The sequence below is a fragment of the Protomyctophum bolini genome (genome assembly GCF_963924005.1).
Source record: "Protomyctophum bolini genome assembly, chromosome: 9".
Taxonomy (NCBI): Eukaryota; Metazoa; Chordata; class Actinopteri; order Myctophiformes; family Myctophidae; genus Protomyctophum; species Protomyctophum bolini.
In genome coordinates, this window is record NC_137870.1 from 6,478,418 (window position 1) to 6,622,596 (window position 144,179).

At 39.5% G+C, this 144,179-nt stretch overlaps 6 protein-coding genes across 9 annotated transcripts; 3 read left to right on the top strand and 3 right to left on the bottom strand.

Moving 5' to 3' along the window:
- The first annotated feature begins 387 nt into the window (after positions 1–387).
- On the top strand, positions 388–3,716 carry LOC308321136 (dedicator of cytokinesis protein 9-like). Its single transcript, XM_080771954.1, has 3 exons — positions 388–484; positions 1,252–1,390; positions 1,784–3,716. The coding sequence occupies exons 1-3, from the start codon at positions 399–401 to the stop codon at positions 1,829–1,831; spliced, it is 273 nt and encodes a 90-aa protein (XP_080628080.1). The 5' UTR covers positions 388–398; the 3' UTR covers positions 1,832–3,716.
- A 10,930-nt stretch (positions 3,717–14,646) lies between these two features.
- LOC308321288 (putative coiled-coil domain-containing protein 195) lies at positions 14,647–17,839 on the top strand (the record flags this gene model as incomplete). Its single annotated transcript, XM_080772127.1, is given in 5 exon segments — positions 14,647–14,850; positions 14,853–14,938; positions 14,940–15,016; positions 16,647–16,923; positions 17,710–17,839. Coding segments are annotated over 5 exon segments (774 nt in total).
- A 1,294-nt stretch (positions 17,840–19,133) lies between these two features.
- Positions 19,134–34,043, bottom strand: LOC308321291 (guanylate cyclase soluble subunit beta-2-like; the record flags this gene model as incomplete). The annotated part of the gene is made up of 15 exons (XM_080772132.1): positions 19,134–19,525; positions 19,771–19,964; positions 20,535–20,689; positions 21,512–21,658; positions 21,746–21,894; positions 26,713–27,033; positions 27,970–28,186; positions 28,774–28,877; positions 29,547–29,625; positions 30,574–30,704; positions 30,786–30,885; positions 30,997–31,157; positions 31,561–31,655; positions 31,798–31,871; positions 34,023–34,043. The coding sequence occupies 15 exons, from the start codon at positions 34,041–34,043 to the stop codon at positions 19,134–19,136; spliced, it is 2,340 nt and encodes a 779-aa protein (XP_080628258.1).
- Positions 34,044–35,208: 1,165 nt separating this feature from the next.
- On the bottom strand, positions 35,209–42,607 carry cep57 (centrosomal protein 57). 2 transcript variants are annotated; one of them, XM_080771737.1, is made up of 11 exons: positions 42,507–42,607; positions 41,386–41,572; positions 39,797–40,015; positions 39,575–39,696; positions 38,863–38,982; positions 38,384–38,461; positions 38,138–38,233; positions 37,766–37,843; positions 36,907–37,145; positions 35,802–35,946; positions 35,209–35,553 (listed from the first exon to the last, which is right to left on the bottom strand). In XM_080771737.1, exons 1-11 carry the CDS (start codon positions 42,531–42,533, stop codon positions 35,353–35,355), a joined length of 1,512 nt encoding a protein of 503 aa, XP_080627863.1. In that variant the 5' UTR covers positions 42,534–42,607; the 3' UTR covers positions 35,209–35,352. The 2 variants fall into 2 exon arrangements, with proteins under 2 accessions (XP_080627863.1, XP_080627862.1); XM_080771736.1 differs by having other exon boundaries at positions 41,386–41,575; positions 42,507–42,571.
- A 408-nt stretch (positions 42,608–43,015) lies between these two features.
- On the top strand, positions 43,016–66,436 carry mre11a (MRE11 homolog A, double strand break repair nuclease). Of its 3 annotated transcripts, none has more exons than XM_080771448.1 (21): positions 43,016–43,038; positions 43,425–43,482; positions 45,285–45,417; positions 46,052–46,212; positions 47,020–47,107; positions 48,019–48,160; positions 48,322–48,436; positions 49,062–49,247; positions 54,182–54,353; positions 54,539–54,619; positions 56,763–56,895; positions 57,978–58,090; positions 59,041–59,211; positions 59,307–59,366; positions 59,500–59,568; positions 60,040–60,172; positions 62,520–62,600; positions 63,226–63,290; positions 63,394–63,458; positions 65,166–65,268; positions 65,934–66,436. In XM_080771448.1, the coding sequence occupies exons 2-21, from the start codon at positions 43,469–43,471 to the stop codon at positions 65,973–65,975; spliced, it is 2,127 nt and encodes a 708-aa protein (XP_080627574.1). In that variant the 5' UTR covers positions 43,016–43,038; positions 43,425–43,468; the 3' UTR covers positions 65,976–66,436. The 3 variants fall into 3 exon arrangements, with proteins under 3 accessions (XP_080627574.1, XP_080627576.1, XP_080627575.1); XM_080771449.1 differs by having other exon boundaries at positions 43,017–43,042; XM_080771450.1 differs by lacking the exon at positions 59,307–59,366.
- Positions 66,437–137,303: 70,867 nt separating this feature from the next.
- On the bottom strand, positions 137,304–138,715 carry gpr184 (G protein-coupled receptor 184). The gene has a single exon (XM_080772017.1). It carries the CDS (start codon positions 138,704–138,706, stop codon positions 137,684–137,686), a length of 1,023 nt encoding a protein of 340 aa, XP_080628143.1. The 5' UTR covers positions 138,707–138,715; the 3' UTR covers positions 137,304–137,683.
- Between the last annotated feature and the right edge of the window lie 5,464 nt (positions 138,716–144,179).

The following is a 144,179-nucleotide window of genomic DNA, read 5'->3' on the forward strand; positions in this document are numbered from 1 at the left end:
TGCAAGGTCACGGAGGACTGGTGTAATGTGGTCTCTGGAATGTGGTCTCTAATCGTGTATTTCATCATAAATAATGAGTTAATAATGGGGTCAGGAATGGATGAGGGTGTCTGGTGGCCCCAGACCAGATAAAGCACGGACCCCGTATGCTCTTTGTGAGTCGCAAGGAGCCAAGTTCTAATCCAAATCCTGTCATGTCGCGTCCTGCCTTATACCTGGTTTTATACTTGCACATACTTGCACCGGAAATGGTGTCATAATGTCATAAAATAAACTCGTGAATTCATTCATGAACTCTTGAATTAATGCATTCATTCAATCATCCACTCACTCAGACATAATATATATGGTACATTATACTTCTTTACTTTATGTGTTTTCAGGTAAATGCCGGGCCCATGGCTTATGCCCGGGCCTTCCTGGAGGAGAAGAATGCAAAGAAATACCCAGACAACCAGGTCAAACTACTCAAGGAGATCTTCAGGTGGGATATATTATAAATAGAACTGTTGCATGAGCTGGAAACTTTCTGTGCAGAATTGTATTGCTGCCAGTAGATGGCGACAGAAGCCCACGAGTTAGAGAAGTAAGCGTGCTTGTGGACTGGATTTTCACTTCAGTGTTTCTACAAGGACCACACAGCTGTCAATACATTGCATTGTCTATTCACAGCTTTGGCCATATATCACAGATTAAAAAAATGTCATATATCACTGTAAATCCCTGGAACATGTGACGCGTTTAAAACCTAAACACCAGTGTGTAATAATAAAATGCCAAATGTTTATTAATGATCATAAAATACAGTAGAACACGAGTTCACTCAAACAACTCGAAATCTAAACACCTATATGACTGACTTTGATTGTAAAAACTAAACACGTTTATGTGTTTAAAAAGTGTTACTGGCGATTAAACATGTTCTTCTGTTTATAATCTAAACACTGTGACACGTTTAAAAAGTGTTACAAATAAGTGTTTATAACCTAAACGCTTGGGTTTAGTGTGTTAGTTATTCAACTTTTACCTCAATATCTGAGCCAATGTTGGCTAAACATCATTTCACAGTAAACCAAATGACGAACCTCAAATGACGTCATATTGTAGGCTCTACAGAGCCGAACCGACTTTTATTCGGCTCTAAAATAGGAGTATGAATCGCACCTATAACACGTGTTGCTGTGTAGAGGTAGTGCGGTGCCTATAACTGCTCACTGGTGTGTTGTTGCGCTCATGTTTTGGCGGGTGCAGGCAGTTTGCAGAGGCGTGCGGACAGGCCCTGGACGTGAACGAGCGGCTCATCAAGGAGGACCAGCTGGAGTACCAGGAGGAGATGAGAGCTCACTACAGAGACATGCTGACCGAACTGTCCGCCATCATGAACGAACAGGTCTGTAGGTCTGTCTGTCTGTCTGTCTGTCTGTCTGTCTGTCTGTCTGTCTGTCTGTCTGTCTGTCTGTCTGTCTGTCTGTCAATTAATAGACCACCTCCCAAACACTGCAGATAGACTGGTAATCTTGTATTAAGATAATTAATTAATTGATTATTCTGCCACCGTCAGTGTTTTACCTGTTTTTTTTTTTACTTTACCATTGTGCGTCTAGGATGTAAACAAAGCCTGTAGTAATGTGACGAGTCAGAATGGCCATGCGTCGGAATAGTGGGGTTCGGAATGCCGGTGCTTGTAGAATGTGTTAAAATAACATTTTATTCATTAAAAAGTATTGCTGATGATACTAACCCTCTGTTTTGATACCAGTGTGTTCTCTCTCTCTATCTACAGATTCCTCACACAAGACAACCAGGAACAGAGCGACACAACGCATACTAAATGGCCAATAGACTCATTGGGATATTTCCCCCCCCCCCCCCCCCCCCACACCTCTGTTTCCATACATGCCCTAAAACTATTTGTTTTTGCTTGTTTGCTGACTGTTGTGGTTTCCTGCTGTTTAGGGAGGGGGCATTGGGGGACGTCACGTTAATTGGAACTATGACTTATGGGAAATGTAGTTAGAGAAAACAAGGGAAGAGCTGTGTAGACTGTGTGGTTGTGGTAGTCTGTGGGTCCTGTTGGTGAACATTGACTATTTAGACACCGGGCTGCTGGGACTGTTAGCTACTTAGCTAATGTTTTCTTTTTGTTTTGTAAAGACTCCATCCATGTATAGTACGGACATGGCCTGTCCTGAAAACCGTTTTGTTACCTTACATCCTTATGGCCTGATTTATACTTGGTCGTGAGACATACTGTTGCAGACAAAAAAAAATTGCCAAACTATGAGCGCACAGCGTTGTGAGTTTATAGGTTTTCAGTAGAGATGTGCCGAAATTTGGGGTATGTGGAGTTTGCTTTCGAGTTGCCCAAACTGCCGAGTGCACATTTGAGTGAGGAGTCTGCTATAAACTACAACACGAGATGTATAGCTAGATAACTATAAACACAACAGAAGATGTATAGCTAGATAGCTATAAACACAACAGAAGATGTATAGCTAGATAGCTATAAACACAACACGAGATCACAACACTGGTATGGGTATTCGATATCGGTATCGGCTAACACAGAAATCGTGGTATCGGGACAGCCCTAGTTTTCAGTATGCGACCAGCCTGGAATCCAGACAAATCTGCCATTGCAAAGAAACCAAATGATTTGCCCTCGGCAGATTTGTTCTCATGGCACCGCTCAGTTGTGATTGGATTGGATCGCTTCCTCGTCCCTCCGGAGACGTGAGGGACCAATCGGGAACCACATGCAAATATGGGTCAGGTTTATCAACCAGTCATTTTTTTTAAATCCGCCCTCTTGGAAATGCAGGTTCCACCGAGCAGGTTCTGTGTGGTCCCAAATGCAGGTTCCACACAGGTTCAAGACTAATATCTATACGCAGTGATGTTAGTCTGGCCATGACACTTTCTCACACACACACACACACACACACACACACACACACCCTCTGGGCACACTTTAGCAGACAGAAGAAGCTGTGTTTTTCCATCCACCAGATGTCTTAAAAACTCGGAAATTACGTCAAACACAGCTTCTTCTGTCTGCGGCTGTCCGCCAAAGTGTGCCCAGAGACACACACACACACACACACACACACACACACACACACACACACACACACACACGCACACACACACACACACACACACACACACACACACACACACACACACACACACACACACACACACGCACACGCACACGCACACGCACACGCACACGCACACGCACACACACACAGGAAACATGCGCCTTCTCTCCACAACCCTGTCCCCTTTTAGAAAACAGTGACCTTATTAAAGCTAGAGGTGCGTTCAACTGAACATGTACATTTTTATTCCGGTGCATTTTTAATTACGATATTTCAACTTTTCTGACGATTATCATGTAGTATTTCAAATCGGAAAAGAGAACCCTGGATGATGACTGTAATGTGAACAGGAAATGACCTTGGATTTACATGTCTTAACTATAACCGAGCAATCCGATTGGTTGAACACACCTCTAGACTTCCTGTCTGAATGTAGAGCAGTTCCATATTACCACTTTGTATCCTTGCTAACATTCTGAAATTCTCAGCTTGCAGATTTTCAAACAGAAGAACTTTATGTTTTATAACATTTTTATGATTGATGTCATTGTTATGGTTATCATTTCCTGTACTGTTTTGAATTGTAAATAAGAAATATTAATATTTAAAATGTTTCAGACATTTCGTTTTTGTATAAATAATGCAATATATGAATATTTGTTTAGCTAAATTAAAAAAAAAACGAACAAACAAAAGTTTTATGTATAACATTTAAATAAAAAAATTGTTAATGTCCGAAACTGATGCATTGTGCATAGTCCTTCTGAAATGCAAACAATATTCCTCTTTAAAATACCATTGTCTGATTTACAATTTAAATACCGTTGCTGTCGGGAGGAAACCACCTAACTCCATTTTTGAGTTTTTCTTTTGCATAATTCTATTGAACTTGTATTGGACCCTCAAACTGTCTGCTAAACAGCTAACTCCACCACCTCTCCCCCTCTCATGCAAGTAATTGAAAAATGAACATTTTGGAGTTAGGTGGTTTCTTCCCGACAGCAGAGATATGTTAATTTAAGCAATTATTTGTTGTCAAAGAGAACATCATTTAGAATCTAAATGCACCTAAATCTTAATTAATTAATCATTCCACTAGTAATTAATCTTACCTCAGTCCCTCAGTAGTGAATCACACACACAAATAAATGCACATGCAGTCATTCACACATTGTTTGATTAGAACTTCTTATTGATTATCATCATTTCACGTTCATTGTTTATAACTTTGTAACTTGGTGTTGGGTGTGAGGGTTGTGCAACTTTCGAGAGATCATGAAGCTATACAGATAAACTGTGGTCACCTCTAGCTTCCGTTAGTACAGCCTAGTACTCATTGTGTGTGTGTGTGTGTGTGTGTGTGTGTGTGTGTGTGTGTGTGTGGGGGGGGGGGGGGGGGGGGGGGGGGCTTGTATGAGTTTGCACAACCTGTGTTTGAGAATGTAGGTTTTGTACATCCTTAACACTGAAGCATTGTGCCAAACCAGCCACAGGCTGACAAGGTCATATTTTGGCTAGTGTGATTATGGTTATATAGTTCATGCAACGTAGTTACTATTTATTTGTACTCAATAGTTTCTTTTCAAGGCCGCTCTCATACTTCTACAGAAGCAGATATTTATGCCGAGCCAGACATGACAAAGAAGGTGAGAAATAGAGATGGAGGACAGAGAGTAGATTCGGTGGAGACAGTGGTGGACATGAGGGACAACACAGCAGGAAGACAGGCTCAGGGTGAGTGTAATAAAGTTGTCCATTTCTCTTTTTAACGTGTAAAAATACTACAACTGTCTGTACTTAATTCAAGAAAAGATTATTCAGATTTCATTCAGAATTTCTAGCAGCACAAAACATAATAAGTGCACATTCTTATGGCCTGGCTCTAAGGCCATAACAAAAACGTTGAGAGCCTGGTAGACCAGACCGGATGTAACTAACCCCCCCCCCCCCCCCCCCCTCTCTAATACTATCTCTCTCTCTCTCTGTTTCTGGCAAACAGCGCTGGTACTAATAGTCATATACTCGTGCTCATGGCCACATAGGTACGCACAGACTTTGCTGGTTGTAGGAGTGGTTGCACCACTCAAAAATAAAGTATTTTATTAACAAACACATTAATTAAATCTTAGACTTAAGTTTCCAACTCATAATGGCATGCTGCACAAAACGCCAGCCAAAACAAATAGTCAAGGTTGCTCTTCGGTAGACGCTGAAGCCTGTAGCCTGCAGCCTGTGAAAGAATGAAGAGAGAGCATAGTGTAAGCATATTATGGTCTGGATGAGGAAGACACAGACCAGCCAGGCCAGGTGTCTCCCTTCCTCTGATTGCCTCTGGCTCCACCCTCCTCCAATCCAGCACTGCAATGGAATAATATCCTTCACTATAATTCCTTTGATGTTTAACTCATAATGTAATAACTGCTCATGATGTACCGGTATTTTTCTCTTTCTATCTCTCTATCAGCAGTCACTGCAAACCTAGTTTCTGTTTCAGGACAGCGCTCTAAAACAGAGAGAAGGTCCCTCGGAGTGGTTGTTGGGTGTCTGGGGATACTACTGAAGTGTCTTATACTGCTGATCATAGGCCTGCAGGTCATGAGCTGTGAGTATTGCATGGAATTTGTTGCCTGATATTTTCTAGCTGTGACAACTATTAAGGCCTTGTTTAAAAAGCACATCCAGTTCCTCGCTGGTGCTGGACAAAAGGTAGATGCATACAGGAAACAACTATTAAGGCCACCACAGCTTTAACCCAAAATGTTGACTTTTCTATTATTATTTTATTCTTTTTATTTTTTTTAATCAAATTAATCGTTTATTTTTGTATTATTGCATTGCATGATATGCATCTGAAAAGTATGATGAATAAAGTAGTGTTGACAAGTGACAATGCACATATAAAAAAAAGGATAAATTAACAACATTGACATTTTCTTCTCAAATCAAGTGTTCCACCACAGATGTTTGACCTCATCATGAACAGTAGCAATAACTGTCTTTATGATCCATTTCTGTCCTTTGTAGTTCGTTCACCCTGCAGTAACAACTATGATACTATGATCTATGACCTAATGCGGGAGAAAGACCAGCTTCAAAGTGAAGTAAACCAGCTGAAGACACAGACAGCAGGTGAGAGTAGATACAAAATAACTATTACATAGTGTATTATTATTGATATTTGAATTATTATCTGGGATATAGAGGTATATAATCTGAGTAAGCTCATCACTGCTGGTGTATGACAACTATCATAGAACAATCATTATTCTTAAGATGCAATAGATTTAATATTAATAATCTAAATCTATAAAGTAACTAAATCTGTCAAATAAATATAGTGGAGTAAAAACTACAATATTTTCCTCTGGGATGTAGTGGAGTAGAAGTAGGAAGTAGCTGTAGCCCCCAGCCAAGACCCAGCCCACAACAACAGCCCTGCCAATCGGGCTCAGCCCTATTGGCACGGTAGGTTGCACGTTGGTCTGGTGAGTGGGAGCCCCGGGTTCAATCCCCCACTTCCGCGTAATGCTATAGGCCTACCACAAAACTGAAATACTTAACTGAAGTACAAATACCAGAAAAGTTTACTTGAGTAAATGTGTGGAGTAGAAAACACCATTGATATAAAAGATGAATAGTTTTAACCTCCACTCCACTACATCTCTGACTACTATTATTATTACAACTATGTGTTGATTGATTATCAGTACATTGAAAATCCATCAGTAAATCTCCTGCTTGATGTTTTTAGATAAGTCGTGCTGTCCCAGTGGATGGACGACGTTTGGACGCAGCTGTTACTACAGAACTACTGGAGGGAAATCATGGCAGGAAGGTAGAGACGAATGTCGGAGTCTAGGAGCTGATCTGGTGGTCATTAACAGTGGAGAAGAACAGGTTAGTTGCGTCCATCCGTCCGTCCGTGTGTGTGTGTGTGTGTGGTGTGTGTGTGTGTGTGTGTGTGTGTCCAGGTGTCCATCATCCACATAGGACTCAAGGAAATAGGGTGCTATTTTTCCTTTATTTTTTGACTATGGGATTTCAGATTGTCCACATACAGTAGTTGCATGTGATCTAATTCTATGATTATAGTGAAGAAGTGAATGTATTGGATACAATTAATGATGATTCAATCATGTAAAAATAAACAGGTATTCATCAATGGATTGAGACCTGCTGGTTATTATTCATGGGTTGGTCTGACCAGGACTGGGGGCAGATGGACGACGTGGGTTGATGGAACACCACTGACAACACAGTGAGACATTTTACATGTTTTTTTATTATTGTAATTCTATCAAAGTCACTGTATGTGAGTGACTGAGTGCATGTGGTTCAATATATTGTTGATTTGTTGTTTATTGTACAGGTACTGGGCCAGTGGATATCCCGTTGACTATGAAGACTGGGACTGTGCAGAGTACCATCACTGGACTGACACTGGAACATTGTATAATGCGTTATGTTCATATCCATTGGTCTCAATCTGTGAAAAAAGTATTTAAAATGGTGCATTTATATGGCGCCTTTATCCAAGGCGCTGTACATAGATTGTGCATTACATTCACCCATTCATACACCGATTGCGGCGGAAGCCATGCAAGGTACAAACCAGCACATCGGGAGCAATTTGGGGTTCAGTGTCTTGACTTCGAGATGTAGACAGGAGGAGCCGGGATTCAAACCGCTGACCCATGGATCATTGGACGACCTGGCGACCTGCTCTACCTCCTGAGCCACAGCCTGAGCCACAGCCACAGCCAGCGCCGGCATGAAGTGATTGTTTTCACTTCATTGATCAAACTGCAGCTCAGTGTTCTGCTACAGTAGTATGAAGATCATATAAACCCAAACATTTTATTGTGCAGAAGTACAAACAAACCCCTTGAGTATATGTATGCGCCTTTGAGCACGGCATGAACTCCCTCGAGTGCGACTGACTGAACTAACTCTGCAGGCTACGTGTAATTTATTATATTGATTGGACATGCTCTTTTTTTCCATTTCCTGAAATTACATTTTCTTTGGACATGCAAGGTTTTTTCACCTGACAGCAAGGTATTATTATTTGTTTCCTTTCACTCCTTGCTAAGGATACTAAGCACATTACGGCCAGCTACGAGCTATACCCTTCTGGCTGTCTCTGAGGGAAAATAGACATGGATGAAATCATGGAAGTGAAGGTTCCAGCTGCGGCTCCTCCACGCCTCATATCTGTTGACTTTATAGGTGGCCTAATTATAGATAATTGCCGGCCGGGTCCTTCACCTGCTCAATGGGAGGATCATGTGTGTGAAGTATGATGAGCAAAGTCGTTCTTTGTGTCGTCGTCTGGCACAGCAAGAAAAGAACATTTATTTATGTACAGTATGTATTTATTTGACATGCAGGGACAATGCTCATTAATCAACACATCAGTTTTCACATCCATGTACATGGGCCAGAGTTTTCATTCACATCCATGTACATGGGCCAGAGTTAGCCAGAAGCTAATATACATATGTAGTCCCTGAGCAGGCTCTTAACCCATTCTGACCTGAGATCAGATTCCTACGAGGTTTCCACTGGACAACACACTGGTCTGATTAACCCATTCTGACCTGAGATCAGATTCTAAAAATGTCAGTCGTTCTTCGAATTTTTCAAAAATAGCAGACCTACAAGCTCGTATCGCGCCACTCGGTGGCGCGATATGAGCTTGTAGATCTGCTATTTTTCAATAGGTAAAGCATAACATGATGCTAACACCAAAATGGGTGCCCGGTCAGAATGGGTTAAAAATAATAACAAAACTATCCATACAAAAACACATACAATATAATACAATACAATACAGGAACAAATAAAGATTGTACAGGGGACAGAACAACCGCAGAGTGAAGTGAGAAATGACACCAGTGATAAAACAGAGCTGATAATTACTGTCATAGTTGGAGATCTCTCTTACTTCTGTAGGGAGACTGTACCAGTGATGGGAGGCTCTAACAGAGAAGACACACTATGCCTGGTTGGTACTTCACCGTCCCCTCTGGTAGTTACTCTGTCACCACTGTCCCTTCGATCTATGAACGGTTTCAGTGGTGGAGGTGCATTTAAGATCTTAAAAATGAGACAAGCATCTGCAAAATGTTTAAAGCTGTCAAAAGTTGTACTTTTGAACTATATGGCAATGGTGGGCAACGGTTGGGCTTTTGGTCAAGTGTTTTTTATGTCTGTAAAATTATTCACATTTCGATTCACATGAATTCACATTTTTAGTTTCTTGACAATGAAGACATGAATTATCATTAAATGGACCGACTTTTAAGTGTCACCCTCATTTTGGCTGATCATTTTGTGAGCCGTGTGAATGTGAGTCTGTTTATTGTGCTACTCCAGGTTAAAGCAGCCTTTGTGAAGGTGAAGACGCTGCAGTGGCCTTTGAGTTTTAAGACTTCAAAGCAGCAGGATATGAAAGAGGTCAGCCTCTCTTTGATCAGACAAAGACCTTTGGCTTAGAATCAACCTTGTGATGACCAAAACACACTGACCATACCATACCACACACTGACTGACCACTTAAATATTGAGTCCTAGGCTGTGATCCACCACTTAAAACATGATCATCAGGTATTATGACTATACTAGGAGGAAGATTTTTCTTTTTTTTTAAGTGTACAGAAAGTGTTAATCTTATGTTTTTATGTGGCCACACCCGCCCGTTCATTAGTGTGATATACTGTACTGTGTGTGTGTGTGTGTATATGGTCTGAAAGAACAATACACTTAGGTAGACCATAGGGGGCCCTAATGAGTAAAGGTGAATGGTATTGTATTGATGATGTCATGAGGTCAAGTGAGAAGAAAGAGGAAGTAAACACATGGTATGAAGCTGCCTGGCTTGTCTGCATGTACTTTATTTCATACGAAAATACAACATATTTGGCAACGAGGATGGCTGTATCTTCTGCTATCCACCTATACCTGCAGTGCTGCACTATTCCTGCCCTGCCCTGTCAACCTTCCTTTCCATTTGAAACGTGGATGAAGATTTTCAACAATTACATGCTTTTCATTCATGTGGAAGGAGACGCCTGGCCGGACAAACGAAAGCATGATACTCTACTACATTGCCAAGGTCAGAGGATTTTCTACAGTTTGATTGATTGAAGTATTTATCAACAGTTTGCAGAAAGGGTACATTTCAACTGAAAGCACAACTCAATACAAAAACTCTGTGGACGACACCATGATGAAGCATTACACTTGTTTACAACAGGTTCCACCATTTTCAATAAATACAATACAATACAATGTCAGACCTTGCGCAGGTAACAGGGTTCAAATCTGGGTTAGGGTTAAGGTTGGGTTTATACTGTAGGTATAGTTTTACTGAGGTTAGGTTAGGGTCAGCTATTTAAAAGGCTCTTTTATTTATTGGTTTTAACAAAATTAAAGACAATAAACACACAAACACAACAAGAACATAATAGAAAAGAAAAGGAAAGGAAAGGAAAAGAGAAGAGCTCGGGCACAACACACTATTGTAAATGAAAAATATGAAGTATACAAAGACATGGCAAGAACAATGAACCATAATGGCAATAAGTGGCTATTGATAGACTCCCATTCAGGAAATGAATATATATATTAAAAAGACAGACAATACAGTCAAATCCACCAAATCATTAGAGTGGACCCATGCATACTCCAAAGCATTGGGACCCCTGCCCAAGCGAGGCCCTCCTGAAAGGCCAGTGAAAGTACCAACGTTGGGACACTGTGGGTGTCTATAGCTCCCCAGAGATGGCCAACTCAACAAGACAGGAAACTAGATAAGGAACTAAGTGGATCTCTCAACTATCAATGACCCTCTTGACCCATTGTTTGAACTTCTGTAAGAAGAGACACCCATATGTATGCTCGGTCTCGTGATAGCTTTGTCTATCACTTTGACTTTGTCCTTTGTCCTTTTGTACTTTGTCCTTATATGTACTCTGTACTTTGGTTTTGTACTCTGTCCGCGTTTCAACAAACTTGTACTTTTATCCTTTCAACTCTATTCTTATTCATTTCTTGTCAGTTCTATATTTCTTATTCCTTAGTGAAATTTCCACCACAAAGCCCCCCACCCCAAAGCAGAGCACCCACTAGGGAAGAATGCTGGCATAATAAGAAATCTAAGGTTGGCACAGAAAACCTCCAAGTAGCCTACTGTGGCAGACAATGTAGGTCCAATATGATCTACTGTAAATAAGGATCCCAATTTATTTTTTGGTCGTGGGTTTACAAGTGGGTCGACTAATAAAACAACATGGGTCACATTTCAACTAGGAATTATGATATTGTGTCCTGATATCCTATTAAATGCATGGTCAAATCGGCCAATACCAATATATTATATAATGTAATATATTGTAAAAGCGGCACTCCAATATAAAAGATGCAAGACTGCAAGACTCACATTTCTTTATTGAGAACGCTTACGCGTTTCTGCAACAGCCTGCCTCAGAAAAAAACAAAACAAATAGTGATTGACTACAGTCCAATCAACCAAATGGGCACAATTAAACTGAAGCTCCTCCCTTTGAAAGTGAAACGTATTGCTTGCGGTACAGTGTCTTTCATTACAGTAGTACACACAGTATGTCAGGGTATCCAGTCTCAGTATTTTCCGATCAGGTATAATTACTACCAGGTGAGCAGAGAGCAATTAAGAGTTGTTTACTGCACATGACATGAATGCAAGTTAAGTGGCTCCAGGATGTCTGTGGTAAAAAAAAGGCCGAAAATAACGACGAAAATAGTTTTTCTTTTATCATGGTTCATGGTGCAATTAAAAAGCTTTTTAATTGCACCATGAGCACAGAGCATGATAAAAAAAAAAAAAAAAAAAAAATCTAAGTCTCAGTCTAAGGAGTTTTACTTATTTTTCTATACGGTGAGCGAGTCTTTTCCTGTCAAAGTTTGTCAAAGAAAGGACGAAGAAAGGCGCAACAGTTTTCTCAGTGAGGCAGAAGGTTCTGCCACATTCTGCGACCTCTTCCTTCTTCTGATTCATTCGGTCTCTCCCACTAAAACAAAAACAAACCTCCCTTGACACCCCCTGTCCACCTCATCATTACTCTCCCTCTCTGCCGTCCGTTTGCTGACTGACAGCCGATTGAGTCTCTCCCCTCACCACCTCATAGTCAACTCTCTCCTCCACTCCCCTCCCCCCCTGAGAAGAGAGAGAGAGAGAGAGAGAGAGAGAGAGATGATTGGGTTTCTCTCCCCTGCGGACCGGCTCTCAAAGTGTCCTAGACGGTGGTGGGGTCAGGTTGCTACGAGTGCAGGTCAACAAGACAACAGCACCTAGCATGCTGCTGTTGTTGTTGGTACAGTATAGCCTACTGTGTGTCTCAGTCTATTGTGTCCACCTATTCTATTCTTGCTGAGAGACAGCTATTCATATTTTATACTCTCCATTAAAAGCTATAGCCAACCCTATACTGTGCCGAATGTATTCACCCATATCTTATAAAAAGGCACATTGACTTTACCTCAACAGAATTTACCAACTGTAAATTCTCTCTATCTTTAGGCTAGATATATTCTATATTATACCAAGGTGTGTGTGTGTGTGTGTGTGTGTGTGTGTGTGTGTGTGTGTGTGTGGGTGTGTGTGTGTGTGTGTGTGTGTGTCATTTACAATTTACAAAGGACAGAGAGAGCAGGGAGAGACATGCATGCGAGGCAAGATGGGATTCAGAATCTGATCAGAACTCTGGCCCTCGATCGTGCTGATAAAAGGAGCACAATATGATCTGTTGGTGAGCAACCATGCAATGTTTTCAAACACTGTCTACATACAGTATGACACCTTATTTATGAGAGCTTTGCACATACCAAATGTATGAAACGTTGATTTGGTATTATAGAGGAAATCCGCTGCTACAAAAACCAAAACGTGTATACTGAATATCTTTGCCAACAGTAGCGGAACCAGCTCACCGCCGGTCACGTTGCACCATGCTCTGAGCGTAAATGTATTGATTGACATCTTTATATAGATCATGAAAGACATGATATGCAACAATAACATCATCATGGCCCACTAAAAACAAGCCGACAGCTTGTTGTTTCCATTGCATAATAATATACTTGTAGATCTGCTCTTTTTGCTGAGTGTTCGCCCCCAGAATAGGAACGCCGGGTTTCAAAACTGCCCTGTGATCACAACCATTCATGGTGTTCATGCAGATGAGGGTAATTAGCTGTAATTTCCTCCTTTGTGTACCTCGCAGCTATTTTATTTGATGTTTATTGCAGGCAGTGGTTTTCTTGGTTTTATCAAACGCTCGTTTCCTTTATTGCATTTATTCTGCTATAGTTGACCCTTTGGCCTCTGCCTTCATCCAGTAGGAACTATGGATATGCTAAAACAGATCTGCTGCTCACCTGCTCTGTAATCTCTCTCTCTCTCTCTCTCTCTCTCTCTCTCTCTCTCTCTCTCTCTCTCTCCCCCCTATAAGTTGAAATGAAGTCTACCTCTCTCTCTCTCTCTCTCTCTTTATCTCTCTATCGCCCTATCTCTGATTTCTTTCTCTCACATAACCAGATGAGAGTGCACACACACACACACACACACACACACACACACACACACACACACACACACACACACACACACACACACACACACACACACACCGGTCCACACCACACCACACCACACCACACCACACACTTAGCCTTTCTCTTTTTGTAAACCTTGCAATGGAATATGGAAACGTTTCTAGAGCCTAGTCTAATCTATACTAGCTAAATCTAATCCATAGACTGTGTCGATATCGCACACATTTTCTTTCCCCTGCAGACTCAGTGCTTAGCCTATGACATTTTTACCTTATTAACCCTTTTAAAGTGCTTTAGGACGTCCACGTGTCCTGCACTTGAAGTATATGTTACTCTAAGGTCCTGCACTACTGCATCCTGATTTCCTGACTAAATGAATATTTTAGGCGGCTAGCTGTCAGGATATTTAAAGATGGAGGAGGAAATGAAATGAATAGGGCCTATGTGCTATGTGTTGTTTGTCCAGCATCTTCTAATCAGTCAGTGGCGAGTCTGACGACAAGTCTGCATGTCTCTAAAGGTAGCCACTATAGCCAAGACAGTAAAACTACTAAACAAAGCCTTATGCTCAGGTAACAGGTTGCAGGACATACATTTGCCAAATAAACAACAATTTAAACCTCTCTGTGCAATTGAGTACAACTAGGTTATAGGTCTACGGGGGCCGACCCCATGCTTAGGTTTTCCTGAAACTGGACCCCGGGAGGCCGATTAATAAAACATCCGTTGTGCCGGTGTGGGCTGAAGCCCGAGCTCCGTCAGCTGAATAAGCGGTGAAAGGCAACATAGGCTAATCTATCTAGAACAAGATCGGGACTGAGATTGAGAGTCAGTCACACACAAACAGGAAGGGCACACTTTGCGGGAGAGCCAGCCAGAAAAAGAAAGACGTATAGCAGACAAGGGGGTATAGGGTGGTGCCACTGCCGTGCCCTGCCTTGGCACCATGTTAAACTTAAAACTTCATCGCCACAGTGACTTCCTGCTGCACGAGTCTCTGCCTGCAGTGTACGGCAAGCCGTGGTTCTGGGAGCGCAGGAGCAGCAGCATGGAGAGCGCCCGCAGCCTGGCGCAGGTCATCATGGAGATGCGCGACGAGATCAAGAAGCTGGAGACCGAGAACCGCGTCCTGCGGGAGGAGTTCGGGGGCCACCCGGCGGCCGCGGTGTCGAACCCGGCGGCGGTCACGGTCATGGCGTCACCGCTGGTCGCAGCAGAGCAGCAGCGGGCGGGAGGAGCGAATCCGGAGAACCCCTACTTGTTTAATCTGAGACGGAACGCGTCTGCGCCGGTGCTGGACGCAGGGCAATACAAGGGTAAGCAAGCAGGCCTGCTGGTTGTTTGTGTTCACAACTTGAAGTTGCCTAATTTTGATGTTATTATTATTATTTGTAATTAGGACTTATTTACATAAAAATACAATAATGCTTTTGAGTTACGTGTGCAGCAATGTACCATATAATTTATAATATGCATAATAGTCCGGCAGCCAACAGGCAACTTTTGTTTAAAGTGGGACATTTGGTATAGGCCTATAGTTTTTTTTATTGGCCCAAAATATTGTCTATATACATTCATGTATCCACTTGCTGAGCGGGTGGCGGTATTTGTCATATAGGTCCATTTTCATTATGCTTTAAGTAGCATGTGACATGTCAAACTACTGGGTTTTTCATGATTCTGAATCCATTCTGTAAGCATTAGTTTTGCACAAAAAACACTCCTTGGGCTAAAAACGGCCATAGCCACTTGCCCAAAGTGTGCTGACCTCATCACATTTGTGATGACGGCTATGGCCGTTTTCATCCCAAGGAGTGTTTTTTGTGCAAAACTAATGCTTGGAATGGATTCATTCATTACATATTTTGTAATGTGAAACAGTTAAATGTCAATGATCTTAAAATGGCAACAAACAAGTAAAAATAAGGAATGGATTTAGAATAATGAAAAACCCCTAGTTTGACACATCACATGCCATGTCACATGCTACTTAACGCATAATGACATTTTGACATTTTTTTAAATTGCGACCGACGCAACGCTCTGTCACCGTTAACCCGGTCGATTCCACATTTTGCACACACACGCTCCCTGGATGCCAACGATGAACCTCTGCCCCGTTCTTTCCAGAACGGCCTGTTATAGCGCCAACTTTTGTAAAACACATTTTTGGATATTACTCCTCCAGATTCTGTCCAAAAATCACGCAAATCGTTACACTATCTCTATAGTCATGTGTTCAAGACGGATCTGTCCGATATTTCATATTCCATCCTAATTGGCTAATATTGGCTTGCGACGTTTGCAGGATTAGCCCGTTTCGAACAAAAAGCCTCAAATCATGAACGCAGCGTGCAATTTACGTTAAATCTTTCACAGACTTTCCTACTAGGCTGAGGAATATATCCCACCCTTTTCGCATTGGTCTGTTATAGCGCCACCAACAGGTGGAGTTTTGCAAAACATTCTTGGAACAAAATGCCTTAAATTATCCAATTGCCATCCAAGGCGTAAGAAGAAACCCTTTTCACCCCCCCCCCCCCCCCCCACACACACACACACACACACACACACACAAATATTATTGTGCACCCCTGCTTATATGAGACAATGTAAAATGAAACTTCTATGACAGTGCTGACATAATGAAGTGACATTGTTCCGGTATAGTGTGTCAGCCCTTCATTTGCCCGTCGCCTTAAGGTGTCTTACTGGTACACAGGTTGTAAATGGTACTAATATGGTCGCAACCCCCAAAAACAAGTGGATTCATGAATGTATGTATCTAGACAATATTTTAGGCCAATAAAATGAAACTATATACCAAATATACCACTCCACACCCCCGACTGCAGGACTATAAAGTAGTCTGCTACTGATTCACGTAAAGATTGTATTTTACTCGTTTATTTTACAGGTGTTTTGGTTGTTTGTTTTGTTTCACAGACAACGCCGTCATGACGGTCAGACGATACTCCATCTCCTCCAACCTGTCGGAGATGGACCTGACGGACAGGGGGATGCAGAGAAGTGACTCCTCCGGCTGGGGAAGACTCCAGCATGAAGTCCACAGTGGGAGCGGTGCGTCCATATATGCCAACACAGCCAGGGGAAATGGTGCTTCCATATATGCCAACACAGCCAGGGGAAAGATACAGCGACAGGAAATGGGGGGCAAAAATACCAACAGACATTCTCTGCAGGAATATGTGCACAAAAACAGGTAATCGTTTGCTTGAGTTTGCTTTGTGTTCACATGTAGATTGTTGTGGCAAAATGAATAAGGAAATTAGGGTGTTGATTTGGTTGAGATTTTAGAGTCATGTACTCACAATGTAATCAAAGTCGTAGGATTTTGTTCTCCACACTTGACCCATCTCTTGGAGCGGTGAGCCGCAGCCGTGCCGCGCTGGGTAATTTGATTAGTTGATTTGACCCCCCCCATCCAACCCTTTGATGCTGAGTGCCAAGCAGGGAGGCATTGGGTCCCATTTTTACAGTCTTTGGTATGACCCGGCTGGGGATCGAACCCCAGCCTCCCATAGTTTCAGGGCGGACACTCTAACCACAAGGCCACTGTGATGACATGACTTTTTATCAGCTAAGCTTATTATGGAATAGATTATCGAAATATGAAGAGTAATTAGGATTGATTATCTGTATTTTGTAAATACATGAAAAAGTTGCATGATTAAGACTTTATTCGTAACTATTCTTAATCTGTGTGCCATTGCACCTTTTAGTCTTGACCACTTAAACCCTATTTATTGACCGGAGTCCCACAGGGATCTATCCTGCTTGGCCCCCTCCTTTTGTCCCTATAAACTAAATATCTTTTCTGAAAATAGCCAAACTACAACCTCACAATACATCACAAAGTGATACGTCGTGAGCTTGTACTTGTATTTTCACTAAATGTTTGCCTATTGTTGACAAATGCGTGCCTGACACGCCCATAGGGACGCTTGTATTCATGTGGTTAATTCCTTCTTGTCGTTGAACTTTGCAGGGCCAAGGTAAAAACAGTCACATTCCTTCTACCTGTGGACGACATTTACACCAACCGGCCAGTGACGACCAAACACCAGGAGGACCTCGAAACAAGCGAACTGGATTCCATATCCGAGACGGAATCGTGAGAAATGAAGTGCCTTTTTCAAGACATGATGTAGAATGGGGCCACAAGCTCAAACTTGTGGACTCATGACTTGAACTCTGGGGTAATGAGTTCAAGAAAAACTGAGTTAACCCTTTATCTAGGCCAGTGTAGAGTGGACGTTTTAGGGGACAGCCAGGGGATTTTTATCACACCTATGACCAAGCAAACGCAGACTCGTGTTACAGGTATTTGTTTCATCCGGTCACGGCGATCCACGCCCGGTCACCGGTGATGAGACATCGAGCCCTCCGCTGCGGGGATCGGATGTCCAACTCTAGCCAGCCTGGGGTGTCACTTGGGAGCAACACCCCGCAGGTGACCGGCCCTTTTACGGACATTACTGGTCTGGTCTCAACTAAGCCCCCCCCACCCCCCTCCCCCCTGCGAGCGACGTCATTATTTATTTATCCTTGTTTGTTGTTGTCACACAATCATCCAAATGAGGAGATAAAAGGACATGCGTGTTTTGCTTTGAACTCGTGGGACCTAATTTTGGGACAGTAAGGTATTCACGAAGAGTAAAATCACACACTTGTTGTTTCAGCTTTCATGTGTGGAGGACTTGCATCATTAATAAACCAATTGTTATTGTCAAACGATGAGCTTACTTCACAACAATATGCGTGACACTGAAGTAACAGCAGTTTATTTCACCTAACTTCAAGCTATGTGCAATATTTGGACAAACTGTTCACTGCTAAATCTCACTATTAAACATTAGCCTAGACTTTCTCATGTTGAGTCATTACAAGTTTTAAAAATATTTGAAATTAAACATGGCAAATTGCTTCAACTAATAACGTATAACACAAATACAGTGTAATATATTAATGGGTTGCACATGTAAAACATAATATGTGGAAACAAATAAAATACTAAAGTAGATGTTTTCTCTGCTAATGGCTATAAGGTGTATTGGGAATTCCAGGTAATTGTTAACCACTGAGACCCTACAAGCTTAGCTCACCTAGCGTCAACAACATAATCGAATAGTTATTTGCAGTATTTTTGGAAATCTGTCGCCTGTAATGACCAAAATAGGGATGCCAGGTTGAAAGCGGTATTATTCAGTAAGTCAGACAAATGACGTTTCTGTGAGAAGCATTTTTCTTTTAACCATAACGTCTAATAAATCAATGTCAAACCTTCATTCAAAACAGTCCCATTAATGGCAGAATGTCACTCTATGCTTTCTCTGTACCAAGAATTCAACCGAGATTATTTAGCTACAGTTTGGATTGAACTATTGTTGCTATTGCTATTGTTTATCCAGCTCACAGGACCACACAGAACCTGGTTCGGGTGTGCTTGTTCCTTCTGGTGGATGAATCCCGTTCCGTGCTGGCAGTGATGACGTGCTCATCTTCACTGTCCAGAGGTCTGTCATCGTCTGTTCTGTCCGACTGTCGCTTCTCGTCCGCGCTTTCCGATCGGCCGAGATGCTGCCTCGCCTGCGGTTCATCCGTGTCTTTCGACTGGTATGGAGCCCTGTCTTCTGAAAGACTGTCGGTATGTAGACTTCCATAGCTCTCCGAGTCCCGCGGTTTGAAGGTGGAGCAAGGAATGCGATCGAAGTCGCGTGGGGAGGAGGGCGAGGCTTCGCTCACACTGTCTCCATATCTCATAGGGACCGGGCAGAGGTCAAACTTATGCTGCTCTTCCACTGCTGTGCATCGGGAGATAAAGAGACAGAGATGGAGAAAGACTGAGAATGATGTACAGTGTATGGACGTAGGATGGCTAGTGGCTACGAGTCCGACTGACATAGAAACATAGCCTTTTCAGAAAACTGTTAGGATTTAGAAGACATTTTAAGAATCTGATCTCAGGTCAAAATGGGTTAACCACAGACCTTATTTTCTACATAAAAGGGAATGTTGTGTGGCAAAGAGCCAAGTCAGATAAACTCACCTGTGAACTCTTGTCCTTGGTGACTGGGCCGAGAGCTCTGATCAGAGGCGGCCTCCTCAACGCCTGAGAGACCCATGATCTGCTGCTCACTGGCTCGCAGGTTCCTCTCCAGGAAGTAGGTGGTCATCTTGCCCTTTCCCTTCACCTCGATCTCCCCTCGTTCCTGCATGTCAAAACCTTTACCCTTCAGAGCCCTGAGGACATGAATACAGAACACATTTTAACCACCCTTACGTTGTTCAGTTTGGTTACATTTGTACACTCTTCAGGGACAGGGGTCATCATCGCCGTACTGGATATTTTTGCCGTGGACAATACTGTGTATACAACATGAGTAGACAAACACAAAAATAGCTAGCCGCAACGGACCATTACAGGTCTGAAAGTTATATGGGGGTTCCTTGAAAATAAAACATTTGAGAGCCACTGTACCAGTGGACTCCTAATGTCTCTCATGATCAAAATAAGAACATTACATTATAATGTAAAAAACTAAAAAATTCCATGGACGGGTGCATGTGTTTGGTCCGACTAGTCATTGGTCCGAAACACGACAACCCACCTCAAACCGTAACCTAACCGCAAGCACGGGAGCAGGCGCTAGTCCGAGGTACGGACGCATGTCGAACCAATGCGCCGTCGGACCATAGTGTGCCTCCCGGCATGGACAAGGACAAGCAAGTCTTGCCATGGACACATTTGTCCGTGTATACATATTGATGCCCCGTGTTCAGGGAGGAATATTGTACTGTATGTGTTCCTACTGGTAGACACTGGGGCTCAGGTGGATCTTGCTTGGCAGGCCGTGACTCTCCATGCGGGACGCTGTGTTGACCGTGTCTCCAAACAGACAGTAGCGAGGCATCTTCTCCCCGACCACCCCTGCCAGCACCGGGCCACTGTGGAGGCCCACCCGGATCTGTAGAAGCACAGTACCAAATACAATACAATACAATACAATGGAATGCAATAGACTCCACCACTGTGCAGTGGTGGAAAGGAAATAAGAAAACAGCAGATCTACAAGCTCACAACGGGTTGTATCACGATGTCTTGTGGGCTTCTGAGATCTGTGAAATTCTGTTATTTTAGCTATTTATTTATGTTGTGTTTTTTTTTAACTTTGGCCTGTAATTACAGGCTTTAAATAAGCGTCATGATCTGTCTGTTGTATACTTTTATTATGTAGTGTTGTCCTAGTTTTGCCTAGTTTTGTTGCTGTTACCTGTCTTGTCTCACCTCCATGATTACTAGTTTTCTGTCTCCACCTGTGTACTGTTAGGGCCGATACATACTCCCATTTCGGCGCTGTAGTGCCGAAATGATTTCGGCTCGTCAGAAAATTTCAGTAGCACCGAAGAGCCGACTTTAGGACGGTACCCGCCCCCCCGAACCTCAAATGACGTCAAATTGTAGGCTCTACAGCGCCGAACCGACTTTTATTCGGCTCTAAAATAGGAGTATGAATCGACCCTTAGTCTCCCAGCCAATCCCTGTGTTGATTGCCTTTGAGTGTCACCTGTGTCTGGTCCCTGTACCTATTTAAACTCTCGGTCCCTCGTGTTCCCCTTTCCCTCTCAGAAGTGTTCAGTCCTAGTGAAGTTCTCCTGCATTTCATTCCTGTGTTTTGGAGAATAAGACCTATAGCGCTCTGACTCTTGACTGTCTGTTTTGCAATTGGGCCCTATACATCTCCTCAGTCGCACTGTGACAATCAGGATATGTACAGTATATGTTTCACCTGTATAGGCCCGCCAGTGACGGGGTTTATGACTTCCCTGGCAGCCAGTATCATGCCCAGGGCAAAGTTGGCCACTCTCTCTGCATGGCTACTCACAGGGATAGGGACACCACCAACCACCATATATGCGTCCCCTATGGTCTCCACCTGGGGGAACAACACAAATCTAATTTTATTAAAACAAAGAAACTAAAGCCCTAGGCCTGTATATATACATAAAGAATCAATCCATACCTTGTAGACCTTGTGCACGGTGGTGAGCCGGTCAAAGCGCAGGTACATGGAGTTGAGCATGAAGACGATTTGGATGGGCTCACACTGCGCACAGATGTTTGTGAAGGTCACCACATCACTGAACAGGATGGTACACTCCTTAAACTCTCCTATAGCGATACACACAACAACATTACATCACTGAACAGGATGGTACACTCCTTAACCCATTCTGGCCGGGCACCCATTTTGGTGTTCAGCATCATGTTATGCTTTAGCTATTGAAAAATAGCAGATCTACAAGCTCGTAGCGCGCCACCGAGTGGCGCGCTACGAGCTTGTAGGTCTGCTATTTTTGAAAAATCGAAGAACGACTGACATTTTTAGAATCTGATCTCAGGTCAGAATGGGTTAATCAGACCAGTGTGTGTGTCCAGTGGAAACCTCGTATGAATCTGATCTCAGGTCAGAATGGGTTAAACTCTCCTATTATAGGGATACACACAACAACGCCACATCACTGAACAGGATGGTGCACTCCTTAAACTCTCCTATTATAGGGATACACACAACAACATTACATCACTGAACAGGATGGTACACTCCTTAAACTCTCCTATTATAGGGACACACACAACAACATTACATCACTGAACAGGATGGTGCACTCCTTAAACTCTCCTATTATAGGGATACACACAACAACATTACATCACTGAACAGGATGGTACACTCCTTAAACTCTCCTATTGTAGGGATACACACAACAACATTACATCACTGAACAGGATGGTGCACTCCTTAAACTCTCCTATTATAGGGATACACACAACAACATTACATCACTGAACAGGATGGTACACTCCTTAAACTCTCCTATTATAGGGATACACACAACAACATTACATCACTGAACAGGATGGTGCACTCCTTAAACTCTCCTATTATAGGGATACACACAACAACATTACATCACTGAACAGGATGGTACACTCCTTAAACTCTCCTATTGTAGGGATACACACAACAACATTACATCACTGAACAGGATGGTGCACTCCTTAAACTCTCCTATTATAGGGATACACACAACAACATTACATCACTGAACAGGATGGTACACTCCTTAAACTCTCCTATTATAGGGATACACACAACAACATTACATCACTGAACAGGATGGTACACTCCTTAAACTCTCCTATTATAGGGATACACACAACAACACCACATCACTGAACAGGATGGTGCACTCCTTAAACTCTCCTATTATAGGGATACACACAACAACATTACATCATCACTGAACAGGATGGTGCACTCCTTAAACTCTCCTATTATAGGGATACACACAACAACATTACATCACTGAACAGGATGGTGCACTCCTTAAACTCTCCTATTATAGGGATACACACAACAACATTACATCACTGAACAGGATGGTACACTCCTTAAACTCTCCTATTATAGGGATACACACAACAACACCACATCACTGAACAGGATGGTGCACTCCTTAAACTCTCCTATTATAGGGATACACACAACAACATTACATCACTGAACAGGATGGTGCACTCCTTAAACTCTCCTATTATAGGGATACACACAACAACATTACATCACTGAACAGGATGGTACACTCCTTAAACTCTCCTATTATAGGGATACACACAACAACACCACATCACTGAACAGGATGGTACACTCCTTAAACTCTCCTATTATAGGGATACACACAACAACATTACATCACTGAACAGGATGGTGCACTCCTTAAACTCTCCTATTATAGGGATACACACAACAACATTACATCACTGAACAGGATGGTGCACTCCTTAAACTCTCCTATTATAGGGATACACACAACAACATTACATCACTGAACAGGATGGTACACTCCTTAAACTCTCCTATTATAGGGATACACACAACAACATTACATCACTGAACAGGATGGTACACTCCTTAAACTCTCCTATTATAGGGATACACACAACAACATTACATCACTGAACAGGATGGTACACTCCTTAAACTCTCCTATTATATAGGGATACACACAACAACACCACATCACTGAACAGGATAGTACACTCCTTAAACTCTCCTATTATATAGGGATACACACAACAACACCACATCACTGAACAGGATGGTACACTCCTTAAACTCTCCTATTATATAGGGATACACACAACAACACCACATCACTGAACAGGATGGTGCACTCCTTAAACTCTCCTATTATATAGGGATACACACAACAACACCACATCACTGAACAGGATGGTACACTCCTTAAACTCTCCTATTATATAGGGATACACACAACAACATTACATCACTGAACAGGATGGTACACTCCTTAACCCATTCTGACCGGGCACCCATTTTGGTGTTAGCATCATGTTATGCTTTACCTATTGAAAAATAGCAGATCTACAAGCTCATATCGCGCCACCGAGTGGCGCGATACGAGCTTGTAGGTCTGCTATTTTTGAAAAATCGAAGAACGACTGACATTTTTAGAATCTGATCTCAGGTCAGAATGGGTTAATCAGACCAGTGTGTGTGTCCAGTGGAAACCTCGTATGAATCTGATCTCAGGTCAGAATGGGTTAAACTCTCCTATTATAGGGATACACACAACAACATTACATCACTGAACAGGATGGTGCACTCCTTAAACTCTCCTATTATAGGGATACACACAACAACATTACATCACTGAACAGGATGGTACACTCCTTAAACTCTCCTATTATAGGGATACACACAACAACATTACATCACTGAACAGGATGGTGCACTCCTTAAACTCTCCTATTATAGGGATAAACACAACAACATTATTACATCACTGAACAGGATGGTACACTCCTTAAACTCTCCTATTATAGGGATACACACAACAACATTACATCACTGAACAGGATGGTGCACTCCTTAAACTCTCCTATTATAGGGATACACACAACAACATTACATCACTGAACAGGATGGTACACTCCTTAAACTCTCCTATTATAGGGATACACACAACAACACCACATCACTGAACAGGATGGTACACTCCTTAAACTCTCCTATTATAGGGATACACACAACAACATTACATCACTGAACAGGATGGTGCACTCCTTAAACTCTCCTATTATAGGGATACACACAACAACACCACATCACTGAACAGGATGGTACACTCCTTAAACTCTCCTATTATAGGGATACACACAACAACATTACATCACTGAACAGGATGGTACACTCCTTAAACTCTCCTATTATAGGGATACACACAACAACATTACATCACTGAACAGGATGGTACACTCCTTAAACTCTCCTATTATAGGGATACACACAACAACACCACATCACTGAACAGGATGGTGCACTCCTTAAACTCTCCTATAGGGATACACACAACAACACCACATCACTGAACACAGGATGGTGCACTCCTTAAACTCTCCTATTATAGGGATACACACAACAACATTACATCACTGAACAGGATGGTGCACTCCTTAAACTCTCCTATTATAGGGATACACACAACAACACCACATCACTGAACAGGATGGTACACTCCTTAAACTCTCCTATTATAGGGATACACACAACAACATTACATCACTGAACAGGATGGTACACTCCTTAAACTCTCCTATTATAGGGATACACACAACAACATTACATCACTGAACAGGATGGTGCACTCCTTAAACTCTCCTATTGTAGGGATACACACAACAACATTACATCACTGAACAGGATGGTACACTCCTTAAACTCTCCTATTATAGGGATACACACAACAACATTACATCACTGAACAGGATGGTACACTCCTTAAACTCTCCTATTATAGGGATACACACAACAACATTACATCACTGAACAGGATGGTACACTCCTTAAACTCTCCTATTATAGGGATACACACAACAACATTACATCACTGAACAGGATGGTGCACTCCTTAAACTCTCCTATTATAGGGATACACACAACAACATTACATCACTGAACAGGATGGTGCACTCCTTAAACTCTCCTATTATAGGGATACACACAACAACATTACATCACTGAACAGGATGGTGCACTCCTTAAACTCTCCTATAGGGATACACACAACAACACCACATCACTGAACACAGGATGGTGCACTCCTTAAACTCTCCTATTATAGGGATACACACAACAACACCACACCACTGAACAGGATGGTACACTCCTTAAACTCTCCTATTATAGGATACACACAACAACATTACATCACTGAACAGGATGGTACACTCCTTAAACTCTCCTATTATAGGGATACACACAACAACATTACATCACTGAACAGGATGGTGCACTCCTTAAACTCTCCTATTATAGGGATACACACAACAACATTACATCACTGAACAGGATGGTGCACTCCTTAAACTCTCCTATTATAGGATACACACAACAACATTACATCACTGAACAGGATGGTGCACTCCTTAAACTCTCCTATTATAGGGATACACACAACAACATTACACCAAGTATACATTTGGATGTCAATACCTTACATACCTTGGCTTGTACATTTTGAATTGCGGACGTTTAATTGTAACGGAGTAGTTCTCCACTGCAGTATTGATACCTTTACTTACTGTACAGTTAACCCATTCTGACCTGAGATCAGATTCATACGAGGTTTCCGCTGGACACACACTGGTCTGATTAACCCATTCTGACCTGAGATCAGATTCTAAAAAATGTCAGTCGCTCTTCGATTTGTCAAAAATAGCAGACCTACAAGCTCGTAGCGCGCCACTCGGTGGCGCGCTATGAGCTTGTAGATCTGCTATTTTTCAATAGCTAAAGCATAACATGATGCTGAACACCAAAACGGGTTCCCGGTCAGAATGGGTTAAACAATCAAGTACTTTTTCCACCACTGTGTCTGCGTGCGTGCGTGCCAATTAACGCACCTGCTTCGACCGCCTTGCCCTCTTTGAGCAGGTTGGCCACGTGCTTGGGCAGCATGGCGTACAGCAGAGTCTCCGTCTTCCTCCTCTCCGCCTCCAGGTGCTGAGACAGGAGGCGGAGCTCCTCCTTCTTCCTCTCCAGCTGATTGGACAGCTCCATCTCGGCCAGCCGCTGCTGGTTGAGCAGGATGAGGTCCCGCGTGGCGTCGTGCGGGGCGATGTCGGCGATGTGCATGTGCCTCTCCTCCAGCTCCCGCAGGCTCCGGAGCAGCGGGGACGCCTGGTAGAGCATGCAGCCCAGAGACGACATCCACACCATCTGGCCTGCATGAGGAGTGAGTGAGTGAGTGATTGAAATTGATTCGTTTTGCAGAATTACAGTACATTTCAAGCACAACTCAATACCGAAGACTGTTTGTTAACTGTGAGTGGACGACCCAATAAAGCATTACACTTGTTTACAAGAGGGTCCACCTTGATCAATTCATCAAAACATTTAGAGACGTACAAGTAGACACTTCTATATATAGCCAAAGAACAGAACAGTAATTCATCATAAAGGAGGTAAAAAGGGAAAAGACACAAGAAGCATCGACAGGTTGGAGCTGAGAGGCTGCTCACAATGTTACTGTCACAAGTTGCATATATACACACAGTGGTGGAAAGTAACTAAGTAGTACATTTACTAGTACGGTACCTAAAGTACAATCTTGAGGTATTTGTTTGTACTTTACTTGAGTATTTCCAATTTCCACTATACTTTACTTGTACTCCAAATCCAACTTTAGTGATTATAGGTGCTTTGTTGATTCTGATAGGACAGTGTGTGTGTGTGTGTGTGTGTGTGTGTGTGTGAGACACAGGTTAGTTTTAACCCATTCTGAACGGGAACCCATTCTGGTGTTAGCATCATGTTATGCTTTAGCTATTGAAAAATAGCAGATCTACAAGCTCATAGCGCGCCACCGAGTGGCGCGCTACGACGCTTGTAGGTCTGCTATTTTTTGAAAAATCGAAGAACGACTGACATTTTTTAGAATCTGATCTCAGGTCAGAATGGGTTCATCAGACCAGTGTGTGTCCAGTGGAAACCTCGTATGAATCTGATCTCAGGTCAGAATGGGTTAACCTGCCATGCATGTCGGGAGCGACAGCGTTGTCGGACTAATGCCTGTCGGACTGGTCAGATATGTCTACCAAACGCACGCACCCCAGTTCGTATATATACAGTACCTACCTATACTGTATACTATACTGTACCTCTGAGCTGCAGCATGGGCCTGTTCCTCCACGCCTCGGGCATCATTTCTCTGCACGTCTGCAGGACAAAATGGCTGTTGATGAACTTCCTGATGCTGGAGATGGTGAACGTGACCTCGGGCTGCACGATGGTGAAGTACTGGTCCAGCGTGATGGATCTGGTCTGGAGACCAGGGACGATCCTCTGGAGGTTCACCCCAGCCTGGCGCACCATCAGCTGCCACGAGGGGAGACCATAATGTGGGGAGACACCACGATCAGGGCCATAACTGTCACGGTTCGTGGCGTGTTATGTTTAACTTGTGTACCTTTTTATTTTGTAGTATTGTTTTGTGCCCATCCTGTCTGCCCACCTGTAGTTCTGTACCTGCCTTGTCTTACCTGTATTGTGATTAGTCTTTGTTTTCCACCTGTGTCCTCTTAGTCCCCCAGCCAATCACCTGTGTCCTCTTAGTCCCCCAGCCAATCACCTGTCTTGATTTTGAGTTTTGTTTCACCTGTGCCTAGTTAGTCTGTGTCTATTTATACCCCCTGTTTGTTCAGTTCCCTTGCTAGTTCGTCACTTAATGTCAGTAGTGTTCAGCTCCTCATGTATCCATGATTTAACTCCTAGTGTATTCCTGATTTATGTACTTCAAGTTCCTTGTATTCCTTGTGTTGGTTTTTTGGAATAAAACCCTTGCATTGAAGCTCATCTGCCTGCGCCTATCTGTCTGCAATTGGGTCCTAAAAGCTCCTGCCTTTGCACTGTGACACCATATAGCTTTAGTACACAAATACTGTCTCCTTCTGTAGAGTATATACCTGCTCGTCGAAGACCATATGAAAGGGGAACACATTGCAGAAGGTCTTCAGGTCAATGCTCAGGTTCTCAGGGTACTCTGGCACAAAGCCCCTCAACAACTTGCCTGTACAGAGAGATGAAGGGGGTTGAAACATATTGATATATAGTAGACCCATATACTCCTGTAACATGAATGCAGGCAGAAGATTTTAACCTGCCGATCATTGTCACACAATAATTGGGATTAACAATTTAATTGTGTTTTTGGCATTGAACACAAAACAATTATGTATTTATTTATTTCAATATTCAAATCAAGTTCAAATAACACATTCAAGTGTTAAAATGTCTTAACTTGCATCATAAAAAGAGAAAAAAACCCCAATACTAATAATAATAAATCATTATTGAAACCAATTGTGTGGTTTCTTTCTTATCATTAGTTTGTGACTCTAATTAGGCCTATACTATACTGTGTGTGGCTCTACAGCGACCTCATGAACAGTTATGGCTTTAAGTTATTAATTACTGCTTGCAGTTTGACATGGAAAGCTGTAATTCAAATAGCATATAGTAGAAAACAGACATTGTCTGTATGTATGTACCGTATGTACTGTGTGTGTGTGTGTGTGTGTGTGTGTGTGTGTGTGTGTGTGTGTGTGTGTGTGTGTGTGTGTGTGTGTGTGTGTGTGTGTGTGTGTGTGCGCGTGTGTGCGTGCGTGCGTGCGTGTGTGTGTGTGTGTGTGTGTGTGTGTGTGTGTGTGTGGTATTATACTGTATGCAGAGTGTGTACCTTTCCCCAGGTGGACAAGACCTCGAATAGTCCCCCAGTGGTTTCTGTTACAGAAGCTGGCTGTCTTCGGGGGGAGTGGCTTTGGACACAAGAGGAAGGAGACATCCAATCAAATCTGGCATCATAGACTCTTCCTCACAACGCTGAGTTTTTCTAGTTATCTGCTGGACTATATGCCATGAGAAACCAGTTAGATACATGTGTTGCTATGGCAACAGGCAGTGATTGGGAAGCCACAGCTCACCTGGCTGATGGAGTGAGGAGGGGCAATCACATTGTTTGAGCCACCTGGAGAGATTGACTCTGTCAGTCCGGAGTGGAGGTGCAGAGAGACAGACAGTCTACTGAGGAGGCAAGAGGAATATTTCCCAAGTCTTGCCATACAGCCATTTGGATTTTCCCCTTAATATTGGATTCTACCTTTGGATTAAGAGATCTTCCCATTCCTGGAGTTTGGATTTCGATCGAGGACGGACTTTGCGTAACAGTGTAAAGGGTACGTAAGAGGAGACTTACCACTACACAACATTGACTGGGTTCCATTTTGGATTTCTTTTTGGACATTTAAGTTTAGCTTTGGACAGTGCCAGGGCCCTTGCGCTTCACACCCATCCCTTTTGAGGCAGTTTATTTTATTTTGATTTCATTAAGCGACTATTTTGTTATTGAAAACCTTATTTAGTTTTGAGTTAATAAAGCACAGTTAAGCTTATTTACTGCTTTCTTTAGCGATTATTATTCTGAACTGACCCACCACCTCCCTCATTTTTGCTATGATTGGTTCCTTTACTTGTTATTATTGTAACCGTTATAAGGGAAAGCAATAAGCAAGTATATGAAAAGGTGGCGTTTGAGACTTTTGAAAGTGGTGAAGGTGGCCTTGTTGTTGTTTACATAAATGGAATAGAGAAGCTCTGTGGTTGTGTGTGTGAAGCCTTGCCTCTGTGCTGCAGGCCAGGACATTGTGTCTGCTGATCCGTCTTGGGAGTGGCCGTGTGTGTGTGGCTGCCGGACTTGAACCGGCAACCGTCGCCGGCCGCTGGGTAACCAAGAAAACCACGTGTTCTTTCTTCCCCGTTTCCAGCTCCTCCAGCTGGCTGACGATCTCCATGGTGATCTCACTGTTGAAGAAATCCTTAGCAACAGCTCCGATTATGCCTGTGGAAGATACACGGTCGTCAGTTTGTGTTATATTATACACAGTAGCAGAGCTATTCCTGTATGTTTGCCCAGTTTTACCTGGGACAATGTGGCACAGCCCTCGCCGAATGGAGTAATAGTGGAGAAGCATGGTGCTGTCATGGTTCCTCTCCACCCGAAATGATGGGGCCTTCATTTCCTGCAGGCACAGTTTGGTATATAGATTATAGAAGAACAAACGACAAACGCTTTAATTTCTGAGAATACCAACAGTCAGTCGAACAGACAGAAGTTAGAGCGAGAGGTGTACCTTGTAAGAGAGAGCGAGGTAGCTGTGTAGTGCATCCAAATTCTCAATGAATTCAAACAGGTTTCCCCCCAGAGTGCGTAGCATGTGGTCATAGCCAGACCGCTTACAGAAGTCAAAGAAATATTCTCCAAATAACTTCAAGACCACTTCTGGCTTCAACTCTGCCAAAAAAAGTAGACGGTGGTAAAGAACAGTGGTGGAAAGTCACCATATAAGTACATTTATTACTATAGCCTACTTAACTATTTTTTACATATATAGATACTATTTACATCTCAGAGGCAATATAGTACATTTTACTCCACTACAATTATTTGGCAGCTTTAGTTACTAGTTACTTTGCGGATTTAGATAACATACATTCATCACTTAAAACCACTAAAAAAATTATAGTATAGGCTATACTGCAGATATTTGAAAATAGCTGATCTACAAGTTCAGTAGGTGAGCAAATAATGCGATGTGATTAATCAAAAAATATATATGAAGAAGGATAGCCTTTTCCAATGGCGACTTCCTTTCAGAAGTGAAACATCTTTTAAAGGTGGTATGTTCACAATTTACCTAGCAGCCTGCATGCTTCTGCGACTAGTTTCATGGTGATGTCATCTCCATACACTTCATATGTCAAGAAGGTATCTTGAACACCAGCTTCAACCCTGGGCATCAGAAGTCAAAGGGGTGAAGGACCAAGGTATATAATAAACAAAATACTGTCGTGCACCGACTCACGTCAAATGCTATAGACGGCTTTGGTCAATGTATAATTAATTCCTAATATCAAGTCCTTCAATTTCTCACCTGAGCTTGTTCCACGTCTCCTCGCCAAACTTTTCAACTACCAGTGTCCTCAGACACGTGTTAATAAAGCCATACTGTCGAAAACAAACTACATGTAAATTATGAGACGTCACATGCATGCAAATTATGACATTTAATTGGCTAAATAAAATAGCCCAAATAAAAATAATTACGCTAAGGTTGCCGATGTAGGCCTTCAGTCATCCATCGTCATACATTCAGAATAAGCTGCAAGAAATGTAACATAATAGCCTACCATGTTTTTGTCAGTTCCAAACCGCCATTCATACAAAATCCACGTTTTCCTTAAATATGCCTCCTCCACGTTTCACTGGTCCCTCGACCACATGGCCCTCAGAAAATCACTGTCCAGCCATGATAGTCAACATCCTGGACGTAAGGCAAAGGCTAGAACAAGTCTGAGTCAGTAAGACAAGTAGTCAGTAATAAGACTTGTTCTGGTTAAATTGGTAGAAAATCCACAGCAGTAGTCAGATCCAGAGGAGCTGTCCACTGCAGCGCGGTGCTGAAACCAGCAGGATGGGCATGCCACTCTGAGAGACTCTGTAATGGTGCCAAAACACTCACTGGTGAAATAACGCCTATAACCACGTTTAACTATAGCTGCTTAACACCGACCCGCACATCGGGTTAAAAAGTTTAAATATGCTTTCATATACAAAACTTTACAGCCAACAAAGACAAACTGTGTCACTATGCCCTTTTTAAAGACGTTAAACATGAAGCGATATTTATATGGATGAGTCAATCAATATGGTTCAATTAATGTCGTCTTGTTTGATGTCCTCTTGCGTCACTGAGACAGACCCAGATTGATATGACATAACAATAATCACAGTATAAAGGTCCTTTATCCAAAATGATTTTTTTATTAAAAAGTAGCCTACAACTATTGGCATAAAGATATGCGGCCAGAGTTTAGGCCTATATGTAAAAGTATTAAAGTATGTTTGAACTATATGCTCATGTCGTGACTCGTGAGTTTATGGCTCAAATCGTTTTGTATATAGGACTAAACTATAAAGTTGCGTCCTGAGATGTTAAACTTGTACTTAAGTAACCTACAGACTTTCCACCACTGACTACACATCAAAAACTGTACCTGTAATAGCTTATTCCTGCAGTCATTCAGGAATTAACATTACTTTAACAGTTAACACCAATGTGTTTACACAAACAACTTATACTGAGGTAGGCCTATACAATATAAAAAAAGACTATGCTCTAAAATGCAACACTTATTCATAAATACTTTATTTTGCAAAACAACTGTAGTCAAGGTAACACCAACTGGAGCATACATCCTTTATTGTTCAGGCGCGGACACACACACACACACACACACACACACACACACACACACACGGGTATAAGCAGGATTCTGACTCTTTAGCATATCATTGTATAGGCTGACAGGATTAATGTCCATCTCCTAAAACTCACTCATCATTGCAATTTACTTGTAGAGGCAAATGTGTCATTTTGGAATATTTCAGGAAAAATATGGCTTGGAAATTGGATACCAAATATTCAATAGGCTCCTTTTTTAAATGCAAAACATAACTTTTTAGAACACACATATGCAGCATGTACTTACAATGTTCTAGGACATAAGTGACCAACATTTGAAGTTAACATTTGTAGGTATTGTTTTTTAAGGAAAAAGGAAAACCTTTTTGACATACTTGTGCTTGAACCTCTATTGCCCTCTACTGGTAGAACATGGAAACAACAACAGGTTACACTTGCAGCACTGGGAACAACGTTTGTTAGTAAGACGATCAGAACCAACACATACATTTACTTTTTCACAGTGGTGGCTGAATGAGTAGGTTGGTGCCTTGCATTGTTTCCTCTGCCGTGTGTGTGAATGTAATGCACAATCTATGTAAAGCGCCTTGGATAAAGGCGCTATATAAATGCACTATTTATTCTTGTATTTGTTTTTACTGAGGTTAAAGTTAGGAATATGGTTAGGCATACGTAGGCATACTGTAGCTTTACTGGGGTTAAGTTTTAGAATAAGGTTAGGTTTAAGTAGTTTTACAGAGTTTACGCTTAGGAATACGTGGTGGCGACCGTTCCGAGGTTGTCGGATTTGACACGGGGCAAGCGTGTTTTGGGGGCGAACGACCGACCGAGCATTCTTGTATTCTCTCAGACAGTGCTGCATGTTTACCTGGATTCCTTTGATCTTATTATACCTGCACTAACTCCATGCACATTACGAGTAGGTGTATGTTGTACCAGAAGCCAGACCTGTTACCTGATCCAAAAAGCTCCAACACAAATGTGTGCATGATGTTACAGTTTTCATTATTTGGTTAACAAAAGGCATCTTTACAATGAATATACTAGTCAAGGCGAGTTGGGTCATAGTCATAGATAGTACTATACGTTTCTTTGCAACACAGTGAAACAGAAGACAGTAGTTTAGTCAACAGCTTTTTTAGGATTGCGTTTTAACCATAGAGTGTAAGGTAATAACCAGGTAGTTTGAAATTAGGTTTGCAGAGCCCCTTTGACCTGTTCAGATGATGGAAGGTATTGTAGGTTGTATGTAGGTTACGTTTTAAACATTTTGAATTTAAAGGACCCCCAGTTTGATATGCATTAGGCCGCGGACCCCCACTCCCCCTCCATTTGTACTCTTAACCCATTCTGAACGGGAACCCGTTTCGGTGTCACCATCATGTTATGCTTTAGCTAGTGAAAAATAGCAGATCTACAAGCTCATAGCGCGCCACCGAGTGGCGCGCTACGAGCTTGTAGGTCTGCTATTTTTGAAAAATCGAAGAACGACTGTCGACTGACATTTTTAGAATCTGATCTCGGGTCAGAATGGGTTAATCAGACCAGTGTGTGTCCAGTGGGAAACCTCGTATGAATCTGATCTCAGGTCAGAATGGGTTAAGTGTACAAATGGAGCCAACTTCACCCGTAAGGTTCCATTTATAATGCTCTCAAAGTTACAGACCCCATACGGGTGCCTTTGGACCCATTCCCAATGTGGGGAATGAGTAATTATCGCTCACCATTTCCCAGATAGTGGGTCGGAGGACCAATTTTTATGGGTCACTCACGACGAGTAAATGTCGCTTTCTTCTTCGTTTCCTACATTTAGTTTTTAATTATTATTTTAAAAGATTTTCATAAAATTCCATCCCAAAATATTTAAGTAGTAGTGTAAACAGAAGGCTGTTGTTGTGTTGAGGTTCAGGTCCGTAGTGAGCTCTACAGAAAAGTGCAGAGCTCTTGTTGTGTTGAGGTTCAGGTCCGTAGTGAGCTCTGCAGAGCTCTTGTTGTGTTGAGGTTCAGGTCCGTAGTGAGCTCTGCAGAGCTCTTGTTGTGTTGAGGTTCAGGTCCGTAGTGAGCTCTGCAGAGCTCTTGTTGTGTTGAGGTTCAGGTCCGTAGTGAGCTCTGCAGAGCTCTTGTTGTGTTGAGGTTCAGGTCCGTAGTAAGCTCTGCAGAGCTCTTGTTGTGTTGAGGTTCAGGTCCGTAGTGAGCTCTGCAGAGCTCTTGTTGTGTTGAGGTTCAGGTCCGTAGTGAGCTCTGCAGAGCTCTCATGTCCCTCAGCAGTCTCAGGTTCTTCTTGCTCCTCTCGCCCGGTGGGGCCACCACCTTCACCGCCCCCGCAGAGCGCCCCCTGGTGGCCACCGTGGTGGTCACCCGCACCTCGCCCCTCTCGCCATGCAGTCTCCGGTTCCCACTGGCTTCCCTGTGCAGTTTCTTCATCTATAGCGCCAGACAGTGAGACAAAGAGGGAGATGAAGTAAGACATGACCAAGTAATGATTGTACGCGCAAATAGATAATAAAAAAAAAAAGAAATCTAAATTTGATTTAGATTTTTTTAAGTTTTCCAAATAAATAAGTAAAAATCACACTTGTGTGAAGTGAGGGGCGCTCTAATCATCATGCAGTGAGCGGTGCCTTTCATCATGATGATGATGTAGTATGAGGATGACATGCATGTATACCTACATGTGTTTTATGTCTGTAGAGCTTGTTAATCTGCTCCCCTTTCCTCTCCATCTTCAGCAGCAGCATCTCTTGGTCTCTGTGTAGCTCTCTCCTCTCCTGCTCGGACACACTGGCTTCAACCTGCCTCGTTAACTCATCCTGCTCTCTGCACGCACACACACGCCCACACACACACACACACACGCACACACACAAAGTTCTGTATAATTTACTGGCATTCAAGACCGACATACGAAAGCGACACGAGTGTGTGCACTCCGCTCAGTTTTCAACGGAGGAAATAGAATCATGTGAATGTCGGAACTTAAAACTGTTTTAGTCATATTAGAAGGCACTAGTAATGTAAAACTTCACAACTCTACATGCATGCTATGATTTTTTCACATGTGTAATACTGCATTATACTGAATCATGGTCACAAACTTCTCAAACTGGTTCAAAAACAATGCCAATAACATCAATATACAAACGGGCTATACAAATCATGGATCAGAAACCGATGAGATTGCATATATAAATTGTGGTATTTTAAGAAAACACAACCTTTTTACTTAAGATTTTTTTTGTAATATCAAATCTCAAGATTTCGCAATGTCCCGCCCCATATTTGAATATAGCCCTGGTTGGTTATAGCCTGGTTCCAGACAAATCTTTTATTTTTTTTTTATTTTTTTATCCCACGATTTTGCAACCCATTTTTTCACCCAGTGTCAATTAGGCAGGAGGCCAGGGGGAGGCAGTTTTTCCAGACAAATCTGATGTGCCGTCACCATTTCGGCCGTGAAGTGCTCCCACAATTGAGGGGCCAGACTTGTAGATGAAGGCTAGCTACGCGAGGCTATAGTTTTAGGCCGACCAGCTGAAGAAATCATGACATTTCTGAGACCATTCATGTTTGTGGAAGATGCTTCTAAACTATTATTTAGCAGGTATTCTATTGCTAGTTTGATCACATCATTTTCATCGTAAAATAACTAATGGCCGAAAATAGCAGACTTTCGGTGCGCAGTATGCTTTCACAGAAGACACGCTGGCTTCTATATGGAATCCAAAAGACTGAAATCAGTCGTGGGCGACTGAGAAGTTTGAATCCACGTGAACTCACATGCTCATGAGCCGGAGCTCTTCCTGGAGTCCGTGCAGGAGCTCTGAAAGCTCCTCCCCCCCACCACCACCGCCGCTGCCGGATGAGGAGGAGGAGGAGGAGCTGCCGTCGGATTGGCTGCGGCCGTCGGTCCGCCTGCGAGACAGTACGCGGCTGTTGCAGAGCTGGGGCTGGTGCTGCTTCAGCAGAGACAGAACCGACTGGACGTTGGCTCGGACCGAGTGGCTGCACCCTACCGACTGGAGGCACGCAGGGAGACAGAACGTGTATTATGATTATTAACTCATTATGTTGGGGTCAAGGAAATGTGCCCCTCCCTCCATTCACGAAATACCCTCTATACTATAGAGCGTCACAGTCCCGCCCCCCTTTCATGGCGACGCCAGGCCCAGGAAATAATTCCCAATGCATTTTTCCCACAGACATTTCTAAACGTATTTATTTAAAGACCTTTTAAGCGTCGTACAAAGCCAACTCGAGTTGTGACAAATCATGACAACAAACACAATATTTTGGACCAAGCAAATAATTACACAGAATAAAAACAACAACAAAAAAGTGTTGTAACCTGCCGTTTTTTTTCCTTCTTTCTAATTCTTTGTTTGGCCCAAAACATTGTGTTTATTGTCATGATGTGTCACAACTCCAGTTGGCTTTGTCCGCGGCGTAAACGTCTTAAACGTCTAAATAAATACTTTTTGAAAAGTCTATGAGGAAAATGAACGGGGAATTATTTTCCGGGTCTCTCGTGGGTGCGGGACTGCGACGCTCTACAATGTATGTCAACAACCAAAAGTTGACACGTATCAACTACATAATGTACAATATGGTGTGTGTGTGTGTGTGCGCGCGCTCATACCGTTCCAGTCACAAAGGGCACATCCCCGAGGCTCAGTCTGTAGTGTGGCTGTGTGTGAGAGGATTGCTGTAAAGACTTCTGCAAAGAGGTAAACAAACAGCTTTCACATGACAAGAAACCTGTTCACACTCGAGTGAATAGATGAAACAAGGCATCAGTCATTTCCAGGTTTCAGGAAGGTTTTCAGCCCAAGCAGATCTACACTAAATGTCCTTGCAGACTGGACACGTTTTTTTTTGAAAAACGCTGCTAAAAATCCAAGTGTGCAGGGACCTTTACTTCCAATATAAAGACCTATGTGGAGAAAAAAAACCCTATGTGAGAATATTTTACTTCCTTGGTCTATACAGTCATGTTCCACAGTGCATTTACTTTTGAAACGGGCCTCTTCTCTTTGGACCGCTTCCGAGGCAGTCGGGGTGACACGGACTGAAGTAAGATCCTATTGGCTTCCAAACCTGTCTGTAACTGCAGACAACCAATGAGAACAACAGAAACAATGTTAAAGGATTTACTGCGTTTATGTGTAGACGTGTGTGTGTGTGTGTGTGTGTGTGTGTGTGTGTGTGTGTGTGTGTGTGTGTGTGTGTGTGTGTGTGTGTGCGTGCGTGCGTGTACCTGCTTGGCTTTATCCTGGACCAGTTTTCTTTGATGTTCCTCCTCCTGTAGCTTTATCTCGATCTCACAAATCTTTCTCTGAGACAAGCACATGACCAAATAAATGACTTTTACTGAATCACTGGTACCCCCGCTGTAACTCAGCCTTAAGAAAAGACGAAAGAAAGGGTCCCAATTCATCTCCCTTTCCATGCCATAGACTAGCAGCCAATGTATCTTAACGCATGCAACAGTGTTTGTCAATGCCAGCTGGCGAGATAACAAACCATGATAAGGGCAAGGCATGTTAAAGGAGACAAATTAGGCTTTAGGAATAATCAGGTTTCCATTCTAATATCGTCATTGTCTTACAAAATACCTTTCTTCAAAATACCTTTCATGAATACTGTATATACGTTCTATTTAGTGAATGTTTACGTTCTATTCTATAGACTGACTATACCCATCCAGTTTGTCATAGACCAGAGGAGTTCCTGTACCTCAGCGATGCTCTGTGTGCGTGTCAGACGAAGGTACTCGTGCTCCAGTCTCTCCAGCTTCTCCATCTGGACTTGTTCAGACACAGCATCAAGCAGCGGCTCGGACGACCTGGCGCAAACCTGCAGGCCAACATCTCATAAACCTTTATTTCCATTTAATTTATCTATCTATAAATAAATGCACAGAATGACTCTCTCTAGTCTCTACCATATACTGTACCATGAGGGAGGGAGCGAGGGAAAGTATAATGACTGAATTGATTAATTAATTTACTGGCTGCCACATGACGTCACTGGGGACATGCTGATTTTATTTTTTGGGGGGGGGGGCGTGAATAAGACCATAAATCCATAGACTTGGCTACCACATGACATGTCTGAAAGCCAGATGTTGGAAACAATGCCAAGCCTGCACTCTGGATCCAGCTCAAAAGTTTATTTTTTATTTTTATTAGGGTGACATTAACAGCGAAGTGACTTGAGGAAGAGTCGACTTCGGCTCGAAATGCCACCTTCTGTGGCGATACAAAATGACCGTTGGAGCTGAAACCAGTGTGCAGACTTTCCAGTGTTATACATTATTTCCAAACCTGCAAAAAATGACAGACTGGACATCATGGGAAACAACCACAGAGCTACTGTACGGCTCATCAAGACACATACAGTATGCATTGGTTTTACTCTGTAGCCTCCATGGCCCATGTCAGCTGACCTGTTGTTTGAGCAGGCTGGTCCTGTCCGCCTTGGCGTGACGCACCATCCTCCTCATGTGTTCCAGCTGTCTCTCCAGCTGCACACAGCGAGACTCTGCAGCAGCCAACTGGGTGATCAATGCTGTCGAGAGGGAGAGTGAACATACAAAGATAAAGTGGGGGGGGGGGGGGGGGAATGCCAATAAGGTTCAATCAATAAATGATACTATCCTAACAATCACCTTGGTTGCAACTGGAATGGTAAGTGGTTTCTGTCCCAGTGTCTCCCTGGGTTGGGTCTGAGAGTCTCCTCCGGGTGACTTTCTCACTCTGTCGCGGTGTGACTGTGTGGGATTGTGTGTCCCCGCCCCCCGTCACGTGGAGATTCAGCCTGGCTCCGCCTTCCTCTAGTTCCAGCCTCCGTATTTTCTCCTGGAGGTTCCTTAATGCAGATAAGATGGCTACGCACACATTATGTGCATGACCGTACAAACACACAAAGAATGCATCCATGAATGTTATGTAATCATAACATTCAAAATATGCAACAAGGGTGATTTATATTTCTACTTTGGTATCACGCATCAAAACATAGAGTTTGTAAATGACCTGTTTTCTGTGCAGTACATGGCACGCAACAAAGTTTAAATCACCCTTAACTATAAGGGAAGGCAATTTTGATGTATTACAGAAAGGAACAGAAGACACCCGCACACTGTGTATTTGCTCGGCACAAGAGTATTTTCTTTAATAATGCAATTATGCATTATTAAAGCACTCTTGTGCCGAGCAAATACAGTGTGCGGGTGTCTTCTGTTCCTTCCATTGATGTCCACTGGCCTACGCACCTGTGCATACGCCGGATTTCTAGGTGTGCAAACGTTTTGTGTTGTAGGTGTAATATTAACTCATTTAGGACTGACGTCAAAATAAGAAAAAAAGTCCTCTGAAAGAATATATATTCAAAGATTTGTGCCGCATTTTCACGATTTTTTCAAAAATAGCAGACCTACAAGCTCGTAGAGTGGCGCGCTATGAACTTGATTGATTGATTGAAATATTTATTAACAGTTTGCAGAATTACAGTACATTTCAAAGCACGAACTCAATACAAAGACTTAACTGTGAGTGGACGACCCAATTAAGCATTACACTTGTTTACAAGAGGGTCCACCATGTTCAATTCATCAAAACATTTAGAGACGTATACAGATGTTTTAAATGGGTTAAAGAAGAAATAAAGTCTGCACACGCTGGTAGGTAATGCTGCAAAATCTCTGCTAGTATTTTCTTCATCGGGACTCATTATTTTGATGTAATGGCAGAAACAACATTGGACGTGCAGGTGGGTCTGGGATGACAGAATAGAGGGACGAGGGTGGGAGCATAGAAGAATGAGAGAGAACGGAGACGTCAGGATAGTGTCAAGTGTCAAATTGCAAATGCTGTAACCATGGCGCTCCGATACACCTCAATACCTAACCTAGCCCATTCTGACCTGAGATCAGATTCATACGAGGTTTCCACTGGACACACACTGGTCTGATTAAGCCATTCTGACCTGAGATCAGATTCTAAAAATGTCAGTCGTTCTTCGATTTTTCAAAAAATAGCAGACCTACAAGCTCGTAGCGCGCCACTCGGTAGATCTGCTATTTTTCAATAGCTAAAGCATAACATGATGCTAACACCAAAATGGGTTCCCGGTCAGAATGGGCTAGAAGGAGACTGCATAGTTTGACACACACACACACACACACACACACACACACACACACACACACACACACACACACACGCACACACACACACACACGCACGCACGCCTTACCTGCGCTGTTGGTCTCTGGGAATGCCTTGCTGGGTGAGGAAAGGCGAGATGTGAGATGATGATGCGTGTGTGTCAGGGGTGTGTGATACGTGGTGATGAATGGACGCCGGTGTGCAGGGTATTCTTTGTAAGATGACAGTGACAGGCTGTCGGACACAACTCCGCTGGGAGGCGCCGGACACAGCTCCTGCTGGGAAAACACACCTATATGTATGAGTCGTTTTGCAATTTGCAGTCACGTTCACATTGTAACCAAGACTGCACATCTGATCACTCTGCCAGTGAAACATATTGGATGCTGTGGTTTAACTAGCCTGGGTTCTTTCCAGCCTGATTCGCTGTGGAACTCAGCGAATCAGGCTGGAAGCCTGCAGGCTATGGCTTAACCAAACCCTACTATTACTTTGTTGACCTGCATGTTGTGCTATTTTTTTTGCTGAAAGTTCACCTGTTTTTTGCTGAATGTTTGCCTATTAGGACATGCACATGCTGCGAACTGGGATGCTATATGGCAGTATAGGGTTTGTGTGGTTACAGGCCTAGTAGTAACCCATTTATAAATACCGTAAATAGAAACCACTCACTGTCAAAAACACAAATTCACGAAACCCGAAACATCATGAATCATATGACTATGGAACTGGAACCAGAACATTCAACATCATAACTGTCTGGAACCAGCACATTCATTGAACTGTATAATGGCACCAACAAAAACAGTACTGTGCAGGTTCCAACTGTCTGGAGTCTGGAACGAGCACATTAACTGAACCAGCATTGGAACCAAGCACTGGAAGCAGTCAACCAACATTAATTAGGTACTTAATTTAAGCTAATGGCCAGTATGCGAGTAACATGAAACGTTTCTACAGCTATCTGGACCGTTAATGCACAGGCTACTTCTAATTCTTGTTTTCATGCATAGGCTACACACAGGCAGTGCATGCAGGATCCATCACTGCATGATATCAACGGTACGGTAACGGTACACATGCAACTATAACATAAGCAATGGGTCAGATAAGATATATCTTCTGTTTGCTTTAACTGCTATAACGAGTAACCTTTTTTTAAAGAAAGCACAACACAACTTCCTCCACAACTACAATAACGGACTGTACCTTCTGTGGTGTTGACAGCGTATCCATTGAAGTGCAGATAACGTCAACTTAGCAGCTGCTATACTAGTGAACTTAGCTTCTAATATTAGTATAGTGTCTACATTAGTATTATTACAAAAAGAGGGACAGAAATAAACATTCTGGCTGTATAGCGACCGCTTCGAGTAGCTGTCAAAAACAGACTGTATCATTTCGGTCAGCGGGCTTTAGTTTCCAAAAGGGTACGATCGGTTTCCTCACCGCTGTGTGCCGTTCTAAAGCGGCTGTACACGGGCCCCGCTGCTCCGCCCACCCGGCGTGAACGTGAACACAGAGCATGACAGCAAACGCACTCATTTTCGTTTAACCAGAAGTGTAGTTCTTTATTCCGGCTCGGAACTGTGCTAACATAACGGAGACCCTCCTCCGATAAAACTACAACACCCATGTCCCCTGCTGCAGGGGGCGGGCATACTGTTTGCAGAGAGACTCGCGAGTCGCGCGGGGGAACTTTCACTGTGGGAGGGGCGACGGACGCTCTGTCGAGGCAAACGTGGGTAAAACTAATGCTTTCTCTCTGACGTTATTATTATCCATAACAAGCTCCAACAATGATGCAAATGCATGTGTTTTCCTATGAGCTGAATGAAGATAACATGTTAATGTAGCTAATACTTTTAGATGTCGTACGGTAGTAGGCTTTCTAACGTGCATGCTTGTTTTTAGCCTAACAGCAAGCTAACGTGCAGAGCTCGCTCTGTTGTGCATGGGTCACTATTGTGTAAAACTGTAAATGGTTTGAGAGTGAGACCCACGCCCACCTGTGTTTTCACCTTTACTGTACTTCTTGTTATGTTTACACAACCAGGCATGATGTACATGGTGTCTTGGTGTGACTTTATTTCATTATTTAGATTTACAGTACACTAATCTTTGCAGGAGACATCCAGTATCCAGCTGTCTGTCAGTCCGTCCCATTCAACATGTCCTCAGCCTTGTGAGTTTGACTTGATTTATTTGAATTAAAGTCTTATCGTTAGATGGACCTTAGTAGTTGATCGAGCAGCAAGCTCAGATCAGTTGGAGAGGGATACAATTAGACTGTTTAGTATGAATACATTATGGATACATAAATAAGAAAGGTACAAACAAACTGTCAACATTATATGAGCATACACCTTTCGACCCAGCTCAGCGGCCTTGTGGTGGTTAGAGTGTCCGTCCTGAGACTGGAAGGTCGGGGTTCGATACCCGACCCACCATGCAGTCTCGGCCATACCAAAGACTCGGTTCAGGGGTAAAGTGGCCGGGTTGATTGATTGAAATATTTATTAACAGTTTGCAGAATTACAGTACACTTCAAGCACAAACTCAATACAAAGACTGTTAACTGTGAGTGGACGACCCAATTAAGCATTACACTTGTAAGAGGGTCCACCATGTTCAATTCATCAAAACATTTAGAGAAGTACAAATAGACACTTCTATTATAGTCAAAGAACAGAACAGGAATTCATCATAAAGGAGGTAAAAAGGGAAAATAAACATATACAATGAGGGGGAAAAAGGGGGTGGGGGAGGGGATTCAGACTTTATGGGGGCCAGTTTCGAATTGTTCCCCTAGAGTTAGTGTCAAAGTGTCCTTGAGCAAGACTCTGAACCCCTAATTGCTCCTGGTGTGCAGGTTGGTGCCTTGCATGGTTTCCTCCACCATAGGTGTATGAATGTGCGTGTGTGACTAATGCACAATCTATGTAAAGCTCTTTGGATAAAAGTGCTATATCCCATTCTGAACGGGAACCCATATTGGTGTTAGCATCATGTCGTGCTTTAGCTATTGAAAAACAGCAGATCTACAAGCTCATAGCGCGCCACCGAGTGGCGCGCTACGAGCTTGTAGGTCTGCTATTTTTTTTAAATCGAAGAACGACTGACATTTTTTTAGAATCTGATCTCAGGTCAGAATGGGTTAATCAGACCAGTGTGTGTCCAGTGGAAACCTCGTATGAATCTGATCTCAGGTCAGAATGGGATATACTAGGTACATGCACCATTTATGTCCAGGGGGTCCTTGTACTGTACACCAAACTGACTCAGGCTACAGGAACCATAGATAGAGACAGAGAGCCCATGGCTCTGCAAGGCTTAACCCATTCTGACCTGAGATCAGATTCTAAAAATGTCTGTTTGAAAATGACAGTTTTCTGAAAAAGCTATGTTTCTATGTCAGTCGTTCTTCGATTTTTCTAAAATAGCTAAAGCATAACGTAATGCTAACACCAAAAGGGGTTCCCGCCTAAAAAGGGTTGGTTACTACTAGGGATGCACCGAAAGGGACATTCTTGGCCCAAACCGAATGTAGGAAACAGTTGGCGGAAAACCGTATTCCGAATATGATTAATATTATATATCTTTTTTCCTACCATTGCCATCATGGCTATCTGATTTATAGCAAAATAAATGGTTATGGCAAAACTTAACTTAAATAATAATCACTATTATGGGTCCATAAAACATTTATTCGGCTCTTTTGAATGCATTAATTGCATATACACTATTCGGTGATATATTTTCTGTCTATTCGGGCCGAAACCAAATAGGCCATTTTCTGCTGAATATTTTCTGCGGCCGAATATTCAGTGTATCACTACTTACTACTATTTACAACTTTCGATTATCTCCAATGAAATGTGACATTTGAATTACTGTCACTTATGTTTGATTTGCCATCAGATCCATTTAATCTAGTAAAAATAGCCCGATTGGCGATTGGTTAAACGTTTTTGTTTATTTTTATAGAGATGATGAGGATACCTTCAAGATCCTGATCGCCACAGACATTCATCTCGGTTACCTGGAGAAGGATGCTATCCGTGGAAACGACAGTTTCGCCAGTTTCGACGAGATCCTACAGTGTGCCAAAACAAACCAGGTATATACTTCTATGCGGAAATAATAAATGATTCTTTCGGGAGCTTCAGAAGCTTTACCTCTAACAAACAAGGTGCTGTGCCTCTCTTGTCTGAAGCAAGGTTATAATAGTTTAGTTTTTTTCATTATAGTTTAGTTTTAGTTAGTTTTGACATTATTTCTTTCAATTTCAGTTAGTTAGTGTGGTTGCCCTAAAAGGGCAACCAAACTAACTAGATAGTTTAGATCGTTTTTAGAGCGGGTTTGCTAGTTTTTATTTTGGTGAAAATGCTTAGTTTTAGTTTAGTTTTAGTTTTTTCCGTACTTTGGTTTATTAGCGTGGCTTCATGCTGCCGTACAGTTCTGAAAACTGCCGTAAAACTTGTTGGAGAAATTAATCGAATGAATTTAAAAGGATTATATTATAAATATCCGAAAGGCATATAAATATTGATAAAAACTAAAACTAAGGGTATTTTGTCTATATTTCCAGTTGGTTTTAGTTAGTTTTGAGGACACAATACAGTTTCAGTTTAGTTATCGTTTTTTAATTTGTTTTTTATTTTTTATTAGTTTCAGTTAACTAAAATGTTTTTTTTATTCTAGTTTTCGTTTTTTAGTTAGTTTTAGTTAACTATTATAACCTTGGTCTGCAGGTGGATTTCATCCTGCTGGGAGGAGATCTCTTCCACGAGAACAAGCCGTCCCGGAAATGTCTCAACACGTGCATCGGTGCGTTCCGGCAGTACTGCATGGGAGAGTCTCCCATCCTCTTTGAGATCATCAGTGACCAGGCTGTCAACTTCCAGACCAGCAAGTTAGTCCTGCTTCCTCTTGTGTGTGTGTGCAGCATGTATGCCCTTATTATTATCCCTGTTGAAACGGTGCTAATTTCGTTGACTAAAACTGTGAAAAATATTCGTCAATTACCTTTTTTTACCCATTTTGACCTGAGATCAGATTTTTTAAATGTTTTCTACATCCTGACAGTTTTCTGAAAAAGCTATGTTTCCGTCAGTCGATTTTTTATAAAATAGCTGACCTACAAGCTCGTAGCGCTCGTGAGCTTGTAGATCTGCTATTTTTCAATAGCTAAAGCATAACATAATGCTAACACCAAAAGGGGTTCCCGCCCAAAATGGGTTAAGCTATGATGACTAAAACTAAATATACTGACAATTTCACCAACAAATGGAAACATTTTAGTCTAGTTTCTCTCCTTCCCTAACGTTTAATGTTAGGGAAGGACTGGTGGAGGAGAAGAGATCCAGTAGAACTAAGTCAAGTAAACCAAAGTCATTTCATGCTTGGTTGTGTGCGGTGCCGGTCCACAACGCATTGTGAGCTTGTAGATCGACTATTCTCGGTAGCTAGTCTTTGAATTAGACATTACAATGCCATCAAGGCCTCATCCTGCCAACAATACTTTTGAATAAAATCAACTGTAGATTTAGTCTTCTAAAATCCTATATTTAGTCAACTAAAAGTAGATTAAACGTAAAGAATTTCAGATGGTTAAAATCGGACAAAAAAAATTAACACTGCTGTTAAACAACTTTTAGCTCTTTCTTGAACGCCCAATGTCCATATGCATTAGCCAACAGTGTTTTTGTTGAATGTGTAGGTTCCCCTGGGTCAACTATCAGGATGAAAACCTCAACATCTCCATCCCAGTGTTCAGTGTCCATGGTAACCATGACGACCCATCTGGGGTGAGTTTCTGGGGTTAGACTGTGTGTTCTGTTGGATGTGCATTTCCTGAATATAGTGTATAAGCAGTGATACTCAACTGTTTGAATTTCAAGGACGCCCATCTGATTGGAACAAGTTGTCTGTCTCTTTGAGATCAATTACATCATTTAACTGTTTCAAGGCTTCTTTGCTTGCATACCTGAAACCCATTTGTACTTTATTTGTTTATTGATGTACTGGTTGGGGAGAGGTGTGTACTTTAATGCTTGATTATTCTTTTTATCTTTTTAGTTTTGTTTTATTATCATTATTTTTATCACTATTATTAGTATTTTGTAAGGTTGTTTCAGTGCATTTGTTTCTGGTCTGGATGTAGTGTTTTGAGTGGACTAGAGAGCCTCTATGTTTTCTTGATGTTGTAAGTGTATTGTTGTGTTTGATGCATTGTTTTGTCTATGTACTGTATTCATTGTGTTGTGCCCGAGGACCCCCTCTAAAACGAGATGATGCATCTCAAGGGGCTATTCTCTAAATTAAATACAATTTCAATATATATATATAAGCATTGGGACACAGGAGACACAATGGGACACCAGTTGACACAAATCTGTGTCCCTGGGACTCCAATCTACACTGTAAAGTCCTCAGTGATAATTTACCTCTTGAGAGTGTACATTACAGGGCCCATTGTACACTGTCAGAGTAGACTTTTTAACAGACGTGTAAGGGTCTGTTTGGACCCCTGGTGGTCCCTGGACCACCAGGGGTGCTGTATGCTTATGTTGTGTAATGGTCTTTGCGTGTTTTCCGTTTTCTTCCAGTCTGAGGGGCTGTGTGCGTTGGATGTGCTCAGCTCTTGTCTCTCTTTTCTTCCAGTCTGAGGGGCTGTGTGCGTTGGATGTGCTCAGCTCTTGTCTCTCTTTTCTTCCAGTCTGAGGGGCTGTGTGCGTTGGATGTGCTCAGCTCCTGCGGCCTCCTCAACCACTTTGGACGCAACACTTCAGTGGAGAAGATAGAGATCAGTCCCATCCTCATGCAGAAAGGCAGCACCAAGCTGGCCTTATATGGGATCGGTAAGTGTCTGGAGGAGAGCGGAGGGTTGAGGTGCTAAATAATCCTGAAGCATGACTTTGGACTACTAAAGTGTGTGTGTGTGTGTGTGTGTGTGTGTGTGTGTGTGTGTGTGTGTGTGTGTGTGTGTGTGTGTGTGCATGTGTGTGACATTTGTGGTTAGGCTCCATCCCTGATGAGCGCCTCTATAGAATGTTTGTCAACAACCAGGTGACGATGCTTCGACCCAAAGAAGACCAGGACCAATGGTTTAATCTCTTCACCATCCACCAGAACAGGTGTGTGTGTGTGTGTGCGCCAAGCCCCCAGTAAGGCTATCCAGTGTTGAAGATGCCACTACCTACTGGTGAAGTGTGGAATTGCATCACTTAATGGAAGTGGACGGAGGGACGGACGTTCATGACATCACGTGAAAAGCCCGGACCTCAAAATTGAGGTCCGGGGCCTAGGCTAGGCTAAACTTCCGCTCGCTCGAGCCATTGAGTTATAATTATACTTCCGGAAGTCTTCCGCCACTGAGCAACTTCCACTGAAATTAATAGCGGGGCTAACGCTCCAGTTCGGTCTCTATCCTTCTTTATACTCTATGTTCTCGCGCACACGCATGCGTGTGTACTACTAGTGGGTCAGAAGTATTTGTCTTCTTCAAGAACTAGCCAGTTTGCTGTTACTGGCACGTTTACTGTAATGACACTTAAAGTGCTCCGCCTCTGTCTGTCCCTGTAAAAAAATAAGCCTGTAAATACAAACTAATGAAAAGTAAATATCAATATGCTGTTGGCATCAACATTATCTTCAAGCACTTGAGTTGAGTATGGATTAAGGATTTAGTATTAAAAAAAAAGTATTTTTATTTATTTTTTAAATCTTACGTTTTGACATTTTGTGTGTGTCTTGTTGCAGAGCTAAACACGGTCCCACAAACTACATCCCGGAGCAGTTTCTGGATGACTTCCTGGACCTGGTGGTGTGGGGGCATGAACACGAGTGTCTGATCAACCCCACGCGGAACGAACAGAAGCTCTTCTACGTCACGCAGCCCGGCAGCTCCGTGGCCACGTCCCTCTCCCCTGGAGAGGCCGCCAAGAAGTACACGCACACACACACACACACACACACACACACACACACGCACACACACACACACACACACACACACACACTACCTACCTTATTGTTTTAGGTGTGGTGGTGGTGGTTTTGAGATAAGCTACACTTGTAGCCCCTGTGTTCAAGCTGTGACACTCACTAGCATACTGGAAGTAACCTTTTGAAATGTTTTGGGCATCGTTTTATTAAGACCATAATTGAGTCTCAGTTGTAGTATTCATTTCTACCTTCAGTGGGGAGCCAATTTAGTTCTCCAAAATGGTTATGGCCAATGTGGGTTCTTGGGGAGAGATAAGGAATAGGAACCCTTTCAAACACCGGATTTTGTCTCATTTTGAGTAATAAGCGTGCACGTGCACATCAGATTTGCATTTAGACTGTTCTACTACCATGTGAGTAAAAATAAATAAAAAATGTGCCAATGCTAATTAATCAAATCACGTTCTGGCACAGTGGGGAGTAGCTATTCACAAGATGTTCTCGTTAACAGCACAGTGGGACATGGTGTACGTACAACGTGTAGGTGCAAAGCACATCTACGGGGCAAAGTCCGGCAGGGGGAAAGAAATTGGAACCCGAGCCAAGACTGCGCTTAAGTGCAATTCCCTGTATCTGTGTCACATGGGTTTCACCACTACCCCACCCCCAGTGGCAGGTCCACAAGGTTTATGACCCATTCTTTCACCTCATAGTCACACAAGAGTCTTAAGCCCCATTCAGACCGAAGAAGCAGAAGCTAGCTTCTGCTTCTTCGTCCCATGTTATCTCTATGCAGAACAGCTTCTGCGTTTAAAAGCTGGAAGAATTGCTTTTTTTTGTTTTTGCTTTTTTTTTTTCTCACCGAACCTTAACTTTAAAGCAGCTTTTAAAAGCTGGAGCTTTAAAAATCTGCGTGTAGCCAATCAGAGCACAGCGTGGTTTGAGGAGGCGGAGTTGAGCTCATTTTACGAAACCAAAAAGCATTGGAAAAGCTGTCCGAGCCAATTGTCCGCATTAAAAAATAAACTTTTTAAATATGGGCTGTATATGAAATATGAATGGATATTTGGCAAGACCATAGCATATTTTGTGATAGAAATTAAAGTTTATATGAGAAACAAGTTGTCGAAGCGGTGAAAACAGGTTGTGTTCCGTGTGCCGTCGCGAGTGTCACGTTTCTGGGGACAAGTCATCGTGCATTCACCCCCCCCCTCCGGTTCTCATCGAAGCTATGGATGGACTACTGAACTGAACTCTCCAGAACGCTATCCGTCGCTGACGCTGATGGACTAAACAGTGCACACACACACACGGTTGATAAATTAGCAGATATAGATAGATAGACAAACAACTACTAAACAATATAGTTGTGTCGGAGTTTTCGCCAAAACCTTCCCCGAGAAGAGGGGAGAAGCAGCCCGCTCTCAGCGCGTTTCTGTGCCGATCCTCGTGTGTCTCGGTAGTATGTTGAAGCTTTTGCGCCGTCAATCAATACCTTTAAAATAAATAATTAATAGCCTTTATATCAGTTGTATGTACCCCCTCTATTTACCCCCCCCCCACACACACACACACACACACACACACACACACACACACACACACAGTACGTAGTGCAGTAGTCCCGACTCCCTAGTACTGGAACGCCGAGGAGAGCTGTGCTCGGAGACGATTTGCTGGACGTTTCCTCGCACTAAAATTAATTGCCCTTGTCGCGGGACCTCGCCCTGAGCACAGGGTGTTGACCACTGGTGTACGCTCCTCGACACCCAGTCTCAACTTAGGGGGTCCTCCGCGGGCCGGGCCACAGGGTCCAGAAGTCGGTCCACTTTCGCTCGGGGACCTATAGGTTCAATTGGTTTATTGCGTTCATGTATGTAGGCCTATCGCCCTATCGGCTATCGATGAACCTCATAGCAAAAGTTGAAAGACAGTAGATAGCCTATATTTAAGATAGATAGAACACAATCCCCGTGTGTGTGTGTGTGTGTGTGTGTGTGTGTGTGTGTGTGTGTGTGTGTGTGTGTGTGTGTGTGTGTGTGTGTGTGTGTGTGTGTGTGTGTGTGTGTGTGTGTGTGTGCGTGTGCGTGTGTGTGATATTGAGCACCGGGGAGCCGACACGGCCCACGGGGATCACTTGCGAGCCTCTGTGTGTGTGTGTGTGTGTGTGTGTGTGTGTCCAGCCGAGGAGGGTCAGTGACGGACTGAATGTCCGGAAATCACACGTAAACATAAGCTGTTTTAATTGCTTTTACGACGTGCTGGATATATACAATTGTATTTCTACGGTATGCTCTTTCTAAATCAACATTAACATTACATACAGAGCCGCCATTTAAAAGAATGCCAGGAGGGTTTCGCTCGTGGCCTAGGGGGGAGAGGAGAGCGGAGTGGGGGGGGAGACATGAGCGCTGAAGACGGGGAGGATTGAGATCCGGTCCGTTCGGTTATTTACAAACAAGTTTACCAAGATTATATTATTTATTCATCCATGAATAGGTTATGATGTAACTAAATATATCATTATTTCTCCTCTACAGTCGCTATTTTACATTTTAGACTTTCAAATGCGCATCTGCTCAAACTGCCCGTCTCTCGTCTCAAAGCCAGACAGCCAGTCCAGGCAGCTTGAGTGACAGGTACCTTGTACACGCCCACTTTCTCAAAAAAAAGCTGCGTCTTTTAGATTTCTGCTTCTGCTTTTTAAAGCAGCTTCTTCGGTCTGAACGGAGCTTTAGACGGTAAACATTGGAGTCATTCTTCACAAGCCACATACTGTATATCTTCAGGGGAAGATAAGGGTCGATAGGCGAGTTGGCTATTGGCGACTGCTCCCATTTAGGAGACGTTAGGGAAGTGCATACCATTCCATAACATTGTCGCAGCTTGTAAATCTGCATGATCTTTGTTATAGATTATCTTTGGTTGACCGTACCGTAAATATCAATTGTATTAGGTGGTCAGGTAACGGGTTATTCCTTCATTTCTGGTCAGCGGTCCTCATCTACATACTGTACAGTTGAAGCTCTGCCTGTAGTTCTTCTGACACGTCACTGAGTGGCAGTAAAATACTATATATACAGACAACTTCGGCAATGAATAGAGGGTATGCACATGCATAAAGTGATTGGCAAAGTGAGTCGTCTAATGCAGTCAGATAGGACTTTTCTTTTTGGATGTGTGGGCTGTCAAGGCCAGAAAGTACCGGTAGTTCTGCCGCTCAGTAGGCGTTCCTGCATAACTTCTGTAGCCTGGTTAATAAACCAGACTAATATCGCACGGACCGCGGGATATTAGTCTGGGGAGGCTCAGCTTGGATTTCATTTCCAGGGCTGCGGGTTGAAACATTTTCTCTTTGACGCAATTGGTCAGAGTCACTGTACCAAAGCCCGCCCATATTGCATACCGTGTCCCGATTGGCCGCCCCATTTCTCTGGTGTAGGAAATGGGCGTACAATTGAGCCTCTCCAGACCGTAATCCGCCGGCAGGCAATTTCCTTTTTGCCAACGGCTGATTCGGTCTGGTTTATTAACCAGGCTATAACTTCTGGGCATGATGATGATCTCATGTGCATATACCCTCTATAGCTGAAAATGGGCAAAAGTGTTCCTTTAAGAGTGTCAATATTGTGTCTGTTCTGGTCTGGGACATTTGTAGCAGTGTGTTGTGTGGATGTGGTGTTGCAATGCTGCAACTATCAATTATTTTGTTGTGATTCCTCTTATCGATTACGTATGGATCATCAGTCAACACGATTTATTGTACTGTGTACTCGTTCAAGACATGTACAACAGACAGTATATTATGCTGTGTTCAGGGACAGTACAGGCTAGTATAGCAGTGTGTTGCAGTGTTGTATTCGTCGACTAAAACTAAGACGAGAAATTTCCGTCGACTACCTTTTTCCACTGATAAACTAAATGGAAACTAAATGAAAAACTAAGCTATGATGACTAAATAAAACTGAGACTAAATATTAGGGCTGTGAATCTTTGGGTGTCCCACAATTTGATTCCGATTCTTGGGATCACCGTTTGATTAAAAATCGATTTTTCTCTATTTTTGTCTATTCTCAATCCAAAAACGTTTTTTTTTTTAATAAATTCAAAAGCATTTTTTTCCAGATTCAAAATGATTCTCGATTCAATACATTTGGTAATCACAATCTACTCCAGCCAACTGAAGTGACTAATACTACAGTAACTTGAAAATGACTGAAGACATGATGTTTACTGTGATTAGGTAAGCTTACATTTCATATCACAAACACCGTCACCATGTAGTGAAAACTCCTGCAACTGTAACCAGATTTTTTTTGGAAATTATGAATCGATTTTGAATCGTTCATAACAGGAATCGCGATTCTAATTAGAATCGAATCGATTTTGACATCCCTACTAAATATACTGACAATTTCGTCAACAAATAAAAACTAGACTAAAATGTTAGAAAGCGACTAGTGGACAAGAGATCCAGTATAAGTTATTTTTAACTTGGTTGCATGCTGAAAATAGTAGATCGGCTATTTTCAGCAAGTGTAAAAACAGTCAATACGACGGCAACAACGCCTGCCAAAACACATTTTAGTCGACTAAATCAACTGTAGATTTAGTCGACTAAACTCTTATGACATTTAGTCGACTAAAAGTAGACTAACACTGAAACATTCCAGGTGAAACTAAATAAAGTATTCAAGAGACTGTGACTAAAACTCAATAGAAAATTTCTGTCAAAAACAACACTGGTGTGTTATGTTGTGGTCAGGGACAGTACAGAGTAGACTAGTATAGCATTATGTTATGCTGTGCTCAGGGACATGTACAGTACTATAGCATCATGTTATGCTGTGCTCAGAGACATGTACAGTATACTATAGCATCATGTTATGCTGTGCTCAGGGACATGTACATCAGTGTGCTGCGTGTTGATCCAGACACATAGGGCTGCTGAGGGTGAAGGGCCGTAAGATGAACCTGCAGAAGATTCCGCTGAAGACCGTGCGTCAGTTCCACTTCCAGGACGTGCTGTTGGCCGACCACCAGGACATCTTCACGCCCGACAGTCCCCAGGCCACGATGAAAGTGGAGCAGTTCTGCCACGCCAAGGTGAAACAGACACACACACACACACACACACACACACACACACAGAAGGAATGTTTGTTTGTTTTTGCTGTATGTCTTGTGTACTGGTGCATAAGAGTGAAATTCCTTGGTTGAAACATCCCATCTGTTCAAGCAACATTTTTGCAACATTTCTTCTTTTTTATTTTTTTATTTTTTTTGCACAGGTGATGGAGATGCTAGAGGAAGCTGAAAGAGACCGAATCGGAAGTCCTCTCACTCCAGAGAAACCTCTGATTCGACTCAGAGTAAGATATTATAATATTGTAATGAAATGATAACACTTGGAGAGGCCTGTGAAACAGAAGGTCCCCAGTTCACCATCCCGGCCCGGCCCTCCAGTCAACTGTATGTGTCAAAAGTGTCTTTGAGGAAGACATTTTTCCTTAACCCATTCTGACCGGGAACCCGTTTTGGTGTCTACATCATGTTATGCTTTAGCTATTGAAAAATAGCAGATCTACAAGCTCATAGCGCGCCACCGAGTGGCGCGCTACGAGCTTGTAGGTCTGCTATTTTAGAAAAATCGAAGAACGACTGACATTTTTAGAATCTGATCTCAGGTCAGAATAGGTTCATCAGACCAGTGTGTCCCCAGTGGAAACCTCGTATGAATCTGATCTCAGGTCAGAATGGGTTAAACTGCTCCCAGGGTGCTGCATTACTCTATTCGCACGCGTGTCAATCCAATGTCAATCCACTTCATTGGATTGACATCAAAAAGGACCGCTCAGACCCACAATGCAATAGTTGTCAAAAATGTTTTGCACAAACGGTACAAAAAAGGGGAAAAAAGTGCATTTGTCTAATACGTGACTACTTTCAGCAATGGGATAATATATCTTTTTGGTGGGTAGATCTGTATGAGCTGGTCATTTTGAAAGTAGTCTAAAAAGTGTGGGCACCCCTGGTATACAGCATCACAAATAACATTAATTAATTAATTCATTCATTCAGTCAATATCGGATAACACAATGACCAGCACAGATAGTTTTGTTCCTCTTTGGGCAGATATGTTTAACAGTGGAACAAAGTCCAACTTTATGCGCAGCAGTTAGTTACTGTATTTCTAAAGTTGTTTACGCGTATGTTTTCTATTTTACTCCATCTAACAGTCAATAAAGCAAAGTTAATTGAACTTTAACTCATTTAGGCCTGACGTCAATTTTTTTTTTTTTCTAAAATAGCAGACCTACAAGCTCGTGCTATGAGCTTGTAGATCTGCTATTTTTCAATAGCTAAATTATAACATAATGTTTAAAACACCAAAAGGGGTCCCCGCCCAAAATGGGGTAAGCTCTCATCTGAGTAAAACTACTTTCTGGCCTTGTTAGCACATACTATCTAAACAGAAAAGTCTGATTGCATTAAATGATGTTGAACAACTGTGTGTGTCTAGAACGAGCTTAAATTTTTTCTTTCTTGCCTCGATCTCCTCAAATCCAACTCTTCACTGCCACAAATGTCTGTAGACGTCCTCTGGTTTTAATCATCTTTGTTTCCCAGGTGGACTACAGTGGAGGGTGGTTTTAATCATCTTTGTTTCCCAGGTGGACTACAGTGGAGGGTGGTTTTAATCATCTTTGTTTCCCAGGTGGACTACAGTTGGAGGGTGGTTTTAATCATCTTTGTTTCCCAGGTGGACTACAGTGGAGGGTGGTTTTAATCATCTTTGTTTCCCAGGTGGACTACAGTTGGAGGGTGGTTTTAATCATCTTTGTTTCCCAGGTGGACTACAGTGGAGGGTGGTTTTAATCATCTTTGTTTCCCAGGTGGACTACAGTGGAGGGTGGTTTTAATCATCTTTGTTTCCCAGGTGGACTACAGTGGAGGGTGGTTTTAATCATCTTTGTTTCCCAGGTGGACTACAGTTGGAGGGTGGTTTTAATCATCTTTGTTTCCCAGGTGGACTACAGTGGAGGGTGGTTTTAATCATCTTTGTTTCCCAGGTGGACTACAGTGGAGGGTGGTTTTAATCATCTTTGTTTCCCAGGTGGACTACAGTGGAGGGTGGTTTTAATCATTTTTGTTTCCCAGGTGGACTACAGTGGAGGGTGGTTTTAATCATCTTTGTTTCCCAGGTGGACTACAGTGGAGGGTGGTTTTAATCATCTTTGTTTCCCAGGTGGACTACAGTGGAGGGTGGTTTTAATCATCTTTGTTTCCCAGGTGGACTACAGTGGAGGGTGGTTTTAATCATCTTTGTTTCCCAGGTGGACTACAGTGGAGGGTGGTTTTAATCATCTTTGTTTCCCAGGTGGACTACAGTGGAGGGTGGTTTTAATCATCTTTGTTTCCCAGGTGGACTACAGTGGAGGGTGGTTTTAATCATCTTTGTTTCCCAGGTGGACTACAGTGGAGGGTGGTTTTAATCATCTTTTGTTTCCCAGGTGGACTACAGTGGAGGGTTCGAGGCCTTCAATCTGTCTCGTTTCCATCAGAAGTTTGTCGACCTCGTGGCCAATCCCAAGGATGTCGTTGCCTTGGTCAGACATAAGGAAAAAAGGCAGGCGGGCGTCAAAGGTCTAAAATTATTTATTTTGCATTTGCCTTGTATTTGCATGTCTGTTTGTGTCTGCCCTTTGTTATTCACGCTACATAGACAAATCCACAGAGCGCCAACCAGAACTGCCGAGACACCGCAACTCATATTTAATTCATATATAATTCATATTTAACGCATTTAGACCTGAGGCTGATTCTACAAATAAATCGTTAGTTCTGAAACTTTCAAGATCTTTCAAAAATGCCCAAAAATAGCATTATGTACAAGCTCACAGCACGGCACGAAGTGAGCTTGTACGTACATGATATTTTTGAATAGGCAACATATAAAATCAAATTGACACAGATGCTTTCCCCGTTTTAACGTACTCTCCATCGTACAATGGTCTTGCACAATTGTATTCACGGCACAAGCTTTGAGCTTGTAGATCTGCTACTTTTGATGTTTTTTAATTTGAATCCTGAAAAGTAACAGTTTTTGGACATCCAATGCAGATTTTGACACATAAGGGTTCTATTTTCATCAGTGCCCTTTAACCACGACGATGCCCGCTAGTCAGCCGCTGCCCGCAAATTACGCGTAGGGCAGCTCGCACTGTCCCTAAATTGTATTTTGGCACAGTGAAAACGGCACATCATAGGTACTGTAAACAGTGCTCTTATTTTACATTCCACAGACCAGAAGACAGAGCGCTCTGGCCACGTGTTTAGACGGATATCTCGTGTTGTCGAAGAAAACTCATTCTCAGGCCGCTTGTATTTCGCGGCCTTATTCTTTCGGTCATGACCCCTGTTTATAGACCGTTGCGTCGCCTCAAATACCTCGCCCGGTCGGGGCGACCTGATAGCAAACTCCACCTGCCCGTAAGTTTTATTTACCTGCCCAGGGCAGGTGGGCGACCTGATAGCAAACTCCACCTGCCCGTAAGATTTATTTACCTGCCCAGGGCAGGTGGGCGACCTGATAGCAAACTCCACCTGCCCGTAAGTTTTATTTTTTGGGCAACCCTTAGTTCATTTACAAGGTTTCCACCCGGCAGCTACGATCTGTACCGTAGAGGAGGCTAACGTTGCATCTCATTGTATATGTACTACTGCAGATGAGATGTCTGACGTCGACTACAGCCAGGTGTTCAGAAACGTCTCTACAGTGTCTGCAGAGGGCATGCGAGTGGAGGACCTGGTCCAGCAATACTTTGAGGCAGCTGAAAAGGTATGAAGAGAGTTACAATGCCCTCCATTGACAGCCCCATTCACCTCTACAGTTACAATGCCCTCCATTGACAGCCCCATTCACAAAACCCAAAAGTCCCATCTGATTGTATTAACCCATTTTGAGCGGGAACCCCTTTTGGTGTTTCAAGCATTATGTTATACTTTAGCTATTGGAAAAAAATACTGCCCCACTACGAGCTTGTAGGTCTGCTATTTTAGAAAAATCGTGAAAATGTGCCGCAAATCTTTGAATATATATTCTTTCAGTGAACGTTTTTAACTCATATCTTTGCTTCTGGGGAACAACATATTTTGGAACAACATATTTTCAGATGGGGTGGTCGGCGGCCAATTACATATATTTTTGGGGGTCATTGACATGAAAATGTTTGAGGAACCACTGACGTAGAAACATGGGTTTTTCAAGAATACTGTCTTTTGAAGACATTTGTAGAATCGAACTTAGGTCTAAATGGGTTAAAACGGCGATAATTGTATAATATTTAATATACAATTATCAGTTTTATAAACCCCGTCACTTTATGCATGCGCAATGCGCATACCCTCTATATTAGCATCTGAGAAAAAGTATTAAAAAAATACAAATACTGGTTCTCTAAGTGGGGTCTGGGGACCACCAGGCGTTCTTCGAGGCGTTCCAGGGGGTTGGCAAAATGTGTTACCAAACCATGGGTGGCTATTTAAAAACGGCAGATATAATTGTACATCTGCTATTTTTGAACGGTTTTGAAAAACCTTGAAAGTAATAATTTTCTGGGGGTCCCTGCCTGGCATGAAACATTTTCAGATGGGCGGTCCACCGCCAAATATATATATATATATCAATTTGGGGTCCTCGTCAGGTTATGAAAACCAGTGAAGTATCTCCAAATGGTACATACAGTTCTTAATGTTCCCACCACTGTGTGTATGTGCACGTCTCTCCAGAAGGTGCAGCTCTCCCTGCTCACGGAACAGGGCATGGGGAAAGCCATTCAGGAGTTCGTGGACAAGGACGAGAAGGACGCCATCGAGGAGCTCATCGCCTTCCAGCTGGAGAAGACGCAGCGCCACCTTCGGGCCAGAGGAGTCGACTCGCAACAAGACATCGACACAGAGGTGGGAGAGGAGAGGGGAGGGGAGGGGAGGGGAGGGGAAATGGCAGAAAGCCATTGACTAACTAAATGACTAACGCCAATCGTCTTTATATTCAGATCCAAATTTTCAGGGATTCCAAAAAGAACACAATAGAGGAAGAGGAAGAGATCAAAGAGGTGATTAATGAACACATTTTAACGCACAGTCCACAAGCCTTGCTCTCCTATTTGGATCATGTTATCATTATCTGAGGTCATTCTTGCTGTTCTTCTCTCTCTCTCTCTCTCTCTCTCTCTCTCTCTCTCTCAGGTTTTGAGCAGAGCCAAGGCCGTGCGCCTGGAGAGGGGGGAGGAGGAACAAATGCCGCAAGTCTATCTGGTGATTTCCTTTTGGCCTAAACTGCTAACTGCCACCCCTTACTACCCCTAAACGTATTTGCCTTTTTTTCTTTTTACTATTTTTGACCTGAGATCAGATTCTAAAAATGTCTCCTACATCCTGACAGTTTTCTGAAAAAGCCATGTTTCTATGTCAGTCGTTCTTCGATTTTTCAAAAATAGCAGACCCACAAGCTCGTATGAGCTTGTAGATTGCTATTTTTCAATAGCTAAAGCATAACATAATGCTAACACCCAAAATGGGTTAAAATAGTTCAAACAGCTGATCTACAAGCTCACAACGTGTCGATGTAGATTGGCTAGTTGAACTATATATATATATATAATTTTTTTAAATGGCAAAACTAAGTTTAGGAATAAGGGGTGGGGGCAAGATAGGGGGAATTGTTTGACTGTACTCTGTACTGTTTTTACAATTGTTGACTAATAAAGCATTTCATCAATCGATCAGGACAACGTCGCGGACATCGACATGGACGACATGGACGACGATGGCGGTGCTGGCCCCGCCCCTCCCAGTACGACACGAGGCCGGGGGAGGGGGAGCCGCGGGGGGAGGGGCAGTCGAGGCGGGAGGGGCAGAGGTGTGTGTGTTCTTCTTCAAGGCATTTATTTTAAAGATTTTAGTTTTTTCAGCATTTTCTGCTTTATTTAGCCTCGGAAACCCAGACGTTTTTATTTCCATGGAGAGAAAAAAAGAGTCCACTTCAATTCGGCATAGAGTAGTGCAAACATTGCTCACTCTCTGCTGATTTCTGATCGTCTGCGTCCTTTGTTAAATTGACGCACACATGTACACTCACATACACTCCTCTCTCTCTCTCTCTCTGTCGCTCTAAGTAAATTAGTCTCATGTCGCGCAGCTGCGCATAGTTTCTCCAGCTGCCTTTGGCTATGCCATAAAAATCATAGGTGAGTTCCAGGCTAGCTTTATTTGACGGCGACAGTGAATAGAGAGAAAGGAATGGTAGGTAGAGAAAGAGAGGGAAGGACATGCAGCAAAGCACTATTGGGTTAGGATTCAAACCCGGGGTCGCCTGTAGCAAGGACTGAGACTTGATATGCTACAGGCTGCCCCATCGCCCTCTGTGACATTTGTTGCAGAAACGGAGGTTTAACCCATTTAGGCCTGAGATCAGATTCTAAAAATGTCTTCTACATCCTGACAGTTTTCTGAAAAAGCTATGTTTCTATGTCAGTCGTTCTTTGATTTTTCAAAAATAGCAGACCTACAAGCTCGTAGCGCGCCACTCGGTGGCGCGCTACGAGCTTGTAGATCTGCTATTTTTCAATAGCTAAAGCATAACATAATGCTAACACCAAAAGGGGTTCCCGCCCCCAAAATGGGTTAATAATCATAATAATACACGAATACAATTTATATCGCTCTTTTATGATTACTCGGAAGTCGCTAATTGTTGTGTTTTTTATTTTTATTTTTATTTCAGCGAGTAAGTTATTGCACAAAGTATTGGCGCACTCAACAGTAGGATGTGGACATTCTAAAACATACATACCGGTACTCACAAAATGACCACATTTCTACCCTTATGAGACCCAATGCTGACAAAGGGTCAGAAAGTTTTGAAACGTATTATTTTGTTGATTGCAAGTTATTGAGAGAACACACTCTTTTACGTAACATGGCCAAAAAGGATCGGGTCATCGGCAGGCTGCACAATACGTTCACAACATTTATACAAAGAAATAGTACAACTACAGATACACATGGGCTATAGAGCGTCGCAGTCCCTCCCCCTTTCAGAACAACGAGTGGCCCAGGAAATTGTTCTCCATTCATTTTCACCATAGGCCAGTGGTTCCCAAAGTGGGGTCCGGGGACCCCCAGGGGTACCTGAGGGAGTTCCAGGGGGGACTCATCTATTTTGTTCATGTTCATAAAGCGCTAAAGTGTTTAAAGCAGTGGTTCCCAAACTTTTTCATGTCAAGGACCCCCAAATTGACACTACTTAGCCCGTGGACCCCCATTTGAAAAGATATGCCAGGGACCCCCATAAGAGAAGACGTACACATTTAGACGTATACATTTAGACAGTGTCCCCCCGAGTGCCTCCCCAATGCCTCCCCAGTGTCCCCCTGAGTGCCTCCCCAATGCCTCCCCAGTGTGCCCCCCGAGTGCCTTCCCAGTGCCTCCCCAGTGTGCCCCTGAGTGCCTCCCCAGTGTCTCCCCAGTGCCTCCTCACAGTGCCTCCTCCAATAGCAATACAAGAGCAATAATACAAATTAATCTTAATGTATTAATCTTATTAATTAATTAATCAAATGAATTAATTAATCAAAATTGCGGCCTGTGCCCAGCACCATGCCAAAGCTTTTTCCTGCAGGAAACACTGCTTGTGGTTGTAAATATATTGTTATCTGTGTTGCGAGGATGAGGGGGTACCTGGAAAAATATCTACCCCAAAAGGGGTACCTGGTCCAAAAAAAGTTTGGGAACACCTGCCATAGGCGATTCCTAAATTATTTATTTAAAGACGGTTACGCCGCGGACAAAGCCAACTCGTATCGTGACAAATCATGACAATGAACACAATGTTTTGGGCCAAACAAATAATTAGAAAGTAGAAAAAAAACGGCAGGTTACCATACTTTTTTTGTTGTTTTTCTTCTTATAAATTATTTTATCGGCCCAAAACATTGTGTTCATTGTCATGATTTGTCACGATACGAGTTGGCTTTGTCCGCGGCGTAACCGTCTTTAAATAAATAATTTAGGAATCGCCTATGGTGAAAATGAACGGAGAACCATTTCCTGGGCCACTCGTTGTTCTGAGAGGGGGAGGGACTGCGATGCTCTCACAGAATAACTCTTCCTACTTCGGAGCGCTTCCCTACATTCACAGGTGTTACCAATGATACTAATTATATACACTAATGAATTAAGTGTGCATCCTGTCCTGCCCTGTCCAGGTGCGGCCGCTGAACCGAAGCCAGCCAGCAGGGGCCGGAAGGCAGCGGCAGCTCCGACACAGAGCAGGAACATCCTGGAAGGTACAGTAGTAGCGTACAGTAGCGTTTTCACTTCTAGTGATTTTTACTAGTCGAATAGTTGCCTAGTTTACTAGTCGACTAGTAAACTTTTATTTTTATTTTTACAATAGTTTTAACATTTAACCATTTTGACCTTAGATCAGATTCTAAAAAATGTCTTCTACACCCTGACAGTTTTCGGTTTTCGATTTTTCAAAAATAGCAGACCCACAAGCTCGTAGCGCGCCACTAGGTGGCGCGCTACGAGCTTGTAGATCTGCTATTTTTCAATAGCTAAAGCATAACATAATGCTTACACCAAAAGCGGTTCCCGCCACAAAATGGGTTAAAAACTGTGTACATTGGTGACTATAACTATAACCTAGCTGATCTTGAGACCTACAAAAACGGGAGGAAAAAAATCTAGGAAAAAAAAAAGAAACTAAAAACTAGTACCAACAAGGTCGACTAGTGGATTTAGTAGTCGACTAGTTGCTTAAAGCCCTACCCTGGCCTGCACGCGTGTGCTAGTCAGAGGCTTCAACTCTAAATCCTTGGGAAATCTTAGTATTTTTTCAACAATATCCTTTTGACTTTCCCCATCCTCCCATTGTCTGCTCTGTTTCATATCTTACTCGCGCCGCAGCATTCCAGGCTTCATCCCAGAGGCCCTCTCGGGCCGGATCAGCGAAGTCCTACGTAGGTGACGATGTGAGTTGTTTACCCACAAGGCAGACAGACACCCAATCCTTTTTTTAATTTTTTTATTTTGCACTTCCATTTGTTTCTCACTCATTGTTTTATTCGTTTCCAGGTAAGCATCGATGACTCTGATGACGATGACGTCCCCTTAATAAATACCATCCGACCCACTCCGAGGTATGTTCACTTTTTTTCTGGACTCCTCTCTCTGAAGGGTGATTCATACGTAGTTTCGCAAAACAAAATGTCAAAAATGGACGCATAGCGTGTAGCGTGGATTATAATTTTGACTTGGCCAATTTGAAGGGGGGACGGGGGACAGCAACTGAGCTGATAGGTGATACCGGTTTTGCCGACTTGCTAATGGGGGCCATTTGACAATTTAGCTGTCTTTGACGGAGTATTTCCAACCACTGTCTGCCTTTGTCGGAATTCTCTGTCAATTTATGTACTTAATCGATATGAAACGGTTTAGCTGAAAACGGAATCGAAAGTGACTGAATATGACCAATAGGCCTATCTCACAGCCCTTCTAATGGTGTTGACGTGACGTCACTCCATAGACATTACATGTTAAAATACCTACAGTACATTCAGAAGCCATAAACAACGCTTTCTCTGAAGGTAAACTTTATTCTATTTGTTTTAGCTGTCTTGCCATCTTGTTTTCTTCATAATAATATTGGTCTTTTACATTTTTTAACATTTGGAAACGGCCTTAAATGGTGCAGAGAAAGCAGGTAGGGATGTAGTTCTGGTCCATGAGTAAGGCTATGGACCGTGGAATGGCTGTGAGATAGGCCTATAGAGCGTTGCAGTCCCTCCCCCTTTCAGAACAACGAGTGGCCCAGGAAATGAATCCCAATGCATTTTTCCCATAGGCATTTCAAAACGTATTTTATTTAAAGACCTTTTAAGCGTCGTACGAAGCCAACTCGAGTCGCGACAAATCATGACAAAAAACACAATATTTTGGACCAAACAAATAATTACAAAGAAGAAAAACAACCAAAAAAAGTGTTGTAACCTGCCGTTTTTTTCTTTGTTTGGCCCAAAACATTGTGTTTATTGTCATGATTTGTCACGACAAGAGTTGGCTTTGTCCGCGGCGTAAACGTCTTTAAATAAATACTTTCTAAAAAGTCTATGAGGAAAATGAACGGGGATTTCTTTTCCGGGTCTCACGAGGGGGCAGGACTGCGACGCTCACAGCTAACTACCCTCTATGGCCACGCGGTGCCAGTTAACTTGTTAACCCATTCTGAACGGGAACCCATTTTGGTGCTAGCATCATGTTATGCTTTAGCTATTGAAAAACAGCAGATCTACAAGCTCATAGCGCGCCACCGAGTGGCGCGCTACGAGCTTGTAGGTCTGCTATTTTTGAAAAATCGAAGAACGACTGACATTTTTAGAATCTGATCTCAGGTCAGAATGGGTTAATCAGACCAGTGTGTGTCCAATGGAAACCTCGTATGAATCTGATCTCAGGTCAGAATGGGTTAAAACAAAGGCGGCTTGCTGTGGTTCTACAACAGAAAAGTGCATACACAGGGCAGGGTGAGGGGCTGCCAATGTATCTTGTTGTTTTTCGCCCAGGTCTTTCAGAAGATAGACTGGGCAAGATCTCAATTGACTTGGTCCTGTGTGCCCGAGTGGCCCCCGATGGACACTATACACTTTGACTGGTCCTGTGTGCCCGAGTGGCCCCCGATGGACACTATACACTTTGACTGGTCCTGTGTGCCCGAGTGGCCCCCGGTGGACACTATACACTTTGACTGGTCCTGTGTGCCCGAGTGGCCCCCGATGGACACTATACACTTTTCGCAGAACGTGCGAAGTTGCTGATAAATATCGTGCACTCTGATCTTCTCCTCCTAGAGCGGCCCAGAGCTCCACTACGTCTTCATTCTCCTCCAGGAGCCAGAGCCAGAGCCAGTCCTTTAAAGGAGTGGCATTTGATAGTGACAGTGATGATGATGAGGTGAGGGTATTTTCTTTATTTGGGTTTGGTCGTCTCGTTTTTTTAAATTTTTGGTAGGGGTGAATCTTGTAAACATTTCGTAACAATGTGCTATTTACAAGAAAAGCAAAATGCAAATGCTTGCCTTGGTTCCGTATTATGTTTTTGACTGACTTGGAAACGCATTAAGTAATGTCTGTTTGGGTTCAGATAACTTTAATTTACCATAATTCTGTACTTCATTATTGCTTCATTTTTCCATCATGTATGTTCTAAATTAACTATAGATTAATTAAAACATATTCAAGTGATTCATAATTTATAGAATAATAATCGTTAGTTACAGCCTTTAATATAGCAAATCAACAAATCAGCTCGCCGGGGCTTCTGACTGTCATTTATGATATTGAGTTACATTTGATAACGTCTGTGTTTTGTAGATTTAAAAAAAACCCATCTTTGGATAAATTAGTAAAATCGCCAGGCTCGTTGGTTTATTTTTGGAACACAGTTCTTATATGCCACAATGCTATTGAAACCTTATTGGTATTTTCACTGGAAACAATGTACCCAGGGGATAGTGGCAGTGATGTCAGACATCTATTGTTTTTGCAGTTCTTTATTTTTTCTCTTACCGTCTTTTTCTGCCTGTGTCTGTCCGTCTGTTTTTTCTCTCCATCATCCAGGACGATCCATTTAAAGGTCCCACAAGTCGTGCACGGAGATAAACACACATACCACATTTTTATATAAAGTCTGTTGATGGTTTTGTTTTAGCTGACAAGCTATTACAAACACATGTTTCGCTAGTTAACAGCGGCTCAGTGTTTTTTTTTGTTTGGTTTATTTTTATGTAGCACACTGTAGCTCCTCCTTTTTAGATATTTATTTTTTGGTACCGCCTGAGTGGACCAAAAATAAATGTGCCAAAAAGGGAGCTGCAGTGTGTGAACTTTTATTTTGTCTCTTACGTTTTGTAGTTTTAAGTTCAACACCTGCCTTTAAAATGGCTCTGTGCCTCTTTTCGATCCTCGTTCTTTTTATTTACTTCAAACCTTCCCAGCCGGCTCTCGCACTACACTGTCACCTACTGGCCAACTCTAGAACTGACCCGTTCTATGCCCAGCAGGTTTTGTTAACACTAACCGGTGTTGTTTTGTTATTGGTCTGTGTTAGACCCTCATTTTCTGATGGGAATGAATCAATAAAATGGTTCTTTCCACAAAACGGACTCTTTGTCTCTCTGACAGATTTGCGTCGCCCCCTCTCCTCTTCAAGGGCACAATGTCCATTGTAAGCCTATTTGATCTAAATTAGTTTGTATTACTGGACAGTAAAATCCAATATTTCTTTGAGTATACTGTCAGTATATGCATAGCATTCCCATACTAAGCTGATAATGTTTATTTACACACACACACACACACACACACACACACACACACACACACACACACCCCAGAGGGACTCTATCCCCTATAGTTAGATCAGTTACTGTACAGTGATGCTTCTTTGCATGTACTCCCTGGTTCCCAAAGGGGTCCAGGGAAAAGTGAGTTTAACGTTGTTTAACGTTGTTTAATGCAGTCAGATAGGACTTTACTGTTTGGACGTATGGGTCCATTTGTGTTGCCAGTTTGACCCATCCCTGAAATCGAAATGTTGGGAATCACATACACTGCCATAGGACCATCGGGAGGCCGTGGCTCAGGGGTAGAGTGGCTGGATGGCAACCGTAAGGTTGCCAGTTCGAACCCTGTGGGCTCCCCCAGAGTTAGTGTCCGAAGTGTCCTTGAGCAAGACACTGAACCCCTAATTGCTCCTGTTGTGCTGGTTGGTGCCTGCATACCATCCGCGTATGAATGTGTGTGTGAATGTGATGCACAATCTCTGTAAAGCGCTATATAAAATGCACCATTTATTTATGGTAGAAATGGTCTGATATGGGGGTACTGACATTTCACTATCACTGCTCTTAACCCACTGCTTCTCAACATGTTGGCTGTGAGGATATTGCAAGTGGGCCCACAAATATTATATAACATTAATAACTGAAAATATGCCCTATTACTATATCCTGCTACCCTAATAGAAAGGGGTGCATGAGCACCTGGCCGTTCATTCGTGCTCTATCTCCGACCAAGCCACACTTCCACCACACATCTCTCTATGCAAAATAAAACCTGCACACTCCCACAAAAGACATAGACTACATTGCATTCGCCAAAAATGTCTTATTTACTGTTTAAATATTACTTTTCTGAAACACGCTATTCTTGCTCAACCTCAACAGCCTACGTCAGAATCGTCATGTTGGCGTCTACTACGCCAACTACGTTCACTTAATGGGGCCAGTCCTTCACAGTGACACACGCGTTAGATGAACCACGCGACCGGCATGGTTTATACCCCTCAATGTCGTGCCTACTCTACACTGCCATCCCAAGTCCCCTCCCCCTTTCACTGCTCCTGTGTGTGACCTGTGAACTACTCTCTGACTGCACTGTGGCTTGATTTATATGTGCGAGGTTGAAATGTAATGCACATAAATTAATTATAGGTCCAGCAAGCAAATCATGATTGGCTGTTTGTGCTCAATAGGTCACCATCACATTCCGATTTTAGCTGTTGTATTTTGTATGACATTTATTTGGGCCAGTAGTTTCATATCTATCCTTTTTCCGACCAACACAGAACATGCTAACGGTGTTAGCGCGTTAGCATCCATCTTGCTTTTGATTTATATGTGCGAGGTGGAAATGTAATGCACATAAATTAATTATAGGTCCAGCAAGCAAATCATGATTGTCTGTTTGTGCTCAATAGGTCACCATCACATTCCGATTTTAGGTGTTGTGTTTTGGATGACATTTTGACCAGTAGTTTCATATCTATCCTTTTTCCTTTGACCAACACAGACCATGCTAACGGTGTTAGCGCGTTAGCATCACACAGCTTACAGCGTCAGTGTTGCATGAATACTTTCAACCATGACAATGCCGACTACTTTTGCTACACACACTTCCAAAGGATTATGGAGATGTCTTTATATTTTTTTTAAGGTTGAGAAATGAAATAATTATGGTCGTTTCTAATCTCAGCATTTCACAAGAGAAAGACGTGGATGCCTTTCGCTGCGCTGTTGGCGTTGCCATGTCTCATAGAAACAAGTAAATAGGTCTATAAAAATAATCCCAAAACAAGCGCATATAACAGGGGTCTGTAACCTATTTTCAATGAAGTGCCATGTTTTTAATTTCTAGATAGTGAGTCAGCCACAAGCTCACATCACAACAATAATCCATGTAATAATCACAATAACAATACTAATAATAATAATCATAATAATAATAATAACAATAAACTTCTTTGTAAACTCACTCATTTACAAACAAGCTCACATCAGAACAATAATGCATGTAATAATAATAATAATAATCATTATAAGAAAAACAACACTAACAACAGTACAGTACAGTACAGTACAGTACAGTACAGTAAAGACGTACAGTAAAGTACAGTACAGAGGACAACATTACAGTACAGTGCAATACTAAGGAGTGCAGTACAGTATCCTGCTACCCTAATAGACAGGGGTACATAAGCACATGGCCGTTTATCCAACAGCTTTCTCCCACCGAACCACACTTTCACCACACATCTCTATATGCAAAATAAAACCTGCACACTCCCAGAAAACATATAGACTACATTGCATTCGCCAAAAATGTCTTATTTACTGTTTAAATATTACTTTTGTCAAACACGCTATTATTGCTCAACCTCTACAGCCTACGTCAGAATCGTCATGTTGGCGTCTACTACGCCAACTACGTTCACTTAATGGGGCCAGTCCTTCACAGTGACACACGCGTTAGATCAACCACGCGACCGGGATGGTTTCTACCCCTCAATGTCGTGCCTACTCTACACTGCCATCCGAAGCCCCCTCCCCCTTTCACTGCTCCTTTGTCGCCAACTACGTTCACTTAATGGGGCCAGTCCTTCACAGTGACACACGCGTTAGATGAACCACGCGACCGGGATGGTTTCTACCCCTCAATGTCGTGCCTACTCTACACTGCCATCCCAAGTCCCCTCCCCCTTTCAGCGACTCGAACAGCAGCTCCGTCCGAAAGCCCACAGCACTACTGCACAGCCCCACACATGTCACACACCCAAATGAATCGAATGAATGAATAAGGCGCTTATATCGCTTTTGCTCAGTGGATGGGACATTTACATTAAAAGCAATCGGATGGACGCGTGGATAACGGCATGGTTGTGTGCAATCGGAGGGAAAGCTTCCATAATCCATATAGCTTCCATGCTAGCTGCTTCAGACACAGGGGAGGGAGATGGCCCGGTCTCGAGTGCGAAATAGCGCTTATGCAACAATTACCCTAAAAACACAAACACATCAACTCGATGTCATTGTGAATAAGAATTTCGAGCGACAAAATAATTTTTGGAAGGACACTTTCACCCAGTATGAAGCTATATGTGGTAGCCGTCTGTGTCACACCAAAACTGGTGTCCTATACAATCCTGTAACGATCCTCTCTTGCATCTGGGCTGAGGCACTGCCTGCGAGTTGGCTCCGTCTAATAAGCAAATTTAGAAATTCCTGTTTGAGAGCTAGCTAATTTAAGACATCCGGTTGCCTTCAGAATAAAATAAGGTCATTTAATTCGTTAATTACATAATTATTACATTACATTATTAGTATTATTGTTACATTACAGTTATTGTAAAGACACACATTATGTTCCTGTGTAAAAATAAGTAATTCAATATATCTAAATGGATAAATGCTATTCACTACAGTGCATGGACTTTAAAAAGTGGAAATTATACTTCTGGATTTGCAGGCCTGGCGCCACGGGGGGGGGGGGGGAGGGGTGTTTGCCCCCCTAAATCAACCTCTCTGCCCCCTTACATCAAAAGTGGAAAAAACTCTACAGTTACAGACAAAACAATTACAGGTACATTTCCAGGCATTCAATTAAATTCCCTTGCTTGAAAGGAAGGAAGTAAGGATGCATCTTAATACAGGATCCAGCAGCATCTTAATGATCTCCCATCTACAACTGGAAAAACAACATTCCTCACCTATAGGCCATCCTTGGGGTGGGGAGGGGTGCTAATGTAATTGTTGCAGTGGTCAGGGTGCTTAAGTGGCCAGCTACTGTAACTAGCCAGGGGTGCTAATGTCATTGTGCTGGGTGTGGTCAGGGTGCTTAATTGGCCAGCTTAGCTAACAATAAGCTTCTTTGTAAACTCACTCATTTACAAACAAGCTCACATCAGAACAATAATGCATGTAATAATAATAACAATAATAATAATAATCATTATAAGAAAAACAACAATAACAACACTAACAACAGTACAGTACAGTACAGTACAGTACAGTACAGTACAGTACAGTACAGTACAGTACAGTACAGTACAGTACAGTACAGTAACGACGTACAGTAAAGTACAGTACAGAGGACAACATTACAGTACAGTGCAATACTAAGGAGTGCAGTACAGTACTATAATAATTTATAACCCATCCGTTACTACATGTGCAGGGCACACTACTGAGTTTAAAAACACAGCTGAAACATGAAGTGGAGTCTGTCAACTCCTTCTTCCCATATTGCGCTGCAACGACACTGGGATGAGGCCCCCGAAGGGGGCCGAAATTCTAGTACCTATAACTATTAGCAGATCAGCTTGTAGATCAGTATACAAATCGAGTGGAAAAGTGAATTTAAAGTCGTTTAATGCAATCAGATAGGACTTTTCTGTTTGGATGTATAGGCCATGAATACATGGGCGTAGAATGCGGTTCTTTGATGCGCATTAGGATTCGAATGAGGCTTCACACCTGCCAAACGAAGCGCACTTTCCGACAATGTGCAGCAGGAATCGTTTTAATCACAGTAAAGCTTTCTGGTGTGAAGACGACCTAAAACTGCTAAAACGTAACTTAAATGAACAAACCCACACACACACACAAGTTCAATGTGGAACTGAAAGATGAGCTGAAATTAAATTGAACTGAATCGAATGGATTCCTTACAAAACTCACCGTTTGGCTTCAATCCTGTTACCTTGTACAACCACTAGAGGGGAATGTTGGACAACTTGGACTACTTTTAGACGTCTCTCTCATTATAGAGGTGTGAACTGTGATAGCCAGACAATGCAGTTATAGAGGGTATGCACTTTATACTCTAAGGTATGCACATGCATAGAGTGAGTGGCAAAGTGAGTTTGACGTCCTGTTTGGATGTATGGGCTGTCAATCAGATAGGACTTTTCTGTGTGGATGTATGGGCTGTCAATCAGATAGGACTTTTCTGTGTGGATGTATGGGCTGTCAATCAGATAGGACTTTTCTGTGTGGATGTATGGGCTGTCAATCAGATAGGACTTTTCTGTGTGGATGTATGGGCTGTCAATCAGATAGGACTTTTCTGTGTGGATGTATGGGCTGTCAATCAGATAGGACTTTTCTGTGTGGATGTATGGGCTGTCAATCAGATAGGACTTTTCTGTGTGGATGTATGGGCTGTCAATCAGATAGGACTTTTCTGTGTGGATGTATGGGCTGTCAATCAGATAGGACTTTTCTGTGTGGATGTATGGGCTGTCAATCAGATAGGACTTTTCTGTGTGGATGTATGGGCTGTCAATCAGATAGGACTTTTCTGTGTGGATGTATGGGCTGTCAATCAGATAGGACTTTTCTGTGTGGATGTATGGGCTGTCAATCAGATAGGACTTTTCTGTGTGGATGTATGGGCTGTCAATCAGATAGGACTTTTCTGTGTGGATGTATGGGCTGTCAATCAGATAGGACTTTTCTGTGTGGATGTATGGGCTGTCAATCAGATAGGACTTTTCTGTGTGGATGTATGGGCTGTCAATCAGATAGGACTTTTCTGTGTGGATGTATGGGCTGTCAATCAGATAGGACTTTTCTGTGTGGATGTATGGGCTGTCAATCAGATAGGACTTTTCTGTGTGGATGTATGGGCTGTCAATCAGATAGGACTTTTCTGTGTGGATGTATGGGCTGTCAATCAGATAGGACTTTTCTGTGTGGATGTATGGGCTGTCAATCAGATAGGACTTTTCTGTGTGGATGTATGGGCTGTCAATCAGATAGGACTTTTCTGTGTGGATGTATGGGCTGTCAATCAGATAGGACTTTTCTGTGTGGATGTATGGGCTGTCAATCAGATAGGACTTTTCTGTGTGGATGTATGGGCTGTCAATCAGATAGAACTTTTCTGTGTGGATGTATGGGCTGTCAATCACATTCAGTTATTTTTTTCATTTTTTCATTTTTTTCAAATCTTCAAAAATGATGAAAAACTGCGCGCTATAGTATGCCGTACGATATGGGCTATAGCCCATGGTCCAAAATGATGAGAAACGAGGATAACTTTTTTTTTCAAAATTAAAAAAAACATGGGCTATAACCCATCGTTTTTGTCATTTCGTCATTTTTTTCAAATCTTCAAAAATGATGAAAAACGGCGCGCTATAGTATGCCGTACGATATGGGCTATAGCCCACGGTCCAAAATGATGAGAAACGAGGCTAACTTTTTTTTCCAAAATTTCAAAAAACATGGGCTATAACCCATCGTTTTTGTCATTTCGTCATTTTTTTCAAATCTTCAAAAATGATGAAAAATGGCGCGCTATAGTATGCCGTACGATATGGGCTATAGCCCACGGTCCAAAATGATGAGAAACGAGGCTAACTTTTTTTTCCAAAATTTCAAAAAACATGGGCTATAACCCATCGTTTTTGTCATTTCGTCATTTTTTTCAAATCTTCAAAAATGATGAAAAACGGCGCGCTATAGTATGCCGTACGATATGGGCTGTAGCCCACGGTCCAAAATGATGAGAAACGAGGCTAACTTTTTTTTCCAAAATTTAAAAAAACATGGGCTATAACCCATCGTTTTTGTCATTTCGACATTTTTTTCAAATCTTCAAAAATGATGAAAAACGGCGCGCTATAGTATGCCGTACGATATGGGCTATAGCCCATGGTCCAAAATGATGAGAAACGAGGATAACTTTTTTTTTCAAAATTAAAAAAAACATGGGCTATAACCCATCGTTTTTGTCATTTCGTCATTTTTTTCAAATCTTCAAAAATGATGAAAAACGGCGCGCTATAGTATGCCGTACGATATGGGCTATAGCCCACGGTCCAAAATGATGAGAAACGAGGCTAACTTTTTTTTTTCAAAATTTAAAAAAACATGGGCTATAACCCATCGTTTTTGTCATTTCGTCATTTTTTAAAAATCTTCAAAAATGATGAAAAACGGCGCGCTATAGTATGCCGTACGATATGGGCTATAGCCCACGGTCCAAAATGATGAGAAACGAGGCTAACTTTTTTTTCCAAAATTTCAAAAAACATGGGCTATAACCCACCGTTTTTGTCATTTCGTCATTTTTTTCAAATCTTCAAAAATGATGAAAAACTGCGCGCTATAGTATGCCGTACGATATGGGCTATAGCCCACGGTCCAAAATGATGAGAAACGAGGCTGACTTTTTTTTCCAAAATTTCAAAAAACATGGGCTATAACCCATCGTTTTTGTCATTTCGTCATTTTTTTCAAATCTTCAAAAATGATGAAAAACGGCGCGCTATAGTATGCCGTACGATATGGGCTATAGCCCACGGTCCAAAATGATGAGAAACGAGGCTAACTTTTTTTTCCAAAATTTCAAAAAACATGGGCTATAACCCATCGTTTTTGTCATTTCGTCATTTTTTTCAAATCTTCAAAAATGATGAAAAACGGCGCGCTATAGTATGCCGTACGATATGGGCTATAGCCCATGGTCCAAAATGATGAGAAACGAGGATAACTTTTTTTTTCAAAATAAAAAAGAAACATGGGCTATAACCCATCGTTTTTGTCATTTCGTCATTTTTTTCAAATCTTCAAAAATGATGAAAAACGGCGCGCTATAGTATGCCGTACGATATGGGCTATAGCCCACGGTCCAAAATGATGAGAAACGAGGCTAACTTTTTTTTCCAAAATTTCAAAAAACATGGGCTATAACCCATCGTTTTTGTCATTTCGTCATTTTTTTCAAATCTTCAAAAATGATGAAAAACGGCGCGCTATAGTATGCCGTACGATATGGGCTATAGCCCATGGTCCAAAATGATGAGAAACGAGGATAACTTTTTTTTTCAAAATTAAAAAAAACATGGGCTATAACCCATCGTTTTTGTCATTTCGTCATTTTTTTCAAATCTTCAAAAATGATGAAAAACGGCGCGCTATAGTATGCCGTACGATATGGGCTATAGCCCACGGTCCAAAATGATGAGAAACGAGGCTAACTTTTTTTTCCAAAATTTCAAAAAACATGGGCTATAACCCATCGTTTTTGTAATTTCGTCATTTTTTTCAAATCTTCAAAAATGATGAAAAATGGCGCGCTATAGTATGCCGTACGATATGGGCTATAGCCCACGGTCCAAAATGATGAGAAACGAGGCTAACTTTTTTTTCCAAAATTTAAAAAAACATGGGCTATAACCCATCGTTTTTGTCATTTCGACATTTTTTTCAAATCTTCAAAAATGATGAAAAACTGCGCGCTATAGTATGCCGTACGATATGGGCTATAGCCCATGGTCCAAAATGATGAGAAACGAGGATAACTTTTTTTTTCAAAATTAAAAAAAACATGGGCTATAACCCATCGTTTTTGTCATTTCGTCATTTTTTTCAAATCTTCAAAAATGATGAAAAACGGCGCGCTATAGTATGCCGTACGATATGGGCTATAGCCCACGGTCCAAAATGATGAGAAACGAGGCTAACTTTTTTTTTTCAAAATTTAAAAAAACATGGGCTATAACCCATCGTTTTTGTCATTTCGTCATTTTTTTCAAATCTTCAAAAATGATGAAAAACTGCGCGCTATAGTATGCCGTACGATATGGGCTATAGCCCACGGTCCAAAATGATGAGAAACGAGGCTAACTTTTTTTTCCAAAATTTAAAAAAACATGGGCTATAACCCATCGTTTTTGTCATTTCGACATTTTTTTCAAATCTTCAAAAATGATGAAAAACGGCGCGCTATAGTATGCCGTACGATATGGGCTATAGCCCATGGTCCAAAATGATGAGAAACGAGGATAACTTTTTTTTTCAAAATTAAAAAAAACATGGGCTATAACCCATCGTTTTTGTCATTTCGTCATTTTTTTCAAATCTTCAAAAATGATGAAAAACGGCGCGCTATAGTATGCCGTACGATATGGGCTATAGCCCACGGTCCAAAATGATGAGAAACGAGGCTAACTTTTTTTTTTCAAAATTTAAAAAAACATGGGCTATAACCCATCGTTTTTGTCATTTCGTCATTTTTTTAAAATCTTCAAAAATGATGAAAAACGGCGCGCTATAGTATGCCGTACGATATGGGCTATAGCCCACGGTCCAAAATGATGAGAAACGAGGCTGACTTTTTTTTCCAAAATTTCAAAAAACATGGGCTATAACCCATCGTTTTTGTCATTTCGTCATTTTTTTCAAATCTTCAAAAATGATGAAAAACGGCGCGCTATAGTATGCCGTACGATATGGGCTATAGCCCACGGTCCAAAATGATGAGAAACGAGGCTAACTTTTTTTTTCCAAAATTTCAAAAAACATGGGCTATAACCCATCGTTTTTGTCATTTCGTCATTTTTTTCAAATCTTCAAAAATGATGAAAAACGGCGCGCTATAGTATGCCGTACGATATGGGCTATAGCCCATGGTCCAAAATGATGAGAAACGAGGATAACTTTTTTTTTCAAAATAAAAAAGAAACATGGGCTATAACCCATCGTTTTTGTCATTTCGTCATTTTTTTCAAATCTTCAAAAATGATGAAAAACGGCGCGCTATAGTATGCCGTACGATATGGGCTATAGCCCACGGTCCAAAATGATGAGAAACGAGGCTAACTTTTTTTTCCAAAATTTCAAAAAACATGGGCTATAACCCATCGTTTTTGTCATTTCGTCATTTTTTTCAAATCTTCAAAAATGATGAAAAACGGCGCGCTATAGTATGCCGTACGATATGGGCTATAGCCCATGGTCCAAAATGATGAGAAACGAGGATAACTTTTTTTTTCAAAATAAAAAAAAACATGGGCTATAACCCATCGTTTTTGTCATTTCGTCATTTTTTTCAAATCTTCAAAAATGATGAAAAACGGCGCGCTATAGTATGCCGTACGATATGGGCTATAGCCCACGGTCCAAAATGATGAGAAACGAGGCTAACTTTTTTTTCCAAAATTTCAAAAAACATGGGCTATAACCCATCGTTTTTGTCATTTCGTCATTTTTTTCAAATCTTCAAAAATGATGAAAAATGGCGCGCTATAGTATGCCGTACGATATGGGCTATAGCCCACGGTCCAAAATGATGAGAAACGAGGCTAACTTTTTTTTCCAAAATTTAAAAAAACATGGGCTATAACCCATCGTTTTTGTCATTTCGACATTTTTTTCAAATCATCAAAAATGATGAAAAACTGCGCGCTATAGTATGCCGTACGATATGGGCTATAGCCCATGGTCCAAAATGATGAGAAACGAGGATAACTTTTTTTTTCAAAATTAAAAAAAACATGGGCTATAACCCATCGTTTTTGTCATTTCGTCATTTTTTTCAAATCTTCAAAAATGATGAAAAACGGCGCGCTATAGTATGCCGTACGATATGGGCTATAGCCCACGGTCCAAAATGATGAGAAACGAGGCTAACTTTTTTTTTTCAAAATTTAAAAAAACATGGGCTATAACCCATCGTTTTTGTCATTTCGTCATTTTTTAAAAATCTTCAAAAATGATGAAAAACGGCGCGCTATAGTATGCTGTACGATATGGGCTATAGCCCACGGTCCAAAATGATGAGAAACGAGGCTAACTTTTTTTTCCAAAATTTCAAAAAACATGGGCTATAACCCACCGTTTTTGTCATTTCGTCATTTTTTTCAAATCTTCAAAAATGATGAAAAACTGCGCGCTATAGTATGCCGTACGATATGGGCTATAGCCCATGGTCCAAAATGATGAGAAACGAGGATAACTTTTTTTTTCAAAATTAAAAAAAACATGGGCTATAACCCATCGTTTTTGTCATTTCGTCATTTTTTTCAAATCTTCAAAAATGATGAAAAACGGCGCGCTATAGTATGCCGTACGATATGGGCTATAGCCCACGGTCCAAAATGATGAGAAACGAGGCTAACTTTTTTTTTTCAAAATTAAAAAAAACATGGGCTATAACCCATCGTTTTTGTCATTTCGTCATTTTTTTAAAATCTTCAAAAATGATGAAAAACGGCGCGCTATAGTATGCCGTACGATATGGGCTATAGCCCACGGTCCAAAATGATGAGAAACGAGGCTGACTTTTTTTTCCAAAATTTCAAAAAACATGGGCTATAACCCATCGTTTTTGTCATTTCGTCATTTTTTTCAAATCTTCAAAAATGATGAAAAACGGCGCGCTATAGTATGCCGTACGATATGGGCTATAGCCCACGGTCCAAAATGATGAGAAACGAGGCTAACTTTTTTTTTCCAAAATTTCAAAAAACATGGGCTATAACCCATCGTTTTTGTCATTTCGTCATTTTTTTCAAATCTTCAAAAATGATGAAAAACGGCGCGCTATAGTATGCCGTACGATATGGGCTATAGCCCATGGTCCAAAATGATGAGAAACGAGGATAACTTTTTTTTTCAAAATAAAAAAGAAACATGGGCTATAACCCATCGTTTTTGTCATTTCGTCATTTTTTTCAAATCTTCAAAAATGATGAAAAACGGCGCGCTATAGTATGCCGTACGATATGGGCTATAGCCCACGGTCCAAAATGATGAGAAACGAGGCTAACTTTTTTTTCCAAAATTTCAAAAAACATGGGCTATAACCCATCGTTTTTGTCATTTCGTCATTTTTTTCAAATCTTCAAAAATGATGAAAAACTGCGCGCTATAGTATGCCGTACGATATGGGCTATAGCCCATGGTCCAAAATGATGAGAAACGAGGATAACTTTTTTTTTCAAAATTAAAAAAAACATGGGCTATAACCCATCGTTTTTGTCATTTCGTCATTTTTTTCAAATCTTCAAAAATGATGAAAAACGGCGCGCTATAGTATGCCGTACGATATGGGCTATAGCCCACGGTCCAAAATGATGAGAAACGAGGCTAACTTTTTTTTCCAAAATTTCAAAAAACATGGGCTATAACCCATCGTTTTTGTCATTTCGTCATTTTTTTCAAATCTTCAAAAATGATGAAAAATGGCGCGCTATAGTATGCCGTACGATATGGGCTATAGCCCACGGTCCAAAATGATGAGAAACGAGGCTAACTTTTTTTTCCAAAATTAAAAAAAACATGGGCTATAACCCATCGTTTTTGTCATTTCGACATTTTTTTCAAATCTTCAAAAATGATGAAAAACTGCGCGCTATAGTATGCCGTACGATATGGGCTATAGCCCATGGTCCAAAATGATGAGAAACGAGGATAACTTTTTTTTTCAAAATTAAAAAAAACATGGGCTATAACCCATCGTTTTTGTCATTTCGTCATTTTTTTCAAATCTTCAAAAATGATGAAAAACGGCGCGCTATAGTATGCCGTACGATATGGGCTATAGCCCACGGTCCAAAATGATGAGAAACGAGGCTAACTTTTTTTTTTCAAAATTTCAAAAAACATGGGCTATAACCCATCGTTTTTGTCATTTCGTCATTTTTTTCAAATCTTCAAAAATGATGAAAAACGGCGCGCTATAGTATGCCGTACGATATGGGCTATAGCCCACGGTCCAAAATGATGAGAAACGAGGCTAACTTTTTTTTCCAAAATTTCAAAAAACATGGGCTATAACCCATCGTTTTTGTCATTTCGTCATTTTTTTCAAATCTTCAAAAATGATGAAAAACGGCGCGCTATAGTATGCCGTACGATATGGGCTATAGCCCATGGTCCAAAATGATGAGAAACGAGGATAACTTTTTTTTTCAAAATAAAAAAGAAACATGGGCTATAACCCATCGTTTTTGTCATTTCGTCATTTTTTTCAAATCTTCAAAAATGATGAAAAACGGCGCGCTATAGTATGCCGTACGATATGGGCTATAGCCCACGGTCCAAAATGATGAGAAACGAGGCTAACTTTTTTTTCCAAAATTTCAAAAAACATGGGCTATAACCCATCGTTTTTGTCATTTCGTCATTTTTTTCAAATCTTCAAAAATGATGAAAAACTGCGCGCTATAGTATGCCGTACGATATGGGCTATAGCCCATGGTCCAAAATGATGAGAAACGAGGATAACTTTTTTTTCCAAAATTTCAAAAAACATGGGCTATAACCCATCGTTTTTGTCATTTCGTCATTTTTTTCAAATCTTCAAAAATGATGAAAAACGGCGCGCTATAGTATGCCGTACGATATGGGCTATAGCCCATGGTCCAAAATGATGAGAAACGAGGATAACTTTTTTTTTCAAAATAAAAAAGAAACATGGGCTATAACCCATCGTTTTTGTCATTTCGTCATTTTTTTCAAATCTTCAAAAATGATGAAAAACGGCACGCTATAGTATGCCGTACGATATGGGCTATAGCCCACGGTCCAAAATGATGAGAAACGAGGCTAACTTTTTTTTCCAAAATTTCAAAAAACATGGGCTATAACCCATCGTTTTTGTCATTTCGTCATTTTTTTCAAATCTTCAAAAATGATGAAAAACTGCGCGCTATAGTATGCCGTACGATATGGGCTATAGCCCATGGTCCAAAATGATGAGAAACGAGGATAACTTTTTTTTTCAAAATTAAAAAAAACATGGGCTATAACCCATCGTTTTTGTCATTTCGTCATTTTTTTCAAATCTTCAAAAATGATGAAAAACGGCGCGCTATAGTATGCCGTACGATATGGGCTATAGCCCACGGTCCAAAATGATGAGAAACGAGGCTAACTTTTTTTTCCAAAATTTCAAAAAACATGGGCTATAACCCATCGTTTTTGTCATTTCGTCATTTTTTTCAAATCTTCAAAAATGATGAAAAATGGCGCGCTATAGTATGCCGTACGATATGGGCTATAGCCCACGGTCCAAAATGATGAGAAACGAGGCTAACTTTTTTTTCCAAAATTTCAAAAAACATGGGCTATAACCCATCGTTTTTGTCATTTCGTCATTTTTTTCAAATCTTCAAAAATGATGAAAAACGGCGCGCTATAGTATGCCGTACGATATGGGCTATAGCCCACGGTCCAAAATGATGAGAAACGAGGCTAACTTTTTTTTTCAAAATTAAAAAAAACATGGGCTATAACCCATCGTTTTTGTCATTTCGTCATTTTTTTCAAATCTTCAAAAATGATGAAAAACGGCGCGCTATAGTATGCCGTACGATATGGGCTATAGCCCACGGTCCAAAATGATGAGAAACGAGGCTAACTTTTTTTTTTCAAAATTTAAAAAAACATGGGCTATAACCCATCGTTTTTGTCATTTCGTCATTTTTTAAAAATCTTCAAAAATGATGAAAAACGGCGCGCTATAGTATGCTGTACGATATGGGCTATAGCCCACGGTCCAAAATGATGAGAAACGAGGCTAACTTTTTTTTCCAAAATTTCAAAAAACATGGGCTATAACCCACCGTTTTTGTCATTTCGTCATTTTTTTCAAATCTTCAAAAATGATGAAAAACTGCGCGCTATAGTATGCCGTACGATATGGGCTATAGCCCACGGTCCAAAATGATGAGAAACGAGGCTAACTTTTTTTTCCAAAATTTCAAAAAACATGGGCTATAACCCATCGTTTTTGTCATTTCGTCATTTTTTTCAAATCTTCAAAAATGATGAAAAACGGCGCGCTATAGTATGCCGTACGATATGGGCTATAGCCCACGGTCCAAAATGATGAGAAACGAGGCTAACTTTTTTTTCCAAAATTTCAAAAAACATGGGCTATAACCCATCGTTTTTGTCATTTCGTCATTTTTTTCAAATCTTCAAAAATGATGAAAAACGGCGCGCTATAGTATGCCGTACGATATGGGCTATAGCCCATGGTCCAAAATGATGAGAAACGAGGATAACTTTTTTTTTCAAAATAAAAAAGAAACATGGGCTATAACCCATCGTTTTTGTCATTTCGTCATTTTTTTCAAATCTTCAAAAATGATGAAAAACGGCGCGCTATAGTATGCCGTACGATATGGGCTATAGCCCACGGTCCAAAATGATGAGAAACGAGGCTAACTTTTTTTTCCAAAATTTCAAAAAACATGGGCTATAACCCATCGTTTTTGTCATTTCGTCATTTTTTTCAAATCTTCAAAAATGATGAAAAACTGCGCGCTATAGTATGCCGTACGATATGGGCTATAGCCCATGGTCCAAAATGATGAGAAACGAGGATAACTTTTTTTTCCAAAATTTCAAAAAACATGGGCTATAACCCATCGTTTTTGTCATTTCGTCATTTTTTTCAAATCTTCAAAAATGATGAAAAACGGCGCGCTATAGTATGCCGTACGATATGGGCTATAGCCCATGGTCCAAAATGATGAGAAACGAGGATAACTTTTTTTTTCAAAATAAAAAAGAAACATGGGCTATAACCCATCGTTTTTGTCATTTCGTCATTTTTTTCAAATCTTCAAAAATGATGAAAAACGGCACGCTATAGTATGCCGTACGATATGGGCTATAGCCCACGGTCCAAAATGATGAGAAACGAGGCTAACTTTTTTTTCCAAAATTTCAAAAAACATGGGCTATAACCCATCGTTTTTGTCATTTTGTCATTTTTTTCAAATCTTCAAAAATGATGAAAAACTGCGCGCTATAGTATGCCGTACGATATGGGCTATAGCCCATGGTCCAAAATGATGAGAAACGAGGATAACTTTTTTTTTCAAAATTAAAAAAAACATGGGCTATAACCCATCGTTTTTGTCATTTCGTCATTTTTTTCAAATCTTCAAAAATGATGAAAAACGGCGCGCTATAGTATGCCGTACGATATGGGCTATAGCCCACGGTCCAAAATGATGAGAAACGAGGCTAACTTTTTTTTCCAAAATTTCAAAAAACATGGGCTATAACCCATCGTTTTTGTCATTTCGTCATTTTTTTCAAATCTTCAAAAATGATGAAAAACGGCGCGCTATAGTATGCCGTACGATATGGGCTATAGCCCATGGTCCAAAATGATGAGAAACGAGGATAACTTTTTTTTTCAAAATAAAAAAGAAACATGGGCTATAACCCATCGTTTTTGTCATTTCGTCATTTTTTTCAAATCTTCAAAAATGATGAAAAACGGCACGCTATAGTATGCCGTACGATATGGGCTATAGCCCACGGTCCAAAATGATGAGAAACGAGGCTAACTTTTTTTTCCAAAATTTCAAAAAACATGGGCTATAACCCATCGTTTTTGTCATTTCGTCATTTTTTTCAAATCTTCAAAAATGATGAAAAACTGCGCGCTATAGTATGCCGTACGATATGGGCTATAGCCCATGGTCCAAAATGATGAGAAACGAGGATAACTTTTTTTTTCAAAATTAAAAAAAACATGGGCTATAACCCATCGTTTTTGTCATTTCGTCATTTTTTTCAAATCTTCAAAAATGATGAAAAACGGCGCGCTATAGTATGCCGTACGATATGGGCTATAGCCCACGGTCCAAAATGATGAGAAACGAGGCTAACTTTTTTTTCCAAAATTTCAAAAAACATGGGCTATAACCCATCGTTTTTGTCATTTCGTCATTTTTTTCAAATCTTCAAAAATGATGAAAAACGGCGCGCTATAGTATGCCGTACGATATGGGCTATAGCCCATGGTCCAAAATGATGAGAAACGAGGATAACTTTTTTTTTCAAAATAAAAAAGAAACATGGGCTATAACCCATCGTTTTTGTCATTTCGTCATTTTTTTCAAATCTTCAAAAATGATGAAAAACGGCACGCTATAGTATGCCGTACGATATGGGCTATAGCCCACGGTCCAAAATGATGAGAAACGAGGCTAACTTTTTTTTCCAAAATTTCAAAAAACATGGGCTATAACCCATCGTTTTTGTCATTTCGTCATTTTTTTCAAATCTTCAAAAATGATGAAAAACTGCGCGCTATAGTATGCCGTACGATATGGGCTATAGCCCATGGTCCAAAATGATGAGAAACGAGGATAACTTTTTTTTTCAAAATTAAAAAAAACATGGGCTATAACCCATCGTTTTTGTCATTTCGTCATTTTTTTCAAATCTTCAAAAATGATGAAAAACGGCGCGCTATAGTATGCCGTACGATATGGGCTATAGCCCACGGTCCAAAATGATGAGAAACGAGGCTAACTTTTTTTTCCAAAATTTCAAAAAACATGGGCTATAACCCATCGTTTTTGTCATTTCGTCATTTTTTTCAAATCTTCAAAAATGATGAAAAATGGCGCGCTATAGTATGCCGTACGATATGGGCTATATCCCACGGTCCAAAATGATGAGAAACGAGGCTAACTTTTTTTTCCAAAATTTCAAAAAACATGGGCTATAACCCATCGTTTTTGTCATTTCGTCATTTTTTTCAAATCTTCAAAAATGATGAAAAACGGCGCGCTATAGTATGCCGTACGATATGGGCTGTAGCCCACGGTCCAAAATGATGAGAAACGAGGCTAACTTTTTTTTCCAAAATTTAAAAAAACATGGGCTATAACCCATCGTTTTTGTCATTTCGACATTTTTTTCAAATCTTCAAAAATGATGAAAAACGGCGCGCTATAGTATGCCGTACGATATGGGCTATAGCCCATGGTCCAAAATGATGAGAAACGAGGATAACTTTTTTTTTCAAAATAAAAAAAAACATGGGCTATAACCCATCGTTTTTGTCATTTCGTCATTTTTTTCAAATCTTCAAAAATGATGAAAAACGGCGCGCTATAGTATGCCGTACGATATGGGCTATAGCCCACGGTCCAAAATGATGAGAAACGAGGCTAACTTTTTTTTTTCAAAATTTAAAAAAACATGGGCTATAACCCATCGTTTTTGTCATTTCGTCATTTTTTTAAAATCTTCAAAAATGATGAAAAACGGCGCGCTATAGTATGCCGTACGATATGGGCTATAGCCCACGGTCCAAAATGATGAGAAACGAGGCTAACTTTTTTTTCCAAAATTTCAAAAAACATGGGCTATAACCCACCGTTTTTGTCATTTCGTCATTTTTTTCAAATCTTCAAAAATGATGAAAAACTGCGCGCTATAGTATGCCGTACGATATGGGCTATAGCCCACGGTCCAAAATGATGAGAAACGAGGCTAACTTTTTTTTCCAAAATTTCAAAAAACATGGGCTATAACCCATCGTTTTTGTCATTTCGTCATTTTTTTCAAATCTTCAAAAATGATGAAAAACGGCGCGCTATAGTATGCCGTACGATATGGGCTATAGCCCACGGTCCAAAATGATGAGAAACGAGGCTAACTTTTTTTTCCAAAATTTCAAAAAACATGGGCTATAACCCATCGTTTTTGTCATTTCGTCATTTTTTTCAAATCTTCAAAAATGATGAAAAACGGCGCGCTATAGTATGCCGTTCGATATGGGGTATAGCCCATGGTCCAAAATGATGAGAAACGAGGATAACTTTTTTTTTCAAAATAAAAAAGAAACATGGGCTATAACCCATCGTTTTTGTCATTTCGTCATTTTTTTCAAATCTTCAAAAATGATGAAAACGGCGCGCTATAGTATGCCGTACGATATGGGCTATAGCCCACGGTCCAAAATGATGAGAAACGAGGCTAACTTTTTTTTCCAAAATTTCAAAAAACATGGGCTATAACCCATCGTTTTTGTCATTTCGTCATTTTTTAAAATGATGAAAAACGGCGCTCTATAGTATGCCGTACGATATGGGCTATAGCCCACGGTCCAAAATGATGAGAAACGAGGCTAACTTTTTTTTTCAAAATTAAAAAAAACATGGGCTATAACCCATCGTTTTTGTAATTTCGTCATTTTTTTCAAATCCTCAAAAATGATGAAAAACGGCGCGCTATAGTATGCCGTACGATATGGGCTATAGCGCAAGGTCCAAAATGATGAGAAACGAGGATAACTTTTTTTTTCAAAATTTCAAAAAACATGGGCTATAACCCATCGTTTTTGTCATTTCGTCATTTTTTTTAAATCTTCAAAAATGATGAAAAACTGCGCGCTATAGTATGCCGTACGATATGGGCTATAGCCCACGGTCCAAAATGATGAGAAACGAGGCTAACTTTTTTTTCCAAAATTTCATAAAACATGGGCTATAACCCATCGTTTTTGTCATTTCGTCATTTTTTTCAAATCTTCAAAAATGATGAAAAACGACGCGCTATAGTATGCCGTACGATATGGGCTATAGCCCACGGTCCAAAATGATGAGAAACGAGGCTAACTTTTTTTTTCAAAATTAAAAAAAACATGGGCTATAACCCATCGTTTTTGTCATTTCGTCATTTTTTTCAAATCTTCAAAAATGATGAAAAACGGCGCGCTATAGTATGCCGTACGATATGGGCTATAGCCCATGGTCCAAAATGATGAGAAACGAGGATAACTTTTTTTTTCAAAATTAAAAAAAACATGGGCTATAACCCATCGTTTTTGTCATTTCGTCATTTTTTTCAAATCTTCAAAAATGATGAAAAACGGCGCGCTATAGTATGCCGTACGATATGGGCTATAGCCCACGGTCCAAAATGATGAGAAACGAGGCTAACTTTTTTTTCCAAAATTTCAAAAAACATGGGCTATAACCCATCGTTTTTGTCATTTCGTCATTTTTTTCAAATCTTCAAAAATGATGAAAAACGGCGCGCTATAGTATGCCGTACGATATGGGCTATAGCCCATGGTCCAAAATGATGAGAAACGAGGATAACTTTTTTTTTCAAAATTAAAAAAAACATGGGCTATAACCCATCGTTTTTGTCATTTCATCATTTTTTTCAAATCTTCAAAAATGATGAAAAACGGCGCGCTATAGTATGCCGTACGATATGGGCTATAGCCCACGGTCCAAAATGATGAGAAACGAGGCTAACTTTTTTTTTTCAAAAAAAAAAAAAACATGGGCTATAACCCATCGTTTTTGTAATTTCGTCATTTTTTTCAAATCCTCAAAAATGATGAAAAACGGCGCGCTATAGTATGCCGTACGATATGGGCTATAGCGCAAGGTCCAAAATGATGAGAAACGAGGCTAACTTTTTTTTCCAAAATTTCAAAAAACATGGGCTATAACCCATCGTTTTTGTCATTTCGTAATTTTTTTCAAATCTTCAAAAATGATGAAAAACGGCGCGCTATAGTATGCCGTACGATATGGGCTATAGCCCACGGTCCAAAATGATGAGAAACGAGGCTAACTTTTTTTTTCAAAATTAAAAAAAACATGGGCTATAACCCATCGTTTTTGTCATTTCGTCATTTTTTTCAAATCTTCAAAAATGATGAAAAACGGCGCGCTATAGTATGCCGTACGATATGGGCTATAGCCCATGGTCCAAAATGATGAGAAACGAGGATAACTATTTTTTTCAAAATTAAAAAAAACATGGGCTATAACCCATCGTTTTTGTCATTTCGTCATTTTTTTCAAATCTTCAAAAATGATGAAAAACGGCGCGCTATAGTATGCCGTACGATATGGGCTATAGCCCACGGTCCAAAATGATGAGAAACGAGGCTAACTTTTTTTCCAAAATTAAAAAAAACATGGGCTATAACCCATCGTTTTTGTAATTTCGTCATTTTTTTCAAATCTTCAAAAATGATGAAAAACGGCGCGCTATAGTATGCCGTACGATATGGGCTATAGCCCACGGTCCAAAATGATGAGAAACGAGGCTAACTTTTTTTTCCAAAATTTCAAAAAACATGGGCTATAACCCATCGTTTTTGTCATTTCGTCATTTTTTTCCAAATCTTCAAAAATGATGAAAAACGGCGCGCTATAGTATGCCGTACGATATGGGCTATAGCCCACGGTCCAAAATGATGAGAAACGAGGCTAACTTTTTTTTTCAAAATAAAAAAAAACATGGGCTATAACCCATCGTTTTTGTAATTTCGTCATTTTTTTCAAATCCTCAAAAATGATGAAAAACGGCGCGCTATAGTATGCCGTACGATATGGGCTATAGCGCAAGGTCCAAAATGATGAGAAACGAGGATAACTTTTTTTTTCAAAATTTCAAAAAACATGGGCTATAACCCATCGTTTTTGTCATTTCGTCATTTTTTCAAATCTTCAAAAATGATGAAAAACTGCGCGCTATAGTATGCCGTACGATATGGGCTATAGCCCACGGTCCAAAATGATGAGAAACGAGGCTAACTTTTTTTTTTCAAAATTTCAAAAAACATGGGCTATAACCCATCGTTTTTGTCATTTCGTCATTTTTTTCAAATCTTCAAAAATGATGAAAAACGGTGCGCTATAGTATGCCGTACGATATGGGCTATAGCCCACGGTCCAAAATGATGAGAAACGAGGCTAACTTTTTTTTCCAAAATTTAAAAAAACATGGGCTATAACCCATCGTTTTTGTCATTTCGTCATTTTTTTCAAATCTTCAAAAATGATGAAAAACGGCGCGCTATAGTATGCCATACGATATGGGCTATAGCCCACGGTCCAAAATGATGAGAAACGAGGCTAACTTTTTTTTCCAAAATTTCAAAAAACATGGGCTATAACCCATCGTTTTTGTCATTTCGTCATTTTTTTCAAATCTTCAAAAATGATGAAAAACGGCGCGCTATAGTATGCCGTACGATATGGGCTATAGCCCACGGTCTAAAATGATGAGAAACGAGGCTAACTTTTTTTCCCAAAATTTCAAAAAACATGGGCTATAACCCATCGTTTTTGTCATTTCATCATTTTTTTCAAATCTTAAAAAATGATGAAAAACGGCGCGCTATAGTATGCCGTACGATATGGGCTATAGCCCACGGTCCAAAATGATGAGAAACAAGGCTAACTTTTTTTTCCAAAATTTCAAAAAACATGGGCTATAACCCATCGTTTTTGTCATTTCGTCATTTTTTTAAATCTTAAAAAATGATGAAAAACGGCGCGCTATAGTATGCCGTACGATATGGGCTATAGCCCATGGTCCAAAATGATGAGAAACGAGGATAACTTTTTTTTTCAAAATTAAAAAAAACATGGGCTATAACCCATCGTTTTTGTCATTTCGTCATTTTTTTCAAATCTTCAAAAATGATGAAAAACGGCGCGCTATAGTATGCCGTACGATATGGGCTATAGCCCACGGTCCAAAATGATGAGAAACGAGGCTAACTTTTTATTCCAAAATTTCAAAAAACATGGGCTATAACCCATCGTTTTTGTCATTTCGTCATCTTTTTTCAAATCTTCAAAAATGATGAAAAACGGCGCGCTATAGTATGCCGTACGATATGGGCTATAGCCCATGGTCCAAAATGATGAGAAACGAGGATAACTTTTTTTTTCAAAATTAAAAAAAACATGGGCTATAACCCATCGTTTTTGTCATTTCGTCATTTTTTTCAAATCTTCAAAAATGATGAAAAACGGCGCGCTATAGTATGCCGTACGATATGGGCTATAGCCCACGGTCCAAAATGATGAGAAACGAGGCTAACTTTTTTTCCAAAATTAAAAAAAACATGGGCTATAACCCATCGTTTTTGTCATTTCGTCATTTTTTTCAAATCTTAAAAAATGATGAAAAACGGCGCGCTATAGTATGCCGTACGATATGGGCTATAGCCCATGGTCCAAAATAATGAGAAACGAGGATAACTTTTTTTTTCAAAATTAAAAAAAACATGGGCTATAACCCATCGTTTTTGTCATTTCGTCATTTTTTTCAAATCTTCAAAAATGATGAAAAACGGCGCGCTATAGTATGCCGTACGATATGGGCTATAGCCCACGGTCCAAAATGATGAGAAACGAGGCTAACTTTTTTTTCCAAAATTTCAAAAAACATGGGCTATAACCCATCGTTTTTGTCATTTCGTCATTTTTTTTCAAATCTTCAAAAATGATGAAAAACGGCGCGCTATAGTATGCCGTACGATATGGGCTATAGCCCACGGTCCAAAATGATGAGAAACGAGGCTAACTTTTTTTTTCAAAATAAAAAAAAACATGGGCTATAACCCATCGTTTTTGTAATTTCGTCATTTTTTTCAAATCCTCAAAAATGATGAAAAACGGCGCGCTATAGTATGCCGTACGATATGGGCTATAGCGCAAGGTCCAAAATGATGAGAAACGAGGATAACTTTTTTTTTCAAAATTTCAAAAAACATGGGCTATAACCCATCGTTTTTGTCATTTCGTCATTTTTTCAAATCTTCAAAAATGATGAAAAACTGCGCGCTATAGTATGCCGTACGATATGGGCTATAGCCCACGGTCCAAAATGATGAGAAACGAGGCTAACTTTTTTTTTTCAAAATTTCAAAAAACATGGGCTATAACCCATCGTTTTTGTCATTTCGTCATTTTTTTCAAATCTTCAAAAATGATGAAAAACGGCGCGCTATAGTATGCCGTACGATATGGGCTATAGCCCACGGTCCAAAATGATGAGAAACGAGGCTAACTTTTTTTTCCAAAATTTAAAAAAACATGGGCTATAACCCATCGTTTTTGTCATTTCGTCATTTTTTTCAAATCTTCAAAAATGATGAAAAACGGCGCGCTATAGTATGCCGTACGATATGGGCTATAGCCCACGGTCCAAAATGATGAGAAACGAGGCTAACTTTTTTTTCCAAAATTTCAAAAAACATGGGCTATAACCCATCGTTTTTGTCATTTCGTCATTTTTTTCAAATCTTCAAAAATGATGAAAAACGGCGCGCTATAGTATGCCGTACGATATGGGCTATAGCCCACGGTCCAAAATGATGAGAAACGAGGCTAACTTTTTTTCCCAAAATTTCAAAAAACATGGGCTATAACCCATCGTTTTTGTCATTTCGTCATTTTTTTAAATCTTAAAAAATGATGAAAAACGGCGCGCTATAGTATGCCGTACGATATGGGCTATAGCCCATGGTCCAAAATGATGAGAAACGAGGATAACTTTTTTTTTCAAAATTAAAAAAAACATGGGCTATAACCCATCGTTTTTGTCATTTCGTCATTTTTTTCAAATCTTCAAAAATGATGAAAAACGGCGCGCTATAGTATGCCGTACGATATGGGCTATAGCCCACGGTCCAAAATGATGAGAAACGAGGCTAACTTTTTATTCCAAAATTTCAAAAAACATGGGCTATAACCCATCGTTTTTGTCATTTCGTCATCTTTTTTCAAATCTTCAAAAATGATGAAAAACGGCGCGCTATAGTATGCCGTACGATATGGGCTATAGCCCACGGTCCAAAATGATGAGAAACGAGGCTAACTTTTTTTTTCAAAATAAAAAAAAACATGGGCTATAACCCATCGTTTTTGTAATTTCGTCATTTTTTTCAAATCTTCAAAAATGATGAAAAACGGCGCGCTATAGTATGCCGTACGATATGGGCTATAGCCCATGGTCCAAAATGATGAGAAACGAGGATAACTTTTTTTTTCAAAATTAAAAAAAACATGGGCTATAACCCATCGTTTTTGTCATTTCGTCATTTTTTTCAAATCTTCAAAAATGATGAAAAACGGCGCGCTATAGTATGCCGTACGATATGGGCTATAGCCCACGGTCCAAAATGATGAGAAACGAGGCTAACTTTTTTTCCAAAATTAAAAAAAACATGGGCTATAACCCATCGTTTTTGTCATTTCGTCATTTTTTTCAAATCTTAAAAAATGATGAAAAACGGCGCGCTATAGTATGCCGTACGATATGGGCTATAGCCCATGGTCCAAAATAATGAGAAACGAGGATAACTTTTTTTTTCAAAATTAAAAAAAACATGGGCTATAACCCATCGTTTTTGTCATTTCGTCATTTTTTTCAAATCTTCAAAAATGATGAAAAACGGCGCGCTATAGTATGCCGTACGATATGGGCTATAGCCCACGGTCCAAAATGATGAGAAACGAGGCTAACTTTTTTTTCCAAAATTTCAAAAAACATGGGCTATAACCCATCGTTTTTGTCATTTCGTCATTTTTTTTCAAATCTTCAAAAATGATGAAAAACGGCGCGCTATAGTATGCCGTACGATATGGGCTATAGCCCACGGTCCAAAATGATGAGAAACGAGGCTAACTTTTTTTTCCAAAATTTCAAAAAACATGGGCTATAACCCATCGTTTTTGTCATTTCGTCATTTTTTTCAAATCTTCAAAAATGATGAAAAACGGCGCGCTATAGTATGCCGTACGATATGGGCTATAGCCCACGGTCCAAAATGATGAGAAACGAGGCTAACTTTTTTTCCCAAAATTTCAAAAAACATGGGCTATAACCCATCGTTTTTGTCATTTCGTCATTTTTTTAAATCTTAAAAAATGATGAAAAACGGCGCGCTATAGTATGCCGTACGATATGGGCTATAGCCCATGGTCCAAAATGATGAGAAACGAGGATAACTTTTTTTTTCAAAATTAAAAAAAACATGGGCTATAACCCATCGTTTTTGTCATTTCGTCATTTTTTTCAAATCTTCAAAAATGATGAAAAACGGCGCGCTATAGTATGCCGTACGATATGGGCTATAGCCCACGGTCCAAAATGATGAGAAACGAGGCTAACTTTTTATTCCAAAATTTCAAAAAACATGGGCTATAACCCATCGTTTTTGTCATTTCGTCATCTTTTTTCAAATCTTCAAAAATGATGAAAAACGGCGCGCTATAGTATGCCGTACGATATGGGCTATAGCCCACGGTCCAAAATGATGAGAAACGAGGCTAACTTTTTTTTTCAAAATAAAAAAAAACATGGGCTATAACCCATCGTTTTTGTAATTTCGTCATTTTTTTCAAATCCTCAAAAATGATGAAAAACGGCGCGCTATAGTATGCCGTACGATATGGGCTATAGCGCAAGGTCCAAAATGATGAGAAACGAGGCTAACTTTTTTTTCCAAAATTTCAAAAAACATGGGCTATAACCCATCGTTTTTGTCATTTCGTCATTTTTTTCAAATCTTCAAAAATGATGAAAAACTGCGCGCTATAGTATGCCGTACGATATGGGCTATAGCCCACGGTCCAAAATGATGAGAAACGAGGCTAACTTTTTTTTTCAAAATTTCAAAAAACATGGGCTATAACCCATCGTTTTTGTCATTTCGTCATTTTTTTCAAATCTTAAAAAATGATGAAAAACGGCGCGCTATAGTATGCCGTACGATATGGGCTATAGCCCACGGTCCAAAATGATGAGAAACGAGGCTAACTTTTTTTTCCAACATTTCAAAAAACATGGGCTATAACCCATCGTTTTTGTCATTTCGTCATTTTTTTCAAATCTTAAAAAATGATGAAAAACGGCGCGCTATAGTATGCCGTACGATATGGGCTATAGCCCATGGTCCAAAATGATGAGAAACGAGGATAACTTTTTTTTTCAAAATTAAAAAAAACATGGGCTATAACCCATCGTTTTTGTCATTTCGTCATTTTTTTCAAATCTTCAAAAATGATGAAAAACGGCGCGCTATAGTATGCCGTACGATATGGGCTATAGCCCACGGTCCAAAATGATGAGAAACGAGGCTAACTTTTTATTCCAAAATTTCAAAAAACATGGGCTATAACCCATCGTTTTTGTCATTTCGTCATTTTTTTTCAAATCTTCAAAAATGATGAAAAACGGCGCGCTATAGTATGCCGTACGATATGGGCTATAGCCCACGGTCCAAAATGATGAGAAACGAGGCTAACTTTTTTTTTCAAAATAAAAAAAAACATGGGCTATAACCCATCGTTTTGGTAATTTCGTCATTTTTTTCAAATCCTCAAAAATGATGAAAAACGGCGCGCTATAGTATGCCGTACGATATGGGCTATAGCGCAAGGTCCAAAATGATGAGAAACGAGGATAACTTTTTTTTTCAAAATTTCAAAAAACATGGGCTATAACCCATCGTTTTTGTCATTTCGTCATTTTTTTCAAATCTTCAAAAATTATGAAAAACTGCGCGATATAGTATGCCGTACGATATGGGCTATAGCCCACGGTCCAAAATGATGAGAAACGAGGCTAACTTTTTTTTTCAAAATTTCAAAAAACATGGGCTATAACCCATCGTTTTGGTAATTTCGTCATTTTTTTCAAATCTTCAAAAATGATGAAAAACGGCGCGCTATAGTATGCCGTACGATATGGGCTATAGCCCACGGTCCAAAATGATGAGAAACGAGGCTAACTTTTTTTTCCAAAATTTCAAAAAACATGGGCTATAACCCATCGTTTTTGTCATTTCGTCATTTTTTTCAAATCTTCAAAAATGATGAAAAACGGTGCGCTATAGTATGCCGTACGATATGGGCTATAGCCCACGGTCCAAAATGATGAGAAACGAGGCTAACTTTTTTTTCCAAAATTTCAAAAAACATGGGCTATAATCCATCGTTTTTGTCATTTCGTCATTTTTTTCAAATCTTCAAAAATGATGAAAAACGGCGCGCTATAGTATGCCGTACGATATGGGCTATAGCCCACGGTCCAAAATGATGAGAAACGAGGCTAACTTTTTTTTCCAAAATTTCAAAAAACATGGGCTATAACCCATCGTTTTTGTCATTTCGTCATTTTTTTCAAATCTTCAAAAATGATGAAAAACGGCGCGCTATAGTATGCCGTACGATATGGGCTATAGCCCATGGTCCAAAATGATGAAAAACGAGGATAACTTTTTTTTTCAAAATTAAAAAAAACATGGGCTATAACCCATCGTTTTTGTCATTTCGTCATTTTTTTCAAATCTTCAAAAATGATGAAAAACGGCGCGCTATAGTATGCCGTACGATATGGGCTATAGCCCACGGTCCAAAATGATGAGAAACGAGGCTAACTTTTTTTTCCAAAATTTCAAAAAACATGGGCTATAACCCATCGTTTTTGTCATTTCGTCATTTTTTTCAAATCTTCAAAAATGATGAAAAACGGCGCGCTATAGTATGCCGTACGATATGGGCTATAGCCCACGGTCCAAAATGATGAGAAACGAGGATAACTTTTTTTTTCAAAATTTCTAAAAACATGGGCTATAACCCATCGTTTTTGTCATTTCGTAATTTTTTTCAAATCTTCAAAAATGATGAAAAACGGCGCGCTATAGTATGCCGTACGATATGGGCTATAGCCCACGGTCCAAAATGATGAGAAACGAGGCTAACTTTTTTTTCCAAAATTTCAAAAAACATGGGCTATAACCCATCGTTTTTGTCATTTCGTCATTTTTTTCAAATCTTCAAAAATGATGAAAAACGGCGCGCTATAGTATGCCGTACGATATGGGCTATAGCGCAAGGTCCAAAATGATGAGAAACGAGGATAACTTTTTTTTTCAAAATTTCAAAAAACATGGGCTATAACCCATCGTTTTTGTCATTTCGTAATTTTTTTCAAATCTTCAAAAATGATGAAAAACTGCGCGCTATAGTATGCCGTACGATATGGGCTATAGCCCACGGTCCAAAATGATGAGAAACGAGGCTAACTTTTTTTTTCAAAATTTCAAAAAACATGGGCTATAACCCATCGTTTTTGTCATTTCGTCATTTTTTTCAAATCTTCAAAAATGATGAAAAACGGCGCGCTATAGTATGCCGTACGATATGGGCTATAGCCCATGGTCCAAAATGATGAGAAACGAGGATAACTTTTTTTTTCAAAATTAAAAAAAACATGGGCTATAACCCATCGTTTTTGTCATTTCGTCATTTTTTTCAAATCTTCAAAAATGATGAAAAACGGCGCGCTATAGTATGCCGTACGATATGGGCTATAGCCCACGGTCCAAAATGATGAGAAACGAGGCTAACTTTTTTTTCCAAAATTTCAAAAAACATGGGCTATAACCCATCGTTTTTGTCATTTCGTCATTTTTTTCAAATCTTCAAAAATGATGAAAAACGGCGCGCTATAGTATGCCGTACGATATGGGCTATAGCGCAAGGTCCAAAATGATGAGAAACGAGGATAACTTTTTTTTTCAAAATTTCAAAAAACATGGGCTATAACCCATCGTTTTTGTCATTTCGTCATTTTTTTAAAATCTTCAAAAATGATGAAAAACTGCGCGCTATAGTATGCCGTACGATATGGGCTATAGCCCACGGTCCAAAATGATGAGAAACGAGGCTAACTTTTTTTTTCAAAATTTCTAAAAACATGGGCTATAACCCATCGTTTTTGTCATTTCGTAATTTTTTTCAAATCTTCAAAAATGATGAAAAACGGCGCGCTATAGTATGCCGTACGATATGGGCTATAGCCCACGGTCCAAAATGATGAGAAACGAGGCTAACTTTTTTTTCCAAAATTTCAAAAAACATGGGCTATAACCCATCGTTTTTGTCATTTCGTCATTTTTTTCAAATCTTCAAAAATGATGAAAAACGGCGCGCTATAGTATGCCGTACGATATGGGCTATAGCGCAAGGTCCAAAATGATGAGAAACGAGGATAACTTTTTTTTTCAAAATTTCAAAAAACATGGGCTATAACCCATCGTTTTTGTCATTTCGTAATTTTTTTCAAATCTTCAAAAATGATGAAAAACTGCGCGCTATAGTATGCCGTACGATATGGGCTATAGCCCACGGTCCAAAATGATGAGAAACGAGGCTAACTTTTTTTTTCAAAATTTCAAAAAACATGGGCTATAACCCATCGTTTTTGTCATTTCGTCATTTTTTTCAAATCTTCAAAAATGATGAAAAACGGCGCGCTATAGTATGCCGTACGATATGGGCTATAGCCCACGGTCCAAAATGATGAGAAACGAGGCTAACTTTTTTTTCCAAAATTTCAAAAAACATGGGCTATAACCCATCGTTTTTGTCATTTCGTCATTTTTTTCAAATCTTCAAAAATGATGAAAAACGGCGCGCTATAGTATGCCGTACGATATGGGCTATAGCCCATGGTCCAAAATGATGAAAAACGAGGATAACTTTTTTTTTCAAAATTAAAAAAAACATGGGCTATAACCCATCGTTTTTGTCATTTCGTCATTTTTTTCAAATCTTCAAAAATGATGAAAAACGGCGCGCTATAGTATGCCGTACGATATGGGCTATAGCCCACGGTCCAAAATGATGAGAAACGAGGCTAACTTTTTTTTCCAAAATTTCAAAAAACATGGGCTATAACCCATCGTTTTTGTCATTTCGTCATTTTTTTCAAATCTTCAAAAATGATGAAAAACGGCGCGCTATAGTATGCCGTACGATATGGGCTATAGCCCACGGTCCAAAATGATGAGAAACGAGGATAACTTTTTTTTTCAAAATTTCTAAAAACATGGGCTATAACCCATCGTTTTTGTCATTTCGTAATTTTTTTCAAATCTTCAAAAATGATGAAAAACGGCGCGCTATAGTATGCCGTACGATATGGGCTATAGCCCACGGTCCAAAATGATGAGAAACGAGGATAACTTTTTTTTTCAAAATTTCAAAAAACATGGGCTATAACCCATCGTTTTTGTCATTTCGTCATTTTTTTAAAATCTTCAAAAATGATGAAAAACTGCGCGCTATAGTATGCCGTACGATATGGGCTATAGCCCACGGTCCAAAATGATGAGAAACGAGGCTAACTTTTTTTTTCAAAATTTCTAAAAACATGGGCTATAACCCATCGTTTTTGTCATTTCGTCATTTTTTTAAAATCTTCAAAAATGATGAAAAACTGCGCGCTATAGTATGCCGTACGATATGGGCTATAGCCCACGGTCCAAAATGATGAGAAACGAGGCTAACTTTTTTTTTCAAAATTTCTAAAAACATGGGCTATAACCCATCGTTTTTGTCATTTCGTCATTTTTTTCAAATCTTCAAAAATGATGAAAAACGGCGCGCTATAGTATGCCGTACGATATGGGCTATAGCCCATGGTCCAAAATGATGAGAAACGAGGATAACTTTTTTTTTCAAAATTAAAAAAAACATGGGCTATAACCCATCGTTTTTGTCATTTCGTCATTTTTTTCAAATCTTCAAAAATGATGAAAAACGGCGCGCTATAGTATGCCGTACGATATGGGCTATAGCCCACGGTCCAAAATGATGAGAAACGAGGCTAACTTTTTTTTCCAAAATTTCAAAAAACATGGGCTATAACCCATCGTTTTTGTCATTTCGTCATTTTTTTCAAATCTTCAAAAATGATGAAAAACGGCGCGCTATAGTATGCCGTACGATATGGGCTATAGCGCAAGGTCCAAAATGATGAGAAACGAGGATAACTTTTTTTTTCAAAATTTCAAAAAACATGGGCTATAACCCATCGTTTTTGTCATTTCGTCATTTTTTTAAAATCTTCAAAAATGATGAAAAACTGCGCGCTATAGTATGCCGTACGATATGGGCTATAGCCCACGGTCCAAAATGATGAGAAACGAGGCTAACTTTTTTTTTCAAAATTTCTAAAAACATGGGCTATAACCCATCGTTTTTGTCATTTCGTAATTTTTTTCAAATCTTCAAAAATGATGAAAAACGGCGCGCTATAGTATGCCGTACGATATGGGCTATAGCCCACGGTCCAAAATGATGAGAAACGAGGCTAACTTTTTTTTCCAAAATTTCAAAAAACATGGGCTATAACCCATCGTTTTTGTCATTTCGTCATTTTTTTCAAATCTTCAAAAATGATGAAAAACGGCGCGCTATAGTATGCCGTACGATATGGGCTATAGCGCAAGGTCCAAAATGATGAGAAACGAGGATAACTTTTTTTTTCAAAATTTCAAAAAACATGGGCTATAACCCATCGTTTTTGTCATTTCGTAATTTTTTTCAAATCTTCAAAAATGATGAAAAACTGCGCGCTATAGTATGCCGTACGATATGGGCTATAGCCCACGGTCCAAAATGATGAGAAACGAGGCTAACTTTTTTTTTCAAAATTTCAAAAAACATGGGCTATAACCCATCGTTTTTGTCATTTCGTCATTTTTTTCAAATCTTCAAAAATGATGAAAAACGGCGCGCTATAGTATGCCGTACGATATGGGCTATAGCCCACGGTCCAAAATGATGAGAAACGAGGCTAACTTTTTTTTCCAAAATTTCAAAAAACATGGGCTATAATCCATCGTTTTTGTCATTTCGTCATTTTTTTCAAATCTTCAAAAATGATGAAAAACGGCGCGCTATAGTATGCCGTACGATATGGGCTATAGCGCAAGGTCCAAAATGATGAGAAACGAGGATAACTTTTTTTTTCAAAATTTCAAAAAACATGGGCTATAACCCATCGTTTTTGTCATTTCGTCATTTTTTTCAAATCTTCAAAAATGATGAAAAACGGCGCGCTATAGTATGCCGTACGATATGGGCTATAGCCCACGGTCCAAAATGATGAGAAACGAGGCTAACTTTTTTTTCCAAAATTTCAAAAAACATGGGCTATAATCCATCGTTTTTGTCATTTCGTCATTTTTTTCAAATCTTCAAAAATGATGAAAAACGGCGCGCTATAGTATGCCGTACGATATGGGCTATAGCGCAAGGTCCAAAATGATGAGAAACGAGGATAACTTTTTTTTTCAAAATTTCAAAAAACATGGGCTATAACCCATCGTTTTTGTCATTTCGTAATTTTTTTCAAATCTTCAAAAATGATGAAAAACGGCGCGCTATAGTATGCCGTACGATATGGGCTATAGCCCACGGTCCAAAATGATGAGAAACGAGGCTAACTTTTTTTTCCAAAATTTCAAAAAACATGGGCTATAACCCATCGTTTTTGTCATTTCGTCATTTTTTTCAAATCTTCAAAAATGATGAAAAACGGCGCGCTATAGTATGCCGTACGATATGGGCTATAGCCCACGGTCCAAAATGATGAGAAACGAGGCTAACTTTTTTTTCCAAAATTTCAAAAAACATGGGCTATAACCCATCGTTTTTGTCATTTCGTCATTTTTTTCAAATCTTCAAAAATGATGAAAAACTGCGCGCTATAGTATGCCGTACGATATGGGCTATAGCCCACGGTCCAAAATGATGAGAAACGAGGCTAACTTTTTTTTTCAAAATTTCAAAAAACATGGGCTATAACCCATCGTTTTTGTCATTTCGTCATTTTTTTCAAATCTTCAAAAATGATGAAAAACGGCGCGCTATAGTATGCCGTACGATATGGGCTATAGCCCACGGTCCAAAATGATGAGAAACGAGGCTAACTTTTTTTTCCAAAATTTCAAAAAACATGGGCTATAACCCATCGTTTTTGTCATTTCGTCATTTTTTTCAAATCTTCAAAAATGATGAAAAACGGCGCGCTATAGTATGCCGTACGATATGGGCTATAGCCCACGGTCCAAAATGATGAGAAACGAGGCTAACTATTTTTTCCAAAATTTAAAAAAACATGGGCTATAACCCATCGTTTTTGTCATTTCGTCATTTTTTTCAAATCTTCAAAAATGATGAAAAACGGCGCGCTATAGTATGCCGTACGATATGGGCTATAGCCCACGGTCCAAAATGATGAGAAACGAGGCTAACTTTTTTTTTCAAAATTAAAAAAAACATGGGCTATAACCCATCGTTTTTGTCATTTCGTAATTTTTTTCAAATCTTCAAAAATGATGAAAAACGGCGCGCTATAGTATGCCGTACGATATGGGCTATAGCCCACGGTCCAAAATGATGAGAAACGAGGCTAACTTTTTTTTCCAAAATTTCAAAAAACATGGGCTATAACCCATCGTTTTTGTCATTTCGTCATTTTTTTCAAATCTTCAAAAATGATGAAAAACGGCGCGCTATAGTATGCCGTACGATATGGGCTATAGCCCATGGTCCAAAATGATGAGAAACGAGGATAACTTTTTTTTTCAAAATTTCAAAAAACATGGGCTATAACCCATCGTTTTTGTCATTTCGTCATTTTTTTAAAATCTTCAAAAATGATGAAAAACTGCGCGCTATAGTATGCCGTACGATATGGGCTATAGCCCACGGTCCAAAATGATGAGAAACGAGGCTAACTTTTTTTTTCAAAATTTCTAAAAACATGGGCTATAACCCATCGTTTTTGTCATTTCGTAATTTTTTTCAAATCTTCAAAAATGATGAAAAACGGCGCGCTATAGTATGCCGTACGATATGGGCTATAGCCCACGGTCCAAAATGATGAGAAACGAGGCTAACTTTTTTTTTCAAAATAAAAAAAAACATGGGCTATAACCCATCGTTTTTGTAATTTCGTCATTTTTTTCAAATCCTCAAAAATGATGAAAAACGGCGCGCTATAGTATGCCGTACGATATGGGCTATAGCGCAAGGTCCAAAATGATGAGAAACGAGGATAACTTTTTTTTTCAAAATTTCAAAAAACATGGGCTATAACCCATCGTTTTTGTCATTTCGTCATTTTTTCAAATCTTCAAAAATGATGAAAAACTGCGCGCTATAGTATGCCGTACGATATGGGCTATAGCCCACGGTCCAAAATGATGAGAAACGAGGCTAACTTTTTTTTTTCAAAATTTCAAAAAACATGGGCTATAACCCATCGTTTTTGTCATTTCGTCATTTTTTTCAAATCTTCAAAAATGATGAAAAACGGCGCGCTATAGTATGCCGTACGATATGGGCTATAGCCCACGGTCCAAAATGATGAGAAACGAGGCTAACTTTTTTTTCCAAAATTTAAAAAAACATGGGCTATAACCCATCGTTTTTGTCATTTCGTCATTTTTTTCAAATCTTCAAAAATGATGAAAAACGGCGCGCTATAGTATGCCGTACGATATGGGCTATAGCCCACGGTCCAAAATGATGAGAAACGAGGCTAACTTTTTTTTCCAAAATTTCAAAAAACATGGGCTATAACCCATCGTTTTTGTCATTTCGTCATTTTTTTCAAATCTTCAAAAATGATGAAAAACGGCGCGCTATAGTATGCCGTACGATATGGGCTATAGCCCACGGTCCAAAATGATGAGAAACGAGGCTAACTTTTTTTCCCAAAATTTCAAAAAACATGGGCTATAACCCATCGTTTTTGTCATTTCGTCATTTTTTTAAATCTTAAAAAATGATGAAAAACGGCGCGCTATAGTATGCCGTACGATATGGGCTATAGCCCATGGTCCAAAATGATGAGAAACGAGGATAACTTTTTTTTTCAAAATTAAAAAAAACATGGGCTATAACCCATCGTTTTTGTCATTTCGTCATTTTTTTCAAATCTTCAAAAATGATGAAAAACGGCGCGCTATAGTATGCCGTACGATATGGGCTATAGCCCACGGTCCAAAATGATGAGAAACGAGGCTAACTTTTTATTCCAAAATTTCAAAAAACATGGGCTATAACCCATCGTTTTTGTCATTTCGTCATCTTTTTTCAAATCTTCAAAAATGATGAAAAACGGCGCGCTATAGTATGCCGTACGATATGGGCTATAGCCCACGGTCCAAAATGATGAGAAACGAGGCTAACTTTTTTTTTCAAAATAAAAAAAAACATGGGCTATAACCCATCGTTTTTGTAATTTCGTCATTTTTTTCAAATCCTCAAAAATGATGAAAAACGGCGCGCTATAGTATGCCGTACGATATGGGCTATAGCGCAAGGTCCAAAATGATGAGAAACGAGGCTAACTTTTTTTTCCAAAATTTCAAAAAACATGGGCTATAACCCATCGTTTTTGTCATTTCGTCATTTTTTTCAAATCTTCAAAAATGATGAAAAACTGCGCGCTATAGTATGCCGTACGATATGGGCTATAGCCCACGGTCCAAAATGATGAGAAACGAGGCTAACTTTTTTTTTCAAAATTTCAAAAAACATGGGCTATAACCCATCGTTTTTGTCATTTCGTCATTTTTTTCAAATCTTAAAAAATGATGAAAAACGGCGCGCTATAGTATGCCGTACGATATGGGCTATAGCCCACGGTCCAAAATGATGAGAAACGAGGCTAACTTTTTTTTCCAACATTTCAAAAAACATGGGCTATAACCCATCGTTTTTGTCATTTCGTCATTTTTTTCAAATCTTAAAAAATGATGAAAAACGGCGCGCTATAGTATGCCGTACGATATGGGCTATAGCCCATGGTCCAAAATGATGAGAAACGAGGATAACTTTTTTTTTCAAAATTAAAAAAAACATGGGCTATAACCCATCGTTTTTGTCATTTCGTCATTTTTTTCAAATCTTCAAAAATGATGAAAAACGGCGCGCTATAGTATGCCGTACGATATGGGCTATAGCCCACGGTCCAAAATGATGAGAAACGAGGCTAACTTTTTATTCCAAAATTTCAAAAAACATGGGCTATAACCCATCGTTTTTGTCATTTCGTCATTTTTTTTCAAATCTTCAAAAATGATGAAAAACGGCGCGCTATAGTATGCCGTACGATATGGGCTATAGCCCACGGTCCAAAATGATGAGAAACGAGGCTAACTTTTTTTTTCAAAATAAAAAAAAACATGGGCTATAACCCATCGTTTTGGTAATTTCGTCATTTTTTTCAAATCCTCAAAAATGATGAAAAACGGCGCGCTATAGTATGCCGTACGATATGGGCTATAGCGCAAGGTCCAAAATGATGAGAAACGAGGATAACTTTTTTTTTCAAAATTTCAAAAAACATGGGCTATAACCCATCGTTTTTGTCATTTCGTCATTTTTTTCAAATCTTCAAAAATTATGAAAAACTGCGCGATATAGTATGCCGTACGATATGGGCTATAGCCCACGGTCCAAAATGATGAGAAACGAGGCTAACTTTTTTTTTCAAAATTTCAAAAAACATGGGCTATAACCCATCGTTTTGGTAATTTCGTCATTTTTTTCAAATCTTCAAAAATGATGAAAAACGGCGCGCTATAGTATGCCGTACGATATGGGCTATAGCGCAAGGTCCAAAATTATGAGAAACGAGGATAACTTTTTTTTTCAAAATTTCAAAAAACATGGGCTATAACCCATCGTTTTTGTCATTTCGTCATTTTTTTCAAATCTTCAAAAATTATGAAAAACTGCGCGATATAGTATGCCGTACGATATGGGCTATAGCCCACGGTCCAAAATGATGAGAAACGAGGCTAACTTTTTTTTTCAAAATTTCAAAAAACATGGGCTATAACCCATCGTTTTTGTCATTTCGTCATTTTTTTCAAATCTTCAAAAATGATGAAAAACGGCGCGCTATAGTATGCCGTACGATATGGGCTATAGCCCACGGTCCAAAATGATGAGAAACGAGGCTAACTTTTTTTTCCAAAATTTCAAAAAACATGGGCTATAACCCATCGTTTTTGTCATTTCGTCATTTTTTTCAAATCTTCAAAAATGATGAAAAACGGTGCGCTATAGTATGCCGTACGATATGGGCTATAGCCCACGGTCCAAAATGATGAGAAACGAGGCTAACTTTTTTTTCCAAAATTTCAAAAAACATGGGCTATAATCCATCGTTTTTGTCATTTCGTCATTTTTTTCAAATCTTCAAAAATGATGAAAAACGGCGCGCTATAGTATGCCGTACGATATGGGCTATAGCCCACGGTCCAAAATGATGAGAAACGAGGCTAACTTTTTTTTCCAAAATTTCAAAAAACATGGGCTATAACCCATCGTTTTTGTCATTTCGTCATTTTTTTCAAATCTTCAAAAATGATGAAAAACGGCGCGCTATAGTATGCCGTACGATATGGGCTATAGCCCATGGTCCAAAATGATGAAAAACGAGGATAACTTTTTTTTTCAAAATTAAAAAAAACATGGGCTATAACCCATCGTTTTTGTCATTTCGTCATTTTTTTCAAATCTTCAAAAATGATGAAAAACGGCGCGCTATAGTATGCCGTACGATATGGGCTATAGCCCACGGTCCAAAATGATGAGAAACGAGGCTAACTTTTTTTTCCAAAATTTCAAAAAACATGGGCTATAACCCATCGTTTTTGTCATTTCGTCATTTTTTTCAAATCTTCAAAAATGATGAAAAACGGCGCGCTATAGTATGCCGTACGATATGGGCTATAGCCCACGGTCCAAAATGATGAGAAACGAGGATAACTTTTTTTTTCAAAATTTCTAAAAACATGGGCTATAACCCATCGTTTTTGTCATTTCGTAATTTTTTTCAAATCTTCAAAAATGATGAAAAACGGCGCGCTATAGTATGCCGTACGATATGGGCTATAGCCCACGGTCCAAAATGATGAGAAACGAGGCTAACTTTTTTTTCCAAAATTTCAAAAAACATGGGCTATAACCCATCGTTTTTGTCATTTCGTCATTTTTTTCAAATCTTCAAAAATGATGAAAAACGGCGCGCTATAGTATGCCGTACGATATGGGCTATAGCGCAAGGTCCAAAATGATGAGAAACGAGGATAACTTTTTTTTTCAAAATTTCAAAAAACATGGGCTATAACCCATCGTTTTTGTCATTTCGTAATTTTTTTCAAATCTTCAAAAATGATGAAAAACTGCGCGCTATAGTATGCCGTACGATATGGGCTATAGCCCACGGTCCAAAATGATGAGAAACGAGGCTAACTTTTTTTTTCAAAATTTCAAAAAACATGGGCTATAACCCATCGTTTTTGTCATTTCGTCATTTTTTTCAAATCTTCAAAAATGATGAAAAACGGCGCGCTATAGTATGCCGTACGATATGGGCTATAGCCCATGGTCCAAAATGATGAGAAACGAGGATAACTTTTTTTTTCAAAATTAAAAAAAACATGGGCTATAACCCATCGTTTTTGTCATTTCGTCATTTTTTTCAAATCTTCAAAAATGATGAAAAACGGCGCGCTATAGTATGCCGTACGATATGGGCTATAGCCCACGGTCCAAAATGATGAGAAACGAGGCTAACTTTTTTTTCCAAAATTTCAAAAAACATGGGCTATAACCCATCGTTTTTGTCATTTCGTCATTTTTTTCAAATCTTCAAAAATGATGAAAAACGGCGCGCTATAGTATGCCGTACGATATGGGCTATAGCGCAAGGTCCAAAATGATGAGAAAAGAGGATAACTTTTTTTTTCAAAATTTCAAAAAACATGGGCTATAACCCATCGTTTTTGTCATTTCGTCATTTTTTTAAAATCTTCAAAAATGATGAAAAACTGCGCGCTATAGTATGCCGTACGATATGGGCTATAGCCCACGGTCCAAAATGATGAGAAACGAGGCTAACTTTTTTTTTCAAAATTTCTAAAAACATGGGCTATAACCCATCGTTTTTGTCATTTCGTAATTTTTTTCAAATCTTCAAAAATGATGAAAAACGGCGCGCTATAGTATGCCGTACGATATGGGCTATAGCCCACGGTCCAAAATGATGAGAAACGAGGCTAACTTTTTTTTCCAAAATTTCAAAAAACATGGGCTATAACCCATCGTTTTTGTCATTTCGTCATTTTTTTCAAATCTTCAAAAATGATGAAAAACGGCGCGCTATAGTATGCCGTACGATATGGGCTATAGCCCACGGTCCAAAATGATGAGAAACGAGGCTAACTTTTTTTTCCAAAATTTCAAAAAACATGGGCTATAACCCATCGTTTTTGTCATTTCGTCATTTTTTTCAAATCTTCAAAAATGATGAAAAACGGCGCGCTATAGTATGCCGTACGATATGGGCTATAGCGCAAGGTCCAAAATGATGAGAAACGAGGATAACTTTTTTTTTCAAAATTTCAAAAAACATGGGCTATAACCCATCGTTTTTGTCATTTCGTAATTTTTTTCAAATCTTCAAAAATGATGAAAAACTGCGCGCTATAGTATGCCGTACGATATGGGCTATAGCCCACGGTCCAAAATGATGAGAAACGAGGCTAACTTTTTTTTTCAAAATTTCAAAAAACATGGGCTATAACCCATCGTTTTTGTCATTTCGTCATTTTTTTCAAATCTTCAAAAATGATGAAAAACGGCGCGCTATAGTATGCCGTACGATATGGGCTATAGCCCACGGTCCAAAATGATGAGAAACGAGGCTAACTTTTTTTTCCAAAATTTCAAAAAACATGGGCTATAACCCATCGTTTTTGTCATTTCGTCATTTTTTTCAAATCTTCAAAAATGATGAAAAACGGCGCGCTATAGTATGCCGTACGATATGGGCTATAGCCCATGGTCCAAAATGATGAAAAACGAGGATAACTTTTTTTTTCAAAATTAAAAAAAACATGGGCTATAACCCATCGTTTTTGTCATTTCGTCATTTTTTTCAAATCTTCAAAAATGATGAAAAACGGCGCGCTATAGTATGCCGTACGATATGGGCTATAGCCCACGGTCCAAAATGATGAGAAACGAGGCTAACTTTTTTTTCCAAAATTTCAAAAAACATGGGCTATAACCCATCGTTTTTGTCATTTCGTCATTTTTTTCAAATCTTCAAAAATGATGAAAAACGGCGCGCTATAGTATGCCGTACGATATGGGCTATAGCCCACGGTCCAAAATGATGAGAAACGAGGATAACTTTTTTTTTCAAAATTTCTAAAAACATGGGCTATAACCCATCGTTTTTGTCATTTCGTAATTTTTTTCAAATCTTCAAAAATGATGAAAAACGGCGCGCTATAGTATGCCGTACGATATGGGCTATAGCCCACGGTCCAAAATGATGAGAAACGAGGATAACTTTTTTTTTCAAAATTTCAAAAAACATGGGCTATAACCCATCGTTTTTGTCATTTCGTCATTTTTTTAAAATCTTCAAAAATGATGAAAAACTGCGCGCTATAGTATGCCGTACGATATGGGCTATAGCCCACGGTCCAAAATGATGAGAAACGAGGCTAACTTTTTTTTTCAAAATTTCTAAAAACATGGGCTATAACCCATCGTTTTTGTCATTTCGTCATTTTTTTAAAATCTTCAAAAATGATGAAAAACTGCGCGCTATAGTATGCCGTACGATATGGGCTATAGCCCACGGTCCAAAATGATGAGAAACGAGGCTAACTTTTTTTTTCAAAATTTCTAAAAACATGGGCTATAACCCATCGTTTTTGTCATTTCGTCATTTTTTTCAAATCTTCAAAAATGATGAAAAACGGCGCGCTATAGTATGCCGTACGATATGGGCTATAGCCCATGGTCCAAAATGATGAGAAACGAGGATAACTTTTTTTTTCAAAATTAAAAAAAACATGGGCTATAACCCATCGTTTTTGTCATTTCGTCATTTTTTTCAAATCTTCAAAAATGATGAAAAACGGCGCGCTATAGTATGCCGTACGATATGGGCTATAGCCCACGGTCCAAAATGATGAGAAACGAGGCTAACTTTTTTTTCCAAAATTTCAAAAAACATGGGCTATAACCCATCGTTTTTGTCATTTCGTCATTTTTTTCAAATCTTCAAAAATGATGAAAAACGGCGCGCTATAGTATGCCGTACGATATGGGCTATAGCGCAAGGTCCAAAATGATGAGAAACGAGGATAACTTTTTTTTTCAAAATTTCAAAAAACATGGGCTATAACCCATCGTTTTTGTCATTTCGTCATTTTTTTAAAATCTTCAAAAATGATGAAAAACTGCGCGCTATAGTATGCCGTACGATATGGGCTATAGCCCACGGTCCAAATTGATGAGAAACGAGGCTAACTTTTTTTTTCAAAATTTCTAAAAACATGGGCTATAACCCATCGTTTTTGTCATTTCGTAATTTTTTTCAAATCTTCAAAAATGATGAAAAACGGCGCGCTATAGTATGCCGTACGATATGGGCTATAGCCCACGGTCCAAAATGATGAGAAACGAGGCTAACTTTTTTTTCCAAAATTTCAAAAAACATGGGCTATAACCCATCGTTTTTGTCATTTCGTCATTTTTTTCAAATCTTCAAAAATGATGAAAAACGGCGCGCTATAGTATGCCGTACGATATGGGCTATAGCGCAAGGTCCAAAATGATGAGAAACGAGGATAACTTTTTTTTTCAAAATTTCAAAAAACATGGGCTATAACCCATCGTTTTTGTCATTTCGTAATTTTTTTCAAATCTTCAAAAATGATGAAAAACTGCGCGCTATAGTATGCCGTACGATATGGGCTATAGCCCACGGTCCAAAATGATGAGAAACGAGGCTAACTTTTTTTTTCAAAATTTCAAAAAACATGGGCTATAACCCATCGTTTTTGTCATTTCGTCATTTTTTTCAAATCTTCAAAAATGATGAAAAACGGCGCGCTATAGTATGCCGTACGATATGGGCTATAGCCCACGGTCCAAAATGATGAGAAACGAGGCTAACTTTTTTTTCCAAAATTTCAAAAAACATGGGCTATAATCCATCGTTTTTGTCATTTCGTCATTTTTTTCAAATCTTCAAAAATTATGAAAAACGGCGCGCTATAGTATGCCGTACGATATGGGCTATAGCGCAAGGTCCAAAATGATGAGAAACGAGGATAACTTTTTTTTTCAAAATTTCAAAAAACATGGGCTATAACCCATCGTTTTTGTCATTTCGTCATTTTTTTCAAATCTTCAAAAATGATGAAAAACGGCGCGCTATAGTATGCCGTACGATATGGGCTATAGCCCACGGTCCAAAATGATGAGAAACGAGGCTAACTTTTTTTTCCAAAATTTCAAAAAACATGGGCTATAATCCATCGTTTTTGTCATTTCGTCATTTTTTTCAAATCTTCAAAAATGATGAAAAACGGCGCGCTATAGTATGCCGTACGATATGGGCTATAGCGCAAGGTCCAAAATGATGAGAAACGAGGATAACTTTTTTTTTCAAAATTTCAAAAAACATGGGCTATAACCCATCGTTTTTGTCATTTCGTAATTTTTTTCAAATCTTCAAAAATGATGAAAAACGGCGCGCTATAGTATGCCGTACGATATGGGCTATAGCCCACGGTCCAAAATGATGAGAAACGAGGCTAACTTTTTTTTCCAAAATTTCAAAAAACATGGGCTATAACCCATCGTTTTTGTCATTTCGTCATTTTTTTCAAATCTTCAAAAATGATGAAAAACGGCGCGCTATAGTATGCCGTACGATATGGGCTATAGCCCACGGTCCAAAATGATGAGAAACGAGGCTAACTTTTTTTTCCAAAATTTCAAAAAACATGGGCTATAACCCATCGTTTTTGTCATTTCGTCATTTTTTTCAAATCTTCAAAAATGATGAAAAACTGCGCGCTATAGTATGCCGTACGATATGGGCTATAGCCCACGGTCCAAAATGATGAGAAACGAGGCTAACTTTTTTTTTCAAAATTTCAAAAAACATGGGCTATAACCCATCGTTTTTGTCATTTCGTCATTTTTTTCAAATCTTCAAAAATGATGAAAAACGGCGCGCTATAGTATGCCGTACGATATGGGCTATAGCCCACGGTCCAAAATGATGAGAAACGAGGCTAACTTTTTTTTCCAAAATTTCAAAAAACATGGGCTATAACCCATCGTTTTTGTCATTTCGTCATTTTTTTCAAATCTTCAAAAATGATGAAAAACGGCGCGCTATAGTATGCCGTACGATATGGGCTATAGCCCACGGTCCAAAATGATGAGAAACGAGGCTAACTATTTTTTCCAAAATTTAAAAAAACATGGGCTATAACCCATCGTTTTTGTCATTTCGTCATTTTTTTCAAATCTTCAAAAATGATGAAAAACGGCGCGCTATAGTATGCCGTACGATATGGGCTATAGCCCACGGTCCAAAATGATGAGAAACGAGGCTAACTTTTTTTTTCAAAATTAAAAAAAACATGGGCTATAACCCATCGTTTTTGTCATTTCGTAATTTTTTTCAAATCTTCAAAAATGATGAAAAACGGCGCGCTATAGTATGCCGTACGATATGGGCTATAGCCCACGGTCCAAAATGATGAGAAACGAGGCTAACTTTTTTTTCCAAAATTTCAAAAAACATGGGCTATAACCCATCGTTTTTGTCATTTCGTCATTTTTTTCAAATCTTCAAAAATGATGAAAAACGGCGCGCTATAGTATGCCGTACGATATGGGCTATAGCCCATGGTCCAAAATGATGAGAAACGAGGATAACTTTTTTTTTCAAAATTTCAAAAAACATGGGCTATAACCCATCGTTTTTGTCATTTCGTCATTTTTTTAAAATCTTCAAAAATGATGAAAAACTGCGCGCTATAGTATGCCGTACGATATGGGCTATAGCCCACGGTCCAAAATGATGAGAAACGAGGCTAACTTTTTTTTTCAAAATTTCTAAAAACATGGGCTATAACCCATCGTTTTTGTCATTTCGTAATTTTTTTCAAATCTTCAAAAATGATGAAAAACGGCGCGCTATAGTATGCCGTACGATATGGGCTATAGCCCACGGTCCAAAATGATGAGAAACGAGGCTAACTTTTTTTTCCAAAATTTAAAAAAACATGGGCTATAACCCATCGTTTTTGTCATTTCGTCATTTTTTTCAAATCTTCAAAAATGATGAAAAACGGCGCGCTATAGTATGCCGTACGATATGGGCTATAGCGCAAGGTCCAAAATGATGAGAAACGAGGATAACTTTTTTTTTCAAAATTTCAAAAAACATGGGCTATAACCCATCGTTTTTGTCATTTCGTAATTTTTTTCAAATCTTCAAAAATGATGAAAAACTGCGCGCTATAGTATGCCGTACGATATGGGCTATAGCCCACGGTCCAAAATGATGAGAAACGAGGCTAACTTTTTTTTTCAAAATTTCAAAAAACATGGGCTATAACCCATCGTTTTTGTCATTTCGTCATTTTTTTCAAATCTTCAAAAATGATGAAAAACGGCGCGCTATAGTATGCCGTACGATATGGGCTATAGCCCACGGTCCAAAATGATGAGAAACGAGGCTAACTTTTTTTTCCAAAATTTCAAAAAACATGGGCTATAATCCATCGTTTTTGTCATTTCGTCATTTTTTTCAAATCTTCAAAAATGATGAAAAACGGCGCGCTATAGTATGCCGTACGATATGGGCTATAGCGCAAGGTCCAAAATGATGAGAAACGAGGATAACTTTTTTTTTCAAAATTTCAAAAAACATGGGCTATAACCCATCGTTTTTGTCATTTCGTAATTTTTTTCAAATCTTCAAAAATGATGAAAAACTGCGCGCTATAGTATGCCGTACGATATGGGCTATAGCCCACGGTCAAAAATGATGAGAAACGAGGCTAACTTTTTTTTTCAAAATTTCAAAAAACATGGGCTATAACCCATCGTTTTTGTCATTTCGTCATTTTTTTCAAATCTTCAAAAATGATGAAAAACGGCGCGCTATAGTATGCCGTACGATATGGGCTATAGCCCACGGTCCAAAATGATGAGAAACGAGGCTAACTTTTTTTTCCAAAATTTCAAAAAACATGGGCTATAACCCATCGTTTTTGTCATTTCGTCATTTTTTTCAAATCTTCAAAAATGATGAAAAACGGCGCGCTATAGTATGCCGTACGATATGGGCTATAGCCCACGGTCCAAAATGATGAGAAACGAGGCTAACTTTTTTTTCAAAATTAAAAAAAACATGGGCTATAACCCATCGTTTTTGTCATTTCGTAATTTTTTTCAAATCTTCAAAAATGATGAAAAACGGCGCGCTATAGTATGCCGTACGATATGGGCTATAGCCCACGGTCCAAAATGATGAGAAACGAGGCTAACTTTTTTTTCCAAAATTTCAAAAAACATGGGCTATAACCCATCGTTTTTGTCATTTCGTCATTTTTTTCAAATCTTCAAAAATGATGAAAAACGGCGCGCTATAGTATGCCGTACGATATGGGCTATAGCCCATGGTCCAAAATGATGAGAAACGAGGATAACTTTTTTTTTCAAAATTTCAAAAAACATGGGCTATAACCCATAGTTTTTGTCATTTCGTCATTTTTTTTAAATCTTCAAAAATGATGAAAAACTGCGCGCTATAGTATGCCGTACGATATGGGCTATAGCCCACGGTCCAAAATGATGAGAAACGAGGCTAACTTTTTTTTTCAAAATTTCTAAAAACATGGGCTATAACCCATCGTTTTTGTCATTTCGTAATTTTTTTCAAATCTTCAAAAATGATGAAAAACGGCGCGCTATAGTATGCCGTACGATATGGGCTATAGCCCACGGTCCAAAATGATGAGAAACGAGGCTAACTTTTTTTTCCAAAATTTCAAAAAACATGGGCTATAACCCATCGTTTTTGTCATTTCGTCATTTTTTTCAAATCTTCAAAAATGATGAAAAACGGCGCGCTATAGTATGCCGTACGATATGGGCTATAGCGCAAGGTCCAAAATGATGAGAAACGAGGATAACTTTTTTTTTCAAAATTTCAAAAAACATGGGCTATAACCCATCGTTTTTGTCATTTCGTAATTTTTTTCAAATCTTCAAAAATGATGAAAAACTGCGCACTATAGTATGCCGTACGATATGGGCTATAGCCCACGGTCCAAAATGATGAGAAACGAGGCTAACTTTTTTTTTCAAAATTTCAAAAAACATGGGCTATAACCCATCGTTTTTGTCATTTCGTCATTTTTTTCAAATCTTCAAAAATGATGAAAAACGGCGCGCTATAGTATGCCGTACGATATGGGCTATAGCCCACGGTCCAAAATGATGAGAAACGAGGCTAACTTTTTTTTCCAAAATTTCAAAAAACATGGGCTATAATCCATCGTTTTTGTCATTTCGTCATTTTTTTCAAATCTTCAAAAATGATGAAAAACGGCGCGCTATAGTATGCCGTACGATATGGGCTATAGCGCAAGGTCCAAAATGATGAGAAACGAGGATAACTTTTTTTTTCAAAATTTCAAAAAACATGGGCTATAACCCATCGTTTTTGTCATTTCGTAATTTTTTTCAAATCTTCAAAAATGATGAAAAACTGCGCGCTATAGTATGCCGTACGATATGGGCTATAGCCCACGGTCAAAAATGATGAGAAACGAGGCTAACTTCTTTTTTCAAAATTTCAAAAAACATGGGCTATAACCCATCGTTTTTGTCATTTCGTCATTTTTTTCAAATCTTCAAAAATGATGAAAAACGGCGCGCTATAGTATGCCGTACGATATGGGCTATAGCCCACGGTCCAAAATGATGAGAAACGAGGCTAACTTTTTTTTCCAAAATTTCAAAAAACATGGGCTATAACCCATCGTTTTTGTCATTTCGTCATTTTTTTCAAATCTTCAAAAATGATGAAAAACGGCGCGCTATAGTATGCCGTACGATATGGGCTATAGCCCACGGTCCAAAATGATGAGAAACGAGGCTAACTTTTTTTTCCAAAATTTCAAAAAACATGGGCTATAACCCATCGTTTTTGTCATTTCGTCATTTTTTTCAAATCTTCAAAAATGATGAAAAACTGCGCGCTATAGTATGCCGTACGATATGGGCTATAGCCCACGGTCCAAAATGATGAGAAACGAGGCTAACTTTTTTTTTCAAAATTTCAAAAAACATGGGCTATAACCCATCGTTTTTGTCATTTCGTCATTTTTTTCAAATCTTCAAAAATGATGAAAAACGGCGCGCTATAGTATGCCGTACGATATGGGCTATAGCCCACGGTCCAAAATGATGAGAAACGAGGCTAACTTTTTTTTCCAAAATTTAAAAAAACATGGGCTATAACCCATCGTTTTTGTCATTTCGTCATTTTTTTCAAATCTTCAAAAATGATGAAAAACGGCGCGCTATAGTATGCCGTACGATATGGGCTATAGCCCACGGTCCAAAATGATGAGAAACGAGGCTAACTATTTTTTCCAAAATTTAAAAAAACATGGGCTATAACCCATCGTTTCTGTCATTTCGTCATTTTTTTCAAATCTTCAAAAATGATGAAAAACGGCGCGCTATAGTATGCCGTACGATATGGGCTATAGCCCACGGTCCAAAATGATGAGAAACGAGGCTAACTTTTTTTTTCAAAATTAAAAAAAACATGGGCTATAACCCATCGTTTTTGTCATTTCGTAATTTTTTTCAAATCTTCAAAAATGATGAAAAACGGCGCGCTATAGTATGCCGTACGATATGGGCTATAGCCCACGGTCCAAAATGATGAGAAACGAGGCTAACTTTTTTTTCCAAAATTTCAAAAAACATGGGCTATAACCCATCGTTTTTGTCATTTCGTCATTTTTTTCAAATCTTCAAAAATGATGAAAAACGGCGCGCTATAGTATGCCGTACGATATGGGCTATAGCCCATGGTCCAAAATGATGAGAAACGAGGATAACTTTTTTTTTCAAAATTAAAAAAAACATGGGCTATAACCCATCGTTTTTGTCATTTCGTCATTTTTTTCAAATCTTCAAAAATGATGAAAAACGGCGCGCTATAGTATGCCGTACGATATGGGCTATAGCCCACGGTCCAAAATGATGAGAAACGAGGCTAACTTTTTTTTTCAAAATTAAAAAAAACATGGGCTATAACCCATCGTTTTTGTCATTTCGTCATTTTTTTTTAATCTTCAAAAATGATGAAAAACGGCGCGCTATAGTATGCCGTACGATATGGGCTATAGCCCACGGTCCAAAATGATGAGAAACGAGGCTAACTTTTTTTTCCAAAATTTCAAAAAACATGGGCTATAACCCATCGTTTTTGTCATTTCGTCATTTTTTTCAAATCTTCAAAAATGATGAAAAACGGCGCGCTATAGTATGCCGTACGATATGGGCTATAGCCCACGGTCCAAAATGATGAGAAACGAGGCTAACTTTTTTTTCCAAAATTTCAAAAAACATGGGCTATAACTTTTTTTTTCAAAATTAAAAAAAACATGGGCTATAAGTATAACCCATCGTTTTTGTCATTTCGTCATTTTTTTCAAATCTTCAAAAATGATGAAAAACGGCGCGCTATAGTATGCCGTACGATATGGGCTATAGCCCACGGTCCAAAATGATGAGAAACGAGGCTAACTTTTTTTTCCAAAATTTCAAAAAACATGGGCTATAACCCATCGTTTTTGTCATTTCGTCATTTTTTTCAAATCTTCAAAAATTATGAAAAACGGCGCGCTATAGTATGCCGTACGATATGGGCTATAGCCCACGGTCCAAAATGATGAGAAACGAGGCTAACTTTTTTTTCCAAAATTTCAAAAAACATGGGCTATAACCCATCGTTTTTGTCATTTCGTCATTTTTTTCAAATCTTCAAAAATGATGAAAAACGGCGCGCTATAGTATGCGGTACGATATGGGCTATAGCCCACGGTCCAAAATGATGAGAAACGAGGCTAACTTTTTTTTCCAAAATTTCAAAAAACATGGGCTATAACCCATCGTTTTTGTCATTTCGTCATTTTTTTCAAATCTTCAAAAATGATGAAAAACGGCGCGCTATAGTATGCCGTACGATATGGGCTATAGCCCACGGTCCAAAATGATGAGAAACGAGGCTAACTTTTTTTTCCAAAATTTCAAAAAACATGGGCTATAACCCATCGTTTTTGTCATTTCGTCATTTTTTTCAAATCTTCAAAAATGATGAAAAACGGCGCGCTATAGTATGCCGTACGATATGGGCTATAGCCCACGGTCCAAAATGATGAGAAACGAGAATAACTTTTTTTTCCAAAATTTCAAAAAACATGGGCTATAACCCATCGTTTTTGTCATTTCGTCATTTTTTTCAAATCTTCAAAAATGATGAAAAACGGCGCGCTATAGTATGCCGTACGATATGGGCTATAGCCCACGGTCCAAAATGATGAGAAACGAGGCTAACTTTTTTTTCCAAAATTTCAAAAAACATGGGCTATAACCCATCGTTTTTGTCATTTCGTCATTTTTTTCAAATCATCAAAAATGATGAAAAACGGCGCGCTATAGTATGCCGTACGATATGGGCTATAGCCCACGGTCCAAAATGATGAGAAACGAGGCTAACTTTTTTTTTCAAAATAAAAAAAAACATGGGCTATAACCCATCGTTTTTGTAATTTCGTCATTTTTTTCAAATCTTCAAAAATGATGAAAAACGGCGCGCTATAGTATGCCGTACGATATGGGCTATAGCCCACGGTCCAAAATGATGAGAAACGAGGCTAACTTCTTTTTTCAAAATAAAAAAAAACATGGGCTATAACCCATCGTTTTTGTCATTTCGTCATTTTTTTCAAATCTTCAAAAATGATGAAAAACGGCGCGCTATAGTATGCCGTACGATATGGGCTATAGCCCACGGTCCAAAATGATGAGAAACGAGGCTAACTTTTTTTTTCAAAATAAAAAAAAACATGGGCTATAACCCATCGTTTTTGTAATTTCGTCATTTTTTTCAAATCTTCAAAAATGATGAAAAACGGCGCGCTATAGTATGCCGTACGATATGGGCTATAGCCCACGGTCCAAAATGATGAGAAACGAGGCTAACTTCTTTTTTCAAAATAAAAAAAAACATGGGCTATAACCCATCGTTTTTGTCATTTCGTCATGATGAGAAACGAGGCTAACTTTTTTTTCCAAAATTTCAAAAAACATGGGCTATAACCCATCGTTTTTGTCATTTCTTCATTTTTTTCAAATCTTCAAAAATGATGAAAAACGGCGCGCTATAGTATGCCGTACGATATGGGCTATAGCCCACGGTCCAAAATGATGAGAAACGAGGCTAACTGTTTTTTCCAAAATTTCAAAAAACATGGGCTATAACCCATCGTTTTTGTCATTTCGTCATTTTTTTCAAATCTTCAAAAATGATGAAAAACGGCGCGCTATAGTATGCCGTACGATATGGGCTATAGCCCACGGTCCAAAATGATGAGAAACGAGGCTAACTGTTTTTTCCAAAATTTCAAAAAACATGGGCTATAACCCATCGTTTTTGTCATTTCGTCATTTTTTTCAAATCTTCAAAAATGATGAAAAACGGCGCGCTATAGTATGCCGTACGATATGGGCTATAGCCCACGGTCCAAAATGATGAGAAACGAGGCTAACTTTTTTTCCAAAATTTCAAAAAACATGGGCTATAACCCATCGTTTTTGTCATTTCGTCATTTTTTTCAAATCTTCAAAAATGATGAAAAACGGCGCGCTATAGTATGCCGTACGATATGGGCTATAGCCCACGGTCCAAAATGATGAGAAACGAGGCTAACTTTTTTTTCCAAAATTTCAAAAAACATGGGCTATAACCCATCGTTTTTGTCATTTCGTCATTTTTTTCAAATCTTCAAAAATGATGAAAAACGGCGCGCTATAGTATGCCGTACGATATGGGCTATAGCCCACGGTCCAAAATGATGAGAAACGAGGCTAACTATTTTTTTCAAAATAAAAAAAAACATGGGCTATAACCCATCGTTTTTGTAATTTCGTCATTTTTTTCAAATCTTCAAAAATGATGAAAAACGGCGCGCTATAGTATGCCGTACGATATGGGCTATAGCCCACGGTCCAAAATGATGAGAAACGAGGCTAACTTTTTTTTCCAAAATTTCAAAAAACATGGGCTATAACCCATCGTTTTTGTCATTTCGTCATTTTTTTCAAATCTTCAAAAATGATGAAAAACGGCGCGCTATAGTATGCCGTACGATATGGGCTATAGCCCACGGTCCAAAATGATGAGAAACGAGGCTAACTTTTTTTTCCAAAATTTCAAAAAACATGGGCTATAACTTTTTTTTTCAAAATTAAAAAAAACATGGGCTATAAGTATAACCCATCGTTTTTGTCATTTCGTCATTTTTTTCAAATCTTCAAAAATGATGAAAAACGGCGCGCTATAGTATGCCGTACGATATGGGCTATAGCCCACGGTCCAAAATGATGAGAAACGAGGCTAACTTTTTTTTCCAAAATTTCAAAAAACATGGGCTATAACCCATCGTTTTTGTCATTTCGTCATTTTTTTCAAATCTTCAAAAATTATGAAAAACGGCGCGCTATAGTATGCCGTACGATATGGGCTATAGCCCACGGTCCAAAATGATGAGAAACGAGGCTAACTTTTTTTTCCAAAATTTCAAAAAACATGGGCTATAACCCATCGTTTTTGTCATTTCGTCATTTTTTTCAAATCTTCAAAAATGATGAAAAACGGCGCGCTATAGTATGCCGTACGATATGGGCTATAGCCCACGGTCCAAAATGATGAGAAACGAGGCTAACTTTTTTTTCCAAAATTTCAAAAAACATGGGCTATAACCCATCGTTTTTGTCATTTCGTCATTTTTTTTAAATCTTCAAAAATGATGAAAAACGGCGCGCTATAGTATGCCGTACGATATGGGCTATAGCCCACGGTCCAAAATGATGAGAAACGAGGCTAACTTTTTTTTCCAAAATTTCAAAAAACATGGGCTATAACCCATCGTTTTTGTCATTTCGTCATTTTTTTCAAATCTTCAAAAATGATGAAAAACGGCGCGCTATAGTATGCCGTACGATATGGGCTATAGCCCACGGTCCAAAATGATGAGAAACGAGAATAACTTTTTTTTCCAAAATTTCAAAAAACATGGGCTATAACCCATCGTTTTTGTCATTTCGTCATTTTTTTCAAATCTTCAAAAATGATGAAAAACGGCGCGCTATAGTATGCCGTACGATATGGGCTATAGCCCACGGTCCAAAATGATGAGAAACGAGGCTAACTTTTTTTTCCAAAATTTCAAAAAACATGGGCTATAACCCATCGTTTTTGTCATTTCGTCATTTTTTTCAAATCATCAAAAATGATGAAAAACGGCGCGCTATAGTATGCCGTACGATATGGGCTATAGCCCACGGTCCAAAATGATGAGAAACGAGGCTAACTTTTTTTTTCAAAATAAAAAAAAACATGGGCTATAACCCATCGTTTTTGTAATTTCGTCATTTTTTTCAAATCTTCAAAAATGATGAAAAACGGCGCGCTATAGTATGCCGTACGATATGGGCTATAGCCCACGGTCCAAAATGATGAGAAACGAGGCTAACTTCTTTTTTCAAAATAAAAAAAAACATGGGCTATAACCCATCGTTTTTGTCATTTCGTCATTTTTTTCAAATCTTCAAAAATGATGAAAAACGGCGCGCTATAGTATGCCGTACGATATGGGCTATAGCCCACGGTCCAAAATGATGAGAAACGAGGCTAACTTTTTTTTTCAAAATAAAAAAAAACATGGGCTATAACCCATCGTTTTTGTAATTTCGTCATTTTTTTCAAATCTTCAAAAATGATGAAAAACGGCGCGCTATAGTATGCCGTACGATATGGGCTATAGCCCACGGTCCAAAATGATGAGAAACGAGGCTAACTTCTTTTTTCAAAATAAAAAAAAACATGGGCTATAACCCATCGTTTTTGTCATTTCGTCATTTTTTTCAAATCTTCAAAAATGATGAAAAACGGCGCGCTATAGTATGCCGTACGATATGGGCTATAGCCCACGGTCCAAAATGATGAGAAACGAGGCTAACTTTTTTTTTCAAAATAAAAAAAAACATGGGCTATAACCCATCGTTTTTGTAATTTCGTCATTTTTTTCAAATCTTCAAAAATGATGAAAAACGGCGCGCTATAGTATGCCGTACGATATGGGCTATAGCCCACGGTCCAAAATGATGAGAAACGAGGCTAACTTTTTTTTCCAAAATTTCAAAAAACATGGGCTATAACCCATCGTTTTTGTCATTTCGTCATTTTTTTCAAATCTTCAAAAATGATGAAAAACGGCGCGCTATAGTATGCCGTACGATATGGGCTATAGCCCACGGTCCAAAATGATGAGAAACGAGGCTAACTGTTTTTTCCAAAATTTCAAAAAACATGGGCTATAACCCATCGTTTTTGTCATTTCGTCATTTTTTTCAAATCTTCAAAAATGATGAAAAACGGCGCGCTATAGTATGCCGTACGATATGGGCTATAGCCCACGGTCCAAAATGATGAGAAACGAGGCTAACTTTTTTTTCCAAAATTTCAAAAAACATGGGCTATAACCCATCGTTTTTGTCATTTCGTCATTTTTTTCAAATCTTCAAAAATGATGAAAAACGGCGCGCTATAGTATGCCGTACGATATGGGCTATAGCCCACGGTCCAAAATGATGAGAAACGAGGCTAACTTTTTTTTCCAAAATTTCAAAAAACATGGGCTATAACCCATCGTTTTTGTCATTTCGTCATTTTTTTCAAATCTTCAAAAATGATGAAAAACGGCGCGCTATAGTATGCCGTACGATATGGGCTATAGCCCACGGTCCAAAATGATGAGAAACGAGGCTAACTTTTTTTTTCAAAATAAAAAAAAACATGGGCTATAACCCATCGTTTTTGTAATTTCGTCATTTTTTTCAAATCTTCAAAAATGATGAAAAACGGCGCGCTATAGTATGCCGTACGATATGGGCTATAGCCCACGGTCCAAAATGATGAGAAACGAGGCTAACTTTTTTTTCCAAAATTTCAAAAAACATGGGCTATAACCCATCGTTTTTGTCATTTCGTCATTTTTTTCAAATCTTCAAAAATTATGAAAAACGGCGCGCTATAGTATGCCGTACGATATGGGCTATAGCCCACGGTCCAAAATGATGAGAAACGAGGCTAACTTTTTTTTCCAAAATTTCAAAAAACATGGGCTATAACCCATCGTTTTTGTCATTTCGTCATTTTTTTCAAATCTTCAAAAATGATGAAAAACGGCGCGCTATAGTATGCCGTACGATATGGGCTATAGCCCACGGTCCAAAATGATGAGAAACGAGGCTAACTTTTTTTTCCAAAATTTCAAAAAACATGGGCTATAACCCATCGTTTTTGTCATTTCGTCATTTTTTTCAAATCTTCAAAAATGATGAAAAACGGCGCGCTATAGTATGCCGTACGATATGGGCTATAGCCCACGGTCCAAAATGATGAGAAACGAGGCTAACTTTTTTTTCCAAAATTTCAAAAAACATGGGCTATAACCCATCGTTTTTGTCATTTCGTCATTTTTTTCAAATCTTCAAAAATGATGAAAAACGGCGCGCTATAGTATGCCGTACGATATGGGCTATAGCCCACGGTCCAAAATGATGAGAAACGAGGCTAACTTTTTTTTCCAAAATTTCAAAAAACATGGGCTATAACCCATCGTTTTTGTCATTTCGTCATTTTTTTCAAATCTTCAAAAATGATGAAAAACGGCGCGCTATAGTATGCCGTACGATATGGGCTATAGCCCACGGTCCAAAATGATGAGAAACGAGGCTAACTATTTTTTCCAAAATTTAAAAAAACATGGGCTATAACCCATCGTTTTTGTCATTTCGTCATTTTTTTCAAATCTTCAAAAATGATGAAAAACGGCGCGCTATAGTATGCCGTACGATATGGGCTATAGCCCACGGTCCAAAATGATGAGAAACGAGGCTAACTTTTTTTTTCAAAATTAAAAAAAACATGGGCTATAACCCATCGTTTTTGTCATTTCGTATTTTTTTTCAAATCTTCAAAAATGATGAAAAACGGCGCGCTATAGTATGCCGTACGATATGGGCTATAGCCCACGGTCCAAAATGATGAGAAACGAGGCTAACTTTTTTTTCCAAAATTTCAAAAAACATGGGCTATAACCCATCGTTTTTGTCATTTCGTATTTTTTTTCAAATCTTCAAAAATGATGAAAAACGGCGCGCTATAGTATGCCGTACGATATGGGCTATAGCCCACGGTCCAAAATGATGAGAAACGAGGCTAACTTTTTTTTCCAAAATTTCAAAAAACATGGGCTTATAACCCATCGTTTTTGTCATTTCGTCATTTTTTTCAAATCTTCAAAAATGATGAAAAACGGCGCGCTATAGTATGCCGTACGATATGGGCTATAGCCCACGGTCCAAAATGATGAGAAACGAGGCTAACTTTTTTTTTCAAAATAAAAAAAAACATGGGCTATAACCCATCGTTTTTGTCATTTCGTCATTTTTTTCAAATCTTCAAAAATGATGAAAAACTGCGCGCTATAGTATGCCGTACGATATGGGCTATAGCCCACGGTCCAAAATGATGAGAAACGAGGCTAACTTTTTTTTCCAAAATTTCAAAAAACATGAGCTATAACCCATCGTTTTTGTCATTTCGTCATTTTTTTTAAATCTTCAAAAATGATGAAAAACGGCGCGCTATAGTATGCCGTACGATATGGGCTAAAGCCCATGGTCCAAAATGATGAGAAACGAGGATAACTTTTTTTTTCAAAATAAAAAAAAACATGGCCTATAACCCATCGTTTTTGTCATTTCGTCATTTTTTTCAAATCTTCAAAAATGATGAAAAACGGCGCGCTATAGTATGCCGTACGATATGGGCTATAGCCCACGGTCCAAAATGATGAGAAACGAGGCTAACTTTTTTTTCCAAAATTTCAAAAAACATGGGCTATAACCAATCGTTTTTGTCATTTCGTCATTTTTTTTCAAATCTTCAAAAATGATGAAAAACGGCGCGCTATAGTATGCCGTACGATATGGGCTATAGCCCACGTTCCAAAATGATGAGAAACGAGGCTAACTTTTTTTTCCAAAATTTCAAAAAACATGGGCTATAACCCATCGTTTTTGTCATTTCGTCATTTTTTTCAAATCTTCAAAAATGATGAAAAACGGCGCGCTATAGTATGCCGTACGATATGGGCTATAGCCCACGGTCCAAAATGATGAGAAACGAGGCTAACTTTTTTTTCCAAAATTTCAAAAAACATGGGCTATAACCCATCGTTTTTGTCATTTCGTCATTTTTTTCAAATCTTCAAAAATGATGAAAAACGGCGCGCTATAGTATGCCGTACGATATGGGCTATAGCCCACGGTCCAAAATGATGAGAAACGAGGATAACTTTTTTTTTCAAAATTTCAAAAAACATGGGCTATAACCCATCGTTTTTGTCATTTCGTAATTTTTTTCAAATCTTCAAAAATGATGAAAAACTGCGCGCTATAGTATGCCGTACGATATGGGCTATAGCCCACGGTCCAAAATGATGAGAAACGAGGCTAACTTTTTTTTCCAAAATTTCAAAAAACATGGGCTATAACCCATCGTTTTTGTCATTTCGTCATTTTTTTCAAATCTTCAAAAATGATGAAAAACGGCGCGCTATAGTATGCCGTACGATATGGGCTATAGCCCATGGTCCAAAATGATGAGAAACGAGGATAACTTTTTTTTTCAAAATTAAAAAAAACATGGGCTATAACCCATCGTTTTTGTCATTTCGTCATTTTTTTCAAATCTTCAAAAATGATGAAAAACGGCGCGCTATAGTATGCCGTACGATATGGGCTATAGCCCACGGTCCAAAATGATGAGAAACGAGGCTAACTTTTTTTTCCAAAATTTCAAAAAACATGGGCTATAACCCATCGTTTTTGTCATTTCGTCATTTTTTTCAAATCTTCAAAAATGATGAAAAACGGCGCGCTATAGTATGCCGTACGATATGGGCTATAGCCCACGGTCCAAAATGATGAGAAACGAGGCTAACTTTTTTTTTCAACATTTCAAAAAACATGGGCTATAACCCATCGTTTTTGTCATTTCGTCATTTTTGTCAAATCATCAAAAATGATGAAAAACGGCGCGCTATAGTATGCCGTACGATATAGGCTATAGCCCATGGTCCAAAATGATGAGAAACGAGGATAACGTTTTTTTTCAAAATTTCAAAAAACATGGGCTATAACCCATCGTTTTTGTCATTTCGTCATTTTTTTCAAATCTTCAAAAATGATGAAAAACTGCGCGCTATAGTATGCCGTACGATATGGGCTATAGCCCACGGTCCAAAATGATGAGAAACGAGGCTAACTTTTTTTTCAACATTTCAAAAAACATGGGCTATAACCCATCGTTTTTGTCATTTCGTCATTTTTTTCAAATCCTCAAAAATGATGAAAAACTGCGCGCTATAGTATGCCGTACGATATGGGCTATAGCCCACAGTCCAAAATGATGAGAAACGAGGCTAACTTTTTTTTTCAAAATTTCAAAAAACATGGGCTATAACCCATCGTTTTTGTCATTTTTTCATTTTTGTCAAATCATCAAAAATGATGAAAAACGGCGCGCTATAGTATGCCGTACGATATAGGCTATAGCCCATGGTCCAAAATGATGAGAAACGAGGATAACTTTTTTTTTCAAAATTTCAAAAAACATGGGCTATAACCCATCGTTTTTGTCATTTCGTCATTTTTTTCAAATCTTCAAAAATGATGAAAAACTGCGCGCTATAGTATGCCGTACGATATGGGCTATAGCCCACGGTCCAAAATGATGAGAAACGAGGCTAACTTTTTTTTTCAACATTTCAAAAAACATGGGCTATAACCCATCGTTTTTGTCATTTCGTCATTTTTGTCAAATCATCAAAAATGATGAAAAACGGCGCGCTATAGTATGCCGTACGATATAGGCTATAGCCCATGGTCCAAAATGATGAGAAACGAGGATAACTTTTTTTTTCAAAATTTCAAAAAACATGGGCTATAACCCATCGTTTTTGTCATTTCGTCATTTTTTTCAAATCTTCAAAAATGATGAAAAACGGCGCGCTATAGTATGCCGTACGATATGGGCTATAGCCCACGGTCCAAAATGATGAGAAACGAGGCTAACTTTTTTTTCCAAAATTTCAAAAAACATGGGCTATAACCCATCGTTTTTGTCATTTCGTCATTTTTTTCAAATCTTCAAAAATGATGAAAAACGGCGCGCTATAGTATGCCGTACGATATGGGCTATAGCCCACGGTCCAAAATGATGAGAAACGAGGCTAACTTTTTTTTTCAAAATAAAAAAAAACATGGGCTATAACCCATCGTTTTTGTAATTTCGTCATTTTTTTCAAATCCTCAAAAATGATGAAAAACGGCGCGCTATAGTATGCCGTACGATATGGGCTATAGCGCAAGGTCCAAAATGATGAGAAACGAGGATAACTTTTTTTTTCAAAATTTCAAAAAACATGGGCTATAACCCATCGTTTTTGTCATTTCGTCATTTTTTTCAAATCTTCAAAAATGATGAAAAACTGCGCGCTATAGTATGCCGTACGATATGGGCTATAGCCCACGGTCCAAAATGATGAGAAACGAGGCTAACTTTTTTTTTCAAAATTTCAAAAAACATGGGCTATAACCCATCGTTTTTGTCATTTCGTCATTTTTTTTAAATCTTCAAAAATGATGAAAAACGGCGCGCTATAGTATGCCGTACGATATGGGCTATAGCCCACGGTCCAAAATGATGAGAAACGAGGCTAACTTTTTTTTCCAAAATTTCAAAAAACATGGGCTATAACCCATCGTTTTTGTCATTTCGTCATTTTTTTCAAATCTTCAAAAATGATGAAAAACTGCGCGCTATAGTATGCCGTACGATATGGGCTATAGCCCACGGTCCAAAATGATGAGAAACGAGGCTAACCTTTTTTTCCAAAATTTCAAAAAACATGGGCTATAACCCATCGTTTTTGTCATTTTGTCATTTTTTTCAAATCTTCAAAAATGATGAAAAACGGCGCGCTATAGTATGCCGTACGATATGGGCTATAGCCCACGGTCCAAAATGATGAGAAACGAGGCTAACTTTTTTTTCCAAAATTTCAAAAAACATGGGCTATAACCCATCGTTTTTGTCATTTCGTCATTTTTTTCAAATCTTCAAAAATGATGAAAAACTGCGCGCTATAGTATGCCGTACGATATGGGCTATAGCCCACGGTCCAAAATGATGAGAAACGAGGCTTACTTTTTTTTCCAAAATTTCAAAAAACATGGGCTATAACCCATCGTTTTTGTCATTTTGTCATTTTTTCAAATCTTCAAAAATGATGAAAAACGGCACGCTATAGTATGCCGTACGATATGGGCTATAGCCCACGGTCCAAAATGATGAGAAACGAGGCTAACTTTTTTTTTCAAAATAAAAAAAAACATGGGCTATAACCCATCGTTTTTGTAATTTCGTCATTTTTTTCAAATCCTCAAAAATGATGAAAAACGGCGCGCTATAGTATGCCGTACGATATGGGCTATAGCGCAAGGTCCAACTACGCAACTACGCAATTTGCTAATGTTTCTCATCCTCCGCAACACTCAATTTTTCCGGTAAATACAACACATTGAGCAGGGCACTGCAGGGAGTTGAACCCCGTTCCGGTAAACCAGAAGTACGACACCAGTGCCTTAGCTTTTGTGTATTCAACTATTTGGGTAACATGTGAGCTTTATCTAATTCATGGGCCTGGATTTTTTTTCCCAAAATTTCAACCCATCGTTTTTTTCATTTGTGTGGATTGATGCTAGTGCCACACACGCTAGTGTGTGTGTGTGTGCGTGCGCGTGTCCAGTCATGTTGTTAATACCATAGACAAAACAGATATTCACGTAAAAAAAGGGGGACGGAATGTAAACAATGCATTGTAAACAACTGTATTTTATTTACATTTATTTATCTTTACTAGTACAATCCTTATACAGTATGTATCATACGTTAAATACACTGTCATGCAAAGTAATTGGCAGCCTTTGATATGATATGTCTCATCATGGACGAGTATGTATGCATTTATAGCTAAATTGGCGCCTCGCACACAGACACAGAAAACACAAGGCTCCAGCCCCAACCAGCAGGGGGCTCCAGCCCCAACCAGCCAGCAGGGTGAGACAGAACCAGAAGAATGGAAGAATAGCTTATAGGACGACGGCGCAATGAAAGAGCACGGACTGCTCGATGCATGTTCAAACCACAGTGCAGGATATTAAAAAAACACAGATAAAAAAAAGGTAGAGGTCTCCTTCCTCAGATGATCAGCGCGTTTGATTGTGCATGAATAAAAGGGCTGACGACGGGCATGTAATTAAATAAGACGATAGGCTATAGCCCATGGTCCAAAATGATGAGAAACGAGGCTAACTTTTTTTTTCAAAATTTCAAAAAACATGGGCTATAACCCATCGTTTTTGTCATTTCGTCATTTTTTTCAAATCTTCAAAAATGATGAAAAACGGCGCGCTATAGTATGCCGTACGATATGGGCTATAGCCCACGGTCCAAAATGATGAGAAACGAGGCTAACTTTTTTTCCCAAAATTTCAAAAAACATGGGCTATAACCCATCGTTTTTGTCATTTCGTCATTTTTTTCAAATCTTCAAAAATGATGAAAAACGGCGCGCTATAGTATGCCGTACGATATGGGCTATAGCCCACGGTCCAAAATGATGAGAAACGAGGCTAATTTTTTTTTCCAAAATTTCAAAAAACATGGGCTATAACCCATCGTTTTTGTCATTTTGTCATTTTTTTCAAATCTTCAAAAATGATGAAAAACGGCGCGCTATAGTATGCCGTACGATATGGGCTATAGCCCACGGTCCAAAATGATGAGAAACGAGGCTAACTTTTTTTTCCAAAATTTCAAAAAACATGGGCTATAACCCATCGTTTTTGTCATTTCGTCATTTTTTTCAAATCTTCAAAAATGATGAAAAACGGCGCGCTATAGTATGCCGTACGATATGGGCTATAGCGCAAGGTCCAAAATGATGAGAAACGAGGATAACTTTTTTTTCCAAAATTTCAAAAAACATGGGCTATAACCCATCGTTTTTGTCATTTCGTAATTTTTTTGAAATCTTCAAAAATGATAAAACTGCGCGCTATAGTATGCCGTACGATATGGGCTATAGCCCACGGTCCAAAATGATGAGAAACGAGGCTAACTTTTTTTTTCAAAATTTAAAAAAACATGGGCTATAACCCATCGTTTTTGTCATTTCGTCATTTTTTTCAAATCTTCAAAAATGATGAAAAACGGCGCGCTATAGTATGCCGTACGATATGGGCTATAGCCCACGGTCCAAAATGATGAGAAACGAGGCTAACTTTTTTTTCCAAAATTTCAAAAAACATGGGCTATAACCCATCGTTTTTGTCATTTCGTCATTTTTTTCAAATCTTCAAAAATGATGAAAAACGGCGCGCTATAGTATGCCGTACGATATGGGCTATAGCGCAAGGTCCAAAATGATGAGAAACGAGGATAACTTTTTTTTCCAAAATTTCAAAAAACATGGGCTATAACCCATCGTTTTTGTCATTTCGTAATTTTTTTCAAATCTTCAAAAATGATAAAACTGCGCGCTATAGTATGCCGTACGATATGGGCTATAGCCCACGGTCCAAAATGATGAGAAACGAGGATAACTTTTTTTTTCAAAATTTCAAAAAACATGGGCTATAACCCATCGTTTTTGTCATTTCGTAATTTTTTTCAAATCTTCAAAAATGATGAAAAACTGCGCGCTATAGTATGCCGTACGATATGGGCTATAGCCCACGGTCCAAAATGATGAGAAACGAGGCTAACTTTTTTTTCCAAAATTTCAAAAAACATGGGCTATAACCCATCGTTTTTGTCATTTCGTCATTTTTTTCAAATCTTCAAAAATGATGAAAAACGGCGCGCTATAGTATGCCGTACGATATGGGCTATAGCCCATGGTCCAAAATGATGAGAAACGAGGATAACTTTTTTTTTCAAAATTAAAAAAAACATGGGCTATAACCCATCGTTTTTGTCATTTCGTCATTTTTTTCAAATCTTCAAAAATGATGAAAAACGGCGCGCTATAGTATGCCGTACGATATGGGCTATAGCCCACGGTCCAAAATGATGAGAAACGAGGCTAACTTTTTTTTCCAAAATTTCAAAAAACATGGGCTATAACCCATCGTTTTTGTCATTTCGTCATTTTTTTCAAATCTTCAAAAATGATGAAAAACGGCGCGCTATAGTATGCCGTACGATATGGGCTATAGCCCACGGTCCAAAATGATGAGAAACGAGGCTAACTTTTTTTTTCAACATTTCAAAAAACATGGGCTATAACCCATCGTTTTTGTCATTTCGTCATTTTTGTCAAATCATCAAAAATGATGAAAAACGGCGCGCTATAGTATGCCGTACGATATAGGCTATAGCCCATGGTCCAAAATGATGAGAAACGAGGATAACGTTTTTTTTCAAAATTTCAAAAAACATGGGCTATAACCCATCGTTTTTGTCATTTCGTCATTTTTTTCAAATCTTCAAAAATGATGAAAAACTGCGCGCTATAGTATGCCGTACGATATGGGCTATAGCCCACGGTCCAAAATGATGAGAAACGAGGCTAACTTTTTTTTCAACATTTCAAAAAACATGGGCTATAACCCATCGTTTTTGTCATTTCGTCATTTTTTTCAAATCCTCAAAAATGATGAAAAACTGCGCGCTATAGTATGCCGTACGATATGGGCTATAGCCCACAGTCCAAAATGATGAGAAACGAGGCTAACTTTTTTTTTCAAAATTTCAAAAAACATGGGCTATAACCCATCGTTTTTGTCATTTTTTCATTTTTGTCAAATCATCAAAAATGATGAAAAACGGCGCGCTATAGTATGCCGTACGATATAGGCTATAGCCCATGGTCCAAAATGATGAGAAACGAGGATAACTTTTTTTTTCAAAATTTCAAAAAACATGGGCTATAACCCATCGTTTTTGTCATTTCGTCATTTTTTTCAAATCTTCAAAAATGATGAAAAACTGCGCGCTATAGTATGCCGTACGATATGGGCTATAGCCCACGGTCCAAAATGATGAGAAACGAGGCTAACTTTTTTTTTCAACATTTCAAAAAACATGGGCTATAACCCATCGTTTTTGTCATTTCGTCATTTTTGTCAAATCATCAAAAATGATGAAAAACGGCGCGCTATAGTATGCCGTACGATATAGGCTATAGCCCATGGTCCAAAATGATGAGAAACGAGGATAACTTTTTTTTTCAAAATTTCAAAAAACATGGGCTATAACCCATCGTTTTTGTCATTTCGTCATTTTTTTCAAATCTTCAAAAATGATGAAAAACGGCGCGCTATAGTATGCCGTACGATATGGGCTATAGCCCACGGTCCAAAATGATGAGAAACGAGGCTAACTTTTTTTTCCAAAATTTCAAAAAACATGGGCTATAACCCATCGTTTTTGTCATTTCGTCATTTTTTTCAAATCTTCAAAAATGATGAAAAACGGCGCGCTATAGTATGCCGTACGATATGGGCTATAGCCCACGGTCCAAAATGATGAGAAACGAGGCTAACTTTTTTTTTCAAAATAAAAAAAAACATGGGCTATAACCCATCGTTTTTGTAATTTCGTCATTTTTTTCAAATCCTCAAAAATGATGAAAAACGGCGCGCTATAGTATGCCGTACGATATGGGCTATAGCGCAAGGTCCAAAATGATGAGAAACGAGGATAACTTTTTTTTTCAAAATTTCAAAAAACATGGGCTATAACCCATCGTTTTTGTCATTTCGTCATTTTTTTCAAATCTTCAAAAATGATGAAAAACTGCGCGCTATAGTATGCCGTACGATATGGGCTATAGCCCACGGTCCAAAATGATGAGAAACGAGGCTAACTTTTTTTTTCAAAATTTCAAAAAACATGGGCTATAACCCATCGTTTTTGTCATTTCGTCATTTTTTTTAAATCTTCAAAAATGATGAAAAACGGCGCGCTATAGTATGCCGTACGATATGGGCTATAGCCCACGGTCCAAAATGATGAGAAACGAGGCTAACTTTTTTTTCCAAAATTTCAAAAAACATGGGCTATAACCCATCGTTTTTGTCATTTCGTCATTTTTTTCAAATCTTCAAAAATGATGAAAAACTGCGCGCTATAGTATGCCGTACGATATGGGCTATAGCCCACGGTCCAAAATGATGAGAAACGAGGCTAACCTTTTTTTCCAAAATTTCAAAAAACATGGGCTATAACCCATCGTTTTTGTCATTTTGTCATTTTTTTCAAATCTTCAAAAATGATGAAAAACGGCGCGCTATAGTATGCCGTACGATATGGGCTATAGCCCACGGTCCAAAATGATGAGAAACGAGGCTAACTTTTTTTTCCAAAATTTCAAAAAACATGGGCTATAACCCATCGTTTTTGTCATTTCGTCATTTTTTTCAAATCTTCAAAAATGATGAAAAACTGCGCGCTATAGTATGCCGTACGATATGGGCTATAGCCCACGGTCCAAAATGATGAGAAACGAGGCTTACTTTTTTTTCCAAAATTTCAAAAAACATGGGCTATAACCCATCGTTTTTGTCATTTTGTCATTTTTTCAAATCTTCAAAAATGATGAAAAACGGCACGCTATAGTATGCCGTACGATATGGGCTATAGCCCACGGTCCAAAATGATGAGAAACGAGGCTAACTTTTTTTTTCAAAATAAAAAAAAACATGGGCTATAACCCATCGTTTTTGTAATTTCGTCATTTTTTTCAAATCCTCAAAAATGATGAAAAACGGCGCGCTATAGTATGCCGTACGATATGGGCTATAGCGCAAGGTCCAACTACGCAACTACGCAATTTGCTAATGTTTCTCATCCTCCGCAACACTCAATTTTTCCGGTAAATACAACACATTGAGCAGGGCACTGCAGGGAGTTGAACCCCGTTCCGGTAAACCAGAAGTACGACACCAGTGCCTTAGCTTTTGTGTATTCAACTATTTGGGTAACATGTGAGCTTTATCTAATTCATGGGCCTGGATTTTTTTTCCCAAAATTTCAACCCATCGTTTTTTTCATTTGTGTGGATTGATGCTAGTGCCACACACGCTAGTGTGTGTGTGTGTGCGTGCGCGTGTCCAGTCATGTTGTTAATACCATAGACAAAACAGATATTCACGTAAAAAAAGGGGGACGGAATGTAAACAATGCATTGTAAACAACTGTATTTTATTTACATTTATTTATCTTTACTAGTACAATCCTTATACAGTATGTATCATACGTTAAATACACTGTCATGCAAAGTAATTGGCAGCCTTTGATATGATATGTCTCATCATGGACGAGTATGTATGCATTTATAGCTAAATTGGCGCCTCGCACACAGACACAGAAAACACAAGGCTCCAGCCCCAACCAGCAGGGGGCTCCAGCCCCAACCAGCCAGCAGGGTGAGACAGAACCAGAAGAATGGAAGAATAGCTTATAGGACGACGGCGCAATGAAAGAGCACGGACTGCTCGATGCATGTTCAAACCACAGTGCAGGATATTAAAAAAACACAGATAAAAAAAAGGTAGAGGTCTCCTTCCTCAGATGATCAGCGCGTTTGATTGTGCATGAATAAAAGGGCTGACGACGGGCATGTAATTAAATAAGACGATAGGCTATAGCCCATGGTCCAAAATGATGAGAAACGAGGCTAACTTTTTTTTTCAAAATTTCAAAAAACATGGGCTATAACCCATCGTTTTTGTCATTTCGTCATTTTTTTCAAATCTTCAAAAATGATGAAAAACGGCGCGCTATAGTATGCCGTACGATATGGGCTATAGCCCACGGTCCAAAATGATGAGAAACGAGGCTAACTTTTTTTCCCAAAATTTCAAAAAACATGGGCTATAACCCATCGTTTTTGTCATTTCGTCATTTTTTTCAAATCTTCAAAAATGATGAAAAACGGCGCGCTATAGTATGCCGTACGATATGGGCTATAGCCCACGGTCCAAAATGATGAGAAACGAGGCTAATTTTTTTTTCCAAAATTTCAAAAAACATGGGCTATAACCCATCGTTTTTGTCATTTTGTCATTTTTTTCAAATCTTCAAAAATGATGAAAAACGGCGCGCTATAGTATGCCGTACGATATGGGCTATAGCCCACGGTCCAAAATGATGAGAAACGAGGCTAACTTTTTTTTCCAAAATTTCAAAAAACATGGGCTATAACCCATCGTTTTTGTCATTTCGTCATTTTTTTCAAATCTTCAAAAATGATGAAAAACGGCGCGCTATAGTATGCCGTACGATATGGGCTATAGCGCAAGGTCCAAAATGATGAGAAACGAGGATAACTTTTTTTTCCAAAATTTCAAAAAACATGGGCTATAACCCATCGTTTTTGTCATTTCGTAATTTTTTTGAAATCTTCAAAAATGATAAAACTGCGCGCTATAGTATGCCGTACGATATGGGCTATAGCCCACGGTCCAAAATGATGAGAAACGAGGCTAACTTTTTTTTTCAAAATTTAAAAAAACATGGGCTATAACCCATCGTTTTTGTCATTTCGTCATTTTTTTCAAATCTTCAAAAATGATGAAAAACGGCGCGCTATAGTATGCCGTACGATATGGGCTATAGCCCACGGTCCAAAATGATGAGAAACGAGGCTAACTTTTTTTTCCAAAATTTCAAAAAACATGGGCTATAACCCATCGTTTTTGTCATTTCGTCATTTTTTTCAAATCTTCAAAAATGATGAAAAACGGCGCGCTATAGTATGCCGTACGATATGGGCTATAGCGCAAGGTCCAAAATGATGAGAAACGAGGATAACTTTTTTTTCCAAAATTTCAAAAAACATGGGCTATAACCCATCGTTTTTGTCATTTCGTAATTTTTTTCAAATCTTCAAAAATGATAAAACTGCGCGCTATAGTATGCCGTACGATATGGGCTATAGCCCACGGTCCAAAATGATGAGAAACGAGGCTAACTTTTTTTTCCAAAATTTAAAAAAACATGGGCTATAACCCATCGTTTTTGTCATTTCGTCATTTTTTTCAAATCTTCAAAAATGATGAAAAACGGCGCGCTATAGTATGCCGTACGATATGGGCTATAGCCCACGGTCCAAAATGATGAGAAACGAGGCTAACTTTTTTTTCCAAAATTTAAAAAAACATGGGCTATAACCCATCGTTTTTGTCATTTCGTCATTTTTTTCAAATCTTCAAAAATGATGAAAAACGGCGCGCTATAGTATGCCGTACGACATGGGCTATAGCCCACGGTCCAAAATGATGAGAAACGAGGCTAACTTTTTTTTCCAAAATTTCAAAAAACATGGGCTATAACCCATCGTTTTTGTCATTTCGTCATTTTTTTCAAATCTTCAAAAATGATGAAAAACGGCGCGCTATAGTATGCCGTACGATATAGCCCACGGTCCAAAATGATGAGAAACGAGGCTAACTTTTTTTTCCAAAATTTCAAAAAACATGGGCTATAACCCATCGTTTTTGTCATTTCGTCATTTTTTTCAAATCTTCAAAAATGATAAAAAACGGCGCGCTATAGTATGCCGTACGATATGGGCTATAGCCCACGGTCCAAAATGATGAGAAACGAGGCTAACTTTTTTTCCCAAAATTTCAAAAAACATGGGCTATAACCCATCGTTTTTGTCATTTCGTCATTTTTTTCAAATCTTCAAAAATGATGAAAAACGGCGCGCTATAGTATGCCGTACGATATGGGCTACAGCCCACGGTCCAAAATGATGAGAAACGAGGCTAACTTTTTTTTCCAAAATTTCAAAAAACATGGGCTATAACCCATCGTTTTTGTCATTTCGTCATTTTTTTCAAATCTTCAAAAATGATGAAAAACGGCGCGCTATAGTATGCCGTACGATATGGGCTATAGCCCACGGTCCAAAATGATGAGAAACGAGGCTAACTTTTTTTTCCAAAATTTCAAAAAACATGGGCTATAACCCATCGTTTTTGTCATTTCGTAATTTTTTTCAAATCTTCAAAAATGATGAAAAACGGCGCGCTATAGTATGCCGTACGATATGGGCTATAGCCCACGGTCCAAAATGATGAGAAACGAGGATAACTTTTTTTTTCAAAATTTCAAAAAACATGGGCTATAACCCATCGTTTTTGTCATTTCGTAATTTTTTTCAAATCTTCAAAAATGATAAAACTGCGCGCTATAGTATGCCGTACGATATGGGCTATAGCCCACGGTCCAAAATGATGAGAAACGAGGCTAACTTTTTTTTTCAAAATTAAAAAAAACATGGGCTATAACCCATCGTTTTTGTCATTTCGTCATTTTTTTCAAATCTTCAAAAATGATGAAAAACGGCGCGCTATAGTATGCCGTACGATATGGGCTATAGCCCACGGTCCAAAATGATGAGAAACGAGGCTAACTTTTTTTTCCAAAATTTCAAAAAACATGGGCTATAACCCATCGTTTTTGTCATTTCGTCATTTTTTTCAAATCTTCAAAAATGATGAAAAACGGCGCGCTATAGTATGCCGTACGATATGGGCTATAGCCCACGGTCCAAAATGATGAGAAACGAGGCTAACTTTTTTTCCCAAAATTTCAAAAAACATGGGCTATAACCCATCGTTTTTGTCATTTCGTCATTTTTTTCAAATTTTCAAAAATGATGAAAAAACGGCGCGCTATAGTATGCCGTACGATATGGGCTATAGCCCACGGTCCAAAATGATGAGAAACGAGGCTAACTTTTTTTTCCAAAATTTCAAAAAACATGGGCTATAACCCATCGTTTTTGTCATTTCGTCATTTTTTTCAAATTTTCAAAAATGATGAAAAAACGGCGCGCTATAGTATGCCGTACGATATGGGCTATAGCCCACGGTCCAAAATGATGAGAAACGAGGCTAACTTTTTTTTCCAAAATTTCAAAAAACATGGGCTATAACCCATCGTTTTTGTCATTTCGTCATTTTTTTCAAATCTTCAAAAATGATGAAAAACGGCGCGCTATAGTATGCCGTACGATATGGGCTATAGCGCAAGGTCCAAAATGATGAGAAACGAGGATAACTTTCTTTTTCAAAATTTCAAAAAACATGGGCTATAACCCATCGTTTTTGTCATTTCGTCATTTTTTTCAAATCTTCAAAAATGATGAAAAACGGCGCGCTATAGTATGCCGTACGATATGGGCTATAGCCCACGGTCCAAAATGATGAGAAACGAGGCTAACCTTTTTTTCCAAAATTTCAAAAAACATGGGCTATAACCCATCGTTTTTGTCATTTCGTCATTTTTTTCAAATCTTCAAAAATGATGAAAAACGGCGCGCTATAGTATGCCGTACGATATGGGCTACAGCCCACGGTCCAAAATGATGAGAAACGAGGCTAACTTTTTTTTCCAAAATTTCAAAAAACATGGGCTATAACCCATCGTTTTTGTCATTTCGTCATTTTTTTCAAATCTTCAAAAATGATGAAAAACGGCGCGCTATAGTATGCCGTACGATATGGGCTATAGCCCACGGTCCAAAATGATGAGAAACGAGGCTAACTTTTTTTTCCAAAATTTCAAAAAACATGGGCTATAACCCATCGTTTTTGTCATTTCGTCATTTTTTTTAAATCTTCAAAAATGATGAAAAACGGCGCGCTATAGTATGCCGTACGATATGGGCTATAGCCCACGGTCCAAAATGATGAGAAACGAGGCTAACTTTTTTTTCCAAAATTTCAAAAAACATGGGCTATAACCCATCGTTTTTGTCATTTCGTCATTTTTTTCAAATTTTCAAAAATGATGAAAAACGGCGCGCTATAGTATGCCGTACGATATGGGCTATAGCCCACGGTCCAAAATGATGAGAAACGAGGCTAACTTTTTTTTCCAAAATTTCAAAAAACATGGGCTATAACCCATCGTTTTTGTCATTTCGTCATTTTTTTCAAATCTTCAAAAATGATGAAAAACGGCGCGCTATAGTATGCCGTACGATATGGGCTATAGCGCAAGGTCCAAAATGATGAGAAACGAGGATAACTTTTTTTTTCAAAATTTCAAAAAACATGGGCTATAACCCATCGTTTTTGTCAAATTGCGGAATTGCGGAAATTGCACAATGCAAAAAACCATGCAGGGGGCTCCAGCCCCAACCAGCCAGCAGGGTGAGACAGAACCAGAAGAATGGAAGAATAGCTTATAGGACGACGGCGCAATGAAAGAGCACGGACTGCTCGATGCATGTTCAAACCACAGTGCAGGATATTAAAAAAACACAGATTAAAAAAAGGTAGAGGTCTCCTTCCTCAGTTGATCAGCCCGTTTGATTGTGCATGAATAAAAGGGCTGACGACGGGCATGTAATTAAATAAGACCCTCACGACACACACAGAGCCTTCAGGGACTCATTATCTACAATTATAAGCAGCCATGCACGAGTGCACGTACATACACACACACACACACACACACACACACACACACACACCTTCATATTAAGTTATCAGTGGACCTTCGAGTAGTGTTGTATGCCGTTAACGGACAGGCCTGTTGCGAGTGTGTCCTCTTGTTGCCACTCCAGAACTGCCTGACCTCCGCCCGCACACCGTTGCTGACCAACACGTACAGCACGGGGTCCACCACGCAGTTCAGACTGGACAGCGCCAGCGTGCACGAGAAGTAGAAGTGCATCCTGTCCTCGAACTGGCAGTACCTCCCGCCCGCCTCCACGCTGTGGCTGTGGTAGAAGACGAGCGAGCGCGCCAGCAGCAGGACGTGGTACGGCGCGTAGCAGACGGAGAAGATGCCGATCACGCCGTAGGAGAGCAGGCGGACCTTCCTCTTGGCCGGGGCGCTCAGGCCGGGGCTCTGGCCCACGGTGGCCAGCACGCGCCAGTAGCTCACGGCCAGGACCAGCAGGGGCAGGACGAAGGCCAGGCCCACGCGCAGCAGGTTGAACAGGGCCATGTTGGTCTGTATGGGGTAGGTCTCGTAGCAGCGGTCGTTGTCGTTCACCTCGTCGTGGGCGTCCTTCAGGTTGTCGTAGTAGAGGATGAGCACGTGCACCGCCACCACCACCACGTACACGGCGGCCGACTGGGCCCAGGCGTAGCGCCCCGTGCGGTGGGTCTTGGAGCGGAGCGGGAAGGTGACCACCAGGCAGCGGTCCACGGAGATGCAGCAGAGCAGCAGGATGCTGATGTACATGTTGGAGTAGTAGAAGAAGCCGGCGATGCTGCAGGACACCGGGCCCAGCCTCCAGTGGTGGTCGTTGCGGTAGTAGTTGATCCACAGGGGCAGCGTGAAGATGAAGAGCAGGTCGGAGACGGACAGGCTGAGGAGGAAGATGCCCAGGACATTCTGGTTCCTCACTTGCTGGAAGATGGGGCCCAGAGTCAGCACGTGGAAGATCAAGCCGAAGATAAAAGCCAGGATATACACTGACATCAGGAAGTCACTGATGGCGCTGGCTTCGATTTGGACACACACGGAGTTGTTCGTGGAGTTGTTCATTGTTGCCACGGTCCAGATAGGGGCTCACCTGTACAACAAAATATATAGAAAAAAATATATTGAAAGGATAATCCTCTTGAGTTGCCTCATCTCATTTTAGAGGGGGTCCTCAATTGGGTCGATTAGCTCAAGCTATTGTAATATCTTCTAGAATAGTCAAATACATCACTCCTCCCTCGTTTCTCATCATTTTGGACCATGGGCTATAGCCCATATCGTACAGCATAATGTCTATAGCACGCCGTTTTTCATCATTTTTGAGGATTTGAAAAAATGAAAAAAAAACATGGGTTATAGCCCATGTTTTTGTCATTTCGTCATTTTTTTCAAATCTTCAAAAATGATGAAAAACGGCGCGCTATAGTATGCCGTACGATATGGGCTATAGCCCATGGTCCAAAATGATGAGAAACGAGGATAACTTTTTTTTTCAAAATAAAAAAAAACATGGGCTATAACCCATCGTTTTTGTCATTTCGTCATTTTTTTCAAATCTTCAAAAATGATGAAAAACGGCGCGCTATAGTATGCCGTACGATATGGGCTATAGCCCACGGTCCAAAATGATGAGAAACGAGGCTAACTTTTTTTTCCAAAATAAAAAAAAACATGGTCTATAACCCATCGTTTTTGTCATTTCGTCATTTTTTTCAAATCTTCAAAAATAATGAAAAACTGCGCGCTATAGTATGCTGTACGATATGGGATATAGCCCACGGTCCAAAATGATGAGAAACGAGGCTAACTTTTTTTTTCAAAATTTCAAAAAACATGGGCTATAACCCATCGTTTTTGTAATTTCGTCATTTTTTTAAATCCTCAAAAATGTTGAAAAACGGCGCGCTATAGTATGCCGTACGATATGGGCTATAGCCCACGGTCCAAAATGATGAGAAACGAGGCTAACTTTTTTTTTCAAAATTTAAAAAAACATGGGCTATAACCCATCGTTTTTGTCATTTCGTCATTTTTTTAAAATCTTCAAAAATAATGAAAAACTGCGCGCTATAGTATGCCGTACGATATGGGCTATAGCCCACGGTCCAAAATGATGAGAAACGAGGCTAACTTTTTTTTTCAAAATTAAAAAAAAACATGGGCTATAACCCATCGTTTTTGTAATTTCGTCATTTTTTCAAATCCTCAAAAATGATGAAAAACGGCACGCTATAGTATGCCGTACGATATGGGCTATAGCCCATTGTCCAAAATGATGAGAAACGAGGATAACTTTTTTTTTCAAAATTTCAAAAAACATGGGCTATAACCCATCGTTTTTGTCATTTCGTCATTTTTTTCAAATCTTCAAAAATGATGAAAAACGGCGCGCTATAGTATGCCGTACGATATGGGCTATAGCCCACGGTCCAAAATGATGAGAAACGAGGCTAACCTTTTTTTTCAAAATTTCAAAAAACATGGGCTATAACCCATCGTTTTTGTCATTTCGTCATTTTTTTTTAATCTTCAAAAATAATGAAAAACTGCGCGCTATAGTATGCCGTACGATATGGGCTATAGCCCACGGTCCAAAATGATGAGAAACGAGGCTAACTTTTTTTTTCAAAATTTAAAAAAAACATGGGCTATAACCCATCGTTTTTGTAATTTCGTCATTTTTTCAAATCCTCAAAAATGATGAAAAACGGCGCGCTATAGTATGCCGTACGATATGGGCTATAGCCCATGGTCCAAAATGATGAGAAACGAGGATAACCTTTTTTTTCAAAATTTAAAAAAACATGGGCTATAACCCATCGTTTTTGTCATTTCGTCATTTTTTTCAAATCTTCAAAAATGATGAAAAACGGCGAGCTATAGTATGCCGTACGATATGGGCTATAGCCCATGGTCCAAAATGATGAGAAACGAGGATAACTTTTTTTTTCAAAATTAAAAAAAAAAGGCTATAACCCATCGTTTTTGTCATTTCGTAATTTTTTTCAAATCTTCAAAAATGATGAAAAACGGCGCGCTATAGTATGCCGTACGATATGGGCTATAGCCCACGGTCCAAAATGATGAGAAACGAGGCTAACTTTTTTTTTCAAAATTAAAAAAAAACATGGGCTATAACCCATCGTTTTTGTAATTTCGTCATTTTTTCAAATCCTCAAAAATGATGAAAAACGGCACGCTATAGTATGCCGTACGATATGGGCTATAGCCCATTGTCCAAAATGATGAGAAACGAGGATAACTTTTTTTTTTAAAATTTCAAAAAACATGGGCTATAACCCATCGTTTTTGTCATTTCGTCATTTTTTTCAAATCTTCAAAAATGATGAAAAACGGCGCGCTATAGTATGCCGTACGATATGGGCTATAGCCCACGGTCCAAAATGATGAGAAACGAGGCTAACCTTTTTTTTCAAAATTTCAAAAAACATGGGCTATAACCCATCGTTTTTGTCATTTCGTCATTTTTTTTTAATCTTCAAAAATAATGAAAAACTGCGCGCTATAGTATGCCGTACGATATGGGCTATAGCCCACGGTCCAAAATGATGAGAAACGAGGCTAACTTTTTTTTTCAAAATTTAAAAAAAACATGGGCTATAACCCATCGTTTTTGTAATTTCGTCATTTTTTCAAATCCTCAAAAATGATGAAAAACGGCGCGCTATAGTATGCCGTACGATATGGGCTATAGCCCATGGTCCAAAATGATGAGAAACGAGGATAACCTTTTTTTTCAAAATTTAAAAAAACATGGGCTATAACCCATCGTTTTTGTCATTTCGTCATTTTTTTCAAATCTTCAAAAATGATGAAAAACGGCGAGCTATAGTATGCCGTACGATATGGGCTATAGCCCATGGTCCAAAATGATGAGAAACGAGGATAACTTTTTTTTTCAAAATAAAAAAAAAAAGGCTATAACCCATCGTTTTTGTCATTTCGTAATTTTTTTCAAATCTTCAAAAATGATGAAAAACGGCGCGCTATAGTATGCCGTACGATATGGGCTATAGCCCACGGTCCAAAATGATGAGAAACGAGGCTAACTTTTTTTTTCAAAATTTCAAAAAACATGGGCTATAACCCATCGTTTTTGTCATTTCGTCATTTTTTTTAAATCTTCAGAAATAATGAAAAACTGCGCGCTATAGTATGCCGTACGATATGGGCTATAGCCCACGGTCCAAAATGATGAGAAACGAGGCTAACTTTTTTTTTCAAAATTAAAAAAAACATGGGCTATAACCCATCGTTTTTGTAATTTCGTCATTTTTTCAAATCCTCAAAAATGATGAAAAACGGCGCGCTATAGTATGCCGTACGATATGGGCTATAGCCCACGGTCCAAAATGATGAGAAACGAGGCTAACTTTTTTTTTCAAAATTTAAAAAAACATGGGCTATAACCCATCGTTTTTGTCATTTCGTCATTTTTTTCAAATCTTCAAAAATAATGAAAAACTGCGCGCTATAGTATGCCGTACGATATGGGCTATAGCCCACGGTCCAAAATGATGAGAAACGAGGCTAACTTTTTTTTTCAAAATTTCAAAAAACATGGGCTATAACCCATCGTTTTTGTAATTTCGTCATTTTTTCAAATCCTCAAAAATGATGAAAAACGGCGCGCTATAGTATGCCGTACGATATGGGCTATAGCCCATGGTCCAAAATGATGAGAAACGAGGATAACTTTTTTTTTCAAAATTTCAAAAAACATGGGCTATAACCCATCGTTTTTGTCATTTCGTCATTTTTTTCAAATCTTCAAAAATGATGAAAAACGGCGCGCTATAGTATGCCGTACGATATGGGCTATAGCCCACAGTCCAAAATGATGAGAAACGAGGCTAACTTTTTTTTTCAAAATTTCAAAAAACATGGGCTATAACCCATCGTTTTTGTCATTTCGTCATTTTTTTTAAATCTTCAGAAATAATGAAAAACTGCGCGCTATAGTATGCCGTACGATATGGGCTATAGCCCACGGTCCAAAATGATGAGAAACGAGGCTAACTTTTTTTTTCAAAATTTAAAAAAACATGGGCTATAAACCATCGTTTTTGTAATTTCGTCATTTTTTCAAATCCTCAAAAATGATGAAAAACGGCGCGCTATAGTATGCCGTACGATATGGGCTATAGCCCACGGTCCAAAATGATGAGAAACGAGGCTAACTTTTTTTTTCAAAATTTAAAAAAACATGGGCTATAACCCATCGTTTTTGTCATTTCGTCATTTTTTTCAAATCTTCAAAAATAATGAAAAACTGCGCGCTATAGTATGCCGTACGATATGGGCTATAGCCCACGGTCCAAAATGATGAGAAACGAGGCTAACTTTTTTTTTCAAAATTTCAAAAAACATGGGCTATAACCCATCGTTTTTGTAATTTCGTCATTTTTTCAAATCCTCAAAAATGATGAAAAACGGCGCGCTATAGTATGCCGTACGATATGGGCTATAGCCCATGGTCCAAAATGATGAGAAACGAGGATAACTTTTTTTTTCAAAATTTCAAAAAACATGGGCTATAACCCATCGTTTTTGTCATTTCGTCATTTTTTTCAAATCTTCAAAAATGATGAAAAACGGCGCGCTATAGTATGCCGTACGATATGGGCTATAGCCCACGGTCCAAAATGATGAGAAACGAGGCTAACTTTTTTTTTCAAAATTTCAAAAAACATGGGCTATAACCCATCGTTTTTGTCATTTCGTCATTTTTTTTAAATCTTCAGAAATAATGAAAAACTGCGCGCTATAGTATGCCGTACGATATGGGCTATAGCCCACGGTCCAAAATGATGAGAAACGAGGCTAACTTTTTTTTTCAAAATTTAAAAAAACATGGGCTATAAACCATCGTTTTTGTAATTTCGTCATTTTTTCAAATCCTCAAAAATGATGAAAAACGGCGCGCTATAGTATGCCGTACGATATGGGCTATAGCCCACGGTCCAAAATGATGAGAAACGAGGCTAACTTTTTTTTTCAAAATTTCAAAAAACATGGGCTATAACCCATCGTTTTTGTCATTTCGTCATTTTTTTTTAATCTTCAGAAATAATGAAAAACTGCGCGCTATAGTATGCCGTACGATATGGGCTATAGCCCACGGTCCAAAATGATGAGAAACGAGGCTAACCTTTTTTTTCAAAATTTCAAAAAACATGGGCTATAACCCATCGTTTTTGTCATTTCGTCATTTTTTTCAAATCTTCAAAAATGATGAAAAACGGCGCGCTATAGTATGCCGTACGATATGGGCTATAGCCCACGGTCCAAAATGATGAGAAACGAGGCTAACTTTTTTTTTCAAAATTTCAAAAAACATGGGCTATAACCCATCGTTTTTGTCATTTCGTCATTTTTTTTTAAATCTTCAGAAATAATGAAAAACTGCGCGCTATAGTATGCCGTACGATATGGGCTATAGCCCACGGTCCAAAATGATGAGAAACGAGGCTAACTTTTTTTTTCAAAATTAAAAAAAAACATGGGCTATAAC

Coding starts and splice junctions, on each gene's coding strand:
- LOC308321136 (XM_080771954.1), top strand. CDS start 399: ATGGCTTATGCCCGGGCCTTCCTGGAGGAGAAGAATGCAAAGAAATAC. Junction 485..1,251: donor CTACTCAAGGAGATCTTCAG/GTGGGATATATT, acceptor TGGCGGGTGCAG/GCAGTTTGCAGAGGCGTGCG. Junction 1,391..1,783: donor CCGCCATCATGAACGAACAG/GTCTGTAGGTCT, acceptor CTCTATCTACAG/ATTCCTCACACAAGACAACC.
- cep57 (XM_080771736.1), bottom strand. CDS start 42,533: ATGGATACGCTGTCAACACCACAGAAG. Junction 40,016..41,385: donor CCCAGAGACCAACAGCGCAG/GTAAGGCGTGCG, acceptor ATGTGTGCGTAG/CCATCTTATCTGCATTAAGG. Junction 35,554..35,801: donor TCTACAGACATAAAACACAT/GTAGGTATACAT, acceptor CTGGCGCTATAG/ATGAAGAAACTGCACAGGGA.
- mre11a (XM_080771448.1), top strand. Junction 45,418..46,051: donor AGTGTGCCAAAACAAACCAG/GTATATACTTCT, acceptor CTTGGTCTGCAG/GTGGATTTCATCCTGCTGGG. Junction 47,108..48,018: donor ACCATGACGACCCATCTGGG/GTGAGTTTCTGG, acceptor CTTTTCTTCCAG/TCTGAGGGGCTGTGTGCGTT.
- gpr184 (XM_080772017.1), bottom strand. CDS start 138,706: ATGAACAACTCCACGAACAACTCCGTGTGTGTCCAAATCGAAGCCAGC.